The 144179-nt window shown below is 38.2% G+C and overlaps 3 protein-coding genes across 5 annotated transcripts; all 3 read right to left on the bottom strand.

The window, feature by feature from the left end:
- Positions 1-16512: 16512 nt before the first annotated feature.
- Positions 16513-28224, bottom strand: LOC114159381 (transmembrane protein 235). Its single transcript, XM_028041324.1, has 4 exons — positions 27751-28224; positions 26879-26956; positions 25081-25218; positions 16513-18927 (listed from the first exon to the last, which is right to left on the bottom strand). Exons 1-4 carry the CDS (start codon positions 27920-27922, stop codon positions 18683-18685), a joined length of 633 nt encoding a protein of 210 aa, XP_027897125.1. The 5' UTR covers positions 27923-28224; the 3' UTR covers positions 16513-18682.
- A 10144-nt stretch (positions 28225-38368) lies between these two features.
- On the bottom strand, positions 38369-47030 carry fscn2a (fascin actin-bundling protein 2a, retinal). Its single transcript, XM_028041546.1, has 5 exons — positions 45938-47030; positions 42575-42731; positions 42207-42328; positions 41930-42097; positions 38369-40328 (listed from the first exon to the last, which is right to left on the bottom strand). The coding sequence occupies exons 1-5, from the start codon at positions 46758-46760 to the stop codon at positions 40123-40125; spliced, it is 1476 nt and encodes a 491-aa protein (XP_027897347.1). The 5' UTR covers positions 46761-47030; the 3' UTR covers positions 38369-40122.
- A 20566-nt stretch (positions 47031-67596) lies between these two features.
- Positions 67597-142223, bottom strand: bahcc1a (BAH domain and coiled-coil containing 1a). 3 transcript variants are annotated; one of them, XM_028042054.1, is made up of 29 exons: positions 141952-142223; positions 138832-139159; positions 103175-103357; positions 95733-95855; positions 93361-95643; positions 92778-92889; positions 92481-92680; positions 92074-92232; positions 90225-90478; positions 89794-90139; positions 87496-88431; positions 85635-85804; positions 85157-85293; positions 84861-84974; positions 81529-81643; positions 80989-81220; positions 80687-80878; positions 79662-79835; positions 78942-79222; positions 78687-78767; positions 77133-77259; positions 76662-76776; positions 76169-76244; positions 73699-73807; positions 73507-73620; positions 72152-72313; positions 70136-71376; positions 69791-70027; positions 67597-69680 (listed from the first exon to the last, which is right to left on the bottom strand). In XM_028042054.1, the coding sequence occupies exons 2-29, from the start codon at positions 139001-139003 to the stop codon at positions 69471-69473; spliced, it is 8655 nt and encodes a 2884-aa protein (XP_027897855.1). In that variant the 5' UTR covers positions 139004-139159; positions 141952-142223; the 3' UTR covers positions 67597-69470. The 3 variants fall into 3 exon arrangements, with proteins under 3 accessions (XP_027897855.1, XP_027897854.1, XP_027897856.1); XM_028042053.1 differs by having other exon boundaries at positions 92074-92235; positions 141952-142222; XM_028042055.1 differs by lacking the exons at positions 138832-139159; positions 141952-142223 and adding an exon at positions 109106-109315 and having other exon boundaries at positions 92074-92235.
- Between the last annotated feature and the right edge of the window lie 1956 nt (positions 142224-144179).

Raw genomic sequence — 144179 nt, 5'->3', positions numbered from 1 at the left:
AATCTGTTTATTCTGAACTGGATAATGTACATTCTGTTCTGAGAGTTCTCCGGTGAGTCTGTTGTTTTATTTTCAGCTGCTTACTTACGCAGAATGGCTAGCTAGCTGGAGCTAACGTTGCTCAGTTTTTTTTCGAACTGGAAAAAAAAACCAACCGGAGTATAAAGTGTTGCTCTGTAAGTAGCATAGCTCTGTGAAATGAGACTGTTTATGATGACGTGATGTTTATTAAATAATTTCTTTATTACTGAGCGTCTTTGGTTTATTTTGAACGCTAATTTGATTTTCACTGAGAAGTAATTGAAAGATTTCTATGATTTCCGTATACCTGCATGATCGGTTAACGCTCTGCATGCAGGTTGGTTGTTTTTCTTTTTTTTTTTTTTTTGGACGACCGATACCCGAACGAGCCAGTGGAGTTCCAGAAGCAGGACGGTTCCGCCGCCATCTTTGTGACTCGGACTGAAGCCTAGAAAGACGGAGGGCCTGGTGCTGCTGGAGCTGGATATTTTGCGTGGACAACAGATAAGCTTATTGAACATTTGGGCCCCCAAATCTTTTTTTTTATTCCACAAACTATTTGTTCATGAACATTTTCATAACGGACAACTTATGTGCACATTGACTGAACTGACTGACTGAACTGTTATATTGAAGGACTAACTGGAATATGTAATTTATTTTGTTGAAATAAGCTTTAAAGCTACTGTTTAAAAAAACTACCCTCAATTTTCTATATATTAATTTAATATTTTTATATAAGGGTGGACAATTTAAGTTTTATACCTTAATTTTATTAAGGTAATTAGTGTTACCTGGATTATTAATTTTTTTTGTGGGGAAAGAAAAATAAACTTGAGTTGTTAAAACTTGTATGCTTATCATCCTCCTGTGTGACCCTAGAACAAAAGTAACTTTCCTACTGAATTTATTGCTAATTAAATTAAGTAGTGGTTACACAAACATAAGAAAGCGAATCGGATATCATAATGACGACATTGTTTAAAGTGGAAAATGTGACATTTTCCCTGAATATGCGGAAGGGAAGAAAAACTGAAATGAGAGTTCAAGTGGGAGAACATGCGTTATGTATCAGCCATAAACTATTTCCTATTTCACCACCCACGATTTCAATGCAGTTTTACAGTTGCAAAGGCTGACGTCAGAATTTTGGCTAACATTTTGTCATTTGACAGAAATGAAAAATAACTAACGCATGACCATTTGTTCTCAGGAAACGTTAGGGAAACTTTTTCCAAATATTGATTTTCAAACCACACATTCCATAATTTTCATGAAATTTCAAAGTACATTGGGATCTTGTTGATGAATAAGGGAAAAATAGACTGGAAGATCAATAGGAAGACTTGTGCAGCATCTCCGGTGAAGCAGGCACTGTGTTAAATTTGCTCTCAGTTTTGAGACATTCACCTTTAAACGTGTTTAAATTAGCTCAATGTTTGTCTTGTCTGATCAGATTTCAGTTGGCTTTACCATGTGGCCAGCTGCAGCTTTCAAACAAGCTCAGTCTCCGCTATGGAAAAACTTGCCACTTTGCGGAAGTTGACACTTTTGTTACATCAATTTACGATTCATCGCAGTTATATGTATCACTGGGTTTGCTGTTATTCCTGAAATTCTTAACCAGTTTCCTACCATCGGGTGGTTGGAACTTGGACACAGTGTTCTAACGGTGTGATAATGATCCAAAACACGCAGTAAATGAATTTTGGTCTGGTTAAAGCAGGCTAATGTTAAACATCTGGAAGGGCCTTCCCAAAGCACTGACTCATTTTAAAAATGTACTATTCGTCTGTGGCAGGAAATCTTTGCACAATTGTTCCACCAGAATCGTACCAGAAACATGTTGATGTTTACAAAACCATTTATTGGTGGTATGTATTTATTTGAGCTTGTTTGTATAATTTTGCCTGTGTGGGAATAAAAAAGATAATCCAAAGTAAAATCAAACTTCTCAACACAATTTTTATTTTGGGATTATAATCCTTCCATTGAATAAGACAAATTTTAAACATTCCTAATAGAAATATGACAGTAATACCAGAGATGAGTGAAGGCAAATCTTTAGTGTATATTTAGATGGTATCATTCAACGAAATGTAACTGAGGTACATGAACAAAAAAAGTAGTTCTGTAATTCTGGTATTTAAAACCAAACAACATGAATGAAAATTTTATTAAAAGAGAATTTTATTTTCCTGACAGAAAACACTGAAGGTCATCTGTCACATATCTAAAGCTGAAGCAGAAAGTTGACATGCAATTTAATAAACAAGAGGAGATGTGAATGCCCAAGAACAGATATAATTAAAGTTTAACCAAGAGGAGACAGTCTGAGCCACAATGAAATAGAGTGACATGGCCTGAAAAGAACTTTTAATTCGTAAAAAAATAAATAAATAAATAAATGATGCCTTTTTAATAAAATACCTAAAGACTTAAGAAAGTCAAAAGTCCATTACCTTTAAGGCAGATGGCGATCCTCAGATTTGAGAATACATATATTTTTTATTCAAAGTGCCGTTGTTGCTGCTGGTGTGACATGAGTCTGAAAACTTAGAAGTTTATTTTTACCTGTGGTGTTTTAGTTATTGATGCGCCATTTTAGAATGCTTTGTAGCTTCTATTTTATTTTTTTATGTATATATATTTCTTCAGGCTGTCTTTCATAATGTTATATTTTTCTTGGTCTGATAGTTTGAAAAAGGTGAAATACTTATAAAATGACAGTGTTCGCTACCTCACAATTCTTCAGTTACTTTGTAGTGATACAGTTTGAAAATGACGAGCAAGAAATAAGTTAGAAAGAAAAACATTCATACACATAAGCTGATTTGTTGATAGAAGCTGACTTTACTGTAAGGGTTATGAGGAAAATATAAGCCTTAGTATTTCTGCAGTAACATTTTAAGGCCCCAGCGTCATTAGTTCACGGCTTTAAGAATGTCAGTTACTGATATAAAACTAATCAATAATTGTGATATGGCTATTGTAACAACATGCACTGCCATGCACAAATACTCTGAAAAAGATTTCATTGACGAATCCCTAACATCTTATGTTGTTTAAGAATTTCCGATTCTGACTGTATGCTAGAAATGTTAGAAATGATTAAATCAGTTGTTTACATTTTTATTTTAAAAAAAGAAATAGAAGGAACGGATAATATTTAAAGAAGAAAAAACAAATGTTTTTGTACTTAAGTGATATGGTTAATATTACTTCTATCAAAACTTCTTCATGCAATAGGTCTTATGCCCTGAGGCTTGGAATATATGTCAGTCATTACTCAAAAATGAATGCAACTCTATTCTATCTGATATGTGTCAAAAATAGAAATGGCTGCGCTTTCATACAAAGATTTCTTTTGAACGTTATTCAACTGGTAGCGCCTTCTCAACGGCATAACTCTTCAAGTCGAGACCATCTTGCCCATCCCAGATCTTTGTGTGCTTTCACAATCTGTTTGCAGTTTCATGTGAACCTTCCATGTTCGTTGTGGTGAAATTTAACCTGGAATTTCTTCTGTAACACAACAAGAATGATTGGCTTAACTGTTTCCTCTTTCTCAGTAAAAAGCTTCTCTGGTGTTTCACAGCAATGTACGTGTTCCCACTGTACAAGACCAACAGATGGTGAAGTTGATAATCATTAACTTTTATCTAATATGGCCTTTGTGATAATGTGTGCTTAGTGTAATTAGTGAGAAAAATGAAATATGAGTCAGAAGAGGATGGATCTGCAATGTGTGAAAATCCTGTGGACATTTAAAACGTTTTTATGGTAATCTCAAAATTTTCTCCTGTAAATTTGAAGTGTGGGTGGACTGATTGTGCCCCAAATAGAGCTTTTTTCCCCAGTAACCTCTTGTGTTGCTGACAAAGAAAATATTAATGGAGGTGAGACTGTGTTAAAGTGTAGGAGTGGACTGGATTGGAGAAGAAAAAGAATGAGAAAAGCTGAGAGAAAATGTTGGCTGGATGAATGGAAAAAGGCAATGAAAAAAGAAAAGGATAAATCTGTATTTTCAAAGCACCTGACTTCAGCATGAAGGCATGACATTTAGTGGAATTAAATTTGTGGCTACCTCATCAAACCCACTCCAAGCTGCAGGATGTTTTCATTGAAATATTGCAAATAGAGTGAGATTGAAGAGAGAAAGCAACTGCAACAGAAAGGTCTGGTGTATGGCGGCAGGAGAGTTGGCAGGGCTCCATCACTGACCTAATGTTGGTTCTTCCCATCTTGGCTTGACTTTAGCGTCATCTCTGTAGCGGAAGCAGTATGCTAGATTTATAGTCTTGTTGAACCATGCAGAGATGACCTTACGCACTTCGCTTGACACCACAGGTAAACCAGATTAGAATGCTAAAGGAAGTATGCACATTTTGTTCTGGTAGAAGTGCCAGTGAACACCTTCTGCACAAAGCCTTTGAGCCAAAGTGATAGTAGTAGATCTGATTTGGAACACAACAAAGACAGCAGTGAATAGCTAATGTCAGAGTAGATAGGAATAATGCATCTGTCTTTGTTGGCTTACTCTAACTGACTCACAGCAGCTTTATAAAGGAGAAATCTGTCCAGCCTATCCATAACAAAGGCACCACTGGGTTTCTTTTTGCTCTGCCATGAAATGATGAGATCCAAATCTAATCCAAATTTCTAAACATAGGAACATCCCAAATTTGAGACACCAGTTTGGGACCAGAGTCAAAGCTTAACTGGTTCATTATTTATTCTGTTTTATAAAGCAACAAATAAATCACACAATCCTAATGTTTTTTTTTGTTGTTTATTTATTATTATTTTTTTTTTTTATCAGGACTGGAATCCTTTACTTTAAAATTGGGATAATTAACTATGAAGTGCACCTGTATATATGTGGCACCCACAAATTTTGAAAAGGTAAGAAAAATGTAAATATGCTACGTATATAGACAAATACTTAACATATGAATGCTTTTTAGTGCCTGTAACAAGGCTGGTAAAAAAAATGTAGTAGCCTACCAGAAAACGTAATTGATCTTCATCTTCCTCCTTTGCTCTCAAACCACTAAAATCAAGGCCTTCTCAGGCCAGCCAAGAAACAATCACAATCACTCTTCATGGCTCTGCAGTTCAGCCTTTCAAAACCTGTTGGTAGAAAATAATATATTCCCCACATTGCAGTTTTCAAAGTGTGTGAAACAAATAACAGCTTATGGTCTGGAAATTATGGTACACAAAGCCACTCATCAGAATACCTTTTTGCTGTTTTGAAAGTTACTCTGGTTTTCTTTCTTCGATCATCAACACTGGTTAAAAGTGTGATATGGAAACTGGGATTAGTTTGTATTCTTACACTGAAGTTGTGACTTTTGCTGATATTAGCTTTAAACCAGAGCCAGTCCTTTTAATGTTAGCATTTATTTTGCACCAGTCATGTGTCACCTATGCATAGACACCGATAAGTTGAGTAGAATGGTGTGTATCAATGGAATCCAAGTTTGGTTATGCAGTTAATACATCCCAAAATCCCTTGTAAGATTTGCACTGTGAATTATGACTCATTAAGTGTATGAAAAGGCTCTACCTGGCCCACATCCATTGCAAGTAAGCCTTGATATTCTGATCCTCCTCTGTGCAAAGACTGAGGAGAGTTTAGAGAACATTTTCCTTGCACCAACATTTTGGTGCAACCTGCAATGTGTGAAAGCCTAAAAGTGTTCAAAAGTACAGAGATTTCAGATCTAATACATAAATGGCAAATATTTTCTTGACTTGCTTCCAAATAAAAGGGGAAAGTGCAAAAAATACTTACCACTGTTTGCACAAGGACTTCTGGTCAAACAGCAAGAAGTGTTTACATAACTTTAAAAGAAAGAGACTTTCTCCCCAGGTGTGGCTTGTGACCTGACTGTAAGTGAACATAATAGCAGGAAACTGTGCCAAAAAGTATGTCCTGCTGTGCCTTACTGGAAGGGCTGTGCTGTTTGAGTTTCCTCACATGACATGACAGACGCCACCTCATACCAGTCAGAATAGAGTAGTAATACATTCCTTCACAACATTGTGCAGTACGCATGATTGCATCCAAATATTTTGATGATTGTTTGTTTCTGTTTTTTCTTTTTTCCAAATCTTCTTTAACTCTTCAATGGAATAAAAATTTTTTTAACCAGTTGAGTTTACAAAATGCAAAAATATTTAGTTTATGTTTTAGATATTTACTATAAAAGGGCCACCTTTTGCAAAGTAATGCAAAGGCTGTTTATTTTTTAAACATCTGCAGCCTGAAGAAAATGGACCTAGATTGTAAATGGTAAAATGCTGACACCTAGTGGTCACTGAGATTGAGCAATTAATACATTATGAAGTGGGCTGGGGAAGAAAGGTCTGTTTGGAGACGTTCTAATATGGGGTATGATTAATGCTCTCCTAGTTACAAGAATCATTGAATCTGAGATAAAGAAAAAGCTATCCCTTATTCATAACATGCGAGTCACACACGAAACATTCAAGATAATTGTTTTAATATTTCAATAGGAGACTAGCACATTCTCTCGGCAAATCTAAAAGCAAAAGCTTTTTTAAAATCATGTTAATTTTTTTGGATTCTTATTTTTTTATTATTATGTTATTTTATTAGGGATTCATTGTGGATTAAATATAATGCATAGTGACTCAATAAACACATTCAGAAAGATTAGTCCAAATGTGATAGGAAGCTTAGCAAAGGCTAACAATGAAATGGTTAAAGCTTCCATAAAGGACTGGGGAAGTGGCAGTGTTCAAGCTGCCACATCAACAGAAATGTGTTGTTCAAGTTGGCATGTCCCTTAAACTCTGTAATAATGTAGCCTGTCTCAGCGCATTGCTGCTGTGGTGGTAACACCTGTGAGTTTATGGTTCCAATTCACACTTCCCACCAGTTCTCACTTTTCTACAAAGACCTTTTTTTCAAAGGGTTTTTATCTTTTTAAAAAACAGAAAAGACAGAAAAATTCCTGCTGTATATATATAATTGCATGATCAAACAGCAAAGAAGCTAATGGTATGCTAGAAAATGTAGTCACCAAAATATCTGATTCATCCCTCTGCAGCAAGTGTGGGGAAAACAAATGAGCAACTGCCGGACAGAATGTGTTTGGGTGCGAGAGAAACTGCAAAATCAATGATTGGGTAGCTTGTTTTGAATGGATATGTTCTCAGTCATTTGCCTGCCACACTCATTTACTCTCGCAGGTACATATTTCAATTGCTTGTTAATACAAGCAGCCAATCACTTGGCAGCTCTGTGCATGTAAACATTGAGACTTGGTGAAGACAACATGCTGAAATTCAGAAAACGGCATCAGAATACGGCAGGGAAATTTGTGTGACTTTGAACTTGACATGGTTGTTGCTGGAAGATAGGCTGCTCTGAGAATTTTACAAACTGCTGACCTTACACAACCATCTCAGTCTTACAGATAATGGCCCGACAGAGAGAAACTATCTAGTGAGCAGCAGTTGTGTGGAGGAAAATAAATTGCTGGTGTCAGAGGAGAATGGGCAGACTGGTGTGAGACGAAAGAAAGGACACAGTTACTCAAATAACCACTTGTTTCAACCAGTATGTGCAGAATGTTCTTTCTATATGTTGTCAAAAGTTAAAGAAGATTGACTAAAGCAACAGAAGACCACACTTGCAGTCACTCCTCTCAGCTAGCTGGAAACAGGGGCTAGAGTTCAAACAGGATCACTAAAATGGGACAATTACAAATTGGAGAAAAAAAAACATTGCCTGGTCTGATGAGTCTGAAAACTGAGAAGATCAGAGTCTGAATCATTTAGGCTCAGAATCTGGACAACCAAATACTAATGTAATAAAGAAAATACTTAATGAAGTCTATATGCATCATTACTGCAAAGTAAGTGCAATTATAGAACTTCTGAGGGTTTTATTTTGTTTTACTGTCGAGTTCAAAGAGGGATTCTTCTACATTTGGAAAGAATAAATATAGAAGAAGAATAGAGTGGATTTACAAACTTATAGATTCATCTGAAACATACAGTATCTACAGTTAATCACTTGCAGTGTTTTAATCTCCTGTTGCAATGCGATGCACAAATATTCTCTTATCTACAAAAATATGAAACAATTCGTGTAGGAATTCAAAACAGTCATGTTCAAAACTTAATTTCTTCAGCTGATAAAAGAAATATAATTAACAAAAAATGTTTTTTCTTTTGGCTTTGATTGAATAAGGATGTAATATCTGTGGGCAAAAAATGTTTTGTGAACAAAGACATGAAAGGAGAATGATAACAATAAACTAAAAACTTATGTTTTTAACTTCAAAATGACGTTTATTTATCTGAGAACAAAAGCGGAAATAAAAACCCTGAAAAAAATACTTGCATTTCAAAGAAAATGTTTCTAACATTTTAAAAAGACCACCATCTTGCTAATTGATATCTGAATGGACTTTTACTGGTTGTTGCTTTTATCAATGAAAACAGTTACACTTGAAAGAAATGTGCATATTATGAAATTCACAACTCTCTTCACTCTTATTTACATTTAAAGGAGCACAAAAGCCTTAAATCATGTTTTTGTTACGGAAACTTGGTCATCCAGTGATGGGATTTTTTTACTACTATTCTCCAGTGATATGTTGACAAGTTTTTGTCTTGTCGCCTTCCTCACAACTCTCCTCACTGTGTTTTTGTCATAGACCACTTGTTTTTAAATTTTGCTCTGACTGTAGTACGGACAATTTTCTTTTACAGTGTCCTGAATTTATGCATTGGGAAGAACTTGTTGTTAAGGAGACCACAAGGGAAAGATGCAAACCATGATTTTTAACATTTTTTACAGTTACAGGCTTACTTTTATTCCTCCAGAAAGGAATGCCTCTTTCTGTGCCCTCTGTTAGCAGTTCTGGACTGGGGTACATTCAATGTCAAATTAATTGTCTGTGGTCTGAGCAGCATAATAATAGTATTTGAGAAAAACGGTAAACAATAATTAATTTTAAATATACTTAAAATGTTTACGTAGCTGTGATGAACAGCAGCATTAATTGCTTTGACAGCCTTTTATTCTTGGAGCTGCCGGGAATAATTCCACCCACAACAGGCTGTCCAGAATGAAATGATCTTGCCTCGGTATCTTTATGTACATTAAGACAGAAAATTGCAAGAAAAAAAAAAGATTCAGGTGATCTTAAATCCATTTAGATGTTATGCATGTCATGGTTTATTAGGTTAGCCTGTGCCTGGAAGGAATAACTGCAACCACAGCTGCTGCAGACACGCTGCATGATATTTCCAGCAATCACTGAAAAAAGGCTTTTTCTCACACATAATTTACCTCATGCCCTCTACATAATTTGCTGCCTTCGTTTACCCTTATTAACCTCATGCGGATTGTGTTCACAAGCTGTTCTATTGTATGACGGAAGGACTGCACTGATAAGATAAGAATATGTTTTACTTCCATAGAAACAATACATCTTTGTAGGCCTGAAGCAAAAAAAAAAAAAAGTCAGCCAGGCAAGATTTATTACAGCAAGTAAAGGATGGGAGAGCTGTGAAGAAAAGAAAAAAAACCTATTTCTCTGTGCATTCGTGTCCTTTTTCTTATTTCATCCTTATTTAAGGCCAGCATGTGCAAGACGTCTTTCCTCCTTTGTGATGAACAGAGATTGTATGTCTTAACAATGAGAAAGTGGGACAAATTATGAGACATGGGTGTTATTTATAATGTTTCATAATAAATGTCTGAATGCAAGGAATAACAGCCTGAATATGGAAATGTAGTCTTCCATATATTCACACTTCCATTCCTTTCGTTTACATGGATTCGCATATGTTAGCAGATATGCTGACAATCATATCCAGCAAATTAGAAAATGTGCCTGATGATGCTTGCTAATTTGAATAAAATTACCTTTTAAAATAACAGTTAAACAAGTATTGAATATACTTTTTACAACGTCCACAGTATTTAAAATGCTTGTTCATAGTCTGATGTAATATTCCAATCTTAAATGTTATGCTTCCTTCAGCTGTAAGTAGAAAATCATAAATAACATAAGTAAAAGTTTGAAAACATCATTCTGAGTGAAATGAATCTATGTAATGCTTTACTTATAGTAAATTGAATTAACTTTATTATGCTAATTTACTGGTGGGGAGTGTCTGTATTATATTCTGACAAAACGACTCATGTATTCAGGTTTTCTCTTTTTAGATTTATTATTCTAGATTTATGTACTATTCAGCATGACATACAGTATTTTAACTCAAACATATAGTCTAGAGCAAGGGCCATCAAATCCTGAAATTGAGAGCCAATGTCCTGCAACTTTTATATGTCCCTGGTCCAACACACTTGAATCAAATGACTGAATTACTTCTTCAGTATGCAGTCTAGTTCTCCAGAGTCCTTTATTCGATTCATTATCTGATTCAGGTGTGTTGAACCACAGACACATTTAAAAGTTAGAGGCCCTCAAAAGGACGGGATTGGACAACCCCTAGTCTGCAAAAGCAATAGTTTTCCGTAGAGCTGCAAAAACAGGAATCAATATTGAAAAGATTTACAGCATAATCATAATACACTTATTACTAGTTTTAATGTATATCCACTGATGGTACAGAACACGCTACCTTTTTGTCATTCTGTTATTTACAGACTAACACAAGTGTAAAATGCTGATGTGAGCTGGGTAATTAGTCAGGCTATCAGCTTAGGTAGCCAGCCTGGACTTGAGCACTACAGATATTGTGTCTTGTCAGGTAAAGTTTTAAAACAAAAATGTCCTCAATATAAGTGAAGAGTGGTATTTTTTAGGTTTCCATGCTATGATTGCTAGCTATCACTGAACTTCTCTTCCTTGAAAGCCTTGGAATACTTGTGAGTATTTCACTGCACTGATCTTTCAGCCAGCTGACCAGCAGTGCACAGCAACGAGTGGGGGTCTGGCATCACTCAGCTACACAATGCTCCATACAGGCAAAAGGAATTTGAGTCACCCCCAGCATTGTCTCAAGCATCTCATTTATATCAGAGAAAATGTGACTTACAATTTAAGGGTTGATATATCACTCAATTAAAGATTCAGTGTGACATTTTCATTTCAAATCTAATAAAAATTAGCATATTACTACTTATTCACAGAGTTAGAAGATACAAGATAATTTCTGGCAGTAGAAAAGAACATAAGGGACAAAAGAACAGACTGTTAGAGAAAACAATCATTCACAACATTATAAGTTCATTAATATCACAACAAAGAAGCATTACACCTCTAAAGTTCCTCTGTCTCCCAACCCAATGACAAATAGCTCCACTGATCGATGATGCAATGTAAAGCTTGTTTGTCTTCTAACAAGCAACTCGTTTTTGGATGCCTGTGTACGATGATGTCAATGTTCAATGTCTTTTACCTCAGCAGTCCATTTACTGTACAAAAGAAAATTAAGAGGCCAAAAAAAAAAAACCAGAATGTAAAAGGTAAGAATAAAGAAATGTTTTATACAAAAGGATTAAAGAAATAGAAGAATCAAAATCTAATAAAATCTCACTTGGAAATGAAAAAGTATTACTTTAGAAGACAAATGTTTATTTTGTCTTCTTTAAGCTTGTTGAATGTCCTTGGACAGAAATCACTCTGTTATCATTCATTCATTTCAGATTGATGTATTGAAAGATATTGAGTGTGCACTGGAAGTTTTCATTCCAGTGCCAATTATTTTTTACTTAAACGTTTACTTTCAGGATCAGCCTGGATGTAACTCAATCCATCTTGACTTCAACTCTGACTGGTATCAATGTCACTCATGAGGAAGAGTTTACCCACCACATCCTACCATTGCCAGTTTAGGGTGAAAATTGGGATCTGGGTGATCTAGCATGTTAATTTATATCCACTGACTACAAACTACAAATAGGTCACTTACCTTTCTTCCAAGAACATATTTGTTCTTGTCCATCTTATATAAAGACCAGACACATGAAGGACATGAATATTACTTTCCCCTCTAATTTCTCAACTGCTCTGTAGCTCTCAGTGGCTCCTCCAGAGCAACAATGCCCCTCTGCTCTGCTTTTCCATTTGCTGCATGTCTTGTATAGTTTGGTCGATGACCATGCCAAGGCTGGTCTGCAGATGAGTCATACTCCATCTATTTTGGATGATGGATTGAACAGTCCACAGTAATGTCTGTGAATGTGATATGGATTATAACCTAACATGCTTTGAGCGTCTCTTTTTTTGCCTTTCTTGGTCACCAGTTCATAAACTGATTAAGAAAAAAACAGAGACTTACAGAGTAAATCAAACAGGTGTTGACTCACTTTACCAGCTCTTTGACTTCTAAAGTTATTTGTTATCACAGATTTTGTTTTGGGTTGTGAGATTAAAGGAGACTGAATAGACACTTCACTGTTTTAATTGTAAAAAATATATAAATGTAAAAACACTGAATCATTTTTATTTTATTTCACAGCTAAGCACTGTCTTGTTATGATTATTTACATAATATCTGAGCAAAATACATTGAAATTTGTCGTAAGACGGAAAAATTTGAGATGTTTCAAAGGGTAGGAACACTTTTGCAAGGCAATGAGTTACTGAGGAATAAGATGAACAAATTCATTGCAAATTCATCACAAGATGAGTTCAGGCATTTAACTGCTAATGTACACATTGAGGAAGTATATTATGCCAGACATGATTGCAGGCAATTGGATCCTAATTATAAGGAAAATAAATAGTAGCCTTGTTAATTCAATCTTAGTAAAACATATAAATATTAACCAAAGGGATCTGTTTGAAAAGTTTTAGATGGGAAAAAATGCATTTTTGTAAAGTACCTGGATCATGTCCAGTGTTAACTTGTTGGTAATTTTCCTCCTGCTTCATAATTTACCCACAGAAAGTGCATTTGTCATGGAGGGAAATAATGAAAATAAGATTCGGGGCATCTTAGTTTCCTGAGTGATGCTATTACCATTAGTGCTCAAGGATCGAGGCACAAGTCTAATTAACTTTTCAAGTGGTTCCTGGGAAAGAGAAACACAACTCATTCACTTCCCCCAGGGACCAGGTCCCTCCTTGGTTTATGAGACCACTCAATCCTGAGGTCTTCCAGCTCTGCACACTCCTCACTGGCAACACCGGAACGGAGCACTGTAGTGTGGAGCAGGTGTCGATTTTACTTTAAGTCAACCTAGAAGAAGGTTGTTCGAAATAAATGAGGAGACAAACTTGTGTGAAAACACGATTTAAAAAAGAGCAGATTATGTAAGTGAAATATTTTTTTTAGATATTCAGCCCATTTTCCAATAAAATGCAATTTAATTCGAGGGTTGAACTATGTAGGGTTATGTCAATATACCGCTGCATCTCATATTAGAATATGATTGAAAAGTTAAATTATTTCTGTCATTAAGTCCATGATGTGAAACTCATATTCTATTCACTAGACTTCTTACACTAAGGGGAATACATTTCAAGTGGTTAGCTCTGTTCATGTTAAAGAATATGGCCTGCAGCTGAATTCAGTTTTACTGAAAATGATAAATTATGAAAGCACCATTGTTAATTCAGAAATCTGTATTAAAATATAATATGATATATCACTATCATTTTAAAATATGTTATAGCCAACCTACACAGTCATGGGGAAAACTGTTTGATGGTTGTCAATGACAGTGAGTGCAGGTCCCAAAAGGCCATTGTTAAAAACGTGACTCTTAACAGAATGCTGCATGTTGTTAGGAAAGTTTTGTGGAAGAAAAAAAGTGTGGTTAAAAAGGGCCAAGAGGCAGCATGGACAACTGTAGCCTAGAGAATATTGTAAAAAATCTTTTTACAAATCAAAGCTGACCACGACATGGGTTGCAAATTTTGCATTTCAGTTGTTAAGCCGATCCTAAACCAGAGACGTTAGCTTAAAAGTGTTACAGTAGTTACTCATAAATTAGACCTGACCAGGTATTAAGTGAATATACTTTCAAAGATGTTGATATGAATTTAAAAAGGCTGGCATTTATAAATTAAAAATCATTTTTAATCTCTCGTATGTAGAATTCTAATTACCGTATCTGAAAAACTGATTTTTATGTTTTTATCAGTTGAGAAACATAATCAACAAGATTAACATAAACCAGTGTTTGGTTTATATCACTCTGTTTATAATGAATGTGGATTGTCTATTAGCTTCACCCTTTTGTGTTGAATTATTTAAATAAATTAAGCTTTCGATAATGAAGCATAAAAACTCAACTTTATCCGCAGGAAGGTGTCTGTAGCCCATCTCACAGCAGCCTCTTTATAGTGTCTCTTTCTAAATCTTATCCTAGTTTGAGAGTTTTGCTCTTTCTTCTCGTAACATCTGTCTCAACGTTGCGTTGATCTATTTTACATTAAGCGAGAGAGATTGTTGTCCTTTAGGGCAGGGTTGAGTACGCTTCCGAAAACCCCGGTGCCTTGTTCATTAAGATGATCGACAACAGAGAAAAAGCAACATCTGGTGGCTATGACTTGAGGTGCAGCACGTTCATTTTCTAGAGTACAGGACATCTATTACATCTATTTGATTCATGTTTAGTGGCTCATACGAGCGTCTGAAGAGCACTTTTCTTGTCAGCCTGAAGGATTTTTGAGATACAGACTCCAAGAGTTCAGTTAACTTTATGAGCTCTCTTACTGAGTGCAAGAATAAGTAATGATATTAGAGCATTTTGGGGTATTGAACACAACAGCCACTTTACTTTCTTTTGTTGATTACAAGGACAGCTGAAGGGCATTAAACATCACAAGTGACTGATTTATAAATGCTCTTATAGATGTTATATTTGAGTTTTGTAGATTCTGATCAGGAAAATTGGTTTTAGAGGAACCAAAATAAATTCTTAAAATGAGGCTAGAGGTTGTCTGAGTCAAATTTATTGCGCTCCGTCAAAGAGAGGGGCATACACTGCAGACTGATGGTTCCGAGCCAACTTGTACCCGAGCGGATTGAATTACTATGTTTCATAAAAGTTTAATGGGATTTCAGCAGGTCTAATTTATAAAGGTGGTCTGTGAGAGTAAGCTGTTGTGCTGAAGTCGGTTTTTTATCACCCTCTTCTTTCAGTACAATCTGAGAAGTGATTACCAACCCAGAAGCTGGGTGACACAAATAGCTGAGTGGACACAATGTCTCACAGTTTGGACTTTGCTTAACTCACTGAGCTTCATTAATTTGTGCTGCACACCAGATTGAAGCAAAACAAATATTATGATTGTATCACTTTTCTTTCTACCATGATTACTCAGCATATTTGGATTTTGAAAGTATTTGAAAGATTCTGTTGCATAACTAACATACAACAGAGATCTTCCCACTAATTCAGTCATCTGTGATGGCAATTCAACATTTTGTGTTTGTTCTCAAACTCAGCCTTCCAATTGCTCTCCTTCCCAGGTGTAACTCATCTCCTCATTTGCCCATATGTGCTCCCTTCCAGAGCTGCATTCATTTACCAATTAAGTGTTATGTAATTCCCACTTCCTCCTGTGTATGTTAACCTCCACAGTGTTAGTATTCTCTACTGGCTCCTCCATTGAACCCATTATTCCCATGTCCTCATCAATGCTAAGATAGTCCTTCCCCCTGGCTCTGATTGGTTTATTTATTTCTGATTTTTTACAAAACAATAAGCACCATACATAGACATTCAAGTCATACTTGAAACAGTACTTTGGAGAATAAGCACAAACTAATAAATGACAAAACAAGAACCAAAAATAAAACAAGACACACAAACAAAACCCAGCAATTATTTCCATAAATACGTGGATAAAAAGTAGATAACTAAAAAATAAACAAACAGAGGTAACAGAAAGTAAGTAAAATATAAATTAGATAGAAAACAACTAAAACGGGGCACTTAAAGGGCTTAATGTATTCTGTGCTATTAAAATTGTTATAAGACTTAGATAAAGGGTGTATTACAACTGGGAAGTAAGGGGAGCACCACTCATGGGGTCACATTGAGTGTGAAAGTCATAATATTGGTCCAGAAATGGTGACCAGATTCTTGAAAATGTGATTTCAGAGCTTTTGAGAGTGTGAGAAGGTTAACAAGATCGGAAACCTTTTTCAGGGCACCGTGTTATTGAGCCTAAAAATGTAATATATCCACCTCAGGACATATTTAAAATAAATAATTGTGAATATATGCCTGGATTGCTTTGCTTCTGTTTTTGTTTACTCCATTTCCCTCTGTTAATTTCAAGCAATTTTACAGGAAAACTATATTTCCTCATGTGACAGCTCTGTATGCTTATTAAAAGCGTGAGTGTCGTTCCACATTGCATTTTTAATTTTTAATGATCTCAGGATAAAGGGTGGAGAAAATTGCCCCAGTGCAATCATCCAGCTATAGAACATTTTTAACTTTAACAGCAAGTAACCAACATAAGTACTACAGATACTCAGAAAATATTCAACTTTTGCATCATCCAATACTATTTTTAAATGGGTTTTATTAATAGAGCTTACAGACAACAGTGCTGAAAGATACTAATAACACATCACCAAATTCTCCCTGGGCTGGCAGCAGCAATTCTTCACACACAGCAATATCTTTGCTTCCAGACTCCCAGTGTGCTTCATTTACATTCACAGGCTAACATTCAGACATTCAATATATCCAAAACAAAACAGACACATGAATGTAATCAACGTTGCGTAAGAACAGCTCATTGTAACCAGTATGCAGAACAAGCATAAAGTGCATAAATCAGACAATAACAGGGAGCTTCAGATCATCTGAAAGAGTCACATATGACGGCACTCTTTTGTACTCAACAGCTGGAATGATATTTCAAATGATTTATTTACTAAAACTCACAAAATGGTTGAGATTTATACAAGAGCACAAATATTACACAGTTCGTGCTGAGTGTTGTAAAGTTAGCAGCACTCTTTTTTTACTTGCTAGTTTTTTATTGCTAGGAGGAATAACATTTGCCTACTGGACAACTGACAGGCATATAGCACATGCATATGTTTTGTTCCACTAAAAAAAGCATCTTCATCAGAATACTTGTTGCATCCTCTGCTTTATTTTCAAATGTATTTCATCTACTGGTAGCCAAGCCGTATAGGTTTTTAATGGCAAGGCGTAACTATGCTTATCAGCTTCAACAGTGAATCCTTTCAACATTATAGAAGATGTTTCAAATGTGATGTCCAAGCTTCTGATAGTACATGTAAAAGCAATTTCGCAGTTGTTCTATTAGCAAACATCTGCGAGGATATAACTTCACATCCAGTAAGGGTCTCATACGCTAGGTGATGGTTTACTCCAGCAGAGTCAGCAATGTTTTCGCTCCAATAAAATACACTACAGCACCACTGCAGTCCATATATAAACAGGAAAACATGGTAGAGGAAACACCCCCCTCTTCATGGCTAACAGCCTGCATACATCAAAATAGAAGAAAAAAAAAAGTCATTCAGCCAAACTGCTCAGCCTACTTTCATATCACAGGGCTCAAACTTAAAGAAAGACAGCAGCAATTCATAAAGAGAAAACATATTTACACTGCAGGCAAACAAGTGTAATTCCCTTACATACTTCTTCTGTTTCTACTTTTTGCACTTAGATGTTGTAGATTGTAAAACAATTTTGTTTTATCAGACAAAAATGACCGAAGGAAATACAAAATGCTGTCTTCAAATAATGTTTTCATTAATTAAGGGGGAAAGAAACTATTCATGCCATCATTGCCCAATGTGAGAAAGTAGTTGTTACATTTGTTAAGTTATTAATTCATTGCTATTTTCCATGCTGGCTTATTTTTTAAAATTATTATTATTATTTTATTTTCTACATCTTGTTAGTGTCACAGTTTCAGAATCCAAATCAGGCAAGGTGAAATGGGCAAATAGGCATCTTAAAACTCAGAGCATCTTAAAGGGTTACGAAGCCGTTTCTAAGGCTTTGGGGCTCCATTAAACTACAGTGAAGCTGATTATCCACAATGGGAGAAAATATGGAACAGCAATGAATCTTTCAAGGAGTGGAAGATTTGAACAAACGGGGGAAAATAATGCCACTCTGCAATAATTAGCATGGCTAGGCTGTCTTTTCTATTTTACACAGCCATTCAAAACATTACTTTAGGCAAAGTCAGTTGACAGAAGGAAAATACAAGTGGCCAAAAAAAGTAATTTAATGTCAACTTTTTTGTGCATCTGCCAGAGCCAGCTTGCACTACATCTTCTGGTTTTGACTCTTAACCTGGTTGACCTCCTGAAACCTATATAACTCTTAAGAAAAAAACAACACTCATTTAAGTGGCAACCAGGCTGAAAGCTACAACATAAATACATTCAAGAACAAATATCCATCAGTTCACTTGATGAACTTCTTCTTGTTTTTATATACACAACAACAATGTAAAGCAGAGTCAGTATAGACACAATTTAGTTTTGAAAAGATGAAAGCAGTTCAGTAATGTGATTTAATGTCAGCTTCTGTGTGTGTGTGTGTGTCTATGAAAGTTACCTTCAGTACATTCTGTGGTTTTTGGCTATTAAAAGTTTGGTCTCTTACAAGCTGGCAAGCTATTAAGAAACAAAACAACTATAGCCAAAAAACTGCCCTAAAAAATATGAGTATATAGTTACACTACAACATAGCTATAGCAACACCAGAATCATAATGCCCTTTTATTTGAGTTATTCTGGCAGCTAGCAACAGCAGCAGACCTGTTGCTACCTCCAGGCTGTAGGAGAGCCATGCCAAGGCTAACGACCAGCCAAAGGAGACGTGCACAAAGACGAGATTTTCAGGGGGAACAATCCTTTGGAACTCCTCCATGGCCTGATTAGAGTACTTGATGTAGATACTGACCCCTGACAGCGTGAAAATACCTGTTTACATGCAAGACACAAAAGAAAAAACAAAGCTTCATTAAAAAAAAATTAAAAATTAAAAAAATCATATCCATTTTTAACACATTGCTTTGTTCCAGGAACAAAGAATTGCATGCACCCTGCTGATGTGAACAAAATTGTCTGGACAGACTATTCTTATGCTTCATCACTGCACACCGTAATCACAGTGATTTATTATATAAAACTGTCCATGCATCAATTTTCTATAGCCAATTTGGATGGAGTGCAGGCGATTCTAGCAGATAGGAGGTGAGAGCACACCGGTCCATCAAACAGCACAACACAGAGACAGGAGCTCACGTTCATGCCTACGGCCAATTAGTCCCTCTGTGGCTGTGGAAAAATGATTTTTGTTTTTACTCAAAGAAAAAATACAGAACAAATTGTTGTTTCATCGCAGCTGTCAAGAAATTACAACAGCAAAACAAAAATAAGTATTTTTGTATTTCTGTACATGTTCACATTGTGTCCTGTGTTCTGATATAAGATATTATCATAATACATTTTCTGACAAGTTTTTGAAAATAACAACCATTACGTAGGCATTAAACCTTCCTCTCACTAAACCTACATTTCTAAATTAAAAATGTTTTTTTTAATTAGTTTTATCCAATATTCTCATCTTAAATGTCATGTTTTCATTATCTTAGTTAGCATAAATATGCCAGTCTTTGTTTTATTAACCTGTGCAATGTCTCAGAGAATTAAGCTTATTGGGAAAGATGCAAAATGGCTTGGGTAATGTGCAAAACAAAAAGAAAGGTTACTAAGTGACAGACTGCTGGTGGAGGAATGGATTCAAATGTGTTCCTGTCAACTGACCCTTTCTCAAGACCAGCAGGTGGCTTAATTTCCTTATCTTCTTAATAAGTTTCAAACTGTGCTAAGAACCTGCACAGATGCTGAAAACTGCAGTTAAAAGTAAAAAAAATATATATAGAAGTCTAGGTGCTATGCAGGTATTCACCAAGTAAGACATTTCAAATTGTGTGGATCATAAAAAATACATTAACATTGACGTACTTTCCTGGAAGAGCAAGTTACGTTCTCACACATTTTTTTGAGAAACTTATTTTTTGTGTGTACAAAAATCTGTCTGCTTTTGAAATAGCATTCAAAAGCAAAGAAAGACATATAGTCATTTCAAAAATACTAAGACGTCTGAGTCTCACATAGCAGAAATTAAAAATAAAGGAAAAAAGCATGGAGTTCTCTGCCCTCTTCCAACTTAAACGTGCTGTCTATGTGTTTACGGGTGTGTGCATCTGTGAAGATTTGAAGCATGTTCAACAGAGCACAACCCTCTGCAGCTAAAAGTACCTTTGAGACCTCTGACAGGTGTTAATATATCTCTGGTTTTTGGGGGGGCCATGAGGTCAGCAGGCGGAAAAAATTCACAACCACACAGAATAGGGGACTATCAATGACTCGCAAAAATATTCATACCATTTAAGCTTTTTCACATTTTTGTCACATTTCATAACATAAAATCTTAGAATATTTTCAAGACATTTTATATAGTAGCCATCTTCCAGCCATGCCACAGAAAGCCCTTTTCACAGCATGATGAGAAGGGCTCATGGTGTTGTAATGAAACACCACCATGTTGAATTATAAAAGTGTTTTTTTTCCCAGCCCAATGTGCAGTAAGCAAAACAAAAAACCCAGTCTTGGTCATAGTTGACCAGAGCACAGTCTTCCACATTTAGTTTGTGCCCAATGGGGCTTGTGACAAGATGGAAACAAAGCTTCTGATGGCTTTCTTTTAATTCTTGGCTTCTTGCCTTCTTACCAACAAGTGTGCCAAATACTAGTTCTTTAGCACTAGCTCCCACCTGAGCTGCTGATCTCTGCAGCTCCCCTGCAGTGATTAATGATCCCATTCTCAGCCTGTTTAGGTGGACAGCTATGTCTGGGTTTGCATTTATAGAAAAGAATAGAAATATTTTATTGTCCCAGAGTCTGGAAATATATGTTAAGGACTTGGGATAAATTAAACCTGCTTTAAATGTTTAAAGCAACGTTACGTGGTATCTTCCCAAGACAGCTGTATTTTTATTGTATTTTAGGATTATTTAAGAATATGCAATCAACAAAAAGCAAAAACATTTTGTTTTTAAATATTTTTAAAATTTAAATTTGTATAATAAAAAATAGTATGTCTCTTCAGAAATGCCTATTTATGACTTTCATTTTGTTTGAAGAGGCTGAATGAACAGTTTATCATGCTTAGTAATTATCTAGTGGCTCTGGGTACAAAACTAATTACTAACTGTAAAAAAAGAGCAATCCTGTTGGAAAGAGATGTTCTTCTAGAAATAAATTACAATTGTAAGACAATGCAGGTTTTCAATTTCTTTGAAAATGAGAAATCACTTCCCATTATTCTCAAGTTAAATTTTACTTTAGCTTTGTACAAATTACCCAACTTTGTCAAAAACGATAAATGTCAGTGGGAATTTAAACTGTACTGAAGTTGTGCTGTTTTTTTAACCAATTATAGACTTTTGTTTTTTATTTTCTCACAAAAACCCAAGATGCTCATCTTCTGAAAAATTAGAACTAGCAAAGAAAAAAATGTGAAAGGTAAGCTATATGTAGTGTTTATATTGCTTAAAATTCCGGGTAATTTCAGGTAAAATGTTTTGACAAAGAGTAAACAACACAACACAAACACACACATACACAAATCTTCATGCTGTGATGTAACGTTGGCCACTGCAATTACAGAACAGCAGAGCAGCTTTTGTGAATTTATTCCCCAGTCATATGCAAATTATCCCAGTATGCTGCCTCCAAAAATATAATCTGATCATTGATTCCACAGAAGGGAGCAGTGCTGTAAAACTGCCCATTGAATGGCATCTGGATGTTCTATAATGTATCATGAATCATTTGTTTCTTCTTTTCTTTCCTTTCTCTTTTTGTCTGTTCTTTTCTGTATTCCTTGTGTTTTGCAATGGATGGAGGAATTGTCTTGGTTGACAGTTACCCCAGAGGTGAGCTGGAAAGAAAACCATTCTTAAATGTCCAGAGCAAAACATCTAAAGTATTCAGCCATTAAATGAGCGATTCCATCTGACATTTAGGAGGACATGCTGGAAGAAAACACTCTGCTTCCACCATCTTGAGCTGTATTTACTCTTGGCAATTACTAATATTTAAATTCACAGCTGCTTGGTTGTTTTTTTTACTCACAGTGTAGTAAAATCTACATCCAGTGACACAACAGCGAGATCAAATGAAGAGAGGAAGAAACATTTATAAATTAAGCTAAAACAACAAATGTATAAAAGGATACAATCCAAAGATATTACAGCACTACTCTGCACTAATTAAACAATTTATTATTATACAGGTTTGCACAGTGCCTAGATTGCACTATGCAGCACAGGAAATAAATAAATAAAGGTCTGTTCTTTCAACACTCATGGTCACCGATGCCTCTCTAAAATCTAGAGATATTTTCCAGAGGATGATGGCAGTGATAAAAGAGAGATCACAAACTGACACAAAACCCCCAAATATCAGATACCAAAATATCAAAACGTGATAATGCATTTAGAAAGGACTGATGAGAGAGGCACAAAATCCTAAAACCCATTACCTCACTCTTTACTTTTGTGTGTGTTTACTCTGGTTTTGAAGGTGGAAGAGCGCAGCAATAGCAGATCTTTTAATGTGGAAAGAACATGACTAAGACTTGGTATTTTAGCAGAGGGTGCAGTCATAATAAAACCTAATAATGTTTTATAAACAATGGTGGTAAAGAATCTAGAGAAATACCTACTGGTTTGCTCAAGGTCCTTCAATGCTTCCATCTCTTTCCTTTTCTTGTAAGACAGTGGCTGCTTTTTCACACGGCTGTACTTTACAATTTGGACATCTCTCTGTGCAGTGTCCTGGGTGGACACTTGGAACTTAGACTCAGTCTGTTTGTACCCTAATATCATATTTACTCCAACTGTTATATATAATGTTAGATATATTATTGTATCTCTCCCGAAAGAGAGAATCTAATCAGAAAGGTTAATGGAGCGATGTCATTCTGCACTCTCAAAAACTGGTAGAATAAGTGTCCTTACTGTCTAAAAATACATTTCTGTTCAGAGAAATGTTTTAAAGGTGCTTCTGTCATGTTTGGCTTGTGTTGAGGAGGACCCAAATTGAAACAGGGCAGAGGCATGTGCATGATGGAGAGCCTATCTAATGGTGAAAGTGAATACTCACAGAACATGTGGGAAACACACACAATCCAGGATTGTGTCAAAAGAAGGATCCAGCAGTGAGAAAAAGAAACCAAGGAGCTCAAATACTGTGGAGATGTAATTTTTTTCATGTGAACTAGGTAAGTACAATCAACAGAATGAATGGCAGCTGAGTGGGGAGCAAGTGTAAGGAGCTGAGGAGATTAGACTAACAAGATCACTGAAACTGCAAATACTACTAGAAGACTAATAAATACTATTGAAGCAGAGATTAATATAGAAAATACATAAATAACTCAAAATGCAAGATCCAAATTATAGAACTTAAACAAAAGCAAATCAAAAAGCCCACGTGATCATGACAGCTTTAATTTGTCATTCAAGTGACATCAATCATAACAAACAAAGGCATTAATGAACTCTACATTTGAATTTAACCACAATTTTTATTAGGGAGATAATAATGTCATGTCAAAAATAGGCATTTTGAGCCAGAGGAGGAGAGTGTGTGTGGATGTAGGGTCTTTTACTCCACACCAATCTTTTCTGAGATTTCAGACAGCTTCTTGTGAAGTATTACTGTGAAAGTGCTGTCATCAACACAGTCAATTAAGCCATTATCCATGCTGAGGTGGTTTGGTGGTAATGGGTGTTTAAGTAATTGGTCAACATCAAGAAGGAACATCTTACTATCCTCTTGTGTTATACCCACCTATTTCCAAAAATAAGACAAAATTGATCCTTATTCAACTTTTGCATTGATTTCAGGAACTGGCAAGTAATTTTATGACACATTTTCACACACATAAAGAGGTTTTGAGTTGAGTCCACTAGGCCAGGAAGACACATCCACATATGTAAGACAAGTTCTGAGGAACCACAATTTAAAGACATCAAAATGTGAAGTCAAACTTCTTCTAAGTTATGTATGTTTGAAAAATGCAGCATTTTTTATAACAACTGAAGGTTACATAATTTGCTAGACTGCTATTAAATCGTGCTCTGTGCCTCAGAAATACATAATAACTCCCTTTTAAAACTGTGGAAGCAATAATGTCAATACAGTATATTATTCACACTAAAACGTGTCATGCTTGTCATAGTGCATACATTTCTCTAAGTTATATAGGTTTGTGAGCTTCAAATTAATTGTAAACAAAGCAGTTCATGACATTCCACTGCAATTTTAGCATCTATATTTCCACATTTACATTGTGGTTTCAACATAATATTCTGATATCCAGTTAACACAGACACACCCCTGACATATTCTTTTCACTTCGGAAATGTAATTGCCAACTAAACTCGATGTGCAAATGCAGCAAGAAATATGTCAGTTTTGCAAACTATTCATGTTTTACACTTCTCATGACGCTACATCATCTTAACTAAGGTTAGATAACATTGCATACTCACAAAATCTGTCGCTGGACTCAAGCCAGGGTTTTGTTTTGCTCATTAAATTCTTATTTTCCTTTTAATAACTTATCATCATCACCCACTGAAATAACACTTTGGGCAAAAACAAACACATCACAATGAGATACCATTTCCTTTTTGTGCAAATTACCCATGTTTTTTTGGAAACATTTGCCCCCAAACTACTTTAACACATACCACACTAACACCAATAAAACAGATTTTTTTTTCATGGCAGTCACTCCACTCAAGTGTACTTCCCATCCCACAAAATCTGAAAGTAGTGGTTTTACTCAGAGATTAATCAGATGCAAGAGCAGCTGAAACTCATTTTTCAAGGCTTCCTCTCACACGTAAACGTACGTCTTTGTGTTGTGTTGTACATACATCACAACGCAGCACATTTGTTGTTTTTTTTATCTGTTTTGATTATAACCTTCATGCAAGGCACATATTCTGCATTCAAGCACAGCAATGCATCAAGACATGTAAATGAACTTACTGCAGAGGAAAACATAGGAAGCCGATGCAGCCAGCAGCCTAGGACTGCAGGCCAATGAGCTGACCAGTCCCAAGATCCATCCGAACACCAGCAGCACCAGGCTGAGAGGCAGCAAGATGACCACTACCTTGTGCAAGCCTGCAAAAACGCACATTTCCAATACAAAGAAATGTGCAGCATTTTGTTAGGGGTTTGTTAGAGGGTCTGAACTACAGCTGTGTTGTATTTCACTGTAATGCTGTGTGCAATCATGTGGAAAAGCTTCGAAGATTTCCAAATTGATTTTAGCTATCTGGGGAGCCTTTGGGGCTTTTATTTCTACTGTCAGTAGAGGATAATCAACTTGCAGACATGATGAAGGTACCCCTTTTCTCAGCAAGTGATTTAACTCCATTTGTTGCGAGGTTGTAAACAAGGGCTCTTTGAAACCCCCATGGATGCTGATCTAATCTGAGGCCTCTGTGAAACACTGTTCCTCCACAAAATGTCCAAGTAGGCTTATTGTTAGTCTGGTGAACATGTGGTTCCAGGTTCATCTCAGCAAGTAAGAACATTATTAAAGTAATATTAATCTAAACTGAAAAGGAATCATTAAACAGAAAATAATGCAGTTCCGAGATAAACTTTTAAAAATGGCTTATAGCTAATTAAAACCAAAAATGATGCTTCTTGTAAAGTTGGACTATTACCAGACTAAGAAACACAAATGTTATGTGTCCTCACAAGCATTGGGCAGAATGCTGAATTTTTTTGACCAGCAACTGATCAGTCCCAAAAGGCTTCTGCTTTGGAAGCTGCAGGCTCACGGAAGGCCATTAACTAATGGAAAATTAATTGAAAGGAAGAAGTGTAAAGAAAAAAAAGTGTACAAGCAACAGGATTAACCACATCGCGACCTACAACCATATTTTTATTGCACTAAGTTGTGAACATGAAGCATCCTAGGTAGACTAAGGAGAAAAAGTACTGGACTGTGGCAACGTGGTCCATTTCATGTGGAAATGAAGGTCGCTCAGTCTGCAGGAAGAAAATAGAGGCACATAATTCATATTACTTGAGATCCAGGGTGACAGCTGCACATTCAGTGAGGACTTTGGGAAGCCAAGTGATCTGCAGGTACTGTTCCAATGTGTTTTAGTGAGTCTAAGGTCAGCATGGTCATCTATCTAAATGTTTTAGAGCCCTTCATGTTTCCTGCTGCTGACAAGCTTTATGGAGAGGTTGAGTTCATTTTCCAGCAGGACTTAGCACCTACTCATACAGTCAAGTGCACCAATAATTACTTTACTAAACATGGAATCGCTGTGCTCACCTGAAACAAACCTCTTAGAGAATCTACCACATACAGTTACCACATGTAGTTATTCGTGCACAAAGAAGCACCGAGTGAATATATTTTACATACTTTCAGTATGTCAATATTTTTGCATTAAAACTCATTTTTTTCTCGCTCTTACATAAAATTTAAATTTGTTGGAAAAACCTCCATTTGTGGGTCTTTAGCTGTGAGTTACATGCATCAAAATTAACATGGGTATATGACTGAATAACAATACCAGAAATTAATTTGCTTTTTGATTATATTGCACCCATGTGTGACAACCATCCATCCATCCATCCAATTTCCGTTCACCCTTGTCCCTAATGGGGTCGGGAGGGTTGCTGGTGCCTATCTCCAGCTACATTCCGGGCGAGAGGCGGGGTACACCCCGGACAGGTCGCCAGTCTGTCGCAGGTGTGACAACCACTTGAATTCTATTAAATTCTTATGTCTGTTGTTAAAAAAAAGGACACTCACCGAGAAGGTGCCTTTCGGTCTCTGACAGGCTGGACATATTTGCTGTAAAAGAGGGGATGACTGAGCTCCTATTTGCACCTGAAAATGTCAGAGGGAAAGGTTACAAGTGACAGACTAAAAAAATAAAAAAATAAACATTTTCAAAAGCAAAGTATCTGCCTTCCATTTCCTTTTTAAAATGCTCCAGTGTGCATGTTGTGCACTGAGAATTCCTCTCACTGGATGTTCAGTTATTGATTGGATGAAGGCTTCATGTTGTTGCATTACTTCACAATTATTGTAAGAACTGTGGGTGCAACCTGCAACCAAATAAACACATTAAGGACCTCAAGCTGTGTAGACTAAGAGCAGAACACTTAACAGCACTCACAAGACATCCTCAACAAGCTCCTTTGTGCACACCGATTTTTGCGCAGAAGAGGTTCATAGCACTCACATTATTTCAGATAAATGCCATTTAAATTCTGTCAGTATTTCACATATATAGATTTACTTCGGCCAGATTAAAAAAAAACTCACTATGGTGATCTGACATTCGCGTCAGGTTGCTTCAGCACCTGGGTTCTGCACAACCAACGGATGAGGGTTTAATCGGAAGCTGATGATGATTACAGCAGTAATGCAGCATCAGCACACAAATAAACAGATTGCATATAAAGAATATTCGATGCATTCGTGTATTTGCATTGTTTTAGAAAAATATTTTCTTGAATAGAAAGGTTGAATCAGAAATAATTAACTACCCGAGTATTTCCGCCTGAAATTTAAAATTGTATAACTAAGTTGCAATAACTGAGTAGATTTAACATGTGGATGATACAGAAGCGGATACATTTACGATTTATTAATAAGTGAATATGAAATCCCCAAACCTTCAATGATTCTCCACAATCCGGAGTGTGAACTCAGGTCATTTGGCCCCGTGTGGTTGGGCTTATTTACATCGATAATGTACCAGTAATCAGTTCCGATGGCCACAGCAAGGAATGTGAAGCTGAGTAAACCAGTAAAGCCAGCTGAGAGCACAACCAGTCCGTACTTCATTGTTCACTCCTCAGATCAGAGACCGCTTAATTTTTCTGTATCTGAGGAGACGCTCCGAGAAATGCGCCGCGTAAAAGCTCTCCAGCTGGATCCATCCCTGTAAAGTGATGTTTCTCCGCTCTAAAATCCAGTTGCGAATAAAAAAGACATTTTAAAAGAGAAAGAAAACTAAAAAGAAAGAAACAACAAGATATTCCACCGGTTATATCCACCTGATAAATGTTAAAGAAAAAGGAAAAAGCATCTACATAAACAAAATGTGAGCAGCCTTGATTTTTTGTCATCCCTCATCACTGCGAGGCGACGACTGCTGTTTGATTTCTGTGGCGCTCCTGGATTAATCCATATTATCAAGTTAAGTGAATACAATGCTATGCTTCTGGCCCGTAATTTCAAAATAAAACACATCTCAGGAAATAGTTGTGACTGTTCTTTTAACAAAATAAAACACACCCACCTGTCACTGACCGCAGTAGAGTAGTTCCAGTCCAAATTTACCAGGTTGGAGCTGTGGGGGCAGTGTTTTTTTGTGTGTTTTTTTTTTTTACATGGGGACACACAATAAAAGAATGAAACGAAAATGAAGGGCGGATATTTCAACCTTTTAATAATAAGTGAGTCAAAGAGCCGATGCAGCTCCAGGGCTGCAGATTGCGGATCTGTGGTGTAGCAGTTATAAACTGTGATTCTATCTCAATAATGGCTGACGCTAAAAGTGTGAAACCTTCATTTTTAATTAATTGTTAAAGGGAAAGGATAAGGGTAACAAGTGAAACTAGTCCAATGGCTAGTTAGTTATGGTTTCTGTACCAGTACATATCACAATAAGAAATGTATTTACCGTATTTTTCGGATTATAAGCCGCTACTTTTTTGCCAGGCTTTGAACCATGCGGTTTATAGCCCGGTGCGGCTTTTCTGTGGATTTTTCTTCAACCTCAAGGAGATTCTTTAGCAGGAGATGAATCATTGGAAGTCAAAATTGGAAATCAAAGAAGAAAGTGCTGATTTTCATTTAGAACAAGCACATGCTAGCAGCAGGCACGACGGAGAAATTTCTTCAAACATATCCCCTCATCATGGAAAACACACAGAGAAGTTTATATGATGCCGCTTTTAAGTTGAGGGCTATCGATCTGGTAGTACAGGAGGTAAATGGAGCCGCTGCATGTAAACTTGGCGAGAACGAATCCATGGTTCGGCGTTGAAGACTGAGGGCTGCGCCTTAATAGCAGATTTATTAAGTGGAAAACCGAGAGCGGCGAAGAAACCAGCGGGTTATAGCCCGGTGCGGCTTACATATGTACGTTTCCAATTTAAAATTTTTTTTTATTTTTGAACTTTGTGGGTGCGGCTTATAGTGAAGTGCACTCTGTAGTACGGAAAATACGACAGTATTGTATTAAATAAGATCAAAAAATTGTTGACTAAAAATTATTTCGGTTTGGTTGAAACATTCTAGATGCATCCCAAAGAAAGATAAAAACAAATATCAAACAACATCATAAACATTCATCGTAAAGAACTTAAAAAGAAAACCAATATGTAATCTGCAACAATGCATTCACTTTTTCTTCCTGTAGCTGATTCCATAGAGATCTTGTCTGTTAGTCCCACAGCGTGTTTTCTTGCACAGCTCTGTGAATTTGTTTTCCAGTGAACGACCCACGATTTGGGAGCAGTAGATGTTGAGGGGCTTCAGTAGCACTCTGAATGGTAGCTAAGTAGAAATGGTCCAGGAGAGGGGTGCCAGAAGAGGGCGCTGTCCACTAATGCTCCTAGATATTTGAGTGTCTTCAGTACAGGAGCAGTTCTACAGAGGTAATGGCACCTGTTGGCCCATATCTAGAATTGGCCATGGACTACAGAACAACATCTTACAATTACAATTAAACTTAATATAAGTTTAATTGTAAGTGTAATTGTTACAGGGGGAAACAAAACAAAACAAAACTGTGATCTCAAATTCTACATTCTGATTTACTACTTTTGTGGGAAAATCTGAGTTCAAAATTTCACTTAGGTATTTTTAAGCATTTCTGTCATTGCTCCCTAATAAGAACAGGGCTGTGGACATCTTTTGGAGGGGGATGAATGGGAGGAGAAGAAAATAAAAGGCTGTCATGACATAATGATAATCAAAGCTTTAAAGATTTATAATGCTGAGACAGTGTAATGAGATAACCTCTTGTTTTGGCAGAACAAGTGTTTAATTAACGAGGTTCAGTCTGAAAACTACGTCACTCTTTTTGGAGTACATTTTTTATGATGTTAAGAAACTGAGATCATGATAAATGATTTCAAAACCGTTATCACCTTTAATGTTTAATATGCACTACAGTTAAATTGTAAAACAAACACATCTGTTCTTGGTAATTATCAAAGGATACAACATTTGGAATAATCTAGATTGATATGTGTGTAAGAATTTTGATTAATCTCAAGCATCAGCTTTTTGTGTTGATTTGTGCCACCAGACTGTAAATAAACTTCAGCTGTCCTTGGTGGATTGTTCTAGACTTTCTTATCTGCAGTATCTAACTAAAGACATAGTTTGCAAATGGGGTTTCAAAGCAGGAACAGGACTTTATTCATTTTGATCATCTTTTATCACAAATATATCAGTCAGAGGAAGAACAGAAAACTACTGCATTTACATATAGATATATAACAACCTCAGTTAAACTACACATTTTATTAAAATAGGTTGAGTCTTTCTTTTTTGAGATGAATAAACAATAATTAATAAAATATTGCACCATTTGAGCACTTACTTTGAAATAACTGAATATTTAATGGGGTGTTATAATTTCTTCAGCGTACGGTAGATGAAACTTAATACACTTAATTATAGAAGAGAATAAATGATTGGGAAAAAATGTGGGATAATGTAGTTGTTCAAAAAACTTGACACTTCTTCAAAAATGATGTTAAACCAAGACAGAAACTGTTCAGAGATGCTGTTAAGACGTTGACAGCAACACTGCAGTGTAAAACTGCAAAAAATTCCAACAATCACTAATCAGATGCCAGCAGTTTCCTATTTTTACTATATGCCTAAGGAATAGAGTTGCGAGACACAAGCCTGTTCTTCCTAGGAATCATCCAACCCTGCCTAATATCTTCCCAAAACTTGTAGGAGGATGAGTTATGGTATGAAACAGAAAATTCCTCTGTGGTTCCAGAACAAAATCCTCCACAATGAAGCATGCTGGTGGCAACATCATCTTCAGGGATGACCTCAGATCCAGCTGGGTTTATATCAAATTGACAAATTTTTAAACACTTCCAATTATCTGTCAGTTTTCACCGAAAGCCTTCAGTTATCTAGAAATTTGGAAATGAAGGCCATTCATTTTGAGCTTCACAACATACTTTCAAATCAACAACAGAATTGGTTAGTAGAAGTAAAATTCAAGTTCTTAAATGGACTAGCCTGAATTCATACCTAAATGTGAAAGATTTCCAGAGAATGGTGTCCTTGTAGTCTGACTGATGTAAAACGAAACCATAAACACAAATTAAATCATAGCTGAGTATTAATTAGCCAAAGGGTGTGGATGCTAATGTCACTAGGTTATTGCTCCTTAACCTTGTTGTAGCTTTATAGACCAACATTTTTCCATTGTAATTAAGTCATCCTACTACAAAACAGATCTACAAAAACATAACCTCATGTCAACTTCAACAATCCTCTTCATGTTTTCACACATCAGAGACAACATCAATATCTCGAAGTTGTCTTCAGGTCACCGCAGGTCAGTCAGTAAGGCTCATGTGGAGACATTTACCAGTTTCTCTTGTTTAAAATGGTCTGCTGTGTTGCACAGGGATGGTGAGTGAAAGGCAATTTTCAAGCCTGCCACAAATTTTGATTTAGTCTGAGCTTTGGAATACTCTCTCCAGGACATTTTGAGTTCATTCTTTTGTAGCCTTGTGGCCTGACAGCAGTGGATGTTGCCTTAGTCTTGCAGGAAATAAATCTTTAACTAAGTTCTTCTGCACTCTGCAGAAAACTTTTCTCTCTTTTGTTTCTTTCATGCATTTGCTAGAAAAATACATATATATCTTACAAGGTTTTTTTTTTATGTACGTCGTCCTTGAACCAGAGTTTCCTCATACAGTCACGTTTTGTAGACACAAGGTGACTAATAAGTGAAGTAAATGTCTTAGGAAATAGATGTGAATAATTATGGAACACATAGGAACCAACAAGAGTCTTCATAACAGAGCATGCTTCTATCATTCCCAGATTAGGATTAGTATTGTTCCACTAACATAGCTGAGTTCTTGAGCCTGTCTCCTCAAGAACTCAGGAGATATGGTCAAATCCAGCTGCCAAAATAAATTATTTAGTGAAGTTCTAGGGAAGATTTTTAAGTTAGACTGTCTATAATGATAAGTCTGTGAAGAAAATGTCTTTGACCTTAAAAGCAAATGTTCTTCAGCAGAGGAAAGAAAATTGAGGCGTGATGTAATCCCCGCCTATTGTTTGACTGGCATCTTGCATCATTGTTCCCTCGACTCTCTTGACTCTTGGCTGCTTAGAAATCTTTCACCCACTCGCAACTTCTTTCGCAAGTTTTATTTAGTGATTTGACTTGGCCATACTGCTAGGTCTTTTCTCTCTGACTAGTTGTTTTCTGTACTCGCTGTCATGCTTAGGGTGTTTTAATCTGCTAAAACAACACAAAACAATGCTCAGCTTCACCCATGCCTCACAATTGCCTCATATTATTCTGTAACACATTTGTATGATGCAGAATTTAGAGCTGAATCAATAACCTCTAATCAGATAGAAACAAATAACCAGAACTTTGAAAGCAAGAGGCTTGGATAGTTCAGTTTAATTTTATGTAGAGTGATTTTACATGCTTGTTTGCTTTCATAGTGATTAAAACAACCTGACAGCATGTTGTTACAATTGGATAAAATTGCTAAATTATGCAGGGATTATGTTGTTTTCCTGCAACATATTCAATGCAGGGTAAATTTCTTCTTTGGCCTTTTTAATAAAAGTAATTACAAGTCTACAAATCCTATAATTAAATATTGGCAAATTTTCCACTCTGTTCTAAATTTGTAGATGAAACCACTTATAGATGCTTTTTTTTGTATCTCAGTGATTTATCTTTAACAGGTGTCTTTTCATATCTTTAAATATCCCTTGCCAGGCTGAAAAGAATGCTCAGCCTTCTGAATCCCTGAGAAAGCCTTTTGATTTTCTTCTAACAATGGTGTTCAATAGGAAAGAGAATGAGAGAGTTTTGAAAAAAAAAAAAAGTTTCTACAGCTTCTTTTTGAACATTTGCTTCAATCATTTCCGTCAGATTTGGACTCTCTGATTCTAATTGGATTGATTGGAGAGCCTGAAAAATTATGTTGTTATGTTATGTCACACAATCAGAGGGAGGTACAAAACAGTTTAGTGATGCATCGAAAGAAAATCAGCCTGATGTACCCATGTGTGAAAGCGAATACTGCTGTCTCTATTTATTGTTACTGACCATGACGTGTTATTTCTATCTTTAAAAGGCTTTGTGCTCATTAAAACTGTTGAGCGTGGAGTCTTGTAATAGGGACCTATTTTTTGCTACTATTAAGGAATGAATTTAAAATAATAATGATAATAACAATCCCAATTGTGGCTATCTCACTAGACAACATGCTTCAATTGCAGTCAATTGAAATAGTGCTCTTTAATACAAGCAGGGATCCCGATTATGAAATTGTTTTTGTTACAAAACCTCTAAAGAAACACACACAATTTTCTTCTCATATGCACAGCTGCTCAAATAATTTATTTAATGTACAGCACATTATCTGCTAATGTAATATACAATGTTTTTTTGACAGAGACAGATTTTGAAGAATTGATTAATGCTCAGTTTATCTGTTAAATTTCAGGCATGTTTCCAACACAATCTTAGGTACACCTACTGCTTTTTTTATATAGATATGGGAGGTTGTATTTCAAAAAGAAAATATCTTCCAAGCTTTGTGATTTTACTGCACATGTAACCTAAACATGCAGGGTTTTTTAGGTTTATTTTATTTTAATTATGCAAATATCATCTGAGTTTGAAAGCTGTCATTTGGTTGAAACACTTTGAAGCATAAGAAATGTTTACAGTAAACATAAAGATTTTCTTGTGGCATCAAAACGAGCCAAAATCTCCTGTGTTCCTTCATGGTGCATAAAAGTTGATATCGGTGTATGAGAGTTTATATTGACATGATAACACATTGTAGTCAAAACACTTTACTTTTGTCTAATTTGTCTAAAGAACATTTTTATAGTCCATTGTTCCAGATTTAACCAAGTCTTGAGATTCAAGCAGATGCAGTTTTGGAATCATACATCCTGGTAATCCTTCTAAACAAGCCATACTTACCAAATGTTGTTTTCTGTTTTACTTTTTGACATTGTTCGACAAAAATAGAAACCAGACATTGAAAACCATCCAAATGGTTGAGCTGATTAGTGTCTGAATTCATTTGTTAAACTCCAACCATATTTTAGATACAATTTAAGCAAGTCTTTTATAAACGATATGTGAGGCTGTTAAAAAAATCTTCCAATCAAAGAACATATCATTGGAAATTGTGCAGGATTTGGACCCTCATTAATGCAAGTAATGCATGAGATTCATATTTATTTTATGAGACTAATACAGACACCAGCTTAATGTGAAAGCAATGATGAAAATTGTTGGCCTCACATTTAATTCAAGAGTAACTTAGTAGAAAGAGAATTTAATGATTGTTTCAATGACTTTGAGGTCAAAAGAGAAGCACAAATCATCAACCTTCCACCATCTCGCTTGACTTTGGTTATGAGGAGTTTACAATAGTACGTTAGGTTTGGTTTTCATAAAACGTTGATCTGTCCACCATGACAAAACATTCTTCTGTTGGCACAAAGGACTCTGTTGTGCTGTGACATTATTTCTGAAAAATACGATTTCCTCCCAGCAACTCTTACAAAAAAAAGTTATATACGTTCAAAATGTTTTTTTTATGATTGCACTAAGCTGATTTTTGATGTCAAAAATAGACATAAGTCTTTTGAAATAGCAGATCTGATCACTTCCAATCAAATAACATACAACTGATATCACTCACCCTCTCCTAACTCCAAAATAAGAGCATTTAGATTGTTTTTTTGGTCAAATAACATAAATACCACCTTGGTTTTAAAGCAGTGATGAAATGAGGCTGTTTTTTGTCAGCCAACCAAAGCATCATATTCAGGGTGGTGTCTGTCAACCCTTTGGAGATTTACATTGTTTACTTTTCACAATTAATCTTAAAGGTTCTCTAACCTTTAATTAGAATCTATTGTCAACACGTTTTAATTAGAAAAGAAAAAACCCCAGAGCAATACTTTTCATTTTCACAAAAGGTGAATTCCTTTTCTGTCTTATGTTGGAAATGTCTGGTTGTAATTTACCAGCAATATCATTTAATTTTCAGCTTATTGTTATCATTTCCAAGAGATTTTCTCCTTCCCTTCAGTCTTAATCATGCATCAGCGCATACACAACAATATACTCAGAACAAGTAAAGAAATCTCTCTGTTTGTTTTCCACAGTTCACAGGTTTTGCTGAAGAAGCTCTGCAAAGAGACATCAATACAACGCTTAACAGAAAATATCAACTTTGTAATCAACTGATTTTCAGTCATTTCGGATTAATTTAATGTTGAGTAATCCGAACATATTCAGAGTAAGGACGATGGTGAAAAGATGGAAGAGCCATGTGATTCACCAAGAGACTCATGGAAAGGAAAGGAAAGCAGACAACAAAAAGGACCTGTTATTTGTTCCCGATAGCAGAAGTACATTTTTCTCCATCTGCTGTGTTTTTGCTACTCTGGAAATCAACATGCCTGCCTATTTTCTTTCACCGGCTCTGTCTCAGATTGTCTGGCTGTGTGAGAAGAGATTCTGTTTACTACTCTAAATTCCCAGCTTTTTATCATGCATATTTACTTGCTTTCTTATTCATTGAATCCCAGTGATGTTAAACTTAGCTTTAGCTGTCTCGAGCTAAAACACTGATTGTAACTTGGATGTTTCTTCTTTTTTATTTTCTGGGTCTATTGAAAGTGAGGTTATGCTATAAATACCCTTTACTGTTCACTTAAAATTTATTGTTTTGGTCTTTTTAGCTAATCTGTATGTATCTTATGCTCATTTTGGAACTAACTGACAGAAGGAGGGAAGAAAGATAATTATTATCTGTAATTTGTGTTATTTTTTTTTGCATAGCACACAAATAAACACAAATGTTTGTGTTTGCAATGTAACAAAATTGAAATAATTTAGGAGCCATTAACGTCCCTAAATTGTTTCAGTCTCTCACAAGGCCCTGAATCAAGAATGCAACTTTTGTCTTTTGCTTCAGTATCTTATTTTAACAAAATATCACTTTTAATGTTACTTGTCCATACCAACACTGCCTTTAGGCTGAATCTGTTAGAATGAAAGTACAGCACACTGAGCTGTAAAACAATGGCTCTGACATTTATGGAGTCTCACTCTATGCTTTGGTTTACAAAGCCTAATTGAAACGGATTCTTTTACACAATGTCAGTGTGCATGAGGACCTTTCTTGTAAATTCATAGAATTCATTTTCCTGCAACCACTCTTCTGTCACTTTGTTTTGTAAAACCCAGAGTAACGTTTAAAGGTAGCAAGTTTGTTGAGAGAAAAGTGGGTAATAACTCAGGTTATGGCAGCAAAAAGTGCTATCCAAGCCACCAATAGGAATGAAAGGGATGTATTTAGTTTGCTCCATTGAATGTATTAATCATGACTGTTATTCAGCGTTTTTAAGAGTTTTATGGAGAGGGTTTTTCTGTTAACTGCACTAGGTGGAAATGTGAACCTCTCTTGGTTTAGTGTGTTACAATGTAGGAACTGTGAAACTCTCATGTCCTGCTTCAGTGATCACCATGGTTTCAACATGGAAACTATACCAAACTATTAAATCTGTATGCTGTGAGAGATTTCCTAACAACTATAATATTTTACATTTTAAGTTATTTCATGACTTAGCAGCCATTTACAGAATATAATTATGTATGTTACTGAGAAAATGCAGGAAAGCATTATAAGCAGAGTCATAAGCAGACTCACAAGCAGAGTCTGAGGTTGCTTTGATACCAGACTCATACACTGTAAATGTGATGGTTTGTTACCAACAGTACCTTGTTTTCTCAAAGATTCAGCTTTCTTTATTACAAACAAAAAGCTGCATCATCGGTCCAACAACTCCATTTGTGTAATGATGCTTTTATATTCTGTTATCACATATATTAAATTCCTTCTTTTTTTGAGAATCAAAGCCATCATATTTCCTGTTCCCTAACCTGATATAATTATTTGTGTACTATGAATTTTTTGATCGTTTATAACAATGCGGATGTGGTTTTGTTCACTCTTTGCTGCTGTTCATTGAAAGTTACAGAAAAAGTGTTTATACACAGTTTTCTGTTAATGTTACACCACACCATTTCAATTGGGTTGAGGTCTGTCCTTTGACTATGTCAACTTGCTCTTATGTGAACCAATTCTGCTATATTTGATGCTGATCTTGGTAACATTGTACTGTTGACAATCGTTTCACCAAAGGTTTGGCTGTCTGACAAATGGTCTCATATTTAACTGAGAGCAAAACAGTTAACCGCTTTACTACTCTGCTTGAGAATTGGTATGAGGTGCTGGATTTTTTATGCTGTTTGGTTTGTGTAATGTGGCAAAAAAGATATTCATCTATATTTCTTGATGGTTGAAAAGATGAGGCTTTGTAAACTTAAACAAAGCTGCCATATTTTTTTTTATTTATATAAAATGTGTCCTCACTCACTAAACCATGCATATTTAATCTAACTCTACTTTCAAACTGTCATGAACTTTAAGATTTAACATGCAAATTGAGGGCTGCAGAGTCTGCAATGAAGCTCTTGGACTTTGCAGTTTCTCGGAGTGATGTGACATTAGGGCAAATTAGTCAGAGTACTCTGTGGAAGATTGACAAATGTCTGATTTGTTTTCCATTTATATTAATCTTTCCCACTGTGAACTGATTTACTTTAAATTGCCTGGGAATGACTTTGCAGTGCCATGCAAAAGTAAGTCTTCTTCAACTCTTTTAGATTTCTTCAGGTAAAAACTATGAAGGTTTATTAGATTTTATTTAGACTTTTTGGAATAAACCAACACAAAATACTTTATAAAAGTAAAGCAGGGTTTTTGATACAAAATATTCTTAAACTTCTCAAAGAGCTCTGGCAAATCCGTCATTTAAAATCACCTTATTTGTGCAGCATGAAAGGAGATTAATGTTGTGTCATTAAGTGAATCTTACCAAGCTGGTGGTGTAACCAATAACCTTGTTGATCAACCTTTTCTCTGATTAAGTTTAACAAGTCTCACATTTATTTTACAAGTTTTATTGTCAACATCATTTTGAAAAGCATATCATAAAACAAAGACAGTAAATAGCAAGTACCCATGGACATATTAAATGCTTTCTAATATAAGACAATAAGTTTCCTGTGGAGCTAATACAAGTTATATGATTAACCAACCAATTCAGAGCTTACTACCATAAATTGCTTATTAATCGCAAATTACACACATACAAAACACTGTGAACTCATTATTATTCAGGAGAAAACTGTCAAACATTTTTGCACAGCTTCAGGTTGTCCTGTGTGTTTCACATTGAATTCTAGTTTGTAACCCTTGCAATGTGTTTAGCACTCACTATAATGAGCTCAGTTCATTCTAAGTTGGAACACAAGGCCTTTTCTGACATGGGTCAACAGGAAGCGATTTATCATGTTTTCAAAGGGAGCGTTTGTTTGTAGAGCTGCTGAGAAGATAAGAATGATTGATATTATTTGGATGCTCTTGACTTGGACACCCCTAAACTCCATCAACAGGGTTTTCAAGCATCTTTAAAGGTACATGAAGCAGAGTTTTGAAACTCATTGTGGTTCTGGGCAAACTGAGAGAAATATGTTTTCAACCTGTCATCTAAAATGTTGTCAAATTTTACAATTTTCCTTTCCTTTAAAATTTCCTTTAGTGATGCTTTCCGAAGCCTTTTTGCAGTGTTTTTTAAACATAAAAAAATCTGCTATCACAGACCATTATTTGTAACTACACTACATATGACGAGTGTATTGTGGATTAAGGCCGAACACCAGAGAAGCACTTTCTGAGTTCTCAACAGGACAAAAAAAAAAATGCTCCTCTTTGTGGTTTCTTATTTGTTTCTGATGTGTCTATGTGATATTTCATGACCTTTATGTTGTTTCCTCAAACGTGCAATATGTTATTCTTGAAACATATTAATGTGTAGATTTATTACACTCAGCACTGTCGGGGTCCTCTGAGTAATTTCTTTCATCTCTGCTTCATCCACTCTTTATTAGTCTTTTATGTAAGCTATAAATGATCCATTAAGACAAATCACAGCACCATTGATGCATCCCTTTGCCCTTCTTAGAACAAATAAAACCAGATAAATATACCACATAAAAGTCTAGCTTTTTACATAAATAAAAAAATTACGTCGGTTTTGGTTAACACTAATCAGAATTGTTCCCTCTCTGCTTTGGATTTGGTCTTTACTTTCTGATACCCTTTAAAATAACCATTGTTTTTAGATAGTGGAAGGTAGCAATAATAGAAATAGTGATTTTTGCTTATTTTTTACATTCATTTGTCTGCATTCTGAACAGCTTGATGAGAAATTTTGTTAAATTTTCAACCTCTGGATTAATTGAACAGAAACTCTTTTTATGCCTGAAAATCATTCAACAAAAAATGCTTGTACTTTAATCTGCATAAGAAATAAATGTGGACAGAAATAAAAATTGGGAAATTTACTCAACTAAACCTTGGTTATCAAATTACACATTTCAACACAGCATGTTACATTTGATGTTGGCATTTGTAGTCCTTTCAAGATTAAAACATCTAAAATTCTCAAGAAAAAAAGACCCACAGAGCTTTCCTAATGTATTCACCTCTTTCCAATTACAAAAAAAAAACATCAAAACATGGGATGGTACCTAGTATAAAAATAGGCAAGTTATGATGTCAGTCCACGTCATTCGACTTGGTAAAAGTGGGTCTTGCACCTGAAACATGGGTCCTGTGTGTGGACCTGTTGTGAATAGATCAGTATTCCCAAAGACAAGATGCATCAACAGATGCACCGTCACACATGAGCGTGCCTCCCTGGTCCCCACGGAGGTACTTGCCATTGGATCCCTTGATGGCAACTCGTCCGTGTTCTGGAAACTCAAGAAAAAAGTCCTCCGCCTTTTCTCCATCTGAACAGACGAGGCCACTGCTTGAGACAAACCAGAACTTTCCATTCACGCCTGTGTGAAGAATAACAAAAACTGTCATTTTATTAAAAAAAAACAAAAACAGCAGAAAGCTGTTGGAGAAGAGGTGAGTCTTAGAGTCATCTGACCAAGTTTCAGTGAACTTATTAACTGCTTCACATTGGGTGGTGGCAAAATGTGTCTTTTGTTCCACATGACCATAAGGAGAGATTACTAATTAAGAGTACCTAGATGCTTTGGTCATATTTTAAAATTACATTAAAATGGGGGGAAAATCATCAGTTGCATTTATTTTGTAGGACCAATAAATAATTTGATTGATTCGTAGTCACATTATATAATTTACTGTATTAGGGCAGATGTCCTCAAATCCAGGTCGTGAGGTCTTGTGTCCTGCAACATTTAGATGTTTCCTTGATCCAACACACCTGGATCAAATGGCTGAATCACCTCAGTGCATTCATGTTTTCCAAAGTCCTACTAATGACCGCATTATGTGATTTATTTGAAACACAGGAGCAGCAGTTCTCAGATGAAAGAGGCAAGAGGTATCCTTACAGCAAATGCGTCTTGCTTTTATAGGGCTCAACATGCTGAGCAGCAGACAAGAACTGTACATAAAGAGCACCTGTAAAAATTCCCCCATAGACCTGGTCATCAGTAACTCTGAACACTATGTAGATGCAAAAGGCTCCATACCAATGTTCTTGTGGTATGGAGAATTAACATTGGAGCATGATATCTCCAATGTCATGCTCTTGTTGATGATGACTAGCCATCATCAACAAGTTGAAAGATCAAGATATCTTTGCTCTCACTAAATTTTTAGAATTAGAAGTAGAAGAAGAAAGAGAAGAAGAAGAATTATGTCTAAGTCTGTAAGGCAACTATGTTAAAAGTTTGGGGGAGTACAGTCAAGAATAGTATGAGTTATTTGGAAGGATTGTCAGAATGTTTTTTGATTGACTAAAGAACATAATTTTGTTTGCAAAGTGTGTTGCTGGATAAGGTTAAGAACATTTTGATTGATCTCCATTTGGACATAACAAATGCATTCAAACATTGTGGTAGAAGAGTTATTATTTAATATTGTTTTATTCCTACAGAATCTGGGCACCATAGCATATCAACAATTCCTTAACAGAATGTATCCTAGACTTAAGTGTGAGAGAATTTCACTGACAACTGAAACTTGACTAAAACTGGGTCAAGCAGCAGGAAAATTATGCTAAGCACAGCAAAAAATCTGTAACAGATGGATTGAAAATGCAAGGAGATTAATGACCCAATCAATATCCAGACCTCAGCCCAAATGAAAGGCTGTGGAGGGACTTTCAAAATGTTGAATGGAAGAAAATACAAACAAACCCCTACAAAATAAAGAAAAATAAAGAACAGTGGAAACAAATATTTTAATAATGTAAGCTTCTAAGTTCATAAGAAATATCATCAATTTATTGTCTAGTAATGTTAGTTATTCCATGCCATACATTGGTGTATTGACTTTTTTGCTGGCAAAAATAATCACTAGATGCACAGTGAAGTTTTTATTTTTCAATTTTGAGACTGTTGTTGCTTTGTACCAATGCTGTAAGAGTTTAAGAAGACAATTAGTGTGATATGAAAACACTGACTTTTAATGTGGTAGGCGCCATTGTCGAATAGCAATGAGAAGATGTCGTAGACTGATCGATTGGCATCAAGAGTGTTGGAGTTTTTGTGGTGACACACAAAGCCGTTCTCTCCGTGAAGGATCAGCATTGGGCGGTTGATGAGTTTCATCAGAAGTAATTCATCATCACCTGTAATGAACGATATATTTTGTTCATCTGGTGCGTCTCCGCTGCTTGTGGCGGGTATTTCAGACAAACATAATGTGAAAATTCAAATAAGTAGCCTAAAAGCACTTACCCACTGTATCGCTGACCGCTGAGAGCTGCCCATTTTTCTTTGTGCACACGTACTTTCCATTACTCGCCTTGAGTGCTACCCTGTGTCCTCGCCACTCAATGTCAAACCTTGTGTTGACCTCTCTGGAAGGAAAAAAGATGGATATTTCGGTGGAACTGTACAAGTGAGATTGACAAAAACATCTAAGTTAAAGGTTAAATTAAATCGCGTAATAGATAAACTATGGAAAAAGTTAAGTATACCAAGAACTTTGTACAAATTGAGTTAGTATGTACTTGAGCTACAGGGGGTCACTGGTGCAGCACCATTCCAAAGTAGTTAAAAACTTATTATAAAGCTTCCTTTTCAATGGTTTAATATCTACTTACACCTCTGTGGCAGTGGACTGGATCTCTCCATGAGTCACTAGAGTCCAGTAGGACCCTCCATTGGTCCTGAACATTGGCTTTTTGCTCTCCTTATCTATCTCCATCTGGAAAGTCTCCATGTCAGTTTCCACATCCTGATTGGCTGAAATACTCACTCCTGGCAACACAGAAGACACCCATAGCAATTTAACTTTTTTTCTAGGATAGGGTTTTTAACTACAGCATCATCCTGAATGTCTTTTTCATCTCATCCGAAATTCCAGTAAAGGTAAGTACAAATAGAAACCACATTCAAAACGCCAAGATTGTTTCATTACTTCAGCTCATGAAGATGTATTATTATGCTGACTCAGTAAATGCTTTGAGCAGAAGGGGCTCACATTTTCTATCTTCTTAAACATTTAAGTCATGGCAGCACAAATTAAATTATGATTACCCAAATTTTAGAATTTCTTTCAATTGGCCTTGCAAGACCTAGCAAACTACCAAATGTACCCCATATATACCTTCTGTGCCCTAATAAAACTTTCAATCAAATTTCAGTAAAATGTTTGAACTATTAAACAAGAAAGTGCATAAAGTATCGCACGTATACAAGACAGTTCAAGTGCTTAGAAGGAAATATGAGTGACAGAATTGTGGCACAGTAGCCAAATGCTTTCACAAATTAGATTTTCTTGTGAGTCCAATTTTATTTAAAGATATTTTGAGAACTAATCCAATAATATAAGAACTGTTGCATTCAACGTTCCTAATGTGCAGGTTATGAGGTAGCCTAAAAGGCTACCTCATAGGCTGCCTCATAGCCTAAAAGGCTATTTGAACAGCATTTTAGTGGGATCCTTTTCATGAACAGGGACAGCAATTCAGGTCAGACATGATGTAAAGATATTTTGTTTAATTATATTTGGATCTTGTCCCCTTATAGGACCTTTGTGAATAACTTTTAGTGAAATTGTCAAATAATTTACAGTCTGGGATATGGATATGGATATGGATATATCCACTCGTCGTGTCCTTGCATCCTTCTTCTCCACTTTTTACCATCCATTTTTTTCTTTCATCAACAACTGGGAGATCCAGGTTTGCCTAGTTTACATGGACAGTATCCTTGAATTTCAGCAATATTTAAATCCCTTTTTTTATGTATGTTGGTTTCCTTAGAGGTCTGCATTTTCAGCAATCTATAATTATTTTTTTTTGTGGAGTTTGGTGACATCTAGTGGCTCAAATTGCTAAATTTGAGCCACAGAGCTCAAATTGCTATACTTGAGCTTCATCTTGAATAATTGGACATTACAGGCTCATTCTAGTATGAGGTAAGTAGCATAATTGTATACAGTGTAACATAGTGCTTAACATTATACAAAAGCATAAAGTGTTGCACACTATAAGTATGAAGCTCTCATGCCTGTGTGATGGAAGAGCTCATAAGTAATAATCTTGTTTGTGTTATAATAGAAAAGATAGATGACGTTAATTTTGGAAAGAGGATTTTTTGTGGCTTTGTTTTGATCTTTGGATGTTTTTATCTTTTATATACAACCATAGAAACATAATATTATAAGTGTCTTTTCTAATTTCAAATTGTAGATTCATTAGGAACAAATGACTTGTAACCAATTGCACACCACCTTTGTCATGTTTTCTGAAGTGTAGCACATCGGCAAATTTTATGTTATCAACTCATGATCTGTTTTGTATGCGAAACCAATTATGCAAGAAAGATAAATCAAATTCACACATATCTTTCCATTCAGTTACTCCCCAATTTTTTTTACACACCAATGCTTCACTTGCAGTCAGCCTAGTGTCACCTACCTAATCTACATGTATAAACTCTGGCTGCTGGGGTGTGTCAGGTCTTGTGAATGCACAGACACATAGCCTGTAATTGAACTGTGTCTGCTGTAGTATAAATTAGGTGCCACATAAATATCCTTCAACCTTTCTCTTAATCCCGTTAGAACACTAATCCCCTTCAGTCAACCCTCCACCCCTTCCTGTTCAGTCGCATGCTGTAATTCCCTGAGTGGCAAAATGCAAATCTGCACGGTAGGGCCCACTAAGCAGCTTTCGGTGCCTAGTTCCTTACAAAACACGACACTACCACAAGACCAAACACTTCAGTTCAAAACTGTGGTTTTTTGTTCTGTTTAATGAAGTTTGCTAAATTGTTACCTTGTTAGTTTTTTTTCTCTTTTTTTTGGCGAGCATTTTATTCATAGGCATAATAATGCCTGCATAAGAAGGTTAGTGTAGTCTATTCCTTTGGAGCACATGCATAGTTGGGCAACTTTACAAATCCAAACGTGAAGCTGTTTTTTATAACATTCGTAGAGGCTGATGCTTTCACTGAATCCCAAAGGCTCCAATTAAAGAAAATACAGTTGTTGCTTTTTAAAAAAAACAAACTTAAAATAATGAATAAATAAAATGATGCAGGCTTGAAACTCAAGCAATTGACATGGCATGTATATCTAGTGTGTCTGTCACCATTTTTTAAATGCATTTGCATTCTTTAGATTAATTCTTTCAAGAAATTTACATTCAGTGCCTCCAGACGACATGTGTGAACTGAACTGAACTGAACTGATAGCAAAGAAGCAAGTGACTACAAGGTTTAGAACCCATTGCTAGTAACTGACACCCCTGTTGCCTAGATTGGTCTTGGAGTCATTTGCACACCAGCTAATCTTCATGGGACACACAGTGAAAATGACAAAGCCCATTACCACAGTGACCTCCACAATATGGCCACCAACACTCTAGATCCAAAATGTACAAAATGCCATGTTAGCTTTCTGCTAACAAATTAACTTGTTTTGATGCTTTGGTTGCTGCAATTACAAATGTCAACTAACCATAATACTATACTGACTTGAACTTGTTTAATACATGGGTCAACAAAGTCTGTAAAAGCTAACATTCAGTTAACAGAAAATCAGAAAACCCAGAACATAACACATTGAGAACAGTTGATATAATTTCTCTTTCAGCCTAACCTTTATTTAGAATTTAAAGACTTCAAAACACAGTTAATAGATTTTTTTTTTATTGCAAAACAGCTGCTGGTATTAGACCAACGGTAGTATGTCATTTTGAAATAGTCATGGTGATGATGATTATGATTACTATTAATTAAATTAGCTGCTAACGTTTACTCCAATTTTTTTTAAGTCGGCCTATTGTCAGGGTTATTCTTTCAATATTTTCTAGACTTGCCATCTAGAAAACATTTGAACACTTGAAAAGATTAATATTAAGTAGAATTAAAATTCTTGTGCTGCTGTTATTACATTAAGCTTAATTATGATTGGAAAAAAAGCAACTGCTTTCATCCAATCAAAAGAAGTTGATTACCTTGCTTGACTGAAACAAATCTTTTATTGGCAGCTTGGAAGACTACTTGTGGATGACTCTCCTCCAAATCAAAGAGCTCATCTTTTCCGGGTTTGGAGCATCGGCCAGATCGCAGGGTTCCTGTGGGGCCCACTGGGGCCAGATATTTCCCATCGCAGTCCTTAAAGGCCAGCTTCCCAGACTTCAACTCCAGCGTGAAGCTGGTTGTGTTGGAGTTCTCCTTCACTAGCTTGCCATCATTGCTGAGAAAGCGGCTGTCACAGGTCTTCAGACTGTACTTTCCATCCAGGTATACCAAGGTGACCAGAGAGTCCACTCCCCAGGGAATGTTGCTGTCTACTGAGATTTCTCCATCGGAAGCAGAAAGGTGGGCATAACGCTTTCGTGCCACACTGAGAAGGCTCGCCTGTGGGTGTAAAGCCAGATGAACAGCCCATAGCTCTTGTTCCCCAATGGCTTGGGCAAAGCAGGACAGATAGTCCGCTGAGCCTCCAAAGTAACGCTGATAAGGTTCTGATTGCAGTGCCCAACGACCATCAGACTGGGGCACTATAAGGAAACGACACTCAGGGTCTGGCTTCTCTGCCCCACATATGACCTTTCCAGCTTTATCAGAAGCAAGGTAGCGTCCTAAGTGGCTTCGGAGGAACACAACTTGCCCATCTTGCTCATCCTGTTCTAAAGTCCAGATTTGTTTCTTCTTCAGGCTGATGCCTGAGGCATTCACCTTGAAGCCGAAGGCCTCAGCGGTCAGGTAGCGGTTCTCGTAGTTAATCAGACCAAATTGCAGCTTTAGAGCCTTGTTAATCCCGTTGGTGGGCATGCTTGAACAAGCCACACGTTAAAACTGCAAGCACAGAGGTTTAAAACAAACAAGGGAACTGTTAACAAATGAAAGTAATCATGAGACTGAAAATCAAAATATTTGATTTCTTCCTTCTTCAGTTTCTCAGGGTGTGCAGTAACTCCACTTATCTCCTTTTGCCGACTTATTCAGAGTTTCTTCTCAGATCACTTTCTCTGCTTTTTCCTGAGAGCGTGCCCAGGTACTTGCTCTCAGTTCCTTAATGAGTTAGGATTAAAATCAGCAGGACACGGCACCTCAATCCAACAAGCTGCTGACGTCACATTCCAGTGCACCAACCAAAGACCTCCCGCCTCACTCTCCTTCGCTATGGAAACAGCACAGCTTCCTCTATCCCAACTTGTACATCTTTCTTCTTTTGTCACCTCTTTTGTTTCTCCTTCTACTCCTCCCCCTTCTTTTAGACATCTGACACACTCATTGTTCAGCTGGTATGCAGTTGAGTCTCACGCATAGTGAGGTCATCATCCTAGCGGCCAGGCTATCCAGAGCAAGGATAATCCTCACTTTGATCTGCTGGTGCACCACAGTCTTAATGGAGAATGTCTCCTAAATGAAGGAGCTGTTTCTTGGATGCTGCATGCTTTTCATCTTTCAAGAGATCTTAACATATATTTATGTTTCTATGAGGGAAATGCTAATGGTATATACACTTTTAGTTCTGCATCACTATGCTTTGATCTGTGGCTAAGGGCTGTTTAAGGGATAAAAACTGTATCCCTAATGTACCTCTTTCATATAGAACTGAAATTATTTGTACATGGATGACGGATTCAGATGTATCTAAAAGCTATATTAATGTTTCTATACCAGGAGTTTTCATGTTACTAGGAACTCTCTGTAGGAGCGTGACATTTGCTTCAAGTTCTTGGGCATATTTAAATCAAAGGTGAAGTCTGTGAGCTTAGCCAAAGATTTGAATAGAACAAATTTGAATGGGCATTAATTTGCATTTTCTTCACTTTCATCTTCTTTGGTTCTCACTCTTCTTCTTTCTAATCTGTCTAAACCTTTGTGTTTTATTCTTGTAGTTGGGTAAGAAAGGAAGATGCAACTCTAAGGCCCCACTATGACCTTTGTCACACCACACGCCATGATCAAGCCTCGTAAGAGCATTACTGTCTTCTTTTACAGCTTCCTAAAGATGGTAAAGCTAAAGCCCAGGAGAAGTGTATACTGTAAATACAAGTTAGACAAATGAGGCAGGATTCACCCTGCAAGAATTCTGGATTATCTAAATAGTTGTCTCAGACCCATTGCTGACACTTCAGTAATAGATTGTAGACAATTGTATTATTGTTCAATAATTTAAGGAATGTGAATTTATATTGAAAGAGTCAGATAAAATTGAACAGCTTTCTCATTCTCAATAAAGAAACATAACAATGTTTGACCTATGTTTCGTGTTAAAATTCATACATTTAGGGGAGGCCCCTGAAGGTTTAGGATCCCAAAATAAAGCTTAGTTCGCTTGTCCCTTGGGTGATTCTAGTCACTTGGGTAGTTTGCTGAAAGTCCTCCAGCTAAACTAGAGTAACAGAATAAGGTACACAGGCCACTCACATTGCCTGCACACAGTGTTTCAATTCGGCCCATCAATTTCCTATAGGACTGAGATTAGGGCTTTCTGATGGCCATTCTAAAACATTGACTCAGTTACACTTGAGCTATTTGTAGATAATTTGGGTCTATCCTCTTAGTGATTGTGCATTTGGAAGACATATTTTGCATCAGCTTTAATTTTCTGGCTGATGTCTGAATGTTGCTTTAATAGTCTCACGTAGTAGGGTTTCCTCATGACGTCATCTTTTTTGAAGCTGTACTAGTCCCTCCTGTAACAAGATGTCTCCACTCTTACATTTTACAGTTGGAGGGGTGCTCCTAGGCTTGCAAGCTTCCCCTTTTGCTCATCTTGCACACTTGCTGTACATATATTTACATATACATATCTGCATTTTTTTTTTAATCTTTGCAAGGACTGCTCTTAAGTTGCTTTTTATATTAACAGCATTTCATATTTTTACAATTTATAGCATTTTATATTTTATTTTTTATTTTTATTTTATCTACCACTACTACTCAGTGGTAGTTGTTATTGTGTCTTGTCTCTATGCTGTAACTGCGAAGTAATTTCCCTGCTGGGATGAATAAAGTACTTCTATTCTATTCTATTCTATTCTAAAAGTGAAGCTCAATATAGCTAAACACTTTGATATTAATGCCATAGGACATCTCTCATAAAATCAAGGTCTTTGTCTCTAAGTGCATTTGCAAGCTGTGTCTTGCTGTTTTATGTTGCTTTTGGAGTAATAGAGCTATAATGTCTTGCATACTGGAGAAGAAGCTTTAATCTCTTTACAGGCCTTGTTTTCCTGTGGATAACAACGCTCTCTTAGTTTCAGACAGAATCTTCACAAGGTCATTTGTTTTGTTAATGGTAGTTGATAAGTTCATTTTTCAACAGGTTCACTCTGGGATACAGATATTTACGACCCTTGTTAAAGTTTACTAATTTTAAAACAACAAAAATGGTCTGATTATCAAGAAAAATTATTAAATCAACAGGTAAAAACATTAAATAAAAATACAAAGCACAAAAATAAAATAAATCAAATAAGCATTGTAATGTAAAGTAGCTTGCACAGAGGTGCAGTTGGTAGTACTGCTGCCTTCCCTTGTGTTTAACTTTTTGCAACTGCAGAACCTGCGTTGTGTCAAAACACTTTTCATAGCAGCTCTATAGAGTGCTGCTAGTTAGAAATGATTCTTGCATGGACAATTCATTCTAGTTCAGCTGAGGAGATCACATCTCTGTTCCTTGATAGAAACAGGAATGAGATTTTACATTTCAGTCAGAACCCAGAGAACAATTCAAAATCACATCAAGACTCCAAATGCCGATTTTAGGAGTTTAAAAAAAAAAACAAGAGCCGGATTGATTTTTGTCTGTAGTTCAGGAGGATCTATAGTCATAGCCTCCATCTGTTTGGTGTTTAAAACAAGTTATCCCATCTAGAAAGTCAAGCACTAATCTGAGGTAAAGAGTGGACTACATTGAATGGTCTATCTAGCTGGTGAGGCATGGAAACCATTTACAGCTAAATATCACCAGCATAAAAGTGACAAGAAATGTTATTTAAAGATTGAATAATGTATTAAAGGGAGCGAATAAATAGCAAATAACAATGGACAGAGAACCGACCTCTGTGGAACTCCACAATATAAAGAGGCAAGTACCACAGTCAGGGTGGATATATCATCCTCCACGCAATGGTTTGCTAAACTAGTATATATTCATGATGGCCAAAAAGGATAGCAGTCAAAAAGCCTCACCAAAATGTATTATTACAGCGATAAATGTGGGATATCTGGAGACAATGAATTGACAGACGGAGACATTAAGGATATCAACCTTTGAACACAAGACCTGTTAAGACTCTTTCCTAGGAAGATCAATGGTGTAACTATTAAAAAATTATATATATAAGTATATATATATATACTGTATATACATATATATACTGTATATACATATATATACATACATACTTTGAGTTGTTTTTAAAATGAAATAAAATATGATAGGTGGATACAGTCTTTCAAGGATGCATTTTAAAACACCAAAAATCAACAGACCTTGACAGAGAAATCAAAATCCTACCTTACACATTTCTGATTGTTGGCGTGTCAGGTATGGGAAGCTACAAAAACAGCTAGACACAGCTGAGTGATTCCACAGCTTTCCAGCTTTGGAAGTACACCGTCTCAGTTGCTACTCAAGCATCAACTGAGCACCTCACTGGAAGTTTACTGACAGCTTTCCTCAGGAGATTTAAAATCCCTCTGTAATTGCTAGGCTCTTCCACCTTGACCAAGAAGCTTTAAAACATCAAAAAATGGATTAGGAAAACACAACAACAACAGAACTAAGCTAACAACAATAAAAAAAACAGTCAACATCACAGCAACTTTGTAACCATGTTTCAGTGTGAAAAAATCTTACTGTTATTGCTTAAAGTTGTTTTCCTTAGTTTTACATGGTTAAAAAATTGTAGTTTGCAGAAATATCCTGTTGTTTACAGCCTGTCCCCTATCATACATTCTCTTTAAATTAGACTTTTTTTTCTCTGAGGGATAATTCTAGGTTTTAACTAAAGTATTTCAGTAAAATATTTTAACAAAAATACTTCATCATCTGAACACACAACACTCTTTCAGGAAACACATTTATTTTGATTTGTATTATCTTTACTTCTGTTCATGCAGTTACCCATCAACTGTATAAACAAATACTTAGACTTTTGTGCTGCCTTTCAGTTAAAAAAAGAAATGTGTGAGCTGGAAATTGTCATTTAAAATAAATGTGTTCTGTAAGCTTGATTCTGCTAAACAAAAGCACAATGTCATAATTATTCAGTAAATAAAAACAAAATAAAAAAATAGAAAATTCACAATCACATCAAACACAGAAGTGGTTCTGTGTTTTCATCCTCTGCTCACAGGGTGGCAGCATTGTTTTTTTCAAAGAATAACAGTAGTTTGAGTAAATTTTAAAAATTCTGAGACGAAATTCAGAAATGACAGCTGTTCTCTTAATGATGCTTGTTTTCAGAATCTAAAGAATAAAAAGAACTGCATGGACTGCATCCGTCTACTGAAATGGTTCTTTTTTTAATCACTAACAGGAACATGTATAGAATGCCACAGACAAAATCTAAATTAATTACACAAAAACTATAAACCATAACATGTTTGACATTTTGTTTAGTTTTTTATTGATCACTAAAATTGTTATTTTTTTTTACCTTTGATTTAAACGTATTAGTTTTGAAGCAAACATAAAATAATATTTTTGTCAATTTACAATTTAGACACATTAAATGGATGTTGTTAAAATGTATTCCTGGCCAGCAGAGGACAGCATTGTCTGTAAATTTGAAACAGCCTTTTCTTAAAGTTGTGTATGTTTAATGTTGGGTTTGCTGCTCGGAAAAAAGGGATCAAACAAAAAAATTAAGAATTTGTTACATTTAATTCATCTCACCTATATTGTGGGAAATTATAGCAGAGGTTTCGTAAATGCACTTTTTTTATTTTTTGTTATTCTTTTTCCAAATGCATTTAAGAACAGATCTGATTCATATCCAATTTCAGTTCAGAATCACTTAGATGATGACAATACAGCATAGTTACATTTAGATTCCAATTAAATACAGTGCAGTTCAATCCTTAATGTAATTGTAATGTAATTATAATTACATTACAAATAATTGTAATTACATTGTAATATGTCATGACAAATATGACATATTTGTCATATTTAACAGACAAATATGTCTGTTAAAGACATAAATATTAAATAAATAAATAAATAAATATTCTAAGCAATAGCTGGATGCCATTTAAATGTTGCTTTTTGTGTTTATTTAGTATTTAATTTATGACTGTCTTAGACCTTTTTAGATTAGACCATTTTTCACGTTGGTATCCATTAGCACCTATAAACTCCATCTCCCTGCCTCTATTATAGCTAAAGGGCCAGCACTTGCTCTGTTTAGGTTTCATCAAAAAGCACTTTTGTCAAGTAGTCAAGGGTTGTGTTGTGGCACATTGCACATAGCCATCTTAAAAAATCTGAGATGACATTTTTCTATTATGTTTCATATTTTGTAGGGGTTTTTTTCTCCAATATGTTTAGCATAAACCACTCACTTCTGTCCTTGAAGCAGATGTGTGGTCATAACACCAGAATAGTATAAAAAGCAGCCAGTTCAAGCCCATCCTACATAAGGTACAGGAATCCAAAAATGTCCTTTCTGTGCTCTCCTGTTCCCATTGGACCTTTCAGCTGCCCCCTCTAAAACCAGCAGAGGAAAACGAACAAACTATGGGACAACCAGTAAAAAGTAGAATGTAAAATGACTTGCTTGGCTGTGATTCTCCTTCCTCAGCAGCTTGGTGCTCACTGACCCCATCAAACCAGCTGTTCATTCATCTACAGTACGAACACCCCCAAAGGCAGCTAAAGACAAACCCTGGTGTATTTCCTTAGAGGCAGGCTATTCTCTACCCAGGAGTGTTTGGTTTATAGTGCCTGCAAAATTATTAATTCCCCTATTTCCTTTATTTCTTCTGTAATTTTTTTTGTTGTTTTTACCTGAACAAACAGACCAATGAAGACCAATGGACTTGACAAACAGATCATAAAGTCATGGAGGAGTTTAAAGCAGGATTAAATTGCAAAAGAGCAACCCATGTTTTGAACAAAGCATGGATCAATCCATCATCTGAAAAAGGGCAGATTAAGACAGTACTGCAAACCTCCAAAATGAATTGTCATCTACATAATTGGGCGAGATCATAACTCAGAGAAACACTCAAGAGGCCGAAGGCAACTCAAGAGCTGTATAGATCTACTTCTCAGGTGGGAGAATCATTTTGACAGAACAACTACAGTAGTAGAAGCAGATGGCACAAACCTGGATCTGACATTTCAAAAATAAACTTCTGGTTAAAATGAAACCATTTGAAGTTTGCAGTTTCCCACAAGTCATGTAGGGATCCATAGCAAACATGTGGAAGAAGGCGCTCTGGTCAGATGAAATCAAAAAGCAACTTTTGGCTCTGCTGCGGCGTCATCCTCATGTCCAATGGGAACATGGGGAAGACATGTGCAGGTGGGAGTATCATGATGTGGGGTTCATTTTATTTCTTATTCATATATATATATATATTAAATTGTTTAGAAACAATGTGTTTTATGCTCTTCCAAAGACTGAATTACCTCCTCTACATGTCATCAAGTTTTATAGGCCTTATAATGAATTATCATTTGCTTCAGGTGTTTTGGAACAGGTATGCATCTTAAAGTTACCAGACAGAAGCCTAAAGGACTGGAAGCCCCTTGTTTTTATATAATAAAAAACACAATAAAATGCATTGATGTTTGTCGCTATAATGTGGTAAAATGTGAAAAAAGGGTGTGAGCACTTCTGTAACGCACCGTACAGCATCATAACTGAGACTTTCAATAAGTCCAATTTGAGAAGTCACATATTAGTGCAGCACTGCTAAATTTCAAGCTTTTTAAGGGCTGGTTGTATTTCCACATTTGTTTTAAAGAGTGACCCAAACTTGTCTCAGAGGAGCAGACACAGAAGGCTGCTCATGCGGCAGGAGACAGTGGTGTAACTCAACTCGAGGTTATTGCTGTCAGTGCAATACATTATCGACAAAGAGAATCCGTCTCTCAGGTGAAGCAGCCTGTAAATAGGCAAGCAGTAAAAATGGCAGAGTTTCTTATTGATGAAGCTGCAAACTAGAGAATGGAGCTCAGCTGCACAGGCTGGCCTCTTGCTATGAGGTAGACATGGCAAGCTTTGAGGGACAGGAGTTCTCACATCAGTGTCATTCTTGGTTCACCGACCCTGACATCAGGTCTAATATGTGGCCTCAGCTGTTGCCATCCTGACAATTCAATGTGTCTTTCATTTAAAGAGAGCGATCATGTGATTTAAAGTGGCATGTAAGAAATGCACTTGCTCTGTGGGGGAGCTGCATTCAAAACTCCCATGTTCTTTGTATATTCCTGGGAGTACATGCACATGCATGCGTGGTCATTTTTGTGCAAACGCTTGTCTTTTGCCCACATGTAGGTCTGCTCTGTCAGAGGTTCATATACAAAGCACTGTCTTTCCAAACAGCCAGACATGCATCAAGCTCCTAATTTCTCCCCTCTGAATTTGTTCTGCATTCCCACACACAGAGACAGTAAAATATGGCGCTCTGAAAACAAGGGAGAAAATACTTTGAGCTGGAAAAAAAAAGAATCTATGGTACACATTGCTGACTCAAAAGCTTTAGATAGCCCAAGGTTCTTTTAGAGGGTCAAACGAGCATGTTTGTTTAGTGTCCCAGCCTTTTCTGAAAGGGGACTGTTTGTGTGCTGTAGCCAAAGGCATAAGAGAAGACAATGCCAAAACAGTTCAAATACAGAATTATAGTGATTCTGTTTTGTGGATTTAAATCTACTTTCTACTATGATATTTCTGAATATTAAATAAAAAACATGGTAAAGGCCAAAGGTAACTGTTAAAGAAGACAACATCAGAGGTGTTTAGCATGCTGAGTTCATTAGGATTGAAGTTTTGTTGTATTTTGTGACATCACAACCACAAAATTGATTGCATTTTATTACCTTACATAATGGATAATTGTTTTCTTTCTTGAAGGGAATCTTTAGTATTATTACCGCATAAAAAACTGCTAAAACTGCATATCTGATTTTCATTTTTCTGATTTTTATCAGTGAAAAAGGTTAAAATCATCTATTTTGCTTTTATGCAATAGTTTGTGATGGTCCACTAGATATAGTCTGAATGAAATACAATAAAGTCTGTGGCTGTAAAGTAACAAAATGTGAAGAAGCTCAAAGGGGGGTATTATTTTTACAATGCACTGCATATTCAGCTCTTGTTTTTTCTTTTTTTTTTTTTTTTTTTTCAAGCTCTAAGCGCTGGCTTTGAGTTCACTTTCAGTACACAGAGATTTGCCATTTGTCCTGACACACACACTTACACACAAACACCATTTCCTCAAACAGACTTTTGTAGCTTGTCTGACAAATTGAGCACATTTGTTCACGAGAGAAATTTTCATTGAGCAACTGGGTCTTTTCTGTGTCTCCGGTTGTTTCTCATTGAGAGGTTCCCTCCCCTCCTTCTCGGTCTGTGGGTAGATTGTTTACAGCAGGAAGTGTCTGGCATCCTCTCACTTGGCATTGGGAGACACTGACTTGGCTGGCTCTGGTAGCCCAACATCATTCACAGTTCCCAGCGCCCGCTTCAGTGTAATTCATGTGCTTTTGGGAGACATCCTTACCGGAACAGAAAGCGCTTCTGCTGATTATTCCGTCTGTTTTTGATTACATCCTGGACGGCCTCTGAGAACTAGTGGACAATTTAGCCATCATTCCTAGATGGGTTAATGGGGCCCAGGTTGTAAGGTTTGTGCTGGGGTTCAAAACAGTTGATTGGCACAGATTTTCAGTTGTGGCAGCAATGATTACTGCTCAGGAACATTTGTTGCTTTTCTCTCATGTGTGAACATGGTATTTTGGTGACAATGCATATTTAAAGGTTTGGTACTGAGTCAGCATTGGGAAGGGAAAATTTCATTAGCTCCGATACAAGCTAGATTACAAATATCTATTAGATCTTCTGATTTCACCCTCCCAAGGTGATGAAAATTTGGGAAATTTGAAGGAATGAACTACAATAAAAAAAGAATAAATTCATTAGAATAAATCATGATGACAATTACATCAACATCCATCAAGAACATTTCAATATAGCAACTTTATGATAGAATTGCACAACATTTTGCACAGATGTTTGACTTCAGCTATCAAGACTGATTTCAGACTTTTCTTTAAGCACTACCATGTTGATGTATTTGTGGTTTATTAATTAAATCAATCAACATCTGGGTTTATTTATTTTGATTTCAATGATCCCTTTAACTGTAGCACCATTATTAGACCTAAATATCAACAAACTGAGCAGTTTCATTTAAAAACTTTATTTATTAATAATTGAGGAGCTTGAGATGAAATACTACCAACTCCAGTATTGTGATTTGTCTGCAATAGTCTAGGATTTGAAAATATAATAAAGGAATACCTTGGTCGCCATCTTTTATGCATAGCCTATATGAAAAAGATATCAGGCTTTACTTTAAAGACAAGCCTCGCAAAAAGAAAAAAAAAAAAACTTTTTCCTTAAATGTACTTAGTTTGCTCTGAATGGAAAGTGTTGGCTCTTTAAATGCAACTCCAATTTTCATGTATTAACACACATGTGTTAAAGTATTAATAAGATAAAAAATAGTTCTCTGATTGTTGATTAGAATGAACCTGTGTCAACTGTTCAGTTGTTTCCTTCAATTAAATGAACATTTATGAAAGCAAAATAATGTAACAGTTTTATACTGGAGTCTTGTTCTCTCTGTGTACAAGAAATAAAGTTTCAATTTGTTAGCAAGGGATTGAATAATTATTTCCACCCACTGGAGCTTAGAGCTGAATCTTGTCAATTCTAACTGACCTTTTGTTCTTAACCCAAACAACCCATAAATAACTTATGACAGCATTTTATCATATTTATGAACAATAGATTACAAACCAAATATTTACTGTATAATACACTTTTTTGTACTATGTGCTATGTTTCTCTTAGATACTTTGAGTTTTATTATATATTAAAATTTGCACATTTTATTTTGCTTGCGCATACAGATCCATTAGATGACAATGAAAAAGACATTTCATCAGAATTTGTGTCGACTTGGTTTAAAATATACTTAAGTAGCATATTACTGTAGCAACGTTTAGACATATGGACCCAACATTTATATTTCCATCAAAGTATCATTATTCAAAAAAAAGAAAAGAATCTCTAAGGATTCTGGTTATTATTTTAGCAGATTCACAGGTCATTGGATGTCTAATTCATCACATGATTCTTTGGTCAGGAGACTGCCCATTGTTTGTAAACCCGCAATGTCAAACACTCTAGGAATAAAGAGGATATCATCGTCTTCAATGTGCAAACAGAATTTGTACCATTTGACCTCTGAGATGGATGCTGTATTGTCTCAGTAATGCAAGCTTGTGCATAAATACACCAACTGCTCCAAGTTGAAGTGCTAGGTCTGCTGGGGCTGTTTGTTTTAGGCAATCTTCTATTTCCTTGAGCATGCACCACCTGCCAGCAATCAGAACAATTGTATCTGGATGTTTTATGTGTGTGTGGTTTTTTTTTTGTGAAGATTTTGTGTAGACTGTGGAGAAGTTATACCAGTAGTGACAAAACTAACCCATTGTTTTATTTGAAGTCTACAGCAGAAATAAGCTGCCATTGCTTTATCAAGGATCTCTTAGATGTCCTAGTTGTAATCTAAAAGAAATGTATTTTCTTATACTAGTACATTAGAGAGCATGTAACTTTCCCAGAGGGCAGCTACCTGATCCAGTTACATCATCTACTGCACATCAATGTCTGGCTTTGTAGTCATTAAGCTTTCTCTTCACCACAGTAAATCACACAGTGTCGACAACAGCTGCCCTGATCATCTATTAAAACTTCTATAATGTTCTGAGTGAAGAGAGTGAGGCCTGTAAGCTGACACTGTCTTAAAGACCCCGAGTTAAAACCAGTGAGTCTCTGATCTGGTTCATATGGAATCACACCATAAGTAGAGCTGATGAAGGAGAGAGTTGACAAAAAAGCTTTGTAATGAAAGACAGCTGCTTAAAAGCTCATAATAAGGGAGATGAGCCTGATATTGGCCATACCATAATTGCATTTCTGTCTTAAGGCAACATAATATGTAAAGCCCTCAAAACTGAAACTAATTTAGTTAGAGTCTTTAAACTTGAATCAACTCAAAGTATGATATATAGCAGACAGATTATTATTGTTATTATCATGCATGTTTTAATTCCTTCTTCTTATTTTACCACTGTAATGTAATGTTTTTTTGTTTATTATGGGGTTTTTTGTTAGTTTTTTTTATCTTGCAAAGCACTGAACTGCATTGTTGCTGAAATGCACTATGTTTGACTGGACTTGTGGTTTCAATTAATCTTGGTTAATCAAAACTCACAGAAAGAGTTCTTCATAAACTAAGCACTTTGCTGCATTTATGAATGTCTAGAATCATACCATCATGCAGCACTGCACTCAGATTTCTGACTCTGGCTGCCACATGAACCTCAGCTGACTGCTCTCTAATAGCAGGGTGTCGACTGGTTTCAGACTGACTTGCTGTTTGGTCCAGATCAGATTCAGACTTCAGCCTTTGAAAATAACACCTTTAAACTCTGGTCATGTTTGCAATTTCTTGTTGTTTATAAAGCCAATAATTATTTGACAGAAACAAGTAGGAGGAGGTGTGCCCCCAATGACTGGAATGGGGTGGAATTTAGCGTTCCACTGCACAATCTCAATTTAATTTTGAAGCAAACCAACCAAAAATAGTTTTTCTTTATCACTGTGTAGAGTAGATTTATGGAATGGATTAAATGATGAATTTAAAAAATGTACAAATATAAGTCATCTTAGCAAACTGTTTTCAAAAGCAGCTTATTGGGAAATATGTTGCATAGAACGGGTGTCTCAAAGACCAAAAATGCTATGAAAAAATGTATAAATAATTGCACATTTAAGGATAAGAAAATGAGATTTAAATGTCATACACTGTGGAAAAATGTAAGCTTATCTGGTATTAAAATATTTAAATGCTTGAATGATTTAAATGATAAGTGTGAGAGGGACAGGAAATCAGTAGATATTGTGTCTTCTACCTGCTCCTTTTCGAACAGATAATGCAAAATTGCAAGTCAATTTTTTTTCTTGTTTTTACTTTTTGTTTATTTGAAAAAAATAAAATAAAATAAAATAATTGAAATGAAATTTCAATGCTTTGACTTCCGTTCTGGTCATTAAATTGTGTAAAGTCTTAAATCTGTTGAAAGGCTACATGGGAGCATTGTTTCTTCCAATGCTATTGAAACAAAAGGAAGATTATGTAGATGGGGGGTATATGGGTTTAATAAACAGCTGGTAAAATATTAATTAATACTTTTTTTTAAAAAATCATAAACTATCCATTTAATTCTGTAGACACAAAGGAGACAAATTGATTTTAGCAGGGGTATTCACCACCCTTGCACTGATTTTGACTTTAAAACCATGGAAATCAATAGCAGTACTAACTCACTGAGCTACTGTCAGTCTGTACAGTGGCACACACTCAGGAGGCCTTTCTCCAAAGAGACACAAACTGGACACAAGGCTACCTTGAGGTGAATTCTCTGTGGGACTCTGCCAGTTGAATTGGTCCTTTTAGATTTTCATTTTTTCTCCTGTCTACATCCTTCTTTTTTGTCTTGTTCTATCACTTTCTCCCCCACCGTTTGGCTGTTGGATGCTGTGCTCGACTTTTCTATCTCTTTCTTTGGTCTGCTCACTCTTTGCGTCTCCCCCACTGACAGGTTCCACAGTGAACACTCAACAGAAAATATAAAGTAAAATTGGGCCTCTATAACATCTGTCACAGGCAATTCAGGGGACAGATGGTGATTTGCCCCCGCTAAGGCTGCAGAGATGTTTGTCAGCTGATCTCATAGTGTGATCCATGCATGCTGTTCTCCATCTTTTCTTTTCTTTTACATTAGAAATGCATTTTTTTTCTGTATTTCACCTCTGTAATATCACAGAAACTATAAATGGACTTGTCTCTCTTTCTCACATCACAAGGTACATTTTGTTCTTTGAGTTTGTCTTAAAATTAGCACATCAACCCCCACTGGATTTGTCTGCGGGAAAACGAGAGATGTCTCCAAAACATCTGATCAAAGCCTTGTTTAGTTGCCCAGGGCCTTCAACTCATGTTGATAAGATGTCCACGTGCCAGTCATGGAGCTTATGACTGTGTGGTATCTGAGCAGAGTGCATATTTTTAAAGTGCAAGATATAACTGAGGAGGAGAGAAAAGCTCCTGTGAGGGACTCAGATGTGTTTAAGGACTCTGAAAAACGGCACTGGGGGCCTGGCAGCAGAGCGAAATTCTTTTATAAACTAGAATTACTAGCATTTACAGAGTATGGACAGGTGCATGCTCTGTTTCTAATCCATATCTAATGCATATTTTTGCATGCCAACATACATGCAAAAATACGTTTCTTCTTTTGTGTCTGGCTGTTTGTATTTAAGGCAGATGTTTTCTGCATGTGCTTGCAGCAGCTTAAAGTGTTGCACAAATGAGCCTTTGTAATGCAGAAAGGTCATGAGGAAGCAGTGTATCATGTTCTTAGAGCACGTGCATCCCAGGTCGGGGACAGATTTCGTCTCTCTTTTTTTCAATCACTTTTTTTTATTTGTCAGCAGCAGAAAGATTGCAGTTTTTGTTGTTCGCTATCACATTTTTCCAACAGAGGGAAACAAGTTCAATGTTTTGATCATTGTTCATAATCACACATGTTTAGATAAATCAGCTGGACTGAATATGGACCAGAATCACAGTCAAATGAGATGGGGTGTTTTAGAAAATATTAAACAATAATAGAAAACCAAATCATTGAGATTTGTGCATCTTTGTGAATATTTATGTCTATAATTCATGATGCAACCTATATATAAAATGGGAAATAAAGGATGTTATTTATGTAACTGAGTGAAATAAAATTTTCAAGGCATTACAATAGATGTAGGAAATTAGAGTTGACATTGCATTGGTTCAAACTGACCTGGACCATTATTAGTTGTTGTTTCTGTTAATTGAAATATATTTCACACTATTTTGAAATAATAAAGTTTGTTGAATTGTTTAAAAAGATGATGGTGATAATTATGGTGATAAATATTGTTTTTTTTTTGTTTGTTTTTTAGCTCAAACCCCAAAAGTAAACAGCATTGAATGTAAATTATATTTAATGGTTACATGAGGGCATTAATAAATATCATATCAAAATATAATTATAATAATCAAATGCTTTCAAAGTTATTACTGAGCACAGTTATAGAGCGGGGCTCAGTACAATTTCCAAAGCAGCCAGTTGCTTTTTTTGTTGTTGTGTAGCTTTGATACCACGGCACGTAGTGACAGATTCACTTTCAAAAAGAAATGCATTTTTAATACTTTTATTAAAATGCATTTTTAATTGTCAGTTTAATCATCATCACAGTGTCAAGATAAAACACTAATTCCATACTGCTTATCCCAAATGGATAATCTAAAACCACATAAATTAACGGTCTTGGGAATTTATGTCTTTCTTTTGAAATAACAAAGGACACAGAATGTAATAGAAAAGGATGACACATACCATCTGAACAATCTAGAGTTATGTATATAACTCTAGATAGTATATATATATATATATATACATATATATATATATATATGTATATATATATATATATATACTATATATATAGTATATAATGTTTGTGTGCTGGACTTTTTGCTCTGCTGCCACATTTTCTCACTTACATTTTACTACTCATATACATGCGTATGAACATTGCTGCATTGACTGAGACAGGCTCCTTTTCCACAAGCTGGAGGCAGCAGCTATTGTGTTGTGATAAATGGACTGTCTCCTGTCCCTGTAGCCAGAGGGCTCCACAGCTTTCCAAAGGGAGCCTGCAGATGCTTGGTGGCCTCTGTCCTAGGTTTCCTGTCTCCTGATTCAGCACCAGCTGTGCACACCAGCAGAAAAAAAAACTTGTGAAAGGTAAAAAAAAATGTATATAATTCACAAGAGGCTTCAGAGGTTAGTGTGACCTTAGATAGACAATAGCGTTCATTTTAGCTGATGGCAATCAGGAAACGTATTGAAGAGGAAGGAAAACCGCAATTATATAATTCTGGAGCAGGATAGCATTCTCTTGATCATCTGGATATGATTGTTGCTTATTTAAGCTTGAATGAATCCCATACAGAGCCAGCTGATCAAAAGCTGAACTTGGCAAATTTGCTGTGTGGTTTGAGGACAATCTCTGACAGTTTCTATGGCTGACTCTACCCAGGAGCCGCTCTGGCAACTGAAAGAGGCTGGGCTTTACGGCAACAATGGCAGGCGTGCCAGGGGAGCCACGGCAGCGACCGTGGTGGGCTGTCAGAGAGCTGTGTGGCAGTGCTGCTCGGCTGAAGCTGCTGCTCCCTCCTTAATGGAACAGCTGTTTGGAGCATGGTGCGCCAGGGTGCTGGAGCACAGAGTAAACAGAGGAGAAGAGCAGTGTAAACAGAATGAGAAGGGGGAGGGAGGTCTGGATCTCTGCTACCATGAGCGGGGTAAACACCCCAGAGAACTAAATGGAGGGGTTGTCAACACAGGAATGCACAAACACCACTACATAGCAGCTTTGGGAAGAAATGAGGGGGCGGGGGTGCATTGTGAAACAACCATTACTCCAACCACGGTTCACATGCAAGTAAATGATGTTTTTTTTCTGACTGGATACCGAATTACAAGCTCATATCTCATGGAGCTGTAATTATTTTTTACATAATTTTATTTTGTAATCTTAATTACTTAGGATTGTAGCTCCTTTAATGATATTGAAGACCAAACATTTTTAATTATTCACTTTAATGCTGCTTGCAAGATAAGGAGTGCGCCAACTGTCCTGTGATTACAAACAGATACTACATGAGGCCACCTTTTATGATAGGTGCAGGAGTGACTTTTACTGTGCTTGCAAAAAATAATGTTTGGAAATGTGCCTGGTTAACACAAACACAAAATATTTTGAATTTAATGTTGTCACATACATTCTATAGTCTGAAACAGGCTCCCCAATATCTAAATTAGTATGTGCAAAAACTTGCATGGAGTTTTATTAAATGCTGCATATTCTTTCTTTTCACAGAACTTTGCAAAAGAAAAAAGAAAGGCTGGAAAAGTTAAAATGTTTAAAATGTAGGGACTAGTTTTAAAACTGAAAATTACTTAAAACAAAGTTGAAATATACATTTTATATTCTTGTTTTACCTTAAGAGCTTGCTGATTCTTTTCTCCTGGTCCTAACTTTGTTGATTTATCCATGGAAACACCACGTTCATCACTGGCAGAAACATTATCAAAAAGAATAAATAAATTTTAAAAAAAAGCCCACTAACTTCAACCCTGAAAGAAAACGTGATAATATGAATATGAGTCACGCTGTTAATTATATTGTTGTTGTCATTTCAAGAAGCTGGCAACATCCCATCAGAGTTTGTACATGACATATGTAACAAGGAGCAACTGTAATCCTGTATATTACAGAGAAAAGCTTCTTTAGCATAGCTGAGTCAGAATCTGCACGAGCCTGTTACAACAGAGACATGAATCAGGCGTGGCACATCTGAGCAGCAGCCACTACAACAACAAGGTGCTGCCTGTATAGCAGCATGCAAAAGTTTGAATTCAGACCTAATTTACAGACGTTTAAAGTGCTTCTCATAATTAGTTCTTTAGGTTTCACGTAGATCTTTGGGAGATTTAGCTTTTCCAATTGTCCAGTATTTTTACCACAGTGTGCTGGTCGTGGTTAAAACATGGAAAGTTCATTAAACAGAAGACCCTAGATATCTATCTCCAGGACAATTGGAAGTCCGTTCTTTTAGAATGAAAAAAAGTAGCACAGTCCTCCCTGAGTAAGTTGCTGTAAATGTAACTACATTTTGTGGTTTCTCTTTGGTTTCATTGCATACATGGTATATAAAAATAGTGCCACTGGGGGAAAAAATACAATTTTGATTTTATTCTAAGACTTCTTTTTTTTCTCAGAATTCAGATTTTGAGATTAAATTCAAAAGTCAGATTTTTTCTTAGGACTCTTAACATTCTGACATAAAAATCAGAATTTTTTTTGTTTTCTTTTCTTTAACCAGTGACTAATCATTTTTCTGTGTATGTAGACTCTACAATTGCTTCCTTCATTTTACTTTGAAAAGTGGGTCAAACTCAGTCAAATTGGATGGAAAACATTTGTGAACATAAACATTTAGGTTTTGCCACATATTTGATTCCAAATCAAAATGTGCTTTGGAGGTTGAACCTTCCCCACAGTTTTTGGGCTTTTTAAATGCTAACAGGTTTTCTTAAAGAAAAGCCTTATCCGTCTATAGACCAACTGACCATCACATTCTAAGCAAAGAAAAGCATGTCCACAACATGATGCTGCTGCCACAATTTCCGTCAAAAACATGAACATTTTAAGTTAATGTGCAGTGCCATTTTTTTTTCACACATTTTTTTTTAAATTAGGGCACACAGTACAATTTTGCTCTCATCTGACCAGAACATCTTCACCTTCTTGCTTCTCTTTGACCGTTACATGGCACAGAATTTCAATTTACAAAAGGACCGATTTGTAAAGTACATGAGTCCTCTCATCAGATTCTCCCAGCTGAATTGTGAGCTTCTGCAGCTCCTGAGGAGTTACTCTGGGAAATTTTACAGAGTATGAATCATTTTTCAAGGAACTCTAGACCTGAAAGGTTACTGGTGACAAACGGCAACTAAAATGATTATAGGAAGTTATCAGAAGGTGGAGGTTTTGTACAGTGCACCTGTTAGGATATTTCAATTAGATACATTTATCTTACAAAGACACAGCAGTGTTGCATAATTTATTTCCACTTGTTCATTTGCGCATTCAAACTATTACCTTCTCTGGCATCGAAACGTCCACAAAAAGGCTTCACTTCACATCACACAAGAATAACTTGAAATACCTGCTTCGTTTAAAGATGCATTATAAGTGAACCTTTTCAACAGCAACACATGCTTAAAATAGATGATAAGAGCATAAGTGGCCTTTAAAAACAGGCAGTGTGTACCTTTGTTCTGCTCTCTTCTCTTAGCACCTTGTTAAGACCCAAGACCTCACCTCCTCACTCTCAGACTCACAGGCCCCAACACGCACAGGACCGCCGGTCCCTTTCTCAACACTCACATTCTGGGGCCAGACGGGGTCAAGCAAAGGGTGAGACATTTATGAGGTGTAGATATTTGTGCAGGAAGGCATTCCTCCTGTTGACACCGAGGAACACAATCTGGATGCTGACCAAGCTGAACCAGACAGGCAGTGAAACGTGAGGCAAGCAGGCGTGTCTGTCAAGTGATATGTAACATACCCTTCATTCCATATTTCAAAAAGCTGCTCCAAATGAGTACAGTCTAAATGTAATCACTTGGTGACCTTATCCTCCTCATTGTTTGTATTATGGATCAGAATTACCTGATTAGATTCCTGATGAATATTATGCTTACTGCGTAAAAGGTAATGAACCAGAACTATTTCAAAACACATTAACCTTAACACTCAGACACCTTAACCTTTTCCTCAACTCAAACACTGTGCAGAGTGCCTCTTACCCTCATGCTGCTGATCCAGGAAAGGCCGCAGCTTGGACACGGGGCAGTGGCCACAGTCAACACAAAAGGTTGTGGTGGTAAACAGAACTGTTTGTGTTCACTGGGCCACTGCTGGAGATGACTGATGTGCCCATTAGCCCCTGCTTGGGCATACGGGGGGTGGGGGGTGGGGGCAAGGTGGTGGTGGTGCTCTGGCTGCATGCAGGACAAAGAAGACCCCTGGGTTTGGAGAGAAAGGTCAATGACCCATATTGTCTCCATGCCTCCAGGCATAGCCAGTAGATATTTTACTGATATAGGTTAGAGACATTGGCTTTGTCAAAGCTGATGAGCATGTATGCAAACGGACAGATGCTGTAGGTTATGGCTTGTGTGGGCGGCTAGAGGAATATACCTGCAGCTCCAGGCTGTGAAAGGAGAAGGGCACATGTTGCTGAAGGCATCTTGTGCTCTAATAATAAAAAAAAAAACATGTAAGTAGGCCAAAAGAATACTTTAATTTGAGGATAAAAGGTATTTCAAATAATGCAGTATGACTTACTTTCCACTAGAAAGTACTTTAGCGATTTAAATTGACATAACATTTCCACACTGAAATTTCATTAAGCATTTGTTTTGATAAAAATATATTTTACTCTATTATTTATACCTAATCAGAAAAATAAGTTTCTTGCATTTGCTACAAAAATGCTGCACATATTTATAAATGACACATTTGCAAATGAAACAATGTTTTACCTATTAAATAATCTTCATATGTCAAATTAAGACTCCATATTTCTTTAGGCCTATTGTATGATATTGTCTGATCTCTACTGATTCATTACTAAATAGAGAACTTTTTTGAGATACTTGCTCTCGAGATTAGATATGGTGCTGCAACAAAACTGTCTCCGTTTACAGTGGACTACAGAACTCACATAGAGTGCATTGCAATTTTTTTTTATACCTCTTACACTTTCACAGTTTGTCAGGTCACAAATACAAACATCATTGTACCAGCATGTTTGTAGGATTTTCTGTAAAAAGACAACACGAAATATTTAATAAAGGTCATGAAGAAGGGATGTGAGAGCATTAAAATATTTTGCAAATTATTTGAAAAGTATTATGTGCTTTTGCATGACATTTTCACCAGTACTCCTAAATAAAATGAATCGTAGCACAAACCACAGAATTACCACTTGTATTTAATAATAAATAATAATAAAATGTTAATAATGTCCAAATATATATTACTCTGTGTTGGTCTATCAAATGTAATCCCAATAAAATAAACATTAAAGCATGAGAAAATGTGAAAAAAAGTTCTAGGGGTGTGAATACTTTTGCAAGACACTAAATTATTTCATTGATTTTCAAAGGCTTAAATGAAACCATCAGAATCAACAAGAAAAACAATTTGGCAGTAAGTAGACTTTTTATAAAATAAAAAACTTACCATTTGGAAGTAGGGCCATTTACACAAGCACTTTAAAATAGTTGTGTGAATTGTTTGATTATATTTTCTTACATATTTAAAAAAAATAATCATTATTGCAAATATTTATCCAGATTAACCCTAGCATCTCAATAATATTTCACTCTGTTTTAATCGCAATGTATGGTCATTGCTTTCTGCTCGAATAACTTCAATGCACAACAAACAGTAAGATTATTGTTTCATTTTTTCCCCCCCAAACTCTTTTTGTTACTAGACCACTTAATCAGCAAAGTTTTTAAAACAGCAGGGGCAAATTTGACAGAATAAAATTGATTTTAACCACAATGTGGTGAAGGGAAATGAGAGCAGTGATTGCAAAATAGATTAACTACCAAATAAAGCAAAATAAAAGAGAAGGGAAAAAAGGCATGTACAATTAATAGATTGTTTTGTGGATTAGACGAATCCAGTGTTGCTTTATTTGTTTTCACTAGATGGCCTCTATAGGACCAGAATGCAAATGTGACAGCACACAAAACAAAGAAAAAAACAAATAAAACCAAATTACATTCTCATAAAGCTCTCTTGGCATGGACAAACAGCAAACTGACAATAAATAAAATGTTGGCAAACAAAATAAAACTTTCAACAACAACAAAAAATACTCAAGCTTGCATATCAGACAAGACAAAAATAGAAAAAAATGTACTTGGCACAAATTAAATAAACTTTTCAGATTGAGTTAACCTACTTTGTCCATTGCTTTGTGAATCTGATTGTCGTTCACAGTTAGCACTGAGATTGTGTATGGACTGTACAAAATAGACATAGATGGCGATGAGAATAAAATGAGTAATTTCAAATTGTCAACATCCATCTTTGCCAGTACATTGACCTTCATTGTCACATCCCTAGAAGTGACATTTTTTATGCATACTTTTGCATTGAAAAAATCTGCAGGTACATGTGGAACAAACCATTGTCACAATGCAGAGTTAATATTTATGCACACAGTGGAGGACAAGCATTCTTAAAAATTGCCAGTGATTTCTGATCTGAATTTTGCACAAGTGCTTCTGTGAAAAATTTAAATAAAGGAAATAAAATTTCTAAAGACACTTTGGTATTTTGTAGGCCATGTTGCGCTAGTCTATGCTCTGATGAGTGCAACACTCAAACACATTTTCATTGAAAGACCCAGTTTTTTTTGCTGTTGTTTTGTTTTGTTTATTTATTTGTGTGGACATGATTATAGTGATGCTAGGACACTTATCGCACACAAACATAGTCTCATAATGGTACACTCACTTTTTTGACCCGTGACAGCAGTCCGATGGGATCTGCCTTGTGATAATGATGCATGATACATAAATTAGAAAAAAAAGACATAAAAAATGATTTTTGTAAAAATGAAGTAACACTTGAAAGAAAACACTTTTTTTTAAACAGGGCGATTACTTTCTTTGAGAAAGTGAGTCTTCTCCTGTTACAGATTAAATCCTTCTGCCTCCGTCTGTGCTCTCTTTTTCTCGGGTCTGTCTCAGCAGGGCATACGCAGTGCAACACTAATCTCTCCAATCTCGACTCCCCAAAGCAAAGGGAAAAAGAAATAACACAATACAATGTAGTCTACACCCATATAAAAATAAATCAATTGCAAACATGGAAAGATACATCTCATATATACAATAAACTCCTATATAAAATAGCTTTTATGTACATATAGACAAGAGACAACAATACATTAACTGATCTGTACAATGTACACCTGAACAGTTAAGACAGGCGAGAGGTACTGAAGTGTATGGCTTGATTGGGGAAGATTTCAAAATATTTACAGACATTTTTAACTTTACACTCTTGCCTTTACATGTTTCCAACTTCTCTGGAATGAAAAGGCATGAAGACGCTCCATGTGCCTTAAGATTTTCTTCCAATGACTCAGACAAGGTCAGCCTTTTGAAACGTAGTCAACAGTGACGATTTGGACCTTGTTTTAATTTGCACAATCCAGTGCAATCATAGCTCTCTTTCTAAAACAATGGATAAGAGCCAGAAGTAGAAGTCTTAAAACCAGTATTCAGTCAAGAAAGACCGCTTTTAAAAAAATAGATTCATTACGGAATTGAAACACCACTTGTTCAAGTTTCTGATCCCCAGGAAGACCCAGACTTTTATAGACGCCAGAATGCTCCAGTGTGTAATAGCAGACAGCCCTGCTTTGGCGACTGATGTTCAGTTAGTGGACCTTTCAGACTCACCCATGGCATCGTTCACAAGCCTTACCCCTAAGAAGTCCTTCAGTAGTGTCAATTCAGCACATGATAGAAACCCCCTCTACAGTGACTAGCTGACCGGTGGTGGGGTCGTACGTCCCAGCCAGGTAGTACAGGTCAGGATAACTACTGTTTGGCTTCTGATTGCGAGTCAGACACTCGTACTCCTCCCTGCTTACAACCCGGCACTTATGAGAGATTGTCTGGACATCGTTCTCGTCCTCGTGACACGACTGGTAAAGGGCGTACTATGTAGGAAACACAGACACAGCATAGTGATGTTTATCAAGAATTTGAATTTCATCTTATGTACTAGTATTTTTTTAACAAAAGTAAGTCTTATAGAATTGCAACATACCTTGCCATCACGATGTCTCTTGCCTAGTTTGGTCTCCTCAGGGTGGTAAAACCATTTGACTTTGACAACCATTCTTGAGGTCCAGGATTCCCAGAAATTCTCGATTTGACCCACATATGGGAGATTAGGACGTCCAGCCGAGAGGAAAACGGCACAATCACCAACTCTTACAGTATCTCTTCCTCTGACAATAGCCTTATAGAAAAGCTTTCGGGCCTTGCCCTTTAATCCTCGTCTCTGTGGAATATAAGGAAATGGTTTGATTGTATTATATGTCTTTCCCTCACGTATTTTCTATAAAGCAAGCTTGGTGAATGCAGTAAAAATGTGAATAACTGTTCGCACCTGTGTAGGGTTTCCGGCCCACCTCCACATCTGCCGGCCAGCCAGGAATGCAGATACCTTGGGTCTCGGAATAAATGAAGTGTCATCTGGAAGCATCCGTGGCTTTTTCATGCATTCCTTTGTCGGTTTAGAGACTCCAGCCATGCATTCCTTCCTCTTTAAGGGCTTGCTGTTGGACAACTGCTCTGACGGGCCTCCTTTGGCACTGGAAACAGCAACAGCTTTGGCGACAAAGGAATGTTGCCGAGGCCTTGAAGAAGTTGAGGGTTCCGCAGATGGCAGCAGTCCCTGGTGAGAGGACAGGCAACTTTGGAGCATCAGTGCCGAACTATCCTCATCATCTGAGCTGTAGGATGAATCGTTGTCTGATGAACACAAGCTAGAACTGGAAAGGGAGCCTGAAGAGGAAGAACTTGAAGAACCAGAAGAGGAGGAGGAGACAGAGAGGCGAGAAAGAAAACGACCAGGCATCCTGAGTCCTCCTGTGGCTGCAGCCAGTGCAGCCCGCCTCCTCTCTTCCTCTTCCTCTTCATCATCCAGGTCAGAATAGGAAGGGTGACACTCTCTGTGAGAACTGAAGCCCAGATCGCCATATTTCTCCTGCCGCAGAGAAGGAGAGGGCTTTCTTTGTGGAGTGGTTCCTTTTAGGAGGAGTTCCACTCTGGAGGCACCACCTTTCTTGTTGTCTTTGACCAGCAGGACTGGGTGAGAGTATGCCTCAGTTTTAGGCATACTGCTCACACTGGAATATTCACTTTTCAGCAGCAGTGCCTTGCTGTTCTTGGTCTTGGGAGATGTCACTCCTTCGTGGTCCAATTTGATAAGAAATTCCTGTCCAGACTTTCTGCTCCTTGGTGCAACCATGTCATCTTGCCTACGCTTCTCATTGTACATGCCAGTCCTGGGAACCATAGATAAACCAGGTCCTGCCCCTGCAGATTGAGAACAGAAGGAGGAATAGCCGTTTGCAATGCTTCTAAAAGAATCCACCTCAAAGGAGCTGCTGCTGAAAAGGCCTTTGGTTGGTTGGGAGGTCAGGGACTGCGTTTGAGGAGAAGAAAACAAGGCATCGTCCTTTCCTCTCAAGGCCTTCCTGGGTGCCCCGTTAAACTGAAAAAGACTGTCAGCAGGTCTCTTCCGGGTGTTACCCAGTGAACTCCAACCCAGGAAAGCTGGAGGATTTTTGTTGGCATTTTCTGCCTGTTGCTGCTTTTGTTTCTTCCCTGAGCCTTTTGGTCTCCCTAGAATAAACAACAAAATGTTACCTACATTGCGTTTAAGCAAAATATTGCAAATTACAACACTGCTGCATTCACTTTTTATAGTGTTTAGGGATAACTTAACTAACTCAGCAGAAACTTTACACAGGGTGGATTGTATATGGCTGACAATATGTTATAGATGTGTAATAGATGACAATGTTAATAGAAAGGTTGCAAGCTATAAACTGTTCCAGAGAACTGAAACAATAAGAAAAATTGCACCTGGGATTGTTCATGATCTGCTTTACTTTTTTTTTTTTTTAACATGTGGCGTCAATTTGGGCAAATAATTCTGCTAATAAATATGTTCCATGGTTATCCATATTGTTACTGAACACAATGTGTTATTTCTCGCGATTAACTGGACTTTATGTGAATACAGCTGTATGGTGAGAGACAGCAATACCACACTGCTATCACTGTGTGATGTTCACAAGAAATTTTCTGATAGTTTTCAATTTTAAGCACAGTTGTGCAAAATTTGATAGCAGCTCCACCGTGTTGTCTTTCTGCACGGTTGATTACACATGACTTATTTTGCTTACTGCTGCTCAGTTGGTTTTGATGCCGTGTCACCTTTAGTTAATCATCTCAAGTACTTTTAATCCCACATTTACAAGTGTGTTGCTAAAACCAGTCATTGAATAAAAGATTAACGCAACATGACTTATGAGTCTATCAGCAATAAGAGGGACTTCGGCTTCACTTTGCAGCAGTTGTATAACATCATTTTCTGTTCAGAATTAAATCTTACCAGGTCTTCTTTTGATAACAGTTAGGTTTTGGGTGTTTGACAGAGAAATGGTGGAGCTCAGTCTGTCAGAAGGCCTGTCACTGATTGGGGCCTGCTCCAGACTGGAACTTCTCTTGGATGATGTTCCACTTGGTGCCAGTAGAGCAGGAGAAGACTCCCCACCTTAATAAGGGATTATAAAAAGAAAAAGAAAATTAGCATTTGATTAAAAAATACAGAAAATCATATGCATTGCAAGTGTAACAATGGTAAAACACATCACAATCCTTTTAAGTTCTTTGTTTTAAATATTATGTAAGTAATTCCAGATTTGGGGTGTGATTAATCTTTCACAACTTTTTCCATTTTGGTATTACTTTTAGTAAACAGTGACAGTGGAATCTGTGATATGTGATTTTGTTTGAATTCAATAAAGAGACCTCATATACAAAAGGTGCATAGTCACAACAAAACTCAACAAGAAGCATTTCCATCCAAATCTTTTGCTGTATCAATAGTGAAAAGAAACCTTACATTGTTTTTCTATAATAAACAATAAATCAACTGCACACACATTGCTAAAAATACAATCACAGGGTAAATTTGTTAATGCCAACAAAAAAGATTTGGGTTAGGGTTAGGGTAAAGATTTATTTAAGTAATTTACAAATTATGTGTGATGGGCAAAAGCAATTGAGCAACCTGTTGAGGTGACCATGCATGATTATTTATTCTTATTAACCGCGTGGTTGGAATAGAACATATTAACACAGACACATATTAACATGCCAAGTGCACATCCAGCCTGTGACACATTGTTTTTTGCTGATTAAAATGCAGCTTAGGAGCTTTCTACACTACCTCTGTTTATATTCATAAACAGAAACATAAAGTCTGACATGCCTCAGCCTTGCCTTTTTGTTGGCACACTTCTACATTGATTTATAATATCAGGGAGTAAGTGATGTAAAGAAGTAGCAGATGAAGCACAAATTGTGTATGTAACTATAACTACTTGTGAAGTCTTTCTATGCACCTCTCATTTATAGACACATTGAATTCGCATTATAAGGTCTTCTTCTTTCTGTATGTAACAAGCTTTCATCACATGTACAGGGCATATTTGTGTCAAGTCAGATATTTATGTCTGTCCTAGTCTGAATGTCATACATTCCATTTCATACATATTGTTTATTTATTTGTGTGTCTGACCTCTTCTGAAGTTAATCCTACACCATTATTGAGAGGGAAATCCATGCAGATTTTTATGCATGAAGCCCCACATAGTTTATTTATTTAAATATAGCACTAAAAAGGGTGTACTTTTTTTTGTATGATAACTGTAGGAGCATTAATTACAAAGCAAGACTACCCACACTGGATCTGATATCCTGGAGGAAGAAGTCGGATGTTTGGCAGAGAAATCTTCCCCCGATCTCCATCATCAAACTCAACCATCACTCCTGGCTTCCCCTCATCAACTGAACCGCCTGCAAGAGACAAAACTGCTATTTTACTGCTAAATAACGACTATGCAAATTCAGTTAAATGTGTATTTATTGTCTCACCTCTGCAAACGTAGCCGGGGTACAGACACCGTGAGCGTTCGCTCCAGTAAGCGCACACCCTAGTTCCATCACTTAACACAGCCTCAGACTCTGGTCGTATATCCAAGACCTTGAAAGCAGACCAAAAGCATAATTAAGATTCATTACAGATTGCAGACAACGTCCTCTAACAAAGATGTGAATGCATACACACACTCACACATACAAACAGTGTGAAAGCAATGGGGCATTGTGAATGGACAGCCACTGTGCCACGTTTCCAAGCGGTCCTTATCTCATGCCAACGTGCCAGTCAGAGCTGAAAGGAGCGGAAGCCATGATGCAGTAAATCCTGACTTGCTGAGTAATACTAAAGAGGGTCTGAATAGAGGGCTTGTGATTGCAGGTTGCCAGATCCTCCCTCCAACAATGCAGCCAGTCTCAGCATCCGCCGCTCACTGGGGGCCCTTTCAGGTTGCTTTCATTTACTGTTGCCATGGTGAGGGACCTTTTGACTGATGAGGTGTGGATGTTAGAGTGTGTATAGGGGGGAGAGGGTGGTGCGGGGATCGGTAAAAATTGCGGTATTGGTGTCAAAGTCAAATAAATGGGTTTTGGACACATTTAAAGTGGAAGTATGTTGTAATTAGAAGCAGCTGCTCTGCGTTGAGTGTTTAGATAAGAGAACGGTTGCCAGAGATGCTAAGTGCTAAAATCGCAGGAGAGTTAAAAGTGAAAGAAAAAAAATCCTTTGATCCACTAGGCAGGTTGAACTTGGTGAGAAATTAGGGGTGAAGTTGAAAGTTCATTGTCCAGTTGAAGCCTGGAATTGTTTAACTAAAACTGGAATTTTGATCTTGCACCCATTGAAAACAGTAATAAAAAATAAATAAATGTAATGCCAAAAAAGAATAAACCTTTAACATGCAAATATATTATAGCTCATATGTTATAACTAGAATGCTACATATTTATACAACTATAATTTTAAATGCTGTGAAAAAACAGATACAATGATGTGATGGTAGAAGATGAGTACATGCAGTTTTACTCTTTAATTGTGTACTGCTGTGGTTACTGCTCTTTAAAAGGCAATGAGCAAATAATCCAAAAATAATAAAAATAACAATAATAATTTTAAAAAAAACCATTGTAGAACTGATGAGAATCTGAGGAATTACTATCTAAGAGTCTCTGTGGAATCTCTAGCTACAGCAGACAAGAGTAAAATCATGTCTTAATGACTGCTTTAAACTACATTTTTAGAAAACCAGAGAGAAGTGTGCAACAAGCACACTTCTAATAAAATAATGGAAATAAGATCAAAGACACATGAACATTTTCCATAAGTTTAAGTTAAAGTGGAAACTTGTTGGTGTGATTTATCAAAATTCAAATTTTTTTTTAATAATTGAAAACAGGTAGATGACACAACAGTCTGTCCAGGTAAAAACCAATAATAATGATGGTACGTTATTGCGCATGCCTTGGACAACCTAAATATACACTGCAAACAAGCTGTTTGTTCCTAATAAAGTCTTTACTTATCTTAGCTCTTCTACACATTATGCTTATAAGAAAATACTGTGAGGAAATGATGAAAATACTCTTGATCACTTAAGGCAACTGAAAGAAAGTTTTGTTTCCTAAAAAAAAGACAGATTTTTAACTTTTTAAATAAAATATAAATATAATAATTGGAACATTCAGTAAAACGAACACAACTGATTAAATAATAAAACAGAGGAAATATTTTTTCTTTTCAAAATTTTCTAATTGTGAACTATCTTTGAGACAGTTATGTCACTGTAATTAGCTTTAAAAAACAATCATGATCTCTCCTGCACAACGAATGTGACCTTTAAGCAGTTTCCTCTATTCTGATTACAAAAAAAAGCACGCACTAAAACAATAACAGGCGGTTTAAACCCTACCCTATATATTGACATTCTTCCTGTTTGGATATTATATTGCATACAAACCTAGCACCCCTTGTCCTATTTGGAAATGCTGAAAATATACCACCTGGTATAGAGATATGGCCATTGCTTTTATTGACCAAATGCAAGAGACCGCCATCGTCTCATTAAACATTAGCCCTTGCTATAATAAACACAAATTTGCACTGTAAACTCCATTTGTATTAAAAGTGGTCAAAAAGGCAAGCTCATGTATTTAAAGAGATTTAATGTTAACAATGTCTCGCATTACAGCTTGAAAACAAGGATATACCCAGGTGTTGTGGGGGATTATCCCACCCACAGCTTGGTTTAACGGACATTCACAGTCACTCACACATAAAACTACAAATCCTGGCCATCTGTCCGTGTCCATTTATAAGTTTATATGGCTTCAGTGACTCACAGAGAGAGAAAGGGGAAAGCAAAGAAACTAGTATTGCTACAAAAAGGCTACCATTGTTTAAGAAAAAATTAACACAAATGACAGGAGATTATTTTTATTGTGTTCTTGTGCAGTGAGGTAAACTTACAGCTTCCTTTAGCAACTGCTCCAGTGAATAGATTCTTGGTCGGTTTCCCCTTTCACCGTCGATAACAATGCTAAAGCTAAATGAAAAAGAGCACGGCAGAGAGAGAAAAATAGACATGGTTATTTTCAGAGGCTTGTATTATGTTTGCCTGGCTCCCATGTCATATGTTACTCCCACTCTGCTGTTGTTATAGCATCTCTTTGCTGCCTGAGCCAAAGGAGTGATATTGATATTTAGAGCTTGGTATGAGATAATGTTTTTTTTTTTTTTGCAAGGAAGAAAAAGACACAGATGGGGATAAAAAAAAAAACTACTGCTTGTCCTTTCATGCAAAATTACAGTGTTTTGTGCCTGGTCTTAAGAATGTTTGTCTGCATGAATGGCATTTGAGAGGATTTTCTTTTTTTACTCAACTAAAACAAAACATTCACAGTTAGAAGAAAAGTTGGCATTTTATTAACTTTTTGAAAGACCATCCTGGTTTTCTACTTACATATCCGGGATCTCCAGAGTGTGAATCCTGGCGGCGTACAGAAGCTCATCCTCCTTGGAGATCAGCACCTTCAGTCCATCACATAAGTGTTCTTTGGTCAGGATGCAGTTAGGAACTGTACAAGAAAGAGCAAATTGGAAAAATTTATCTTAAATGTCAACAAAATATGCAACTTCTAAAACTTCGATTCAAGATACAACTGAAACCAGATATTTGCCTGTGGTGTATAAAACATCGCACTGACTTTTTCCCCCCTCAATAACTGAAACTACGTCAAATGAGCCCTTCCAAACGTACTTCAATTTGGTAAGATACATCATGGGGAAATCAAAATATCATCGTAACTGACCTAACACAGGAAACATTTAGCCAGATAATGAGGGAAAGAAGCTATCTGTCTTTTTCTACAGTGTATGTAAATATTTGGTTTCATCTGTATGTTTTTTTTTTGTTGTCATTAAGTCTTCTAACTTTTCAGGTTTCTCTTGTTTGAAAGACCACGGTCCTCCTCCTCTTCTGAGAAGCTGCTGCCATCTATCTGAAAGCCCTCGTCAGCCACGAAACTTTCCAGAAGACGACTTACGGCTCGTCCCTTTGACTGAAAAAATATAACGAAAAAATAATCAAAGAAAAAAATAATATTCAATATTATTATTATTATTACTACCTTTAATTCATCAAGGATGAATCAATGGGATTTTTAATTTCTTTAAAAAATGTTTTTACAAGAGATTAGCAACCAAGATTGGCAGCAGTTCACACAGTTTACAAAACACTCACAAGAAAAAAGGAAAAGTTAACACTACCATAAATACAAGACTAAAAGGATTCCTCAATTAAAACATTTACAGACAAATGATTACTTCTCAAACTCTTGAAGAGCAGTCTTAAATAACATTAAATGACAACAGCACTTTTACGTTAATGTTTTTCTGTACCTGGTCCAAGAAGATAGAGCATAAAACTGAAAAGATTTCTTTTTAAGTTCAGTTTGGATTTTATGCATCAAAATTAAAAGTAAGTTCTCTAAACAAAGAGAGCATCCTCCAGTAGCTTTATTATTTATGCAGGCCAACAAATAAGATGACAGAAATCCAAATATGCCCTTATAAATAAAGATATGCCAGGGATGAATTTTATGTGTAGCCAAGGCTATCCATCCAACCAGGTTGTATAATGTACAATGATGTCTAAAACCTTTTAAACCTGTCATAAATCTTTAAGTTTCATAATAAACAGTATCCAGCAAATGAAAACATTTAAGAGAAGCACACATGTTTAAAATGTCACCATAGTCCAGTATAGACATGGAAGTAGAATCAACCATTTGTTTTCTAACTCCAAAAGATAAACCGGGTTTAATCCTGAAATGTTCCCTTTTCAGGGGTAAACACAGCGAGTCATCCTCCTCGATCTATACCAACTGTTACCCCTCTGCACATGTCTAATCCTCTTTTCTAACTTTATTGACCAGTTGTTCAACCTGTGCTCTACAAAGAATCATCAACAAAAAATCATAAGTATTAATAGTGTGACAATTTTTTAACCTTCAAACTTTCAGTTGTAGTAATGACTGGAAGATATTTACTTTCTGGAAGGCGCCTAAGATTCATCTGCATTAAAACAGCTTCAAGTGATGAAAAATTGTTTGCAAAAAATGAAATCTTGCATATGGCACATTTAAATAAAGACTATTTATATATAACATAAACAAAAGTGGGCCCAGAGGAAAAACTGTTATATGGAAACAAGTAGAAGCTGACTCTCTACACTTGACCACACTGAGATCTGTTGGTCAGATAGTTTTCAAACCAACAGTTTTTTCATACAAGCCAATACTCTGTAGTCTCATCAGGATGGAAGCAGTGGTAGAAGAACGAAGATCTTTCAAATGCAGTTTAGTTTCTTTAGGGTTAATTCTGAAGCTCTTCAAAGTCTTAGAGTCTTAGAACAAACTATATCAAAACTGTGAAATAAAGTTTGCATTTTGATTCTTCTATTCAGTGGATTAAATATGAATGTTACCTGCTGGTCCATGCTGTTTGGTCCTCTGCTTCCATCATTGTTCTGCATAGAAGATGCTCCGACTGACCAGCAGCTTCTCCTCTGATGAAATCAGTATGAGAACAGACATTAATATTTTGTTCAGTGATTCCTGGCATCTATTTCCCTAAATGAAGACTATCTTGCTGTTTTGTGCATGGGAATGACTATTGCTACTGAATTGCCATTTGATGTCCTTATGAGTTGTATTCAGGACAAATAAAATAGTTCTAATACCTTACTGATTGCTCCCCTCAACATTGTGCTCTTGCGTGTCGCCCTCTTCAGCCTCTCACTGGTTGTTGGGAAGGTGGCCATTCCAAAGGTCTTCCTGTAGCGGTTACCTCTCGTCCCGAGGCTCCCCCACCTGGATTCCTTTGACCTGGGTCCACATGTTCTCCTACCTCCCTCGGGTCGCTGGTGTTGGAGGTTTTTCACAGCAGGGCCAATCCCCAACCTATTGTTGGGTTTCTTCTTTACTTTTACTTCACTCTCTGCTACTGATAGAATCTGGGACCCTGCATTGTTCAATTAGAGAGACATTTAGTCCAAACTTACTACAAATTGTAAATAGCACTGAATCAATCATTCCAATAAAGATATTGGGCAATTGTGTTGACTAATTGCTTTTAAAAATACTCATGACCATTGCACTTTTTATATTTTGAAAAGTTAAAACCACAAGCTTTGTCCATTTTACTGGATTTCATATAACAGACTAGAATATTTAGTGTCATCAGGGTAATCTCTGTCCCAATCTTTTCCAGGATTGCCCACTTCAAATGAACAGCTATGGCTGCAAAAGAAAAGGGCCACCACATCACTTGATTAGTAGATGTCTAAGGCTCCTGCAGAACTATCATGGGTCTTTTTGCTACTTCTCAGATTTAAGCTCTAAATTGAAGTTGTGATTGATAAATATCAAGGCATGTGATGTGGTATCACATGAAGACTCACCATACAGCTCCTGCCTTTGTTTTTTGTTCCTGGCCTTCTGATTGGCTTCCAGTTTCACAATAGATGAAGGACTGGGACCCATCATGGATGGGCCTGAAGTGATGTCTCTTGTAGGTTGACTTCTGAAATCTTGACCTTCATCTGTCTCATAACTTCCCTCCTCTTCTTCATCTTCTAATGGTTAAAGCATAGATTGTGCCAGTTTCTTTTAAGTCTACATCTTAACAAACTCATCAGTTTCAATTATAACAACAGATGTTTCTCCTTGTGGCATGTCATTTCACGGTCCTCCATTAGTTCTTTAATACAGAGTTTAACAAGTTACAGAGATGATATATGAAGTGCTTCAGTGGTATTTCCTGGTGTGAACCAAAACACTGTGCGTGTGTGTGTGTGTTTTTGTCCTGACAGCTCTTTGACCCAGTCTGCAAGTCTCCAGGCTGTCAAAGTCTCTCACAGCCAAGTATCCACAGCTGTGGCGGCACATCTAACCCAGACCAGGCAACAAGGCTGATCACAGAGGTGTTGGATATCCACGAACACTCCAGGCTGTTGCAACATTTATCAGCATTTTTTTTTTTGAACGCCCCATTATTTGTTTATAAAGTAATTTACAAACAGAGAAAATAAGTTCTGGGCTTTAAGATTCATTGTGTGGAGTATACTAAACACTCCCACTGGTAGATACATAAGTTGGAGTTTTTGGTTTTGTGCTTTCACTAGAAAAGCGAATCATGCACTTCACACACTGCAAAATTTATTTACCATTTAATGATCTGATTTTGTTGCATCTTTTAATAAAACTATCAACAAGAGGTACAACAGATGCAGTGTTAGTGCTAGTTAATCTCTAACTACAATTTGCAAAACAGTAAATATAGAGAGTAAAAGTAGATTAAGCAAGTGAATTTAGCTTGTGTGAGGGTAGGCTGCAGAGGACAGGACTAAATAGAGACAGAAGATTTGTTGTAGTGAACTCTAAAGGAAAAGGGTGAAAGAAAACACTATACCAAGCATGTTCTCACCTTGGTCAAAGGAGTCACTCTCAGCTGAGGAGCTTTCCTCCTCCTTTGCTGCTTCCTGCCTCTGACCACGTAGAACCTTTGATCTGGCCTGGTGAAAATAGGAGGAACCTTGCCCCTGCGTGGAGCCTTTCTTGCTTCCATGCCGCACCTGTCCCGACCAGCTTTCTTGGGTAGTACTGTCCACACTGGCTCCTGAGCAGTTCGCAAAAAACAACCCAAAAGAAGAATGTTGTCATTGTCGGCAAAACAACAATGTGCCAGCAGGAAAAAAGGCCACAGGTACAATTAACTAAAGTAGGTACCTGTATCACTTTGTCCTCCCGACTCTCGCCTGGATTCACCTTTGATTCCACCCTGACTTCTTTGTGCATGCTTGAGGTTTAAGCTGCAAGGTGAACCTTCCTTGTCCCTGGAGCCTGTTCCTGAGAGATTCCTTTTAACCGGGGCCTTCTGTTTGAGCTGAGCCACATCACCAGCCAGCTTGGAGCTGAGCACGCTGTGAACACTGCTTTTTCTGCAGCCCTGTGCTTTTATCTGGTACAACAGAGAGACATGAGAGAGACAGAGAAAGCCAGTTACACTCCCGCTTACAGCGGCCACAAATAGCCTCTGAATGTCAGGGCCCTCATTTACACATGCACTGAGAGAAAAACAGAACAGCAGAAGCCTCAATGAAATAGACATTAATATGGAGAGCAGCGGATTTGACTCCTGAGGGTAGTACCTAATTAGAAAAAGTGTGCCACAAAGGAATATATCAAATGCAAAGTAACAAAGAGAGCGGCCTTTTTCATTTCTGGCTGCACACAGGACAAAAGGGAGTAGAACAAGAGGACCCTGACCTGTACAGTGCTGATTCGCTCGAAGCCTTGACTGGACAGCCTCTTCTTCCGTCTCTGGGTCTCTCCGCCCCCTCCCAGGTCCTCAGGCGATGAGCTGAGCCCCACCCCCACTGACCTGCCAGTCAAAACATGAGAGACATTTATCAGAGGAGAATGGAGTTAGTTTGAAAGAAAAATAGGACGGTAGGACATTACAGATAAAAAACACAGCTTGAGCCACATCTCTGTGGTATCTAATAACAGTGCTCTCTGTGTCTGGTTCACAGAGTGACAAAAAAGGACAAGGAGGGCTCAGCGTCTGAGACACACTTGAAAAACTGGTTCTAATAAGCGCTGCTGGAGAGCAACATGGTATAGGAGGCGTTAAAGCGTTTCGAGAAAAAGCCTTTAGGACTTTTAGAAACACCATCTCTCTAAAGGCTGATGAAAGTTTTTTTTTTTTCTTTTTAAGTAAATTGTATTCAGCAGTACAAGTAGATTTTTCATAGCACTGAGAAACACAGAGAAGCATCACAACCAAACTTTTAACAATCAGTAATGGGCTGGTAACAGCATCCAAGTAAATTAGTGGTTTTAAAAAGCAATCACTTCAAAACCAATAAAATGTTTTCAGAACCACAAACAACTTTGGACACTTTTTTTTTCCCCAAAATTGCTTCTAATGAGAATAGTAATAAAGGACCAAAACAACAAGAGTTTTATTTAGAAGCATAAAAGTACAAGCAACACTCCTTCTTCTATTTGCACACCTGTATCCAGCTGGTTGAAAAAAGGCAACTTATTACTGTTTACTAAAAGAAATACAATGCCTATTATTGACCTAAAGTGGATTATTTCATGTCAACAGTCCGTTGGTGCCACTTTTTTGCATTACCAACTATCAAAAATTGTGAGTTTATCACAGAGGTGGAAAGTGGTGTTGTAGGCTTTTCACATTGTTGGGGTGATCTAGCAAGTCTGAATTTTCACTAAGTCCAATAGTTTTTCACACTGTGCAATGATGCTGACAATAAAGAGGAGACTGTATTGGCTACTGCAGCTCCTAATTTGTCTTGGCCATGTCACCTACCCTACCCTGTCCTCAGATATCCGTAGACAGCTGTTGCTGTGGGTGAAGGGTGAACAGAGAGCACTTGCCAGGTTAACCTAGAATTGCAGCAAGGAGATTGTTTGCTGCAAGAGTAGCAGACACTTATCAATCCTCAGCTGGAAATCTTCAAGTATCACATCTGTTAAGCTACTGACTGCAATATCAGACTGGTCTTTATTCTAAATTTTTGCTTAACTCTATATATAAAAATCAAATTAACAATAGCTAAGTGTACTAGTTCCAAAATACATCATCATGCAAGTGCAATATATGATTACCTATAATAAAGATAATTTTATGAAATATACCATATACAGCAAAATTTATTTTGTCTTCATTTGTATATTGTTTCACATAAAACGTCCATTTAATTCTGTGGGTGAGCATATTCTGCTGAAATAACGTAATTAGCAAATGCAGACATGCACCTGTAATCTATTGAAACAAAAAAGTAGAGAATTTATGTGTTTTTTTTTTTTTTTGTGGAAGTGGGTAGTTTGGCAGTTGGGCTGTCTTCGTTTCCCACTGACAGACTGAGTGGCAGAGGTACCAGTGATTTGTGAGCTGTCCCTGTGAGGCAAATCCTGCCGTGCCTTGCTCTCTGCTGCTGACAAACACAACATGACACAGTGACTCCTATCTGTAGGGGGCTTTAGGGGTTGAGGATGCAGTGGCTAATAAAGAAAATTGATTAGTGGGGTTTGCCAGCAAGCAATGGTTATAATAATGCAGCCCTTTCCCCCTAAAAGCACTTAGAAATAAAGCAAAAAACATTGAAACTTTGCAGTAAAGTGCTCCTACATGTATATGTAGATTGATATTCAGCAGATGGAGAGATGCTTGAATGGAGCAAACAAAAGTGAGTTAAAACTTCAGGGTTGCCTTGAAAAAAAAAGTTTTGTACAAGTGAGGAATATTCTGAGGTTTACTATATTCTGACCTGTACAAACAATATTCCTGTCCTCTCTACCTCCCCGCAGAGACCTGGCCTGTTAACTTTTCATCTTGGTGTCATTGTCACCTGTCATCAGTGTCCCCTATCTGATTACTGTTTGCATGGTGAGGGGGCAAAGGTGCACAGGCGGATGCAAAATGGAAGTGACATTGCAGAGGGTCAGCTGGGAACACTGTGGACTGTTGCCCAGAAAGCACAGACAGAAGGAGGGTAGAAGATGGATAAAAGAAAATGCCATAAGGTGGCCTGTTGTGTCTTAATTCCATGTAAACCCTAAAAACAAGGCTCATTAAAGCCTGTTTAGAAACCCTTCAGAATCATGGTGACCACTATCAAAAACTTATATTGTGCTTACAGAAAAGAATGTGTCTTTTTATTTTTCTGATATTCCCAATATTCTACGTAAAGCCGTTTGAGCGTCCACGTTGCTTTGGACCCTTTTGTGCAAAGATACAAATGCCATGTCACATTCCTGCTGCCACCCTCAAGTTCGTACAAGTTAAAAAAAAAGATCCCAAAAGTTGAATGGTGTTCAAAGACCCACAGTGATGAACCGTTTTCAGTGTTATTACATGTAGCCTGCCATATCTGACAGTGGCTCGTCTGCATATTCATTATTTGCCACACCTACACCTCCAGAGTGTTTGTTTTTATCATTTGACAAAATCACTCAATTTTAGTAAAAGTCCCAAAAGTGGTCGTCAAACTCCACATATATGTTTGTGATAGGATAGAAAAGGGTCATGGCATCACTACAGAACCAGTTAAGAAGTACATAGCGTGTTATGGATGTTATACATATTTAACTCTTCGTTACTGGTATCCAAAGATCAGCTTTATCTCCAAAGGCTGTCGTGTCATATATGTATGTTTAGGAAATAGTAGACAGCAAGGAAAAATCTTATCAACTTAAAACATTAATATACAAACTGGTATCCAGTAAGTTTGACACCATTAGTTTTGTTGAAGTGTATCATTTCTTAACATTAGGTAAATATAGTCGAATTAAAATCTGTCGAATTTGGATCTTAATTATTTGTGTGTGTAAGTAAGACAATGTTTCTGCAACTGAAAAATATTTTAAGACACATCTGAGTCAGGTGTACCAATAAAGATAACTTATAGTCCTGGTGTTTATTCGATCAAGAAGAGTTCAAATAAGAAAGGGGGGATTCCTAAACACTCCCATGTCCTGTTTATGCCAGTGAGGGAGATCTCTGGTTGCTGGTGATTTCATTAAAGCTTTGAATACAGTCAGCAAGCGGAGATGGACTGATTTACACTTACTTGACTTTCCTTTGGCCCTCATTTGAGGACACAGGACCCGTGGTTAGGGTGGGCTTCCTCTTCCTTGGACGTCCAGGCCCTCGCCTTGCAGGACTTCGAGGTGTTTCCTCCTTCCTGCATACACAAGAGGATGTAAACACACAAGAAGGGAGAGGAGCTTGCATTAAAACCATAAGGTGCTATTTGTGAAACACTAAATATAATCCTCTCTAAAGCTGAAAGCATGCTGCCTTAAATTTTGACTAATTTGACTGTGTTTGCTTGAAAAGTCGTGAAGCTTTATGGAAAAAACTCACTGATGATCGTGCTTCCTCTGAAGTTTGGCCAGCTCCTTTTGTTTCTCTTTGTAGCGACGCTGTATATCAGCCAGTTTTACACGCATTTCAAGCTCAGGGCCATCCATTGTTTCCATGCTAACTTTAGCAGGGCATACCTGAAAAAAGCAAATATTAGAGATAAAGCTTGGTATTTGTTTCATAGCTGATTTTTTAACAGAGTAAAAAAATAAAATCTGTGAAAAGAGTGACTATGCAATCTGATGAATATCCTTAGATAGAAAGCCTTTTAACTAATTTGAATAAATAACTTAATTTCACTGCATTGTTTGATATCTAGGAGAAATTTGGAATGTATTAAAATCTGTCTATTTGACAGATTTCTTCTGAAAAGTTCTTGAAGATGACAGTTGTAATGAATTGGCTCTATATAAATAATGTCAATTTGAAACTGAAAGAATTTAAATTAATGATCTCCTCTCATCAGTTTCAGCCTTACCGGCTCATTACGAGGCGCCCAGCTGAACTTTCTTCGTAAATTGAAGATACGACGAGCTGAGAAGCTTTGCTGTGGGCCAGTTTTACTGCTCTCCTGTGATCCCGCCTCCAAGGCGCGGGCTGTCGCCAAGGTGGCAAGACTTTGGAGATCAAACATGAGCAGGTCCTCCTCTGTAAGGAAACAAAGGACGAATGTTTAAGCTTATTACATTAACAGTCATATTTTTATAGATACCCATGATCATGGTGTATCGTAACGTGTTGCATGAAGGCTACTTCTAGCAGTCATTGAGAGAGAGGCAGGGTACGCACTGGACAGACAGCTGGGCATAATAAAACTTACTGACAAATCTAACTTAATCATGTTTTTGAACCACAGGAGGAATAGCATAGAGAAAACCAAGGTATGGATGGAGAAATCATGCATGAACCAAGACTGAAACTCAGGACCCTCTTACTGCAGTATTACAGTATTAACAACTGTGCCATTTTGCAGCCTGCTGCCAAATATAAACGTATAAAAGCAACACTTTTTTTTTTTTTGCTTTTTTATCTCTTTGCTTGGTAAAGAATGCTTTTGTGCCTCTAAACTGACTTAAACTGTTAATGTTCTACCATGGAAATGATGTTCCTTATTCTGTAATCATGTGATTTTTTTTTTCTGAGCCCTCATAAGGGAGCAGTGAAACGCATTTATGTTGTGGTAAATACAAAACATTCTTTTGTATTAATTAAAAAAAACACAGTGCTTTGAACAGTGAGAATGCTTTTAAAGCCACTTTAAACAATAGGCTCTAATTAGCGAGGCAATGCTCAACAACTTGAAATCATGTACTGCCTTTGTGACTGCAAATAAGACTTTTGATAACATGTTGTGTTTGGGAGGAATGGAAAAGAAATCGATGTGCCTCCTTTTTGATTTAACTGCATGTGCACGTGTGGCTCAAACAGCTGCCGGATGGAGAGACGGTGAGATAGCTTCCTCGACTGGACATAAGAGAGAGGCAGCAAGAAAGGGGGTGCACACCCTTTCCTGAGAGTTCAGCACTGTAGTGTTTCTTCTCCTTCCTCTCTTGAGGCTTCTGCATCTTTAAAACCAGGTTTTATGATATAAAACGTGCTTTTAACATGCAATAGATGAGCAACACAAGGCAAGCATGAAAGGAGCCTCTCTGGGGACATGTTAAAGTCCATCAAATGCTCCTGAGATCAGCATGAAGAGATGAGTAACTGGGAGGGAGCTTGCAGGATAGTCTCAATGGAAAGAGAAAAAGGAGCAAGGGTAAGAAGTGTGTTGCTATTTCTATGTCAATACCTGTCATTACAACAACTTGAACTTTTTCACATTCTGTCATGTTTCAGCCACGAACTTCCATTTATTCTGCTAGAGTTTTATGTACCAGACCAACAAACGGTAGCATACAATTGTTGACTGAAAGGAAAATGATGCATGATTTTGAAAGGAGCTTTTTAAAGGCATGTATATTCAGTTTGTTTTGCAGCAGCTACAGCTGCACATATTTTGCAGTGTGTCTCAACCACCACTGCACATAGAAAGTTTTTTTTTTTTTTTTTCCCCCAAACAGTTCAAGCTCACTCAGATTGGATGATTGGATAACTTGGTGTTCAAGTCATTCCGCAGACTTACAATTGAATTTACATCTGGGCTTTGACTGGGCCAATCCAACACATGAATGTTTTGATCTAAACTCTTCCAATGTAGCAACAAAAATGAAAAATGTATAATTTTCTTTTGCTTTAAAGTTATAGGCTACGCCTATAAAAATGCATTAGCACGTATGATTGTAACAAAATCAAAACAGAAGTACTGAGTGAATCATGCAAGACCCACTGTCACTCACCAGGGGTTTTTCCACAGATGTGCTTCATCTGCTGCAGCTCCAGATCTGCAAGCTCACTTAGAAGCTCCATGCCCTTGTTGGGGGCGCACTGTGATAGCACAGTTGATGGTGTGCTATTGGAGAACAAGGGGAATGGGGGTACATCTGTGCAAAAAGCAGCGGCAATCAGCAGCTCCAGACTCCAGTAGCAGGGCACATAAGGTTTGCAGGGCACAGCAATAGCTTCTTCGCCATTGCTGCAGGCGGAGGTTGAGGCAGGCGAAGGACACAGAAATTCTACTGCAGCATCTTCTTGGGTCATCTTATTCTCATGCTCACTCTCCTTTGCTGCCTCTGGCTGGGAGCATGGCGACTCATAGACAGCAGGGGAAGCGGGGTCAAGATCTATGATGGCAGGCATCTCTGACTCCTCTGCATGTAGGTTGACCTTTTGATCATGTAGCACCTGACTCTCCTCACCCACCACCTCCTCATCGTCTTCCTCCTCTAAAGTAATGACAGCATGTGGCCCACTGGGCTGCTCTGTCACAAGAGGAACTGGGCAGAACGCCGTCTCACAGACTGAGCTCACAACTGGGGGGCAAGAAAGCACATCTGCCTCAGCTGAACGCTCTTCGTCGGCCCCCTCCTCTTCTGGCACATAGTTGACTCCCGCGGCGACCTCCACCTCCTCCCTCAGTTGTAGGGCTCTCTCATTCATGCTTTCCTCCTCTCCTGGCTCCACTTCCTTGAGTGGGAGTGGCTCTGTGAGGGGCATGACTGGCACCTGGCAGTCTAACTCCTCCTCTAGACCAGCAAGAGACTGGGGAGCGTGCTCTGGAGGTTCTGCTTGGACCGCTTCCAGATCAGCCGGTTGAGCCAGGCGAACATCCTGCGGGGATGGTCCATTTCTGTATCCCAGGGCAATGGCTGGGTATGTATATCCTGGAGGCAAATCTAAAAGCAGACAGAATTATGAATAGTAGGTGCTGAGGACAATTATTGCAAGCTTTCCTTTTTGTGTGCAGAGTTTTAAGAACTGAGTAACAGCTTAATGAAGATGCTCTTGGCTCTATCTCCCAGCAGCAGAAAGGGGCTCAGAGAAATCTGTATGTGTTTAATTTAAAGTCTGCCAGGCCTTTGGTTTATCCGCTACACTAAAAATTCCTCTGGCATGCAGTAAACATTAGCCAGACATCATAATGATGAAAAGAGAGTAATGGTTGAGCTAGGTGGGGGACATGGCTGAGGTATTTCTTGGTGATCACCAAGGGAACGATGTCCAAAATGCAGCCGTCACAGACGGCAGCCATTTTCCTGAGCTCTGAGTTGTTTAGTCAGTTGGGGGGTTTCCAGAAGAGCCACCCACACATTTTTATCACAACACCAGCTGAAATAAGAGATCACTGAATGCCGATTACCATTCAGTGTATTTTCAGCGTGGTGCTTAATCCTTGAGAACTTTTCCTTTGTTAGCAAATTGACTTATTTTACTTTAGATGTATTGGTGAATCCCGATAAATTTGAATATTCTCTAAAAGTTAATTAATTTTGATATTTACATTTTATGAAGGAAAACTTGTCAATTATTTATTTGTAGTAATTTTGATAATATCACCCGTCAATGGCTTATCAAAGTTTCATCGCATGGTGGCAGACTGCTGAGGAGTTATTGTCCCTACTATTATCTCAAAGATTCAGGCCTGGTGACTGGCCAGTCAATGATGATGATACCATTGTCATTAAAGTAGATACTTTTGTTTTGGGTGTGAGTGTAAGTGCTAGACTAACACCAGCAAAAACATTGAAATCACTCTTGAAATCATTAACTTTGGAAACTTCAACTTTACACCATTAGCAACTTGGAATCTGCTTTTCTACTTTAAGTTCTGGGACACTGATTTCCAGATTAATTGTACTTGATTTTTAAAGCAGGACTTTGGACCAATGTGCAACAGTCCAGTCTTTTCTCTCCTCAACTCGGGCAAGACTCTTCAGAAATTGTCTCTGGTTCAGTAGTGGTTTAATGCAAACAAAGTGGCTCTTGAAGCACTGACTCATGCTTACATCTTGTGAAATAAAACTTCCCAGTCAGTCTTTTGTAATATTCATCTTTTCAAAGAAATTGGATTTTAGGCTTTCATTAGTCATTATCATCAGTATGGACAGAAGTGGATGAAATGACCATGTTTAATGACCAGCTTAAGATTGAAATTATTTTGAAGAAATAAACTAATGTTCACTTTTACTGAGATTCACTTGAATCCAAAAAGCACTTTGCAGTTGAAGACAATAAATACTTCTTTCCCTGTTGCTTACCAGGCTCCAGAGATTCTGGGTAATCTTGAGGGGCCTGTCCTTCGCCCCTCTTATCCTGGGATTCAGGACCCTTGAGCATCTGAGGTGGTGCAGGACTGATTGCAGGAGAGTGAGGGGTTGCCGCCATGGGGCTGGGTGCTGGGCAGGGTGTAGAAGGAGTGCTTCTGGGATGTTGGCGCAGTGAGGGGGATTGGTAACAAGGGGACAAGTGAGTGGCACAGGCTCCAGGGGGTGAGTTGCTTCTCCGTGGGGGGTTATACGAGTAGTTCTTAGCAGGTTTGGATGGTCTTGGCTCTGTAATCAGTTCTTCTAGTTCATCTGACGGCTCGTCTGGTCTCTTGTGTATCTGCCATATCAAAAAGTTTAGTTTTATACACATATCATGTGTGTCTTTAAAATACAATAAACACACACCAAGACTTAATACCCACCTGTTCATTGTGCGTGGATTGATGCTGCATGGTGTGTGCAGCCCTGTGTTGCTGTTGAGGCTGAGGAGGTAGCTGCAGCTGCTGCGACTGGTGATTCTGGTGCTGATGCTGGAGCTGTTGGTGCTGCTGGAACGCGTACAGCTCCTGTTGCCGTAGAAACTGAGATCGGGAGTACACAGCAGGATGTTGCATGTGGGAGGGTGGGCCCCGCGAGCTATACACAGGGGGCCACAGCCCTTGCTGCTCGATCACGTCTAATGAGAAAAAGGAAGGAGGAATTCAATGAGGGGACTCTACGCTACAACAAAAGCCCATGCATGCACACCCATGCACACATTCTTTTTTCATATCACCATGTATAGCACTCTACCATACATTGCCATGCAGATAACAATTCTTTTCTCTTTTTCTATCATAATGTACCTGTCAGAAGACAATTGTCAAACAGCAAAAACCATTAGGGATCATTTAAAAACCATTGTATTCACATTTTATAGAAACATCGATCCTTTCAAAAAAATCTTTTTGACTTCACTGCACAACATCTCCCCAGGCAGCAAAAATCCCACACTCTCCCTCCTCTGTTTAAAACAAAAAGCACTTTCTTACAATCTTCTCTGAGAATTTTGGAATGTAGGAGGAAAGTTTAAACAATGGTAGAATGACACCAGATGATTATTGTTTTTAGGTTGATTAGAGGTCAAGCTGCAGGCTGAAAATAGAACTGCGTCCCTTCAGAGAACTCAGGAATGCCCCACCTGCTCAATCAAACCTCAATGAAATGGGGGATTTTCAGCCTAACTCCCATGTCTCAAAGTGTACTTCCTCTCTTACGGCAGATGTTACGCTCAAGGAACCACACAACAACCTTATTTTCCCGTTCCCTCTCTGTGTGACTTTATTATGCATTTCCTATTAACAGGTTCATCTACTTTTTTCTTAATTCCTTCTTTTGTCATACCCCAACAATTTGAGTCAGACTTGAATATGCAAATATTTCCCTGTAGGGTAGTTTGTGTTGATCCATTTCCTTCTCAGTTGTTAGTCCCACAGAGCGACGATTGAACTGCAGGTTCTAAGACTGTGAGCAGGCAGATTAAAGTTGTCTGTCTATTGACTAAATATGTGTATTTGGTGGCTTATAAAAGCAATCATTCTGTCACATTTGTTATTTTTCCTCCCCTGAGCATTCAAAGTTTATTGTAGTGCACATGATGTGCAAAAGTATTTACACTACTTGAATTTTTGTCATATTACAGACAAAAACTTCAATATATCAATATAGGATTTTATGCTATAGACCAACATTTGGTGGTGTTGTGAAGTAGAAAAATGAGACAATTTTATAATTAACAAGTTAAAATCTAAAACGAGGGGCAAGCATTTGTACATAGCTCCTCTGAGTGTGTTTATTAAATGTTTATTTTGGGGTATATTTACCAGTCCATACATTAAGATATTGAAATGTTTCACCATTCCTCTTTAGCTCTTGGGGCCTTGATGGAGGCATTCTGACACATAAATATAACTTGATCCCAACCATTCAGTTGCAGCTCTGTATGTTAAATGTTTTTGTCCGGAAGGATGTTGAGTTTCCTTCTAGTCTAAAGTCTTTTATTGCTTCTAATATGTTTTCTTACAAAATCACCACTAATTCTTTAAATTTACTGTGATCAAACAAACACTAAAAAACACTGGAGTTTATTTAAAAAGACGTTTGAATGTCTAATTCAAACATTCAAACAAGTAAACATTATTTATTCAAGTAAATAATGTTTAATTGAATTACTATTATACACTTATTTTTATTTTATTTTTTTACATTTGATAGCGTAAAATTGTGGCATACCCAAGTGATGTGGCGCTGGATGGGGTGCAGGCTCAGAGGGAAGGACCACTAACTGGGCTGAGGGGTCCTGTGGTAGAGGAAGGACTGGCTGCAGAGGGCCTGGCATGGCTGAAGAAAAACCTGGAGGCAGGTTCTGATGCAACGGTGTATGACCTATACCTGCTGTACAATATTGATTACAACAGAGATTACAAAACTAATATATGCATGTGATTACCAGTTTCAAAACCCAGAAGAATAAAAGGCGACTTGAAATAGCTTCATTTAAAAACAAAATGGTAACAAAAAGCATGGAGGGAATTTGTAAAATACAAGTTTTGCATTTTCAAAACTTGGATTTTAAATTGACACCGCTGCAAACAAGACATGTGTAACGGTAGATTTTTTTTGTTTTTGTTTTTTTTTACCATAAGAATGTCCTGTCATCCAAAGGGATGGACTTCCAGTTCTTGGCATCCAATGATGGTGAGCAGAATGTGCAGCAGGGTCTCCTAACTGACCAGACTGGAGGGATGTCCCACCAGGGACCATCAGATGGGAGGTGAGGTCTCCATGGCAGCTGGTGGAAGGGTGGATCCTTGCAAACTCCACACGTTCCTTATTATCCCTGTCATTATAAAATTGAGGAGCAGAGGAATACAGTACATGTTTTTGGGTTTTTTTCAAAGCAAACTTGTGTAGCCTTGGGATTTACATTTACATACCTGATGTATGGGTCTCTATCTCTATCCAGACAATTGAGACCCATTTGTTCTTCATTTAGCCTTTTCCTTTCCTCCTCATTGGGATCCACAGGATACATGGAGCGGGGCAATCCTGTGAAACAAACATTACTTATAAGGCAGATACTCCTAATAGTCTTCTCATTGCAAAACTATGCATTAAAAATATGAATTCATGCTGATACTAGTTACACGTTTTTCAAAGTTCTGAAATATGGACATATGCAATTTAGTTATGCTACTGGTGCAAATAAAAAAAAGGACTTTCTGTTTGTTTGCAAAACCCAATATTTGAGACTGGATATAATATGAAAATATATTAATTGAATGATTATTTGGGGTAAAATTCAACAGTAATCAGCAACATTCATCAAAATTTGAGTTCAATTTGCATTTAAAAAGAATCCTGAAAGAGGTGACCAGACATTGCTAAATAACAAAACTAAATAAAAAAATTTACTTCTATTGACCACAACAAATTTTTAAAATGTTGGCCTTCTGAATATTTTATTTTTGTTTCAACAATTTGTTACACTTCCATTTGTTGTGCATTGCTCTATCCTACCTTTCACAGAGTTATGTACTCGTCCCTGCCGGCTGTTGGGGTGACTGTCTCCTGAACGGCATGGCGGCTCCCTTTGTCTGGCGACTGCTACTGCAATTCCCACTGGTGGCTGCCGCACCTCGTTTTCCACATGACCCGCCTCCCCCGTTTCTCTGCTCCTTACACTGTAATCAGGGCGCTCACCATCAGCAGGACCCTTCCTGGAAGGGAGAGTCTGCTTGTTGCCCTGGAGAGCACAGCTACCCCCTGATGGACCCGATTTGAGACTTCCCAGACCCCCAAATGGGCTCTTCTGAGAAAGAAGCAATGGTTGTTGCTGGTTGCTGTACTTCAGCAGACTTTTCATGGCACTGTTCTCGCCCTGAGTAGGACCTTGGGCGTCCGGTTGCTGCTGTGGCTGTTGCTGACTGAGAGTGGGTGCGGGTGGGGGCTGTTGAGGAGGGAGCCCTAATCCTTGCTGTTGTTGCTGCTGTTGCCGTTGTGAGTGTTGTCCACCAGAGCCTCCTAACTCCATGTACGACCTCCTCTGCTCCTCCTCAGGTTGTGACATGTGATGTGGAGGCCTCATTCCCCACGGAGGTACAGGAGGTTGCTGATGGTGATGTTGCCCACTGTTGTTGTTATACCCATAAGGAGACATGTCCATCTTTCTCTTAAGCTCCTGATTGTTACTCTGGTTCAGCTCAGCTGGAGAAGGAGCATCAGGGCCAGGTCTGCCATGCTGCTGGTGACGAATCCTAGCTACCTTTTGGCCTTCTCTCTGTAATGAGCAGCTGCCTCCAGAAGTATGGGGTGCTCCAGGCCCTGCATGTTGTCCCATGTTTTTGTTTCCAAGTGGGGAAGAATTAGGTGGAGGTCCCTGATGGGAACAGTCTCTGTAAGGAGAGGAGTTGACAGAATGAGGGACAGAATGCCCCGCCTTCGGTCCCTGGGAAAGTGAAGGTCTGAACACATCCATGTCCACCGAACTATTAATACACTCTGCGCTCCGTGATCGTACAACTTGGTGCTGTTGTTGAGAATGGGGTGTTTTTTGTTGTTGCTGTTGGGGTTGCGAAGGAAGCTGTGAGGGCTGAACATGTTGATGGTGAGACTGCATCCAGTCTAGAGACTTCTCTGTCTTTCTGTATGGATGCTGCTGTTGCTGTTTTCTCTGCCAGTTACTATGGTGCCCACTTCCACCTTTTTCAATTGCTTTGTCCTTGGAGGTGCTGCCTCCGCCGTTTACCACACCCTGGCAATCAGGGTTACCAAGCTGGAAAGGTCCATTTGTTTTGTCCCCTAGATCTGCCACAGATGGTACAAATGTTGGCCCTGTGACTTTAGGCTCCCGTCCTACATTGATTGTCCCTCTGTCTTGTGAGGCAGGGTTGGCCAAAGGAGCAGGTGGGGGTGGACAGAAAAAATCTGGATGGTGGTGGGTATGGTGGGAATGATGTGGGTGGTGTGGATGGCTGGGGTGGAGCTGAAGGCAATGGAATCCCCCTGGATGAGGATGTGAATGGGGGTGAGCATGAGGATGGGGATGACTATGTGCCCCTCCGGCAGCAGAGCCCATGTGTAAGGGTGGAGGTACTGAGTAGGGCAGTGAGTGATGAAGTGGTGCCTGACCCCTTTCCAGACAATCTGAAGGCTGTTCACTAATCCTCATCTCACCACTTACCCCTTCTTTGGTGCAGCGACCATTGACATTGGACCCTATATGCCTGCCCTGGCTGCTCCCCCCATCTACCATAGATCGAAGGCCTGTGCCCTCTCCACCACAGCTTGGCAAGGAGACTTTCGACCCTGTTGTCGTTCCTGGATCTCCATTTGGCATCTTGCCATTATGTAAACAAGCACTAAGGGGCTTGCTCATAGTCTGATGGTGATCTTTAGTGTACTCCATAGTAAGCGATGCTTTATGTCTCTCCAGCGCTCGACTATTGACCTCCTCTAATGGCAGTGGGTGCTGTGGATAGTGAGACTGCTGCTGATGGGTGTGGGAATGGTGGTGGTGTGTGGTCTGAGGTGTCTGGTGATTCTGGTGTTGCTGTTGCTGCTGCTGTCTCTCTTTAGCATCTTGTTTTCCACTGGATCTTTCCTTGTCCTTGACAGGTACCACTCCTCTCTCTACTGTTCCCTCTTTAAGACCCTTATGTATACCTGCCCCCAAGCCTGGATCTCTGTCCCTGCTGCAGGACCCCTGAGAGTGTCCTGAACCTGTCCTAGACATTGATGGCAGGCTGTGATTGGCTGAAATGAGTGATGGCTGGGATGGGAGACCCCGCAGGTAAAAGTTTTCTAGAACAGAAAAGAAGGCATGTAAGCAAAGAAGGTTACATTAGATGAATAAAGGTGTTCTCAACTGTCTTCTTATTAGCATGGCTTACCTTTTTGTGTGTCATAGAAACGGTGCTGCCCATACAAAACACCACTGTTGGCATGGTGATCTAAGTGGCTCATTGGAAGGAAAGTGTGGGCCAGACTCCCTGAAAATCGAGGGTATCCTGGACCTACAGGAGACAGGGAAAGAGACGGTTGATAAAACGACACCCGCTACTGTGATGGAGTTATATGCAGTAATCCCTCTGGCCCAGTGCAGCTGCTGGTGTTCATACGCAAATAAGTACTGGCTGTGATTCTAATGTTTGCTTTTCCTGCCTGAGTTTAGCATTTAGATAATGAAAGAAAAGCTCTGGGATTGGTGTAATATGACATTTTTCTTTGAGACATACGGCTTATTCTTCATCACACCGTGAGAACCAACAGCAGCACCTATACTCATCTGAGTGTAGCAATGAGGGTGGATTTTAGGCTTGTGTGGACAGAGAGCTCGTTCTCTATAACTCTTAGTAACCTAGTTTAGAGGTAAAAGGATGCTTGGATTTTGGGCCTATAAGCCAGTACACCTGCATCTTCAAGCAAAACCAACATCTTCAAACAAAACCAACATCTTCAGTGCCCATATGAACAAGTCAAATTCCTTCTTTAGAAAGGTTTTACGGTCAAGCAGGAGAAGAATGTTCTGATGTTTAGATGAGTGAAGGCAGTTTATTGCACTAGGGCAATAGATTAATCAGGGGCTACCTCCAAGTTCTTCAACTCCCCCCTCGATTTAATTGACAGATGGTTGAAACTTGGATACCCTTTTATGTGTTCCAAAAGGACCCTGAAGCCAAATTAGTATCAGAACTGGGTTTGGCATGGTATAGATAAAACAGGGTAGCATTAAGCTTCTGGAATGGCCCAACTTCCACGCTATGAAAAATCTACATTAAAGTCTAACCTATCATCTATAGTTGGAAACTGACTAATTTCAACCAAGTTTATGCATTGATTTATTAGTTCATCAGTTTACCAATCAGTTTACCACTGATAAAAAGAGCAGTAAAATTTCTAGTCAGAAATATACCAGAAGATTAGTGCCCACAAAAAGGCACATTAATTGTTCCAATGTAACTTTCCAACATAAAGAAAATATGGACAATGAGAGAAAGGAGCAGAGTACAATCTCTGTAAATTAAATCAAAGACAAACATGCACCTTCTTTCAGGAAAGCAGTATTGCACTTTATGTGGCCTTGTCCTTTCTGACGCTATCTGTTGTTTTTTTTTCCTTTTAAATTCATCCCTGGTTGTTGAGTCTCTTCTTTCTTGACATAGGAACAATGCAGCTGGAGCTGAGAGCTGGCTCAGGAGAGGGTGGAGTGTTGTGGTGGGCTTAATGACCTTGCCTCATTGCAGCCCCTGCTTCCTCCAATCTTAATTAATGAAATGCACACAGAGGGCAAACAGCATGGCAATAACACAGGAGGTGTGGCTTTCTGTGCAGGGTAACAGGGCAATAATTGCATAGTCTTGTTTTTTCTTTAATTTTTCCTCTGTTTCACAGCTTTTTCTACCTCAAACACTCTTTTCCCATCCCCACTTTGTCTTTTTTTATTGTGATGATTAATAAGCATCCAGATTTATGCCAATTCACCAACTGAGGTGGGGGCAGAGGGATCCTTTGTTTAAGCAAGACATTTTGCTCTGATTTTCAAGGGGGAGAAAAGCAGAGCGCAGTTCGTCAGTCTTTATCCAAGCTGGGACAGCGCCTTTTTTCTCCAGCAGCATGTTGTTTGTGAGCGTGACGATTGACAGCGTAATCCCTTTTCACAGTGTGGTCTGGCTGTGCCCGATAATGCCAGCCTGCTCAGTTTCAACGTACCCTCCGATGGGACAACACGGGGGAGACTGCTGGGCATGGTGGAGCCCATTCAGCCATTAATCTCTGCTGCTGCTCCAGCAGGTGACTTGAGAATGGTCTTAGTGCAGTCTGCTGACTGCACAGCAGCCAGGCTCTCTCCACATACACAGGGACGAACAGAGACATGTCAGCATCAGCAAGTAAATGACAGAGGAGCGTTAACAGTGCATGCCTTTAATTCTGAGGGAGGAGCAGAGGCAAGACACAGATTCAACACAGAGTTGAATTTCTTCTCTGAATATCCAAAAGGTAATACTTAAACAACAGAAAACAAAAAGAGAGGAAGAGTCTGGATGGGTTAGGGTTAGGGTAGAGTTAGTTCTCCTCAGCCCAATCAATTACTTATGAAGTTTATCTAAAATAAATAATGAATAAATTAATTAATATAAAATTTATACAGCTTGTATAAGGGTGTCAGTATGTTAAGTTCTATGCACAATTTTTCTATGTAAAAGAATGTTATCAAGTAAATTTGTTGTATTGATATAAATATATATATATATGCGAATTAACATGACTTTATATATATATATATATATATATATATATATATATATATATATCAGTCAGAGGTTTGCTAGGATTTTACTTTCCAATTCAATTATTACTTTTAAAACTGACAATCTCTCTGATTTCTCAAATCTTCAACATTTTTCAAACCACCACTATCTGATATCATGATATTGCTCATTCAAATGCACATGGCTACAAAAATTCATAGCTAGGTAAATTGATGGACAGTGCAGGGCAAATGAAGACCAAGAGAAGAGGAGGAGCAGCCCAAGTTGCCTGTCAGGGCCGCTAATTGAGAAAAAATGACAGAACCATCAAGACACAGAAGGGGTGGAGAAGAGCAGAGGAGGCGAGAGATACTTGGCGGAGGAGGGGCAGTACTGTGATGTATCTCCTCAGGTTTGACTAATTGAAAGGAAGGGATGCAGGCTGGCAAGAGAGAGAAAGAGAGCATGAAAGAAGCAGACTTGTGCTTGGGAGAGTTGGGTGGTTGAAGGGTGCATGTTGGGGTGGGAGGAGGGTGGGTAGTGCTGCTTAAATCCTTCTACAGGAAAACCAACAGGAAGGACCCACAGAAGGAAAAGAAGGACAACTGAAGATAGGCTTGGAAAGGCGCATCAAACAGGAGTGGATTAGACGAGCAGTGTGCAGGCAATCGATGTATTCATGTATGTCTATAAGTGTAAACTGAGTTATGAGAGAGATTCTTTTTGGCACAAGGTAAATCATTTGAACCACATCCAGCTGGCCTCAGGTCTGTATAAGGTTTGATTCAAAGATGTTTTCTTTTTTTTTCACTCAGCTACCACGCTGACTGAAAAAAGTTATGCGAATTAACATGACTTTTCACACAAAGGCTTGGTACATAAAAAACAAATCAAGTACCCATTATAGTAGTCTCTATAGGTCTATACAAGGTATTGCCTCCCCATGAGTTTTCACAAACATCTGAACACAGACACAGGTTAAGTCAGTAAAGGAATAACAGAAAGTTTCGTTTTGTATTTTGTCCAATATAGAAGCATGTCTTGCAAAGTTTAACAAAAACCTTAAAGCTGGGTTTCTCAAAATAGTTGTTGCAAAAAACAGCTAATTACAAAGCCAAATATATTAAAACATTTTTTTTAATTTTGTGAAATGCAAGAAAAACAAAAACTGCTTCTGATAAAGAGTGAATTAGGATATTAATGACAATCTAAAATAGCTAAAATCCCACAAAGGCATATCACCAGTGCATGTAATGAGAATGAGAATAAAATATTTTTGCATTTTTAAAAGAAAATTGCTCTGTTTAGACCTCAGACATTTTTGTTTTGCTTCTGAAAGTTAAAATGAGAATTTACACTATGACAAAATCCTTACGAGACTGGTAAGGGTATTGAAGATGTCTCAAGAGAACTTTAAATCAGCCATTCCACTGTCTTGAAAATAACTTACCTTTGTAGGAGATTTAAAGTAACACCCAAACATGCCTAGCTCTGGTCATCTATACAAGTTCACCCTGAAAGTAGACCATAAGACTCTAACTAAAGTCTCAGAATCCTAAAATGTCATCACAAAATCTACAGCAGGCCCTACTCTTCATGTGAAATTGTATGCCTATACAATCAGAAAGAATTAAATCATACTAATTGATATGTGGAACTATTTGTATGTGAAAAAAGTATCTTAAAGTCACATATCTGAAAGGGAAGAGTGAGAAATGTTGATTTGAAAAGTTGATGTTTGTTTGGACAGTACATTATGTTTTTCGTTACTATAGTCTTCACTGGACATGGGGCTCCAGACCAAACAGAGTGAGATGTTCAAACTAATCTAAGACAAAATATAAACTTAGCAAGATACGACAGTTTTCTCAGACTCAAATCAGCTCTTCAGAAATAAATGGTGTGAAATATTGCTACATCACCGAATTAACGGTAAAGGACACCATGTGCGTATTTAAGAGATGCCATCAGCTTTGACAAAACAGCAACATCTGACGGCTTGAAAGTTTATCTGACGGAGTGTGTTTTGATTATTGTGGGCTTTGCATGTCTAGTGAGATTTGACATTTCCATTCTTTTTCTTTTACCAAAACAAAACTTGGAGAGGTATTTCTGTGGACCCTGCATTGATAGATGCCAAATTGCTTTAAGCTTCTTTTTTATTTCACTTTCAAATACATCTTATGATAATTTGAACATAAGAATTCACTTCAAAGCAAGGAAGACTGGAGAAGCATTATGCACAATGACATTTCCAGTTAAAAAACAAGATGTTTACATACAATGTACAAGCCCACCTCCCCCTCCACAGTACTGTTTCCCCTCACTGTCTGACATTAAATCAGACTAGTCATTTCCCAAATTAACTCAGGATTACCAAGATGATTTGGACTAGCTAAATTATACAATCATGAGATCATTTTTTATAGATGTTTTGTTGATTGCTTGCTTCAAATTCAGGAGTTTATATACACTGAGTTTATCCTTTTAAACTATTTTGGAAAGCCCAGGTGTTGATTACAGTTTGCAAATACACTCAAATAAGACAGGTGCATTTGGAGGAAAACTTGGTAACTTTGGAAACCTTAGAACACAATCCCAACTCTAAAGCACGATGGTGGCAGCACCTTGTTATGGGGGAGTTTTGTTGCAGTTTTGTTGCAGTAGTAAACTTCACAGAATGCATGGCATCACAAGAAGACAACATCATGTGGAAAATAATAAAGCCCAACTTACAAATAAGTGTAATTTTTTACACTTATTTTTTAATAAGGTGAAGGTAAAAAGACAAGATGAAAAATAAATTAAATATTATTCTATTACCAGTATTTATCAAAAAAAATTATAAAAAAAAAGAGATCACAATTTACTTTAATCAGAAAAAATCACAGTTTAATGTCAGAAAGTGAGGGGGGAAACAGAGTTTAGTTCTTTTTTAAAAAAAAATAATGTAATATCTGGTTTAAGCTGTCTATACCTTAAACGTGAATCGTAAACGAGTAGCTGACTCTAAATTTCAGCTGCTACATTTGAATTTGCATGTAAGTAGTCTGTTTAAAAAGACACTTGGAGACAAGGAAAAAAATATCCGCGGAGTATCTCAGAGCACACAAGTGAGACACTAATGCTGCGACACATGCAGAAGTCAGAGCTTGCTCTGCTGCCGGCGGGGGGCTGCTGACACCCAGAGAGAAGAGGCGAGAGTCTGGGTAATTGTGCCGCTCATTTTGATGACTTGCTTTTTATGCAAAACAGGAAAAAGACAATGTGCAATTATGTCGAGGAGGGAACAGCTGAATGTGGTTGATGAACAGTCTGGATTCAATCATGCTCTTAGTGCGTTATATGCAATTAAACTGCAATAGAGATAATGGCCTCCATTGCCAACTGAGTAATAATCCCAGTCATAATCACCTCCATTACTTTTATTAGGGTTGGCATTGCCATCATCACTCCTAATATTATTTTTCTTTTCCACAAAAGAAAGTGCTTGACGATGAAACCTTAAGAGCGTAAGGTAAGACAAACAGAGAGGCTTCAGAAAATGACCCTGGAGGGAGAATGTATCAGAGTGAGCCAATGTTGAAGTTTATCTTTCAGCTAAGATTTTCTCAATCAATTGGAGCAACTGTTAACTGGCTGAATCAATGATGTCTTGGTTGAAAGAAGCATTCGGTGTTTCAACAAACTCACACGTCGTCTATGGGTTCGAGGAAGTAAAGTCTGAAGTTCAGAAGACACCATAGTCTTTTGTAGTTGTACCTTAAGCATTTTCTTGATGATAGTATACTAGTTTAAAGAGTTCTTGTAGTTGTTTCTGTTGTTGATCTACTTCTAAAACACTTTTATGTCTTTGAAGAGTTGTTGTGTTGATGTGTGAAACATCTGCTCATATAGAGATTATTTGTCAGCAGGATTACTCAGAATGTTTTTTTATGACGGAAACTGTGTTAATGTAGAAAGTCCATCTCCTCACCAGATGTACAAAGCCAAGCAAAAGGATTTTCTCTAAAATTCACTCACTCACTCACACACCACAAACTGCCACATTACAACCCCAAACGTCAATGTGTTTTACTTGGATTTTATGTGACAGACTAACAAAAAGAAGTACATGTGGTTTTCAAGTATTTGTTTTACAAATAAAGGTATCTGAAAGGTTTGGTTGCCATTTGTTTTTGTCTTTTTTTTTTCTTTTTTGCTCTTACATAAAACCAACAGTTGCCAAAATACATATAATCAGCAAATAAGGTCAGCCTGTATGAAATGAGATGAGGTAAAAATTGAACTGCTTAGTCCAAATGCAAAACACAATATGTGGTGGAAAACTAACACCATACATCACATTAAGCATACCATTGCCACACGGTGGTGACTGATTTATGTTGCGGGGATGATTTTGTTAAGCAGGGGCTGGGAAGCTGCTAAAGAAGGCTACACTTTTCAGATCTTTATTTGAATATACCTTTGTTTATATTTCCTCTCTTAGTCTAGGTCTAAATATTCAAAAACAAAATGAAATTCTCAATGTCATCCTTCTCTGACTTCCTGATGAAACTAACATTACGGTTGCTAAACCTACAGTGTGTACTTATTTTGGGTGTCTGAGCGCATGTTTGTGGAGTTAGGATGTTATAATGCTGAGTGTTGGGTGGGAACGCCCCTTTGTTAAGCTGCAATTGAGGCACTGGCAGAAAGCTTTGCAATCACTGCAACTTTTTATTGGCCCACGTTTCCATGTGCTGCTTCGCGCAGCCTGGGGCGACATTCTTGCTGACATGAATTGAATACCGCAAGATTCCTTGGCTGAACTATTGACCCTGCATCCTTATCCAGACAACTGAACCACAGTGCTCTGTTCTTTTTTCTATTTTTGGTGCAAAACTATCATTAGACTACTGCAAATTTTAGCAGAAGCCTTATACAAATCCCCAGAATAGGAAATGTCAGGACAACAATACACCAGCCAAACCTGTGTCTCCAGAACTGCCAAGATACAAGTATCACCTTTTACTGACGATGTGATGAAGTGATGGAATGACTACATGAGCGTGTATACAGTATGCTCGTGTTATGTGAGGTACCTTCATGGGAATGGGGAAACCAGATCTGTGAGGCGCTGGAGTGGGGTCCGCCTCGGAAGGATGGCGAAGAGGGGGAGGAGGGCGGCCTGGAGGGGTGAGGCGGGTGAGAAGGCGGGGAACCCAAACTACTGGCCAGGAAGGTCCCCATGAAAGAGGCTGACGAGTTGCCCATCAATCCACTGCCTGCATCATGGATGGGACAGAAGGGGAAGAAAGAAAGTGAAGATTAGATTTAGAGGAGTGGACTGTTACCATGATTTTGACCAAACTATCTATGAAGTACCCTAACCCTATCTTGTTGTATACTCACTGTTTAGCTTGAATTATTAAGCCTTGGAGAGGATGAGAGATTGTGTGTTCATGTATTTGCATGTGTGTGTGAGAAAGAAAGAGTGTGAGACTCTCCTCCCCTTCGCTGTCAGCGGAGTCCTCTCCCCTCACAGCACCTCTCCCCATGGGCAGACAGAGGTCTCATCTCACAGCTGAGTACACACTTTCTCAGGCTCTCTCCCTCTCGCTCTCACACACTTTTGCTCCTGCTCCCCAGCGTCCCTTTCTCAATTTCTCTCCCTCTCTCCATTATCTTGCTCTCTCCATCTCTCACTTTCATGCCCTCAATCTATTTTATTGCTTTGCTCCATTTCACCTCCACTCTCTCTTTTCTGTCTTTCACTCTTGCATTTCTCAGCATGACTATAACAGTTCTATTTTTCACTCTTTTTCAGTTCCATTTTTGGTTTTCCCTCTTTTTTCCCCTTTTTTTTGTCACAACAGCCATTTCCGCTATTCTCTTTCCTAGTCCGATGAGCAGAAATACACTATGTCCGTGCCTTTTCAAATTCCTATTGTCTCTTCTTTCCCTTCCTCTGTCACGATTTCTTTCTGACTCATAACGTTGCTTCGCTTTGTTCTTCCCAATAATAATGGCACCAGCAGAGCAATCTGTCCCTGGCTGGCTGAACCTTGTGTTTAACAAGACTATGATGAGTAATTGACCATTTGTAGCAACGCCCATGTGACTGGGGGCTGATTGTCTATTATGCATTGCTGGGCAAGCTGGTGAAAACACACTGATTAACCACTGCTTAAATTGCATTCCCATTACGCGCCCGCCAGTGCACTTGAGTGAGGGGCCCGGGAGCCCAGTTCTTTACACATTCATTTCCCCCAAGTGACACAACCATGAGGTCTCATGCATATGTATGAAGTTGCCAGTATGAGACCTCACTTGCACACAAACGCACACGCACGTCCACGTGTGTGTATCATACATGCAAAGCTATAAAAATATATACATAGGGTTAAGAAACACTATGAAAGTTAATCATCTTTGTCCTAGGATGGTTGATCTTGCAACATGTGTGACGTGACCTGATTTTCTTCCACCTTTAATCAATCCAAACATGAGTCAGTCCCTTCCACTGACTGTGAGAACAAAATGTCTGGAAGTTTTAATCTGGTAAGCAGGGAATGAGCACCTCCTCAAGGCAGACAGAAGGCCTGAACTCACCAGTTTGCTCAATGCACCTACAGCAAACAGGCATATGGCTAAAAGGTCAAAACAAAAAGGTTAACAAAGGAGGTCACACACATCTATTGTAGGTCAGGATATACATTTTGAATAATCTCGAGCCACATTTTCCATACCATAAGACAGGTGGAAGTTCTCCGGGACATCCAAATTTTTCTAACTTCCACTTAAAAATAAAAAATAAATAAACTTCCATAAAATTAGCCTTTCATGTCATCTCACAAATTTAGTTAATAGATATACAGGGAAGCGTCTTGCAAAAATATCATCTCCTTTTATTTTTTTGTAAAAGACCTGTAAAAGTGGATAATATTGAACTGGAGAAAACTGGTTTTCTAAAGTATTACAAATTTTATATTGAGCCTCCTTCACTCTGATAAAGTGAAGGAGGCTGTAAATAAAGTGCACATGAATTTAATTTAATTTAAATACTGTAAAATATAATTTTTTATATAATACGTTATTAAATTAATAGCTTCATGAAGTACAGAAGACACAGCAACACCAAAACCAACCAACAAAATGGCTATTCACCTTTAAAATGCTAAGAAGGAGTGATAGAATGGTCGAGTCTACGGCAAGACTTAAAAATATATACTCACAAATGCTCTCCATTCAATCTGGCCAAGGTTGAGTTGTTGAAGAATGGGCAAAAGTTCTTGCATACAGATGTGGAAAGATAGGAGAGGCGTAGCCCAAAAGAGCAAAACCCCCAAAAGCATATTGCCGTTTTTGGTTGCATAATGAGAGATAAAACAATCCAAAGTGTGTAAATAGGGTTGCAAGCATATGATGCTGCTTTTGTGAAGATAAATAAACTCTGATGTAAAAATAACTGGAGCTGCTAACAGATCCACAATTGCAATAAACTGAAAGAACACCATCATTCCTTCAACTATTTAGAGAATGTAACGTATAGAATTGAAGAAGAGGATTCTTCAGTTGTAGGAGCATTGTGTGTGTTGATGCAACGTATTGTAAACTACCACAAAAGCCAATGTTGTTCTTCCTCTGCTCTCTGCTGCCACCTCATATCACCCTGTCTCCATAGAGGGCTCCTGGCACAGCTCTCCAAACTACAGGGCAAAGCGGGTCGGGGGGTGGGATTATGACCAGCGTGCTCACCAGGCATGCATCCAGCTTCCGTCATGCAGGCAACTAGGGCTCCTATGTGCCGCCGCATTTCACACAGCACACACTCGTCCCCTTTGCCTGTTGCCCCCAGGAAGCCCAGCTTTCCTCATCGCCTCCAGCTCACATAGATCAGCTAATCCTCCTGCATTATTAACAGCTTTTCCTCAGAGAGAGAAAGACAGAGGGAGGGAAAGAGAGAGAGAGAGAGAGAGAGAGAGACTATGAAGGTGACAGAATGAACGAAGCCTCTCGTAACCATCTGAGAGGAGAGTTGCTGCTGTTAGAGAGATGAGTAAAGGAGAAAGAGGAGATGAGAAAAGAGGATGCCAAGGAAGTAGATTTTAAAAGACTAAGCTAGATTTAAGGCCGATTTAAAATTATATTGAGGCAGGGGACCAAGGGGGCTTAGGAGGGATACCTAAGGCCCTCCCCAAAACTATTACATCAGACCTTCACATCTATTCCAGAGAGGATAACAATAACTTTTCCAATATCAGCTGCAGAAGAAAATATGGCTTCATAACATACTGACCTTTACATCAGGTTACAGCAGGCGTGTCCAAAGTCGGTCCTCAAGGGCCGGCATCCTGCATGTTTTTGTTCTCTCCCTGGTTGTAGTAACAACCTTCTCAGCTTGTCAATGTTCTCCTAAGGCCTCTAATGAGCCATCATTGGATCCAGGTGCGTTAAACCAGGGAGAGAACTAAAACACACAGGATGGCGGCCCTCCAGGACCGACTTTGGACACCCCTGGGTTACAGTCTTGCTGACTCAGCAATAATGAACATATCCAATAATTTGTCATTTCATTTTGTTTTATTAAAAGTAACAATAGTTCAATATCATACCATATTTTACCCGCTACATCCTGATAAACTGGAAGTACCAGGGGAGAAATAGCAAATTTCTGGGGTACTTTCATTTTGGATACTAATGTAAATGCAAAACAAAGTTACTACAAGCACTGAATTTCCCTCTATTTATAGAAAATCTATCAGTACTACTCACAATGAAGTTACTTGATCTTTAAATATATTTCCTTTTCTTTCAATGTAGTTGTGCAGGTCCTTAAAAAAATCAAGTCATGTGGATCCTAATTAACGCCGATCTCTAATGGAAATAAAGATTAATCCTATTATAGAGTTAAAGTAAGGGGAAAACGAATGAATTGAGGAATCAAAGCTTTCTTCCTTTAAGCTTAAAACATCTAATCAACACCTGCTCTTATTAATGTCTTATACAAAGGTTGAAATGTGAAAGCAAAAAAAAAAAAAGAGGGTCTATCAGATACCACAGCAGCTCGTGAACAGGAGGTGTTAACTAGTTTTCAACGTAGGTGTGTAAGATGACGGTGGACCAAAACTAAACAACTGTGCACGTGAGGTAACGTGGGCCAAGGCAAAGGCCCCTGAGGATGCAAAGGAGCGAGCAGCAGGCTGGGAGGCGGAGCAAAAGAATGAAAGCCCAGTTGTCATGGGAACAAAAGAGAAACAGCGCTCAAGGCAAGTACGCTTTACAACGACCGATGGACTGATGCACTCAGCCAGCCTGCTGCTCAGCAACAACAGCCTTCACAGCCTACCTTGAAGCCCCAGAACTTGTATTCACACACACACACACACACACACACACACACACACGCCTCCACACGCGCACACACACCCCACCAAGAAATTTTATCTGGTTTTAATTGTTTGGATCCTGGGAGGGAGGCCCCGCCTTTTTGTACTTTTTGGGTAACTAATCTGGTCTGTTAGCAACCCTGCTGATTAATGTTACTCAAGGTTGTGCTGTTGCTTGGCGTCCTAACAAGGCATTGCACAATAATAGGATGTGAACAGATTTACGTGGGTCAAGAAGTAATCTGGGAAATAAAAACGGTGGAAAAGACAATAAGCACCCACCCATGGCATGTTGTCCTTTTGAATGCTGGACTCACACCAACATTTTCTCCTTAGGAAATGCACACTCATTCACACACTGCCCGTGATTATTTCCCAGTGCATCACATTTCCTTCTCTGCTTTTGATAAATGAACCCAGGAAGTCTTTGGTTCTCAGTCTTGTTTTCAGACAGCTGCCTAAAGGGACGGATAGTCGTGTCGTCTAGACAAGGACACTCGACAGACAATGAGAGGTGAGAGTGAGAGTGACGGTGACGAGAGAAGGGAGACAAAGAGAAAATTGTAGGTGTGACTGCATAAACCTGCTTTCCACTGCTCAGTGATCAGGGAGCGCTGCAGAAAATGGGCCAGAAGAAGCAGACCACGTATCTTTGGAAACAGTCAAGACACACAAGAAGGTGAAGTGTGTGAAGAAGGCAGTCACTGTGGTGTGAAAGTTGAGTTTTTTATAATTCCAGCAAACATTCTCTACCTGTGTGATTATGGAGTGACTCTCACAAATGTATAGTTAGCCCTGTTAAGCAATAGATGCATGCACAAGTTCAAAGTTCAAAAGAAAAATAGAAGGAAAAAAAAAACTGTGTGCCATGTGCTCCAAACTTGTTGAAGCACCTTTGATTCAATTTCATTACTCAGTGTTCATTGGCAGGAGTTGATTAGCATCCCACATTTTGATTTGATAATGTTTGCCCATTCTACTTTGGAAGCCTTCTCAAAGTCTTTTGGATTGTGAGGACATCTACTGTTCACAGTCTGCCTCAGATATCCACACAGATTTTCTGCTGAATTTAGTTCTGAACAAAGACATTTTAAATATTTGATTTTTCCCATCTGCACGTGTAGATTTTACACATTACAGTACATTAACATCTTTGTGATCCTAATGACCTTTGGCTTCATTCGAAGGTTGCAAATGTAAAAAAAATAAATAAATAAAAAAATAATAACAATAGTAATAATCTGAAAAATGTGTTGTTTACATTACTATACTATAGATTTTTATAGAATTAATGGGAAGTGAGTATTCAAGAATGAATGCAGAATTTACAACATTACTTAAAGAGTGTACACACTTTTTCAACCAAGTTATTACACCTCTAGTACAATGTAAATTCTATAAAGTAGGATAAATGCAACATTATATGTATTTTTAAAAATAATTTATCATTCTCCCATTTATTTGACATTACACAAACCTTGTATTTCAACAGGGGTGTGCAAACGTTTGAGAGCCACTGTTTATGTAAAGGAAAATAATTACAACAAAATAATCACTGGTGGCTCAGTTAATTGTGGCATGTATTCTTGGGACAACTCCAAAGCAAACTCATTCTGAAACCAAGTGAAATGAATATTGACTTACCAAGTAAAAACATACTGAGCAGGATGCCTGTTGGTACAAAAAATTGACCTCCACTTTCTTTCCTACCAGACTTTCCTAACGAGCAAATTCCAAGTTCTGTCCAGGAATTTAGATGTCCATGAAAAATCAAGACAGACTTTCCACACCAGCGTTCACTCCTAAATACATAACTGGGTTTTTCAAACTTTTAAAAGCTGGACTAGAGTGAGGGACTGTACACACCAGCAGCTCCAGTCAGACTGCATATGCTATCCCAAAGGGCCGCTGACTAACCCAGCGCCTACTTCCTCACAATAAAACCCAGTAGGAATTTGAAATGGCTACTAAAGTGGGGGGGATTTCCTTTAAACAGTCAAAGCCATATTGAAAGCATTTGTGCAACTGGTAGCCAAATTCCTTCTCAGAAACAATTGTTGCAAATATTTTTTTTTTCTTTTTGTTCTAGAGAGAGTTGATGGTAACATCTATCTAGTGAGAAGCTGGGCTGATCAAGAAGTATACTGAAGCAAGAGCGAGAAAGAGAGAGCAATCAGGCAGTCCAGCGCTGGAGCCGTGCCCAGTGCAGGGGTGGGGGAAAGTGCCAGCAGCGCACGCCTCCGACACTCTCCACACTGCGTGCCTGTGGAGTGAGCTTAGTGGATGTGGTCAGCGCGGGGGTGGGAGAAGTGGAAAGCGAGAAGCAGTTGGAAGGATAGGTGGATAGACGCATGGAGGAAGAGAGTGAGAAGGACTCTTTTGACACAGGGCAACATCCAGTGGGGGACAGGAAGGGGGTAAGAGTGGAGAGTTTAGAGCAGATAAGTGTGAGAGCAACTGTGAGAAAGTTTCAATGTGAAAAGAGCATGTGGGAGCTGCCGAGCATATGCGAGCATCTGTGTGCGCGATTGTGAGTCCATATGGCAGCCGTCTTGCTGAAGTTGACAGCCTGTGTTTGCAAAGTGGGGCTGGTGGTCAGCCACTTGTTCACTATCAGAACGATGACAGGGTAAAGACAGCAAAGGCAGACTAGAAATCCTTTTGGAGCGGTACAAAGCAAATACAATTTATTTGGAGAGGTCATATGATTTATCTACAAACTTTGAACAAGTGTTTACACGACATGCAAGAGGACATGACTGAGATTAGCGGTTCTTATCCTAAATAAATTAACCCAAATGGCTTACTGTAATTTGGCAGGAATTCTGAAAATAACAGTGAGCGAACTCAGGCCCGAACAGATACACAAAGAAATGTTTCTTCTGAGACGTATTTAGAGGTACCATCAAAGAATTTCACCAGATTTTGCAGTGTCAAAATATGTGAATAACACTTTGACTCCACAGAAGTACAACAAAGAAAGCAGTCATCTTGCACCAATACACACTCTATGTGTACAGATGCTTAAAGTTATTTACAAAATTATTAATGCTCATTGATCTTTTTCACATTTTGTCACAGTATATCAACAACTTCAATCATTTGGGTTTTGCGTGACACACCAACACAACCAACTATGTAAATATTAAGTAAAAAGAAAAATATTAACGAATTCATTTTTTTTTACAAGTGAATATCTGAAGAGTTTGACCAGCTTTTATACAATCTCTGACTCAATAAATTACAGAACCCTACTCTGCTGCAAGCACAATCTCACATATTTCTGTTTTCCAGCATTTAGTGAAACTGTCAATTAGATTTAGATCTAGATTTTGACTTGGCCATTCTAACCTTTGAATTATCTTTGATCCAAACATGGCATCTCAAAATACAGTCCTCAAGGCATGCTGCCTTGAACTTTAAAATGCATCCTTGGTGCAAGAAACCTGAATCAAATATGTAACCAAGTCATAAGTCTTCTTATGACCTAAATATTGGCTCAGATGTACTGAATTAGAAACACATCTAAATGTGCTTGAGGGACATTTAGTTTGAGACTCCTGATTTGAACATTTTATTGTACTTCTCACTGTACTGCTTTGTTATGCATGTTAAAAGATTAATCTCTGCCCCATTTTAAAATTTTTGCAGCACATTTTCTAACAGGATTGCAGTGTATGTATCTCCAACCATCTCTCAGTAGCTTCAATGCCTGCTCTAGCTCATTATCGAACCATAATTCATCTTCCTACATAAGAGATTGTTGTTTGTACAGGGTGCATCTAGGCCAAATGTTTAATTTTTAACTGACAGTAATACCTTTTCCAACTTGACTGTGTCATCAAGATGGCTTTTCATCAACAATGACTTTCTTCTTCCACAAAAAGTTTGATTTGGAACTAATTGCTGTCCTCGTCCACTTCAGCACCTAGTAAAGCCTTCAGTTATTTAAACCATTACTGCAAACTAACTTCTCTATACTCCCCTCCACAGATATTCTGCTGCTTTTACTTTCTAGATTATTTTGATTGTAAATTACAAAACCTCCACATATATCCTTCACCCATGCACACCAGAGTCCTTTTGTCACCAAAGTCACACTTCATATTAGAAACTTTGATTTTAACCGTAGCTTGTGTTGAACATATTTATAGGAACTTCAGAACAGGCATCTTCGTTTTTGCTGTGGCCTTTGAGCCAGATCAGAACATAATGTAAGTGGATGATATACTGAACAATGTTTCATGACAACCTATCACCACTTTTGGGTCCCTGCTAAAGAAAAGCATTTTCAGACGAGGATCTGTGTCACTGTGAATTATAGTTTATTCAGGGTAACATGTAATATTAGATTCTTTCCATTTCCAGAGATTGAACAGTCATATAAACAAAGGCCTGCGTAGACTTTATGCTGGTCTATCAAACAAAAATCCCAAAACATCTTCTGGTCCCTACAAAATGTGAATAAGTTCAAGGAGTGTGAATAAATTCTGAGGAAATTGTCACTAATCTTTTCAGTGTATACTTGACCTCGGTGTTACGGCAATTATCATTAATAAAGTAATTTTTCACAGAGTTTTATTGCCATTCAAAGAGTTCACCACCACCAATCTTGATGAGGAGAGGATGGGGAGTGGCCGGCGAGCAAGTGAAAGCAATGTCTGGAAGAGTTCCAGCTGAAGAGATATTTTATTGGTACATTAAATAAAGAGGACATGCAGCACATTTGCAGCTTTACAGAGGAGCAGGCTAGAGAGAGAGTTCCATTTAAGAATAAAAAATATTTCTGACTGTAGTGATAAGAGCTGAGTGATGAGGGAGAGCGTGGATTTGAGGAGGGCCAGGTAGAAATAAAGTTTAAGAACTACGGTAAAAATGAATGTAAAGCAGCAGGATCAGATGGCACATTTACTGGGCTTAGCAAAAGGTTTGGGCTCACTTAGGTGTCCTGGCTATGATTCATGTCGAAATGCAGATGTTTGCAGAGTCACTGGGACAAATCTGAGAAGAGCGGTGAATTCCAGACCGGGGCGCCAAAGGTGGGAGGACAGATTTGAAACAGCATCAGGTCGAGGACAACAATCAGGACAACCAAGATTCCAAACTTATCACTCCCCCGTAACACCCACCGGTGAAATCATCCACGTTCCTGCTTCCCACAAAACAGACTTAACAGCGCACGCAGTGAAAATAATGTTACAACACACAGTAGGCAAACTGCCCCTTAAATTTTCAAGATGTATTAGGAAGGGAATTACAGGCTGCTCCAATCTAGTTTATTTTTTTCATTGCAATGTGATTTTTCTCTGCAAGTGCCTCAATGTTTCCTTTAGCATTCTACTAAACCAGTAGGGTTATTTGTCTTCTGGTTAAACGTTTCTTTTAGACTGGGCACAAAAAGAGACATGATTTTATGGAAAGGTTACAAAGGTTTAACAAGTATGCTTGCTATCTGACCCTTTGTTACATAAGATTAAATTAGGGCCATGTGTCAAGTCCCGACTCCGCATTTTCACAGCATTAAAAGGTGATTCAATGCAAACGTTTATCCACATGTGCATGTTATCTTCCCCATTTAGCTGTCTCTTACTCACACCCCATCCCTCGTTTTTCAACCCTTCTCTTTTACACACACTTTAACTTATGAGCAAACACAGACGCGCGCACACAGCAAAGCGCCCAAACACAAAAAAGAGCCGCCCACAGCTGCGTCAGGCCATCGCTCTAACAATCCAATCTGTTTTCTTTCCCATGATGTTTCCCATTGGCACAGGGAGGAGAAAATCAGATTTACTCCCCCACAGGGCCCATGCAGTTGCACTGATATGGAAAATGATTTCAGTGCTGCTTGAGCCCATAAACATTATTTTGGTCTCTCTCCCCCCTCCCCGTTAATGACACATTTCTTCCCAGCATTGTGGAGCTCACAGAGGAAGGGGTGAGTGTAAGAGAGGGAGAGGGAGGAGGAAGGGGAGATGAATCCTCCAGGGCCTCACATACAACAGGGGAGTCCTTCACCTCTCATACTGCATCCTGGCTGTTCTCACTCCCACCTCTTTCACACACATGAACACACAGGCAAGAACACAAACTGCTAATCAACCACTTCGGAGTTTTTAAGAGCCGGCTGTTGGGAAACAAACTGAATCAAAGAGATATTTCTCACCTCTCTGTGCCTTTTTCATGTTATCGTGTTGCAGCCGCAAAGTGTGCGTGCATATGTATTCAGCACCCATGAGTCGATACACTTTTTTGCTGAAATTACAGCAGCGAGTCTTTTGTCGCTAGCAGCTTTGCCAATATTGAGACCTAACGTTTTGCTGCTTCTTTTCAAAATAGCTCAAGCTCAGTCACTTTGGATCATGGTAATATCAGTTTTATGTCTTGCTAGAGATTGTCCATTGATTTAGGTTATGACTTTGACTGGGCCTTTCTAAAACATAAAAACTTTTTGATCTAAACCCTTCCATTGTAGATATGTATGTTCAGTTTGGCATTCCTACAAATCTGCACCCCAGTCTCCAGTATTTTGTAGCCTGTAACAGGGTTTCCTAAAGCTCTGCTGAAAAACAACAACTACAACAACAAAAAAGGTTCCCACAACATGATGCTGCCACCACCATGTCATGTTTGTTATGGAGAGTTAAAGGGCTTTAGATGTTTAACTTTGATCTCATGTCCTCAAAGCATATTCTACCAAGTTTGGTTGTTAGAAGATTGCCACTACTATACTGCTAGAAGTGACAAACTTCTAGCAATGTAGTGACAGACTACATTGCTATAGTGGAAAACATTAAAACAGATCTTTTATGGTTGATATTTAACCATTGGCTTATGACAAATCCCAGCTGTATTTGGCCAAGTTGCAACACCATACAGGTGATCCGGTTGCTTCCGAATGTAACTGGCTGCACTGGATAAACCGGATTATTAAGATATCAAAATAAGGGGGCTATCTATTATGCAAAACACTTTTTTTCTGATGTTTACTTATTTGACGAATACTTGATTTTCATTTCACAATTATGAGCTACTTTGGGTTGGTCTATAAAATACAAATTTAATAAAGTACATGCAACTACAGCGACAAAATATATTAGCTATATCATCATCGCTTAATCATTATATCGCAAATGACTGTTTGGAAAAAAAGTAATTATTGACCAACTTACTCCAAATGTCAGAAATTCAAATTTTGCACTGATCTATTATTCAGCCAGTAGGATCAACTGTTCCTGCAGTAAACTCTAGTGTTCAACACAAACGACGTAGGTTAATCAATAACATTGATTGTTTTTTTAATAGAATGAATTCAGTGATGAAATGTGAAATTGTTCAAAGGATGGAAATACCTTTGTGAGAGCCTGTATGTGGATGTCAGCTTAAATCTAAACACATTTGGCTTAAAGCAGCCCCTCTACAATCCTGCCTTCATATATTTCTTCATTGAAAGCCCCAGTCTAGCTGCGCTGGTTCTCCTCTTTAGCAAAAACTATAAAATGTATGAGCTCCAAACAGTTTCTGCTGGAGGCATATTGTCAGAGATGGGAGCATGATCCAGCCTCAAGCTTTAAAAGCAAGTCATTGTTCTGAGTATGCTGAGGTAAAATGGCCCAATAACAGGGCTCTAAACCTCTCATTTGGCATCTAATAAAACCCATCTGCTGTCATGGAACGGTGCGGTGTTGGTGGTGAGAGGTGGTGAGGCAGACGCAGCGGACCCAGGTATGATGAATAATGAAATTTAATTGAGAAAATCACAGTCCAAACAACGAGCAGCAGGCACATGGACACACTGACGACGAATAAGCTAGACATTGACAACGACAAGGACCCGACGAGGAACAAGGAACACAGGTGGAGTTAAATACATGGGAGGTTAATGACAGAACGAGACACACCTGGGAACAATCAAGGGGAGGACAGGACAACGAAGAGACTTAAGGACACAGAACACTCTAAATAAACAAGGAAAAACACAGATCCTGACATCTGCAGGGCTAAAAACGAAAAGACAAACAGAAAATAGCCACGGTGTATATGACTAAAAGGTCATTTTTCGATTATTACCTCATCGCTATAATTGCAAACTGGATTCTCACAATCAGCTAGTTTTGTTGGAATCAACCAAGGGATCTGGTTTATTTTACAGACGATGACTGATCTGTCTGAAACTGCAGGGTTCATATTTAAGACTCCTACCATAGATGGGTGACTAACAGTAGGTTGCGTGCCAGTGAGGTCACGGACAGATTTGCCTGGTGAACGGAAAAAAAAGGCAGATTAAAACAAGTACTCAGCATTATACTCTCTAATTAGTCCCCTGTTAACTTTTGAACTTAATTGCTTAATTGAGATGTGGTTAGACTGGGCAGGTTTCCCCTCCCTGAGGGGGACCATACGGCTCCAGTTTTTCAGGCTGCACTGCCTGGCACAGTAGGTGGCTGTTTCTCTTTCTCGTTCTGCTTCTTTGTCTTCTGAAGCATCCCACCACTCTAGCAACGAGGCACGGCGATGCGGCGCAGGAGGCAGTAAAACTGTGTTTTGTGAGTGTGTTTTGGCTGTGATTGTACCACATATGCTGGTGCCACATCAAAGCAGAGTTTTGACTACCCGGTCCTGGGTGGTCTAAACCTCTTTTCTTTCGACCAGCACCAGCAAGGTAGGTAAGCTTTGGGGGGGGGGAAAAAAATGGTGTTTGGATGTGGGTGGATGTTGCCTCACCACAGGCGAGTACTTTCTGCAAAACTCAGAAGTCAGTTTGCTTTGGAGGAGGCATAAACTGCATGCAGAGGAAGAATAAAAGTGTGCCGCAATACACAGACACACGCACACACAACCTCACAGGCGTCACATTAGTTGAGTCTCCGCATCCACTCGGGTTGATGTATAATGATACGCAGAACAGCACATAAATCTGCAAGCAGTTCAAGTCATTGGAGCAGATTTTGTCTGCTGTCTTTTCCTTTTTCACTTTTATCCTCGTGTCTCCTTCTGCTCCTTTGAGCCCCATCACTCATTCCCCTTCTCAGTTTTCCCTTTCCGTCCTCACACCCTCTCCATCACTCTGCCTCTTTCTCCTGATGCTCAGCTCCATATTTCTGTCCTCCCTCATCACCTCGCTCTCTTTTCTTTCTTGGTGTCGTTCACATACTTAAAAATGAAAACACTTCATATTTTGGGGGCCTTTTTAAAAAAAAAGAAAAAATCCACACTCCCTTCCTTTCGCTTGTCCCACTTGCGTGCTGTTTCCTTACTCTTGTATGTCTGGGAGTGCAATGAATGTCTTATTTTATGGATAGTCATAAGTTCATCCTCCCTCTATTAGATAAATCAACACTGGAGCACTCAACAGGCAAACCATGACTTGTCAGAATGTCATGTTCCCCGTTTGTCCTCCCATTCTCTGCCGTACTCTGTAATCTGCAGCCCGGCGCCTCCTTTAGGTCATGTGGAGCAGTGCTGGACATCAAGGCCTTGCCTCACTGCTGTCCTCTGAGTTCTCTTGGAGCGGCTTGTAATATGATAAACTCCTGGAGTTGCGTGCTCGAGAAACAGAAGGCAGCTCCCTGCTCTGGCTTCTCTCTGTCTGATGTAGCCTGTCAGAGCCACAGAGGCAGAACAGCGCAGATAACAAGTCAGGAGCCGCCACGCCAGCAAGTCCAAGGTCTTTCTGCGGCCATGAGTGTAATTTGCTGTGAAATTCACAAGGGGAACAAAGGAGAAATGTTTAATTCTTGTAGCTCTGACCAAAACGAATGCAAGGCGTTTGTGCTCTGATAACCTGTACAGACGAAGCACCTGGGAAGCCAAGGCCAAGCATTACACAGTATTACCTTGTAAAGAATACACAGTACAGTGCCTGTTCCAACCAAAAACTTCAGTGTTTTTGATAGAGGACTTATGTAACAAATCACTATAGTAGTGTAGTGTCTAATTATGAACTGGAGAAAACATAATGATGGTTTGAAATTAGTTTCAGAGGATAATCTGAGGAATCTGGTCAGCATTTGTATTCAAATCCCTTTGCTTGGACGTCATTAAGTAAAATTCAGTGCATCAATTATCTAAACAGCAAATACAGTACGTGTGTGTAAGTTAATCTGAATGTCAACACAGCTGTGAAGGCCTTAAGAGTTTGTTAAAAAAAAAAAAAAAATCAGAGAACAAACAGCGTCACAAATACCAGGAAGCACAGAAGACGGGTCAGGGATGCAGCTTAAAGCAGGTGAAGGTTATAAAAGAATATCCCAAATGTCGGCCCAATGGAGAGCAATGATTGCACAAGCAGCCAAGAAATCAATCGGATCTCTGGAGGAGCTGCAGAGATCCACAGCTCAGGTGGGAGAGTTTGTTGACCAGACAACTTTTGGTCATGCACTCCACAAAATGTGGCCTTTATGGAAGCACAGCAATAAAAAAAAGACATCAATAAAAAAAAGCTACAAGATGTCTGATTTGTAGTTTTTCCACCCACTCTGTAATTGACAAGCCAGGCATGTGGAAGAAGGTAGTGCAGTCAGATGAGACCGCAGTTAAAACTTTGAACTATGTGGAAAATACTGTGTACAGAAAACGACTGATCGTCAGCCAAAATACACCATCCCCACAGTTAAGATATAGTGGTGGCAAAATCATGTTGTGGGGAGGCTTTAATTAAGAAGAAAACAGGAGGTTAGGCAGTGTTGATGGGCTAAATACAAGGTAATATTGAAGGAAAGATTTCAGAGGCTGTAAAAGACCTGAGAGTGATGTGGAGGTTTCACTTTCCACCAGGACAACCCTAAACATACAGCAAGAGGTGCAGTTAAGTTATTTAGATCAAAGGTGATTTTATTAAGTATCTGTTCACTGGGACTTAATACAAATGCAGCATAGATCTTGCAGATTTTGTTTGTAAAAACATGGAAAACGTTCATTTTCCTTCCACTTCACAAATATGCACAATTTGTATTCGTCCACTATGCAAAAATTCCACATTAAATACACTAAGGTTTCTGGTTTAAAATAAAAAACTTGAAAGAATATATACTTTTACAAAGATCTACATAAATATATTTGCCTCTCCTTGGCATTTTATGGCGCAAATCCTCAAAGTCAAACTGGCTCTACTTCTGGACTCAAACAAATAGCTGCTTTCCTTCCGCCTGTGGTAACTCATCTTCTCAAATGTATACAAGTTCTACTCAATTGTACATTAAAAAGATTTATGAATCACTCCTGACAAACCAGGATTTAAAGCTGAGGAATGCCTTCCGACCACTGACGCTGGTCCTCCATGGAATGCTCCCCCCGACATCTGTAGCCATATATTCAGGCAGGGATGAGCAAAATTGGAAACATTTCCTGCAATCTGTAGAGATGACAGCTGGTCATCTTTATGAAAAGTAAAACATTTTTAAGAAACAAAGAAGCAGTGGTTGTCTCTCTCCTTCTAACAGCTAGAAGGAAAGAGAAAGAGCATTTCATCACCAGTTGCTCATTAAATCTTGTTTGCTTGGTAAGGCTGCTCTACTAATACAGACTGTATTAACTTTCTCTACGATTGTATTAGGTCACCTAAATGCCTCCTCTTCACCCTTCACTCATTTTAAACTCAGTATAAATTGAAGGGTTTAAACCACAACCTTAAAAAACTGATTATGGTGAGAAGTTACTAAAACCTGGCTCTGTTTTGAAGGCATGGAACCCTGCTGCAGGCGGGGAATGCTTCCTGGTGAGTTTGCAGGTATAAAACAGCAAGCGGAAGAATGAAGCAGCATTTTAATTTAATGCTTCTAATTTCACGTTTTTGTCTGATGACATATAGACAGAATCAGCAATTTATCAGTGAACAAAAACAAACCTCACTGTGTTTCAAAAGTTGCTGCAATTACAAAGATAGGATTAATGTTCTTTTTATTTCAGATTTAACAGAGAAATTTTGTAAATGAGAGCAGCTAGGTTGAAAATTAAGAAGTAAAAAATGCTTGAAGACTAACACTTTGCATAAAAACTGTATTTATAATGAAAACATCTCAAATAACAGTAAAATATTTCGAAATTTAAAAAAAAAAAAATTAAATTAGGGCTGAACAACATTATGAAAATGATAATTGTAATTAACCTGCATTTTCCATGCTGTTTTTCCTAACGTTACAATGGACCCATCATTTTCTAGAATTTTCATCATTTCAACCTGAAGACTAAACTTGCACACCTGTTGCATGTGTTACGGCCAATTAGTCCACTGCAGTTGCAGTTGCAAAGATCAATATTGCAACGACAATAGCACACATTTTGCAGATTCAAATTATTAAAATATAATTGATGTGAGAGAAGAAGAAAATAAAGCCGACGCAAGTAAGATTGGCAAATCCCACATTATAATATAAGGAATGACATCAATTTCTGAATTGACCCCTGACCACATAATTTTTCTTTTCTTTTTTTTAACTTGATTTTACAATTAATGAACAAGAACTACTTGATATGGGGAAAGCAAAGTTACTTCACAATGTTTACAGGGTGACCTTTTTAACCTTTGTGAAGTAAAAGTTAGAATTAGTCCTTGATAAGTGTGAACCTATGTGTGTTTGCCTTCTCCTATAGCTAGCCATTTGGAAATGGAAAAGACAGAGCGCTTGCAGGGTTACATGAGGATTGCACCATTTGATCGAATTTAACAGATGTGCTGCAGCTGCTCATTTGATCTGTCTTTGCATATCCTCAAAAAAGAGCACAAGCACAAAGACTCAAAAATACCACACACATGCACGCATAGTAAAATTAAAACTATATATTCTAATAATGGAAATGCTCAATAGCACCACAGAGGATCTGAAATAATAACTCAAAATTCCATAGTAACTATTTAACTGTCTTTAAGCTGTTTACTTATTCTTTTTCATGGACGTGAGCTTTAACTTTGCACCAAGTGGAAGCACTATGCTTTATATCGGGCGGAGAGTATACCAATATCATATGTTGAACAATTCAGAGACTCTGTGAAATGAAACAGCGATTTAAAGGAAGAGAGCGACATAGAGAGGCAGTGCAGATAAACCTCAGTTAGGAGACTGCATATTCACGGGAGAGCAACAGCTTTCAACAGGTTATCACACGCCAGAGACAGAGCCAAGCTCAGTCTTTGAGCTGGCAGAGACCATAATGGAGAGAAAAGAGAGGGAGGCAAAGGAGGACGGGGCCAGGCGGGGGAAGGAGACTAAAGAAGAGTTATTAAGGTGATGTGAGGCAATGAGGGAAAGAAGCTCCACTGAAATGTTTTGACACAGAAAAAAGCAAATGTGACACAGGTACTTAAACACGTGTTTAAAAGCGGGCCAGTGACATCTCTCTCTCTGTGTGTGTGTCTTGTGTCTCTTTGGGCTTGCTTTGACATACACACACACAAGTGGTAATTGATGCTCCAACCTAAGCTGTTCATCCATTACGGCTTTGATGGAATAACTTTCCTTCAGGCCGTAAGGTTGGCCTTACTTATTTTTTACTTGATTGCACCGCTGTTTCATGGATCTACAGCCATCTTTAATGCGTTGTCCTCGGACACACTGCATTAGCTGCAGCAGCTTTAACTCGTGCCGCCAATGCATTCCCTATCAGCCGCGGTGTGCTAGAATAGGTTTGTGTGTAGTTTTGCAACTCTTACTGTATTTGCTCTGGCACAGTGTTCTATTGTGGCGCTTGGCTCAGATAAGAGAGAAGTTATGTCAACAGTGGGCACTGTGAAGGAGCCGCCTGGTCATGTTGACATTCTCCGACACTGCTTATTTACTCTGACCACAGAGTTCGTCAATAAGGCCGTCATTGAGGCCTTATTCACTGATGGCCAGGGGACTCTGAGAGTGGAGCCTCCTGCTGGATCAGACTGGTACTGGTTATGTTATTGTCAGGTGAGAAAAGAAATGGCATTCAAAGAATTCTGAGTTTCAAGCTTTTTTCTCACACCACACACACACACACACACACACACACACACGCCCACACACACAAATAGAATCTCATTGAGTCAGGCAGCATGAGTCTGCATATTGACTTGTGCTGAGCAGTGCTATCAGTACAGTAAAGAGCCAGTGGAGCAATCTATTTACAATTAGGGTAGGAAGAGGGGGGCTAAATTGACTTCTTTGAGAAAGATCTTGATTTTTATCAGCCAATCCCATAATCATGGCATCCAGGTCTTTCATTAAGCCTCTTTATGTATTTTATGCATCTTGCAAAAGCATTCCTATCCCATTTTATTACATTGTATCATGTTAAAACCAACAACAGTGAATATTACTGGGATTGTATATGATAGAGAAACACAAAATAATGCAAAATTGTGAATCTACCTCCTCAAATTTCTTTAACCCCAAAGTAAATTGCAACCAGAAGCCTTCAGATTTTATTTAGAGATAACTGAGTAAATTGGGCTAAAAGCCAAAGCACAATGATAGATCAGCTTAAAGTACATAATCTGTATTTAGCTCAAGATGATAACATTGTAACAACACATTTTGCAGCCCTACAACACATTTTTCAAAATGTATTTAAAAATATTGTTATGTTTCTTTCAGTTTATAATCATGCACTATTTTGTTGTCTATCTCATTAAAAAAATAAAATACGCTAAAATTTATAGTTGCAGCACAATAACATTTCTAAAGGTTTTTGGAATATGGGTAGTTCTTAAAGGAACTGTATTTTCATTTTTCCTCCAATCCAATCCTCTTCTCCTCACATATCTTTCCTCCACTACTTTCACATAGGTGCGAAATTTCAACTGCTCCAGCGTTATCCTCAGCAAACCAGAAAAAGGCAGATTTATAGCTTCCACCTGAGTAAGGAAGGTGTGACATGAAATTGAAACCCTCACCCACTACTATTTCACATGCATACAAACACACACAAAGAGAGAGACACTTCAGATTAAATCTGACCTCAGTATGAACTCAGTATCAAAATGTGATGGCTGGAAGGTATTTGAACCAAACCTGGTTAACAGGTTTTGTTCTGACCAGAAATATCTGCATAATGTAACAATGCTGAAATAATATAGTTACAAGGGGTTTCAAATATTTAGAAGTATTGGGTATATGCCACGCAATGACACACATTCTTACCTCAAACAAAATGATGTATGAATATTGACTAAAACGTAGCCACAAAAACAAGTATTTTATTCCCCCTGGCTGGAAACATTTGCTCATAAAAGCTTTAATTTCTTCCTTTCTGTTAGGAATCATCTCAACATTTGGTGTAAGAGCAAAAATGGAGAAATAAAAGACTGAAGGATAAGTTAGGGAAAAGAAATGGAAAGTGACAAATGGGAGATTTCCTACACAAGCCCATAAATCAAGAGGAACATGGAGGGCAGTCTGAGGCCTCACTTAAAAAGCCAAACTCCTTTTTTTTTTTGCTAACAGCCAAAGCTAACCACCTTCCTCCTATTACATGCACACAAACACCAACATGAAAATGTGTGTTCTGCCCTCATATTTGCACAGCACAGTCCCCCCCCCCCCCCCCCCCCCCCCCCCCCCCCCCCCCCCCCCCCCCCCCCCCCCCCCCCCCCCCCCCCCCCCAGATGTTGTGTGCTGCAATGGCATCTCTAAAGCTCTCCATTCGCCCTGGCTCCTACACAGCAGCCTGGCTTAATGGCACAGAAGCTGGTCTCATAAAATCACATACAGTTAGGAGCAGCGCAGGCTTCAAAAGCAAGCATGGAACAAACAGGCATGCATAAGTAAATCCTGTTCCTTTGCCCAAATAAAAGCACACACCCTTTGCAGAGGACATAGTAGTGCAGCTGTTTCTACAGGTAAGTAGGACAGGAAGATCTGGAGAAAGTGGTCCATAAAAAATTTGGTAATCACTAAAGAAGAGTAGAACCCAAAGTGAACAGTTTGCTTTGAAATATTTCCTCAAAAATAACAGCATGGCCGACAGGAGAAACTGTCAGCAGGTAATATTTCTAATGTTTTACAAAAATGTATATACGCTCTGTAGAAAGCTGAGTTGTTCTACTGTAGGGCTGTAGAGCTAAAAAGGTTGACTTAGAGTTGGAGAAACATGAGCTGCTGTTCACAACAGACCCAGAGACCAGTGGACTGATGAAGATCCAAAAGGACTTAGGATCTGCTTTCATTCTGAATGTTCACCATCTGCTTGGAGGAAAAGAGAGCCCATAGAGTAGTAGACAACCCTGTCAAGTGACAGATGACACAGTGCAGCAGAAGAGTGTGCGGGTGTGTTTTATGTGTGTACTGATGCATACAGTGTTTCAGTATTGATCCTCAAAGCAGCTCCACTTTCTGAAAGAAGATCTGTCTAATGGGAAAACACACATTTACCCATACACACTCAAAGCCGAACACAAAGTAGTTAAAATACTAAAAAAAAGCCAAAATCATAATTATTTCCTTAATCTTTCAGGCCCCAGCAGACTCAACCACCTATTCCAGGCAGCTGCATAGTTTACTTATATGAAAATCAGATTATCCATCCAGTTTCCATCATTACATACTGTAGTTCTACCCATGCAATGTCCAGTAACCAAGGATGACCAATCCTCTCATCATACCTCACTGCTTTGTCACACATTAGCCTGAGAAGTCTAGACTTTCCACATCACCAAAATAACTCAAAGACATGTTGTTTTGTTTCCTAACAACCGTAAAATGAAACAAGATGTCAGCAACTAATATAACAACCAAATTACACTCTAAGTCCAAAATCCTTCCAGTATCATTCTCACTTATACACAGTCTAATTATACGTAAATTATGTCTAAATAATAAAAAAGTATGCTATTTTTTTCATTTACTATAACTAATTAACTCATCTTGGTTTTTATGCCATTAGGTCGTAGGTGACTTGTAAACTAGCATCAATGAAGCTAGCTATAGTAGCACTAGTCAATTGCGTAAGATGATAGTACAATTTTAAAGTATCCCACAAACAACAACAATATTGCTTTGAACAGTCATTAAAAGCTGCTATTCATTTGATGTTGGTTACAATTGTGTCACATTACTGTGCTTCCTGTTTATCTTCTTTTACTGCCGTTGCTGTTGTGTAAAAACATTTTGTCAACATTGATGCCATAAATGAAAGTAATTTCTGCTCCATGAAAACTCTACAATGTTGTTGCTTTATCTACCAATGGGTAATTATGTTTCACATAACCTCTTAAATTGTTTTGACAAATAATGGCCTTAATATGTCTTTATTGACAGACTTTCTATTTCTTATTATGAATGAATTGTGTGTATTTCAGTCAGGGTGGAAGCAAAAACAGCCTTTAAGGACAACCACAGAAGGCTAAATGGAGTACAGCCAAGCTGCTCTGTTTTTTCTTCCCTTTGAGCTTTTGACTTGTGTTATAAAACATGCTTTATTTGGAAATGTTGAAATCCTTTCGGAAATCTGAGAGTTAAGGTAATAACTCTACATTCACTAGGGGGAAAAAAGACGTATTTTTGTAATGCTAAATGTGTTAGCCGCTAAAATTAAATGATGCTGGCAAAATGTAATGTTTCATGTCAAAATGTTATGAAATAATATATACACCAGCAACTGCTCAGTCAGACACAAAATGTGAAATCACCTCTTCTCTTAATATCAATTATTAATGACCAATTATAATCTCAAGGCTAAAGAACTGTTTTGAATCTTTAAATGTTCTTAAAATAAAGTTCTTAAAGTGAAATCTAAATAGGCTAATATCAGTATTGGCAGGCAAAAGCTAAGAACCAGAAATTAGAAATCTGCCAACAAATTCTGACTGTTGTAAGAGTTTCTTCTTCTTGATTTTGTAAAATTTAACTGTCCAAACTTTCTGTTCACAAGACAAAAGAAAATCTTAGGAAGACAGAAATGAGTTACCATGGTTATACAAACGAGGATGATGGAGGACTGTCATCAGCACAGCTATTTTGTTTTGTTCATGCTTATGTTAACAAGAATGAACTAAGGAAAGTAATCATAAATTTAATTGTTTGGTAAGCTGGATGTTTTTATTTTTTTATTATTATTTCTCCAGCGATGCAGTTTTCCTCAAGCACACCTAATGTGTAACTTTAACACTTATATAAAACACCTTGAAGTACATGTAAGAACGAAGAAATCTTAGGGTGTTAGTGAACCCTGACTAACCTAGTAAGCAATCGGCGAAGAAAAATGACAAAATTCCAGGAAATTCCTGTCAATGATTTCTCTGACCTTCTGACTGCTGGTGAAACTGCAAGGATGTCTGCAATACAGCCCAAACAAAAACAGAAAATATATTTGTGTCGCATTCCATATTTCGACATTTTGATAAGATGTGTATGAAAAGAAAATACCCAAGTAATTCTATTGGAAATTTCTTGACGACACTGAATTAAGTGCTTCTGTTTTGTTATTATTTGAATTGCAGTTAGAGACATACCAGCATTGTTGTAACTGAAGCAGGTGGATCTACAACACCAACAGACGAATACAGCAGTTGAGACAAGATGGACGGCTGCAATGCAAATGCCCAGGGATGAGGTAGAATTAGGCACCTGCATCATCCCACTCCATCCCCGCACCTCCACATGCTGCCCTCTCATCTGCCTGCCACTCTGTTTCCTCTCTCGTTTCTTTCATACAATCTCTCCACCACACAGCTCCTTTGATTGCCGTTTCCCGTGGGCATGCACGGTCACACACACACATACAAAAACAAATACAACACATGCATGCATAAAATCTCAAACGCAGCCCTTCCCCACTGCTCAGAGACAGTTGCGCCAGCTGAGTTTTGATTTGGGAAGAAAAGTTGCCTCTACAACAAATAATGACAGCCACTCGAGGAACAGGCGGCGCACCATTATCACACGAAAACACATAGACACACACAGTATAAGGGAAATGCTAAACTTTAAAAATAAAACATGCAAAAAAGAACTCTTTAAAGCAAGTTTAATCACATATACACACAGGCAGCCACCCACACATAGCCAGCACGAGCGCACAAGTGTATTCACACATCCTCCCATTATGCTGTATAACCAAAAGGCATTCAGCCATTTCAGCAGCGTTCTGAGAGGCAGCCAAGTAAGAGGTCTGTCAGTGCATTAGCCAGCATGTAATCATAGCCCAACCTCACTGCAATTAGAACTGGTTCTAATTCTTCACTGGAAGCACTGCCTTGTCCCACCGCTAATAGTTTACTTTACTCCAACAGCTGACAGACCCAACCCTGCTTCTCCTGGCATGGTTTTTTAAACTTGCACACACTCAAGCACCCACGGACGAGCTTGCTCGCAAACACATCCACAGCTGTGGCTTGTCTGTCACCACGGGAGATCAAAATGGATCCCGGTAATAGTCCCCCAGCCGTGTCCCACTTGTGCCACATCAACCCTGTGAGTGTGGACCACAATTCACTTCTTAAAGTATGGTGCTTTGAAAAAACTCCCATACTCCTGGAAGTTTTCCACATTTTGCTATGTCCACAAACGCAGACTTCCAACAGATTTGCAAAGTTTTGTGTGATTATGAAGTGGAAGGAGAATAGCATGTTTTTTTTAATGATATTTACTGTATATATAAACATTTGTGTGCAATGCATTTGTGCTAAAGACTGTAAGTATCTCCTTTTATGTTTTTTTCTAATGGTTTTAAATTGGAGTTAAGCATGGACTTTGACTAGGCTATTGAAGAAAATGACAAGACTTCAATTTCCTCTATTTACCTTTATGTCCAACTTGGACCAGAGTCCCTGATGTGCTGAAGTACCCCAACCCCAACCATGTTTTTCTCATTGTTTTGTCGCTTTTTCAATATGGTCCAAAAATGTTATTTTGGTCTTATCTGAACAGAACCCTCATTTTTTGTTGCAAATCTACAAACTCTTGACGCAAGATTTCTGCCATATAGACCAAAACTAATATTTGTTCTGTGAACAAATTCTCCCCCTTGAACAAGGACTTCCTGTATCTCTCTTAAGTTACTGTGGCTTCTTCTCTAAATATCACATAAAATTCAGATAAAACCCTATTAAGTTTATGGAGGCAATGTCACAAAATGGGGCAAAATTTAAAGGCTTGTAAGAACTTTATTGGCAAGGAACTGTAAATGTTTCACAAACATGACAAAGAGCAATAACCTCAAATCATTAAACAATTACAAAATAAGTAAAAGCCTGAAAGCTCCTGGAAGTTCCTCACAGAAAGAGGCAGGTGTGAGGAGGCTAGGTGGTAAGAAAGAGCCGCATTGGGAAATTGTCTAATGAAGACTGAGGAAGAGGGAATGCTCCCAATACTGATGGTATTGCTATTAGCCTGTGAGCGTGAGGACTTGGGTGTCACTTCAAAGCATTCCCCACTATTAATCAGAAGCTATCCAGCCCTCCAGAATAGGCCCTGCTGGCTTTGCTGCTAAACACTCCTCTTAACATCAACACAATGGAGCTATCATCGCACCCGTTACGCTATGCCTTGGCCAGACAGCACACCTTTATCTCGGCATTTACATTACAACCTCACAGCCAATTAATTTACCTGCCACGTGGAGTTGGCAGTGGCAAGGTAGTGTACACAAGTGTACATTTCAGTTGTGCGCTGGTTTGTGTGTTACAAAGGGAATGGGGGGAAGGAGGAGTCCACCTGGCTCGGGTTGCACCCAGCAGGCTGCGGGTTTGGCCTTGGGGGATCTTTATGAAAGCACCTGCAAGAAGCTGCAACCACAACACCACCAGCCCAATCCCGTCCTGAGCTGGCTCTCACCTGCCATCCCCAGGCCGTGGCTTAGCGCCCCCTCCAACCCCCATCCCCTTAATGTTTCCCCTCCAGGCAGCCCTGGCAGCAACAGCCACTCAGCGACTCAGCTGGATATCAGCAACCAAGACTGAGGATTAACTTCCACACTGGCACTGTCTCTTTAGCGCTAGATACATTAGATACAATGCTAATCCGTAACTTCTACTCTTTTTTCTTTTGCTTATGGATGCTGCGAGAGACAGTACTTTCTCTCTGTCTTTGGAAGCAAAATAAGAGCCCACAGGGCAGAGGTGAAGTATTTCTTTTCTTTTAATCAGGGCAGTTGCCTATTGGCTCTCTAATAAAGAAAGTGTCATCTTGTAAATCTGCACATTCATGTTATACAAAGATGAGAGGGTTTACAACACAAGCTGCTCTCCCCCTCTAAGTGTCCTCTTGTACTGTACTGAGATTCTCCAGACTTTAGCGGCGCTGAAGGGATGAGATAACCGCTCACTGTTCTGAGAAAGGGCTGTCAAAGCTTTGTTTTTTTCCTTCTTTTCCTTTTTTTCTCATTCTCTCTAAAGGATATAAAAAAGCTGGAGCGGCAGTTGCAGAAATAGTCCTGTTTCTATAATTAGAAGTAAACAGATGAACCAGACTCTCAAGCTTTCTCTGTCCCACTGGCCCCACGGCCTCCTGGGAGGCAAGATGTGTGAGTCTGTGTGACATGCTTGTGACATGCTTGTGCGGGGTGCAAGTGTGTGTGTGTGCATCTTTTCTGTTTGAGATGCACCAGTAAGTGTATAACAGCATGTGACAGTGTGCATCTAGTCTTGATGTTGCTTTGCACTGTCTGTCTGTCGGTCTGTCAGTCTGGTTGCATGTCTGTGATTTTTCTCGTCTTCACCACATACACAAACACACACACGCCAATACGCACGCACACACAAAAGTCTATCCCATCCCCCACCCTCGCTTCTTCCTCCCATCCCCCTGTAGGTCACTGGATGGGCACAGCAAGACGAGCTAATATGAGCTAATATGCATGAACCAACAGCAGACAAACACACATCTGTTGCAGCAGAGCCAGTTGTTTGCCCCACATCTCATGCTGTATCACAGAGAGGATGCAGTGTAGCCTAGTGGTCATAACAGGCAAAGAGGTCCAGATGAAAGAGAAATGCAAATTGGTGCTAAACGTTATCATTGAATGACCCTTTTTTCCTGACATATAGCTTCAGTAAAAATAAAGTATCTCCTTTCTTAATTCTAGACTAGAATTCTATTTTTTTTATAGAGCTAATATTTACCAGGTTTAAAGTAGTTTAAATCCATTATCTTAAACCATGACTACATTTTTGACAACATGGGACAGGGTAAAAGAGAATGTGGACATAACTGGAGGTTAAAGATAAGGGTCATCAAAACATATCTTGGTTAATAAAAGTTAAAGAAGCTGAAGAAATCTGTGAGATTGTCAAGTTTCCTTTCAATTGACATCCAGGCATCTGGCTCGATGGTTTCAGGGCCCTGGAATTCCTGACGTTAATCATCTCTATCTGGAATAAAGGCCTTCCACACCCTTATTAAGTATGATGCATCTTGATTTGATGGCAAATCTTTGTACATTTCCAGGAGTACTTTCCAAGGTTCCCATGACAGTGCAATTATGCAATTATCAGTGCAATTATAAGATTATCCTCTGTACACACATTTTCTACATACTGTTAGTAGTAAAGATAAACAGATAAATTGACTAGAATCAGTAGACTTTCATCTTGACTTGACAGGCACCCATACAGGTGAAAACTCAAGAATTCAACTGTTTTATTGTTGAATAAAAAGTAGAATTTTTATTCAACTTACAGGCAATACAGGCAATGCAATATTGCCTGTACTGTATTTACAGGTAATACCTAAGTTCTAAAAGGATGCACCAACCCTCTTCAGATTGGATGTTTATTACTGACTGAAAAAGACTCAAAGTTAGATATTTTCTGTATCAGTGAGGTGTTGTAATAGAAAGTTGGGAGAAGAACAAAGGGCATAAAAAGCAAACTGCACTTATGTTGGCTTTTCATTTAGACTCCTATAATGGTAATTTTCCCTTTAGTGCTTTGTACTTTTGCAATTTTGATCACTTTGTACCTCAAACCTTTTGTTGCACTGGCGATGGTGTGAATTGGCCTAAGGTCAATTGCAGCAGATACTTATAAAAGTTGAGACACAACAAAGTTGCTTTAATTTATCAGTTGGTCATGGATCATGCTGTGTGTTAAAATGTTGGACGCATTTTTTGATATCTTGGTTAGGATAACTTTCTACATTATTCAAGGAATACACACAATAACTGTTGGTTACATTTAGTAACACTTACCATGCTAACCCACTGTTAATTGATTGAGACAGTTTAAGATGTCTCCATGATATAGGGATCCTCAAATTCAGGCCTCAAGGGCTGGTGTCCTGCAGGTTCAAATCAAATGCTGAGGTCATTAGCAGGACTCTGGAAAACTTGACTGCATAGTGGGGAAATAATTCAGCCATTTGACTGAGGTGCTTGAACCAATGTCTAAAAGTTGTCCTGCAACTTTTAGACATTGCAGTTGTCTAATGTTTCAATGTCTAAAAGTTGTCCTGCAACTTTTAGACATTGAAAGTTGTCTAAAAGTTTCAAAAGTTTTAATGACATGCCTCAATCCATGCCTCAATGGCATGGATTTGAGGAACCTTGCATAATTGCCTTTTCTCTATTTTAAAATATTAGCAAAACTCTGTTTTACAGCAACTGTGATGTCACATTTGCTTCTAATACAAATAAATAAGTGTTCGGAGCATCAAGACCAGAAATAAATACTGCGAATGCCTCAGGATTCTGTGAATGTTTTCTTTTTCAAACAAAATTCTGTACAATAATAAAAATTCAAGCCTGCAACAATAATGCATACAAAAATTTTCCAAGAAAGTTAAAAAATAATAATTTTGTTCAGAAAGTATTTGCATTTGTTTGAGGTGCTTTTCTTGTTCGTTTAATAGCATATTTCAACTTCAGCAGACACAAACTCAGCCGTTGGAGGGTTTAACAGTGCACCTGTCCCCGCCTCATAACCAACCACAGGGTGCCTCAGAAAGGAGGCTGGACATCTGGAAAAACCTAAGACACAGACACACACACGCAATCCCACCCACCCACCCACAAACCCAAACACTGACACACATATATTCATCCACTAACAACACTAACACTGACCGCAAATCAAGTGACAACAATGAAGCCATTGCCCCCCTTTTTTTTTCTTCTTCTTCTTCTTTTTATTGAGCATTCACATTAACAAAATTGGAAAAAAAAAAGTAATCTGGATTTTACGCATGAGCCGTTAATGATGTCTAACAGCTGTCACATGCAATACAGCAACGCACTGAGGTGGGCCTGGGGCAGCTTGATGAGAAGCCGCCTGATGTTGGGAGAGGGTCAGAGAAGGAGGAGTAAATGCACACAGGAGGAAAAAGAAAAAGGAAACACAGAACTAACGTGGTTGATTTGGGGTAAATGAATCGGTCTATATGCCATTTAGTCAGAGGAAGTGAAATAAAACTACTGAATTCCTAATTCAGCTTCTCGCTTCCTTATATTTAGTTCATAATAGATGAGAGGGCTTTGAAATTCGATGCTCTGAAACCCAATAAAGGAAGGTATTTTCATGCCCATCACTCTCACCTGCAGATCTTCTTTGTGTTGGACCTGTGTGCACGCCCTACGCTCGAGGCGAGGGTTGTGTGGCATTGTGCCACATGGTGTAAGTTTGGGGAGGAAGCAGTTTGAAGAGCAAGTATCTGTTGTAACATGGCTGCTGAAATTCTCTCTGAAAGACAGATCTCAAACAGTTGGAAAAGTTTTCCTGATGACCCGAGAATTTTCTGAAACAGAGGCAGAATACATTTTTTGATTTGATTTATAAACATACTAGAATGGAAATAATTTTTTTTTAAAATGTACTGAAAAAAATGTCCATGGCTTTATGGATCCTTGAGTATACTGAAAATATTTTACTCTTGTAGATAAAACTATTCACAATTATGTCAAGGGCTAACCCTCTCAACAATACCTGACCGGCCTTGCCAAACGTTTGAGTTTGCAGAAGTGCGGTGTCATGGGGAAGGGGGCAGATGGTACCGGCAGTAGCAGCTCCAGGCAAAGTGCTATTTTAGCCAGGTATAGGATGCCAAGCAACGGCAGACTCCAGGCGAACTCCAGTGACTGCCCTCCCTGAGCCGTGTCATCTCACAAAGATCCACAAATGAGTCTAACAACAGGCCATAGAGGAGACCAAGTTAAATGAGTGACCTATGTCCTGTCCTAACACCTTCTCCAGTTCATCTCACCAAGTTGCCTTTTGAGAACATCCACAAATATTTAGAAAGACAGAATTTGAACACTTTTTAGTAAATTTTGGTGTTAGGAAGCTACATAAATATGTTGGACAAGGAAAAAAGTGATGACATCCTCAACTTGATATATGGCTAAGAGTTAGTCAGACATGAGGCCATCATTTTAAATAACAGATTGCTGCAGGCTTTTAATACTACTTTAACCACACACAGTCCAAATTTCTTCAGGTTCACACATGACATTATGTCCTTTTGGCACATGCACCCAGGGAAACCTAGACCAATGTTCTTCCAGTTCCCAGTTCCCAATATCCAGTTCCCAAATGATAAAAAGTAATACCTTAGTGTCTTATCGATGCACATTTTTTTGCATTGGGTTAGGATTACTGACAGGAGTAACGGTCTGGTTTCCAGGTTTTGGTTGGGCTTATGAATGAGAGCATGACAGCAAAGAATTTAGGAACCTGAAAAGCACCGAGACTGGTGGTGCCTGAGAATGACGGGGCTTGCAAACCAACCTTGCCAGTGGATACTTGTTCCTGTTTTTGCTAATTCTAGCAATTTAAAACAACCAACTATGACAAAGTTCATAGCCTTGAGATACAATGGTATAATAAATGCAATAAATGTCTGCTCTTTTGTAAGTTCGAAGACAGCTAAGTTTGTAGCTGTTTTCTCATTGCTGTGAAGTAACAATGACTGGGTTACTTCACAAAGTTTTGTCAGTTGAAGTTGTAGGATGAAGGCTAGAGTTGGAGACTTGGAGAAGCATTTGATCGTGCACATGGGTGAATGGGACAGTGTTTTCAGTGTGTGATATGACAAAAAAGTTCTTAATTTTTTAAGTCCATTTACTGAAAGCCAAGGAGGCAGACAAAGGAATCTGGGAGCCTCGACCAACGTTACTTTGAATAGTAGAACAATTGCGACTGAGCAGAGAAATAAGCAACAACTAACTTAATGTTTTTTGTGACAGTTAAATCATTTGGCAAGGCTTTACAACAGAATTTTGTTTTGTTTTTTACCATAAGAGTCCACTTTGTTTAGGCAAAAAGCAAGTTTCTGATCTGGAAAAAACATGCACGTTCTTGAAAACAGAGGTCACAGTTCATTAGCAAGTAAACCCAAGTGTGGTTCACTTACAATGGAAGCATGAATGGACTGTCAAATAAAGAGAGAGATTGAAAGTGAACTAAATGGTGAAAGTGACACATGATTTCTTGACACATAGGGGATCTAAAAACTTATAAATTGTTACAATTCCTCGCTCTGAGTCTGTGCAACACCAACATGTCATACTCTCTTTTTTTTGCCATTTTTATCTCTACTGCTGCATTCTTGCCTTGTATACAGAAAAACAAGTCTGGATAAGTCACTGACTGGCATGCTGCTCATACTGGGCAGCTTCTTGTGATAAAAGCCAAAATGAGCAGTTGATGTAATTACATGTCATTGTCCAGACAGTTTGGTCCACCTTCAAAAATAATGGCATAAACATGGATCAAATCAAAATGAAAGTCTGACATTTTTTCACCATTTCTCTCCTGTTTGCAGCAAGTCCCTTAGACTGCACTGATCTGAAAGAAACTCTTAATATTCATTAGTATAGCATTGTATCCCACTGATATGAAACTTCTCAGTTTGAGTTGCTAAAATCATCTTTAAATAAATCCAATGGATAGCCTTTCACTTCTCTGAGGATGTATGTCCCTTCCTTCTCCAAACTCATGTCATAAGACATTTTGTCTATTACATGTAAGATAATTGTTACTGATATCTACTTCATAGAACCTCACTTAAAAAAATCTGAGCTATGCCTTTGAACAGCACAGCCAAGGATCCTCAAGGACATAAGGTGGGTATAAGCTATGGCACAATCTTTTAAGTGCTCACAAAACATGAGCACCAAGGCCTTGAAATAGAAACCTCCTTTTCCTTAAACAACTGTTAACCACTCACTGAGGTTTGCTAACTCCACCAGAGACACCCATGCTTGTCTTTGAAGGGTCTCCTCAACAATCACAGACCCATGGGATAGTCCTGCAATGAGACATTCAATAAAGCTCTCTGTAAAGTTATTTATTCCTCTTCGGGGGGGGAGGGAAAGGGGCAAAGGAAGACAAGACGGCTAACATTTGAAGGGAGGGGGTCTAAGATATCCAGCTAGGACATAAAAACCAAGGGAATGACAGGGACATCCTACCAGTAAACAATAAAGGGGGTGGAAGGGACTGTTTTTTATCTTTAACAGCAGCTGTAAAACACACACCAAGCTGGGGTCTGCAACAATGGCCCAGAGGCAGAGAAGGGTAGCTAAAACAGAAGTGGCAGGAAGACCACTGCTTCCCAGACACGAGGGTTTTCCTGCTGGAAAGAAAAGAGACTGAAAAAATGGAGGGGAAGAGACTGGGAGGACAGCTTATGGAAAGAGGGAAGGACAGATGTAAAGGAAGGGGAGGCCGACCGAGGAAGATGACACAAATATGACCTTTGATTATATGGGGTGTTTAGAGCAGAGCCCTGAACCCCCACGCTGCTTTCACACAGCCACACCTCAGCCAGAGTGGCCTGATCAGAACAATATGGCTGAAAGATGAACCCGCAGCCATAAATGCCAGCAGTGGAAGACAGCCCCACTGTGTCTCTGCGCACTGACACTGCCCAACATCTGAATCCAGGGTTCACAGCCAAAGACAAGTCTGTCTCCAACTTTTGCGCTGGAGCCAATGGAAGATAAAATTTCTATTTCAAAGTCCTTCTAAAGGAACAGGCCAAATTAAACAGCATTAGATGCATTTAAAGGTCTTACTGTTTCAGGGAGTACACAAAGAGAGGAGCCGCTCCAATGTCACATTCCCAGAACACAGTGCAAGTGTAAACTATAAATCGACCACCTGGCGTGCGTTACAAATGACCGACTTGTAGTAGGTGAGGATGGACAGAGGCAAATGGGAGCTGACGGAATTTCCATTGGCTCTAAGCAACACGGTTCAGCGAGTAAGAAGGTGGAACTGCATGCCGGCGCCCGCTGTAGCCTAATTACCGCCAAACTTACAAATCTGCGCAACAAACAAACAAAAAAAAAAAAGAATATTTTCTCCCATACTATGTTTAAAATTCTGCAACCCTGCTGGGAACGATGCCAAGGGAGAGTGTTGCAGCTGCCGTCACTCTTTTCAACAGCAAAAGGTGTCGGAAGCGCTCGCGATAAATACCTCTGCAAAGTCAGACGAGGCCTTTCATGGAGCCACATCAGAAACCTGCCTCTCAGTGCATTTTTACATCAACCCTGAAATATTCATGCTCTTTGTAAAGTATTCATGTGAACTAGTGTGCAAGTTAGTCCCCAGGGGGAGAAAGTGCAGAGAAACTGAACACACTCAGCAAGCACCACGCACGGTTTGTGTTGTTATGTTGCTTGCACACAGGTCACTCAATGGAACGCTAATGACCTGGCCCATCAAGATGAACAACCCTCAACCAGTTTGACATCCTAAAACTCCAGACTTGCTCATATTAATTAAGGAGAAATACGTAAAAAAAAAAAAAAAAAAAAAATTCAATTCAATTAAGTAGACCATAGACAGGCTCCACTAAAAAAGACATCTCTATTTTCATGTAATATTATTATTTGAGATGGGACTTGAACTTTGATTTAGACATTTAGATCATTTGTAATTTCTTCACTTTTTGTTGTATTCTAAATGTTCTGAATGGTGATCGGAGCGTCAAATACTAATAGGTCAGATTTTCTTTTCCCATTTAAGACTTGCACGCCAACTAAGAACTCAAAATTTTTGGTCTAGATACTTACATTAACAAGAGCATGTGCTCTGCTATATTCATTTTCTGTTAGATTCAAAATTACTGTCTCTATAAAAGAACCTGCGGCACGTTGTCTTTTTTCCTTTTTTCATTTTGTAACCCAAACAATAAAAAGTCTGACTTGGTCAAAATTGGAACTGGCAGGTCAGTCCTTAAAGAAAATTGGAAATCGATATTGGAGAGGAAAAGCGTAATTGGTTGTATCTCTAATTACTCTTAAATAAATAAAAAAATAAATAAATAAATATCTCCGGAAACAAAACAAAAAAAAATATATTCAGCTTTGAGTTCAAATTACTTCAATGTAATAAAGAGAACCAGTTTCACAAAAATGCTCTTATAGTCCACTGAAAACGTGAACTTACAAACGAGAACAGTCTGTTTCAACATAACACATCTATTGTTTCAGTGCATCACCACCTGAAAAATGAAAATCATGAATAATTTCAAATTAAGCTTCATTCCTCATCCACCCATTTGCATTATGACATGCTTGACATTTTCATATAATATTAAAACAATAAATCAAATACTGCAAATCAGCTGAATGTAATAGCAAAATAATTTTCATAGAACCCAGTACAGGTTTTGAAATCATGTGAAGTTATGTCAGGCTGTTCTGTAAGTTAATTTAATCAAAAGCAGAAAATGTAAAGAATTAAATCATATTTATGTGCAGGACAACAGGGCCGCTTTTCAGTCCCTCCCCATGTGTTGATGACGAAACAAGGAGAACAATAAAGCGCCTCTGCTGCTCATTGAACAGTGATGACATTTGGAGGATAGGTCTGCATGTTGACGTTGTTCAATAGGCACACAACGTCTGATTGGTGTAAGCACCTGCAACGCGCAACCAGCGTTAGCCTTCATGTTTCCAATGAAACATCTGCATGCAGAAAGAGAAAAAAAAGGTGCACAAATGCAGCAGGCTCTCCGTGGATACATGAGCAATGCCAAAAGCAAACATGTGTGGTGAGAGATGAATGGTGAACAGCGCCCATTAATTCTCTTGAATGACTAATTATGCTTCTTGTTTATCTGGATTTATTTATTTTTTAGAATTAACTCACAACCTTCACAAACATTTGATTTGAAAAAAGAAAATCTTTAGTCAGCCTGCCACAACACTGTGTATTAGAAATAAAAAAAACCTGATATCTAAAATGTTTGGAAATATGAGACAAAACACATATAGGAGGTTCATGGTGTTCTTATCCAACTGAACCAGCTACACAAATATTTAATTTTGTACAGTTACAGCTGTTAAAATTACTTTTAAGTGGTTCAATATGTATTAGAATTTTTTTTTCCACAGCTGAGAAACACTCAGATGCATCATAAGCGTCTTTTTAGAAGCTTCATTAGCATATTATCACAGAACAGCATTTTAGAAGCGAAACTGTTTGATGCACTAAATGCATGCTTTGACATAAACACCATCTACTTGCAAAATAAAAGCAATTACAACATCTGCAAAATTTGCTTTTTTCATATACTTTTGTGTATTTTTTATAATAATGCCAAGCTTAAATAAATTTAATGACTAAGATGTGTCAATTGTGGCCCTGAAGTGTTAAAAAATGAATTGAAGCTATAAATATATAGATTTGTTAATGTCTGCTTAGTTGGAGCTTTGGTGTGGAGTTGCTTTTCTTATGTATTTTCCTAATAAATCTGCAGTGTGCAGTCTAAGAGGTACATTTTGACTCTTTTCATGCTCTCCTGCTTGTAAACGTGCTCATTTGGGTTAAGATGATACCTAAGTCACTTGTTAAACCTGATGCATGCACTGTGAACACATTTGCACCCAGACACTTCAAAGCCCAATGCAGAATGGGATTTTTCCCCCGGCATTGCTTGTATTCCTTTAACACCCCCATTAGCTTGCATTGTAGAGCATGAAGACCTTTCCACCCGAGCTTTATACCTTTAATGTTTGACCTATAGAGGTTTTGGTTAAGTGATGGCGCTGGGGTGACACCTATGCGTTTTACGTGAAGTGACAGATTCTCCTGAATGCATGCAAGATAGAGAAAACCAGTGCACATATGGTGTGTCTAAAAATCAGACCAGGTCCTTGACGGATTCTTTTCTCTTTTTTTTTAAATTGCATGGCATTTTAAAATCAAATCACTATTTGTTTAGCAAAGCTGCCTTCATTATCTTTTGGAATAAGCTGATTCAAGTGTAGATTTGGATTATTCAAAAAACGTCCAATTATGAGCTTAATGCAAATTTCATTTTATTATATCGTTAGTTTATGTTTGAGCAGTTAATTTCTGTCGAAAGTTACTCGCGAGAAGCAAAATCTAATATGTTTTTTTCTGCTTTGCACGACACCACACAATGCCATATCACATACGCTGAGGTCGCATTTGAAACAACAGAAACCCCCCCATCAAGAGCAGAGAATAATGTCAAAACCTCCGTGGATATTCCACTGACCTGAGTGGGGAGCCATCGGTATGTGTGACGGGTAGTACTTCCCCGGTGGGAAATGACCGGCGTGCTGCACGGAGCTGTGGCCCGAGGGAGCGATCCGAGAGGCGGCTCGGTGCACCAGGGCGCCCCGCTCCGAAAGGAGGTGCGCCGGAGCAGCAAAATCCCGTCCTTCCATTCCGCGGGAATGTTTAGTAATCCGAAATCCGGACGGGGAAGGTCAGTGAAATCGGATGCAAACCCATAAAATAATCCTTTCCCTTCGTTGTCTATGTGTTGCATTCGGTCGATCGCAGGCTTCTCCAGCCAAAAGCGCAGCTCCCGATCATCTTTTCTGTCAGGGCAGAGAAATTCAAAGCGACTGTCACAATCAAGGAAAATTAAAAACTCAACCACGATGCAACAACTCTTGCACTCTCCTTTTATATTTTTAAAAAGGCTCATTGCCTATATGATAAAATTATGATTTATTTAATTAAAATCTTTCCACTCGTCTTTGCATTAACGCTTTTGCGAAAAAGAAAAACAACTGCCAGTTCGAGTGAAATCTCCTTACCAAAGTAGCCACAATGCATGCAGGCGACTACCGAGGCGTCACTGCAGGCTCAGCTTCAGCTCTATTGATCAGCCTGGGATGCATAGGCCGATATGGCGAAGTACACACACACACACACGCACACACACACACCCCGACGTGCACGCACACATGCACAACAAGCAGATCTTTTAGTCTTAAAATCTTTATATTCTGCATAATCTTTTCAGATAATCAATCCAAATGACATGTCTGCAAATATCACTCCAAAAAAAATAACAATATTGATATACAATAGGCTTTTTTTTTTTTTATAAACTATGATTTGCAAAAAATAAAAAATACAAAACTACCAGAGGATTGTGTTTTAAGAGGGGGAAGTTATTGCTTATCCATTTGGGTTAAAATGATGGTACTCAGTCTACATCCCAAGGTAAACAACGCTGCCTTCCTTCTCCTGCTCCTTCCATTGTCTCGACTTGATGCAGACGATCTTTCCTGCTTCTGTTATCTCCAATCCCAAACTGTGTCCACATTTTACTGCAAATTGATTTTAATCTACGTGAATGGGAATATAAATATATATACGTAATATTTTCCAATTTAATTTAATAAAACAATTTTTAACAAATCTGGTGGATTGGAAAAGAATAAAAAATATATATATGTTCATATATTGTTTCAACTGGAGAGATACTGACACCTAAATGAACATGAACAGAGTTCATAAGATTCAACGATATGTCACAAAGCAAAATAAATATTTATTATGAAAAAATATCGCTGCTATACATTTGGTAAGATATGCAGCAGCTCCTAAAAGGCATGCTTTTTATGGGTGTATGTGTGTGTGTTGGCGTGCACACCCCTGTGCACACCCCTGCTTGAGTTGGTGTGTGTGCCTGCGTGTGTGGGGGTGTGTGTGTGCGAGTGTGAGTGTATGTGAATAACTGCACTCTCACTGTCTTTATCTGACTTGACCTATTTCAGGTCAGGTAATCAAATTGAGTAGTAAATACATTATAGTGACATCCTCTGACACAAAACAAAAAAAAGGCATTATTTGGTCTAAATTGGAAAACAGCCTTCATAAAATGAAATAAAATATAATTTGCTGTTAAATGTAGGAATCAGACATGTCATTCCCTCAGAGAACATTGCCAGTAATTAAAGAAAATAAAGCAGGCAATCAAAAGGCAGACCTGGGTTGCATTACCAAATTATTAGAAATATAAATACGTTTTTTTATTTTGTTTTGTTTTTTGTCATGGTGTCAGTCTGAGGTCCCACAGGGCTACTTCTTCAGAAAGAAAAAAATCCATTTGCAATAAATTTAATTATAAAAAAAATACATTTATGACATTTGTAGCATATGTGAATGACCAAGGATATTGTTGTTATATTGACCATTTCATTTCAGCTCTATCATTACTATCTCCAAGTGCAGCTCACAATTCAGAGCTAATGCAACAATAAAATCGCTCCAAATGCAAGGGGAGGAAAAATCCGTCTCAGCTGAGAGGTTCCTGTGTTAATTTGTGTGCATGCATGTGATTTCACAAGGTGAGACGTTTACCCAAAAAAAAAAGGCCACGCTGCAGCATTTAGGTCGTCGGTTTGTGGTCTGGAAGGGGGAATCCAAGGTGAATGGCCGCCCGTCAGGGAGGACTGCCTTTGTCTTCACACTGAGAAAGCGCTTTGCAGTCGGCCATTACCTCCCCCATTTCGCCATGCTGTTCCTTCCACCCTGGATTCCCCAGTAATGAGCGAGGAATAAAATAGTTGACGCATTTACGAGAATTAGGAGCAGCTACAGCTTTACGTGGTTCAAAATCTGAATTTATCAGTGTTTTGGTTTGATCCGCTTTTCAAACGTGCCGACACGGCTTCGCTTACCAAATAAATAAATGCTTCGTTTTTATTTTAAAAATTAAAAGTGTGGAATTTTGACGACTGTCAGCTGCATTTACAGATTAGCCAAAACGCTGCAAAACAAATTATGACTTGTGGGTCGGGTCTTGAGAAAACAAGCCGACCTCCGCGGGTAAGCTGGCCGGCAGAGAGTGCTCCTTAGCCGGTCGCGTTTGGGCATGCATTCCGCTCTCCTCCCCGGTAAAACCTAGCCTCTCGGAATTTGTAACAAGCTGTCGCAATTTACGGACACCACAATTTAGTGAAATTTACAAATAGATTATATAAATTCCAAATCCTTCTTACAAACGTTTATTTATTATTATCATTATTATTTATTTTTCCTAAAATATAGATGAGTAAATGACAAATACGTAGGTGAAAAAAATCTCAAAGAAAATGGAAGGTAATTACAGAAACTGCATCATGCAATAATAATAATAATAATAATATTAATAATACATTTAATAATAAATTAATGGCTATTCCAGAGGATGGACACATCCTGCCTTGTTATTTGGAAAATTGCAACAATGTGCTGTGTGTAATGCACAGCATGTCACATCCAGAAAATGTGGACAAAACACAGCCTCAGTCATCTCGTAGCGAGGAGCCAGGGCCTAAAATGTTTTATTAAATTAAAATAAAAGAAATATCAAGTATATAAAATTACTACTTACTGGTGTGTTAAATCCTTGCATAACAATAAATTCTAAAATCACAAAACTCTGGGACAGAAGGTGCAAGTGCGACGCCCATTTAAAAATCAGAATCTGAGATTAGTGTGGCTAGAGTGGAATATCTCCATCTGAGGCTGTGCAGTAGTCTGCTGCTTCAGTCTGTGAAAGCAGAGGCCAGTGGGACTGGGGCTTCCGGCCTGGCTGGATTGCGGCTCGGATCTCCAAGCAGCGGTTTCTCTCCCGATGCAACTGCGCACCTCGGCGTCTCTGGGGCAGGGTAAACACGCCCTCCCATTGGTTGGATAAGTGCATGTTAATGGATTCGTGCCGCCCGCCCGCAGATTCGGCGGCCTGCGATTGGCCCGCAGCGAAAGCCAATGCCGTGCTGACTGACGATGGCAAACTGAGTGAAAAGCGCCAGATTTAAAGCGCCTTAATGGTGAGACTGTTCACAATGACGCTCAATGCATCAGACCACAACCTAAAATGAACTATGAGGTCAAGCAGAGGCGGGGAGGGAAGGAGAGAGGAAGGGGGGAGTTGGATGAATGAGGTCAAAACACAGATTAGATATATTTTTGGATGTTTATTTTACAAAGAAAAATCTTGCAGTGTAAAAAAAAAAATAAACCAAGTAGATTTAACTGAGCATGGCTCAGTGTGGGGGGGATTATATTTTCTTTTTAATGTAAATCTTGAATTTAATCAATATTCAGTCATTTGGAAATCAATTTGTGCATTTAACGTGAATAGAAAATGGGATATGGCCGACTGCAAATTCGAAAGGGCTCACCACAAACCTGCCATACTCCATAAACCTGCCCAAGGCATAAGCAAGCTAAGCTAGAGAACCCAGAGCAGCAGCGGGCCTCCTTTTCTCACAGAACTTAGATCTCAGACCTTCATATTTGTTGCGCTTATCATGAATGAGCCTTTTTAAATTTGCTCAGAAGAACATCAGTTTAAAAAGATTTTAAAGTATTATAAATTTAAAATTAGGATTTTGAGCTGGGTCTTGAAAAAGGATTTAAGAAAATCTGATACAGATAATGACCACAATCATAGAGGAAAATCATCAGTTTGCAAATAAATCTGAATAAATAATTGACAGTTTGCTTGCAAGTACAACCAAACAAACAAATTACTCCTTCCTCACGCTAGCGAGACCTGGTTTTAAGTTGTACATCCAACATGACCGCAAGACCAAAATAGTAATTCAGAGAAATAAAATGCCTGCACAGTTTATTTACTTCTATTTGTTTAAAGATTAATGTGACTAATAGACTCAAACAAAAGTAATTCTGTGATGTGGCCAATTTAAATGTTGGTTTACTGGTAAACCATAAAACTTGGGTGCTGTCCACAACGGAACATTTTGTTGGTTTCAAAATCACCCACATCCACACGGAATCGTTTCCAGGTATGTTTTTAACCACCCTGAATCACAGAGAATATCCCAAAAACTTTATTTTTACTCACTCATATGTGTAAATAGCACTAATCATGGACTATGGGGCAAGCACATAAAGCCTTACTTTATTGGTAAACACAACAAGAAAACGTATCTGCCTTCTCGTTTCAGCCAAATTGTTCAACATACAGAGGATTACTTGAAGTTGAATAATGAGGTTCAGCAGCAGCTGCAGTACAACCATGAACATGTAATCCGCTATTGTTGTTGTTTTGTATGACACATACGATGTGTCTGGGGTTATAGGTCAGGTTAAATATTAAGCTAATATGTCAGTGTTTTCACAAAAGATTTATTTTCTCTATCCAGATCAAACTTTTACTCTAGAACCCATTAAAAAATAAAAAAAAATAAAAACAACATTTAGGGTTCCCTAAAACATTGTAACCTTGTGGAGTGAGGCACAGATGGATAAAAAACAATCCCATTTTAGAAAAAAATGTTGCCATATGGACAGGGCGTGAGTCTACTGAATGCACAACATAAATTTCCATCCACCCCATATTTGATTGGACATAAAATTTTTAAAAAAGCATTTCTAACAAAAACCCCCAACATTTTTCCTTTCTTTTTCTCCATTCAAATAATTGTGCCACCCTCTGGAACAGTGGCACCCTAGGCATAGAGCCGTACCCATATTAAAAACTTCCTTGCTTTCTGAGCCAGCTATATTTTGTTGCCAATCAAAAATAATTATAGAGCAATAGAGATAATGACAATCATTAAAATAAAATGAAAATGTTAACTCCTTCCTACT

Source organism: Xiphophorus couchianus, chromosome 16 (genome assembly GCF_001444195.1).
Source record: "Xiphophorus couchianus chromosome 16, X_couchianus-1.0, whole genome shotgun sequence".
Lineage (NCBI taxonomy): Eukaryota > Metazoa > Chordata > Actinopteri > Cyprinodontiformes > Poeciliidae > Xiphophorus > Xiphophorus couchianus.
The sequence above is the reverse complement of the archived record's forward strand: the minus strand, read 5'-3'. Positions and strand labels throughout refer to the sequence as shown.

What these genes read in the sequence shown, in the direction of transcription:
- LOC114159381 (XM_028041324.1), bottom strand. Translation starts at nt 27,922, where the DNA reads ATGAAGTACGGACTGGTTGTGCTCTCAGCTGGCTTTACTGGTTTACTC. An exon ending in GACCGAAAGGCACCTTCTCG is followed by an intron (nt 25,219 to 26,878) that starts GTGAGTGTCCTT and finishes GCGTTTTTGCAG; the next exon opens with GCTTGCACAAGGTAGTGGTC. An exon ending in TTCCTATGTTTTCCTCTGCA is followed by an intron (nt 18,928 to 25,080) that starts GTAAGTTCATTT and finishes GCATGTAAACAG; the next exon opens with GTATTTTCACGCTGTCAGGG.
- fscn2a (XM_028041546.1), bottom strand. Translation starts at nt 46,760, where the DNA reads ATGCCCACCAACGGGATTAACAAGGCTCTAAAGCTGCAATTTGGTCTG. An exon ending in CAGTCCACTGCCACAGAGGT is followed by an intron (nt 42,329 to 42,574) that starts GTAAGTAGATAT and finishes TTTTCCTTCCAG; the next exon opens with AGAGGTCAACACAAGGTTTG. An exon ending in TGGCGCCTACCACATTAAAA is followed by an intron (nt 40,329 to 41,929) that starts GTCAGTGTTTTC and finishes TTCTTCACACAG; the next exon opens with GCGTGAATGGAAAGTTCTGG.
- bahcc1a (XM_028042053.1), bottom strand. Translation starts at nt 139,003, where the DNA reads ATGGAAGGACGGGATTTTGCTGCTCCGGCGCACCTCCTTTCGGAGCGG. An exon ending in TTTCTATGACACACAAAAAG is followed by an intron (nt 95,644 to 95,732) that starts GTAAGCCATGCT and finishes TTTCTGTTCTAG; the next exon opens with AAAACTTTTACCTGCGGGGT. An exon ending in CCCAGAATCTCTGGAGCCTG is followed by an intron (nt 88,432 to 89,793) that starts GTAAGCAACAGG and finishes GTCTGCTTTTAG; the next exon opens with ATTTGCCTCCAGGATATACA.